Genomic DNA, 144179 nt, shown 5'->3' on the forward strand with positions numbered 1-144179 from the left:
CTAATGTTCGCAGACGATCTGCTGTTGTTTGCTGATGCTTCAACACACCAAATGGAGGCAATCAACAGAGTAATGAAAAATTTCTACAAAACTACTGGTTTGAAGATCAATTCGACAAAATCATCAATAGTTTTCTCTAAAAACACTCCAGCACAAATCAAGCAAAGCATCAAGGAAAAAATAGAATTCAAGGAGAATCAAGCTCTTGGAAGATACCTGGGAGCTATGATTAACAACAACAAGGTGGGAAAGAAAAATTACAAAGCAGTTCTAGAAAGGGTTCAAGGAAAGCTAAAAGGGTGGAAATCAAAATGCCTATCACTAGCGGGCAGAATAACATTGGGACAATCAGCAATAAGCCCAAGTGTTAATTTTGAAATGCAACATGAGAGAATACCAAGGAGTATTTGTAATGAAATAGAAAGAATACAGAGAGGCTTTATATGGAGAGATGAGGACCGGAGGAGAAAATGGCATGCTATCAACTGGAAAACTATGTGCACACCTAAACATGAGGGAGGATTGGGATTTAGGAAACTGAGTTTGATGAATGATGCTTTTTTAATGAAAATCATTTGGCAATTACAGGAGAACCCTAACTCGCTCTGGGAAAAAGTGCTAATCCAAAAATATTGCAATGGAGACAGCAACATAAACAATCCTACTGCTAAGAAAGTAGATTCAAACCTGTGGAAGGAAATTGTGAAAATTTGGCCAACATTTCAGAAGCACACAATGAAATTCGTTGGAGATAGGACAACAACTAGATTCTGGACTAAGAGATGGGTGAACAACGAGGGCTCCCTTCTTAACATAGCAACAATGAACATAACAAACATAGAGAGCACTGTCAGTGAATGGATAAATAGAGATGAAAATTGGAACAAAGATAGTTTAAAAAATTACCTCCCAGAGGAAACAACAATGAAGATTGTGGCGCTCCCCCCCCCCCCAAACAAGGAAAATGGCGCGGAAAGAATTCGATGGATGCACTCGGATGATGGGGATTTCTCTGTCGCCAGCACGTACAAAGCATTAGCAAATTGGACCAAACCCACAACCACAATCTGGAGTAAAATCTGGAAGTTGCAAGGACCGCAGAAAGCGAAGATCTTTATTTGGAAAGCAAAGCACAACCGAATACTCACCAATCACAAAAAGGTAAGGATGTTTGCAAGTAGAAGAGATTGTCAACTGTGTCAAAACCATCAAGAAGACCTTCTTCACGCTCTGAGAGACTGCCCCAAAGTCTCCAGTACTTGGGCGCAGCTCATTCGGCCAAGTGCATTTTCTTCCAAGCAAATAGAAAAGAATGGATGGATATGAACATACAACAACAATTAGGACATGACCAGAGTCAAAATTGGATGGATATATTCATTATAGCATGCTGGAAGATGTGAAATTGGAGAAATAAGGAAATTCATAAGCAAAATTATAATAGGCCACAAAATACTCAAGTTGAAGTGATGAAGAAAGTGGCGGAAGTCAAGGAAGCAATCTTATAAACCACCCAAATGCTTTGATTAAAGACATCAATCAATAGCTCAAGGAATCTTATAAACCACCCAAATGCTTTGATTAGGGACATCAGTAAGTGAAAAAAGAGGAATTGACAAATTAGTTTTGTGAATATTTATAGAGAAGGCAATAGATGTGCAGCTTGCCTAGTGAAATACCTCTCCTAGAGAGGTTCTTAGATTATTAGTAGAAGATGAACAAAAGACATCTCTGCCTCATTTAATTTCAGTGTAATTTTTTTTTTTTTGGGCTCTGCCCCGTCTTAATACCCAAAAAAAAAGTTTTCATAAATGAATGTCTCAGGTATTCTCATTCATTACTCAATTTTCACACCGACTGATAACAGAATTTCATAATTTTCATAACTAACCAAACTAAGCAAACATAGTTGATACTGTATTTAAAGTCAGGATTTTGGTTCTCAAGTCTAGTAACCATGGATTGAACATAATTTGCTCCGAGAATCAAGAACGCTGACGAATATAATTAGAATTTCCCTTAAAAGTACATAAGAGTATACTTAGAAAATCAACTTTTTCAGTCAACAAAATAATACAACTAACGCACGCACTTAGAAACTAAAGCACCCGTGTGGTTACCCGATTTCAAGATGGCAAACAAAACAACAATGACAGTTACACCATTTACAATACAGGAGGAATAATCACTTTTATTACCAAGCCTTCATTCCAAGTAAATATGCACTTGGAAATTTCGATATCTTTGATGGAGTTCATTAATTTGACAAGTTGCTGAATATCCGCTTCAAACTAGAACATGATGTACGGAATCTCGCGACACTTGTTGAGCTTATCTGTGGAGAACCATAAAGCACAATAAATAGCTTAAGAACACGAACAAGATCTGAAAAATGATAAATAATCAAACAGCATTCTATCATCGTACGAAAATTTAATTTGCTGAATAAGTTCACTCTCACCTTTTGACAAAAGCGAACATCAAGAGTCTCCAGCATATTGCATTTTGATATGGCAGCTTCAACAGCTTCCCCATCAATACTGCAAGACTAAAAACCGAAAAAAAAAGGGAGGGGGGGGGGTGTTATGATTTTCAATTTGAAAAAATGATTTTCAATTTGAATCGCAATATCTCATGACTATACACATTCATACATGGTGTGTTTTTTGTAGAATAAAAATAAAACCCAATCCAAAAATCTAAACATGTTCCAAATTATTCAAAGAAACTACTCAGCATGATGACACCAAAGAAGCATAACCACTCACAAACATAATGAATGCACAAACAGATTAAACATTGGCAGGTTAGAATGTTAGACGAATACCTGAAGAAATAGGCTGATCAATCTTGGACAATCTAGCCTTAGAATTTCCAACGAAGAACAGTTGCTGAACAGACAAGTTAGAATAATTATCACATTTGATACAATGAGGGTATAAACCAACAACATTCATTAGAGCCAACTATACCTTAAATTAAGAAAGCATAGGTTGAGACAAGTAATATTGACCTCCTTCAAATTCCTTGATAGCGAAAGGTTTAAGAATAATAGATTTAAACAATGTGCCCTTGATGGAATCTCAACCTTTATAATATTTGTACATCCCACACAGTTGAGGTTCTGAAGTAAGCAGGTGGATTCCTGACTTGACTCCAACACATTCTCATGGGAACTTACACCATATGGGATCTTCAGAGCAGGCGACACATCAACCTGCCCATGACTGCATCCCCACTTCAAATCATGCACATTCTCACAGCCATTCAGGCTCACACGCCTGAGATTTGTGCAGCAAACAAGAAGTTCATCTATGGCAGACTGACAGAGAGTTCCATGGGACAAGTCCAACTCCTGTAGTGCAGGTAAAGCACCTCCTTTGTAAAGAGGTTCCAGTGAAGTGTCGGAAAGAGATTTGCATGCTTGCAACTTTAGCACCTTTGCAAAACAGAAGAAAAGCAGTGCTGTCAGAATAGGTGACAATAATAATTTCATACAAGGTCAATATTATATAGAAAGACATGAGAGAATAAGAACAAACTGAAATTATTTATGATATGATACAAAACAATAACTATTAACACACCCCCCGCCCACCCAAAAAAAATCCTAGGGTAGACCATACCTCTAGTTGTGAACAAAACTCAAAAACAGGCTGCAAGTCCACCAAGAAAGTGTATGATAAGTCAAGAACCGTCAAATTTGGAAGTGAACACAGAGAATCAAGTCCCTTCGAACCAATCAATCGGCATGACATTAATATTAACGATTCAATTAACGGGCATGAGGCAGTGGTGGCAGATAAGCAATCATCTGTTAGTTCGCTGTAATTTAAAATCATAAATATCAGTGGGCAATGCATGCAACCAGGAAACCAAAAAGAAACAATACAAGATGCAACCTAACCTGCAAAAGGAAGCATCCAGAGAAGTTAAGAGCGGACAATTGATGAATACTTCCGACAGTACTCCACATCCTTTCAACTCGAGAGAAACCATAAATGGTGCTTCAATGCTGAGTATGTTCAGTTTCGGACATATTCCTAAATTAAGAGACAGGAGACCAACCTAAGATACAAATGAAGAAAAGAAAACACTTAGTCTCTAGCTACTCAAAATAAGATAAATACAATTCCACACCTTGGATATATCACATACACATAGGCCCAAGCCTTAACACAACAGCATCCCTACAAAAATGCCTTTCTTAATAGTATAAACATTTTTAAACAAAAGCAAACAGCAAATGTCACGACCAAAACAACTTCATATTGATAATGAGTTCACTTCAGACAAATGTTCAAATCAAAAGGTATAAACATAAGTATAATCACACACAAAACAGATCATGAAGCATGTTATAAGCCAATACCACTTACAGGACAGAATGATGCTCTTTCCAAATGATTACAACCATCCAAAATGCAAACAGAAAACGTCACAACCAAAACAACTTCATATTGATAATGAGTTCACTTCAGACAAATGTTCAAATCAAAAGGTATAAACGTAAGTATAATCACACTCAAAACAGATCATGAAGCATGTTATAAGCCAATACCACTTACAGGACAGAATGATGCTCTTTCCAAATGATTACAACCATCCAAAATGCAAACAGAAAACGTCACAACCAAAACAACTTCATATTGATAATGAGTTCACTTCAGACAAATGTTCAAATCAAAAAGGTATAAACATATGTATCATCACACGCAAAACAGATCATGAAGATTGTTATAAGCCAATACCACTTACAGGACAGAATGATGCTCTTTCCAAATGATTACAACCATCCAAAATGACTTTCTCAAGCTTTGGGCAAGATAACTCAAGATTAGTTATTGCTCGACAACCACCAAGGGAGAGACTGACCAGAGAGGTGCTGATAAATCGAATTGATGTCAAATTCTGAATTCATCAAAACATCAAAAGTTATAAAGTATAATAAATAGATTTCAAAAAAGATTACTCATAACCACAGGATAAAATATTAAAATAATCTGACAAACATGTATAACCCATGGCAACCTTAGTCCATAATCCATAATTCATACAAGTAGATCATGCATAAGCAAAGTGAAATCAGAAAATCACAAAGAATAGCTATTCCGAATTCAAATACCTCACAATTATCAAGAGTTAATAATTTCAACATTGGGCATCCTCCTCCATTACTGAAAACATCACATACAGAGTTTGTCAACGATTCGCACTCAGACAGATCTACTTCTTGCAAGGATTGGCATTGTAAAGCCAATGTGGTTAAGCTGTCCTGCTTTGGTATGGCTAATTTCTGCGATGCCAAAAAGTCCATTGTTTAGACTTCTATACTGTAAAGTATTGGAACAAAAAAATGACAGACATACTTGAAGTGAATTTGAAGTGATATTGATTTGGCGGAGTGCAGGGCAGTTGGACATCACCATAGAAGAAAGCATTATAGTCCTCAAGTCCAAATCAGCTAATCTGCCAAGGGAAAAAATGCTTAAAAGAATTCATAAAAGTAAAAGTAAATCCTCATTCATATAAAAGTATGAAAAGGAATCAACAAAGCAATGGATGAAAATAGATGAAAATGAATTTAATTTTCTTGGGAAGAAAAAAATGGGGAAGAAACATACTTGCGACAGTGTACCAATCTTATATTTCGCAAAAGTGGAAGATCTAAAGATACTGAAGTCAGTAGACTACAATTATCAAGCTCCAAAACCTGTGATAGCAGAGGTATAATTTACTCATAAATCTACACCTTGAATTCAGACATATCAGAAATATCAGTGTCCAGGTAAAATTACATACCTCCAACAAACTACTATGAGCTATTGCAGCCATTGAAGAGGAGGTGATGCCTTCACAACTGTGAAGCTTAAGAACTGTCAACATTGGAAGTCTAACAGACTTCAATGAGGAAAAATGTATGTCAAACAAGGGCGGATCAAGTTTATACCGCCAAACACGGCATCACAAAGAAAAGTAATTATATACTAAAACATACCTCAAGAGATACATTTGGGCAGTATGAGGCATCAAGGAAACTAAGGTTAGCACAAGAGAAGGATACTTCACGTAGTGTCTCATCACTAACACATGAGCAATTAGACACATCCAAAGAAACTAATTGGGGGCATGATGTTGCAGCTGAGCGAATTGCAGAATCAGGAAGTTTATGGCAAGAGCCTATGTCAAGTTCATGCAAAAGAGGGCAATTAAGCACAGCCTGTGCAACATTACTGCGTTTCAACGACATGGTTTCAAGCTGTGGACATCTGGAAAAGAACACAAGATAACATTTTAAATTTAAAGGTAAAGGGACAGCTAAATGCTAGTTAAGCATCAAAATATATGAACCTGACTGCTATACGCATCACACGGCATTTTGTTATTTGAAGATGGCACATCCTATAGTGAGTAATAGATATCTCCTGAATACCGCTGCCAAGTGTAGCATCATTGATGCTCAGTCTTTTCAACATAGAGCAATCTTCCAAGGCATGGAAGAAACCATCCGGTATATGTCCTTTTCCCAGTGTTAGAACCTCAAGATTCCTGAAGATGACAAAGATTCAGACGTGGTTGCAGATAACTTGAGTGACTACATTAATACTGCCGAAAAAACCTACCTCAGGGAAGAGATAGCCTTCATGACAAGCGAGGAAATTGTGGCACCGGATATGCTCACTGCTGTGGCTCTAGGATAACGCCTACACATGTCCTCAACTGTAAATACATAAAGCTTTTCAAATCAGCATAGGGAGACTATTACGAAAGCAGGATCACAGCAATGCAAGAGACACATAACATAATTTCCAATATCAACACAAATTATCATAAAAACAACAATTTTTATACAAGATATGCATTCAAGCTTACATTCTTCCAGAGAAATGTAACGATCTTTGAAGTTCAAAGTCCTCCAGAAATCTTCATGAGCACTAGCAGTTCTCCACTGCGTACAAACCCTGGCAGCTTTGCATAGATTGGGAGGATCCAAAAATGAGAAAACCTGCACTTAACGGGTAGGCATGAGTGGATAATTTTAAAACCATTAACATCTCAAATTGACTTAAAAATTGGGGGCATACCATATGCAATAAATCCTCAGTGAGATCCATTTTGACCCCTTGATCTTCTACTTTTGCTACGTCAGATTCATCACATTCACCTTCGCCCTCTACCTCACAGCTAGAATCAAATCCATCCTCCCCCACGTCACTACGCTTGGACCAAAACATTCCATCAGCAAGCCAATAAACAAAAATCATACAACTTGAGCTTATAATTTCCAACAATGTTAACTTTAAAAACAAAAAACAGAAATCTCACTTGAAATTATGGAGAAATTTGGCCCGCTTGCGGTGAGAGGAACCGGAGCTGCTGCTACCTTCTCCGGTGGGGCGCCGGCGAGCGTAGGGTACGGGTTTCACGGCATCATCACTCGACATGAGGCAGTGTTTCTTGGAATTGTCGTTTTGGGACAAAACGACTTCGCGGGTGATAGAGTGATGAGAACGATTAGGGCGACGAAAACTAGGAGTAGAGAGAGAGAGAGAGAGAGAGAAGTTATTTGAATGGATCTGAAGGGATATTGGGACGTAGCTGGGTACTTTGATTTTGGAGTTGGTTATAGTTATGGTTATGTTGTTGTGTGTCGCTTTTCTGCAGAAAGCGAGTGTGGAGATGCGCACGAGCAGACGACGGCGTTTTCGCCATTTTCTTGCATTCTTTTCGCCACGCTCGATATTTTTTTATTTTTTTAAATTTGTTATTATTATTTGTACTGCAGTATTTATGCATAGTGTTGTTGGGTGGTTCGGCGTGTAAGTGGTTGTTGTCTCTTTATCTGTCTACAAAAGTGCTCTCAACAGCAACCAAGTGGATCATGTCTTGTCCTTCTTCACACCACCATTTTTCCTTTTCTTTTTTTTTTTTTTCAATTTCAATCTTTTCTTTTCTGTTGAAATCTTTTCATTCAAATTTAAATAATAATAATAATAATAATAATAATAATAATAATATTTATGTGTAATTATTTTTATATAAAATTACTAAATTATTATCTAATAATTTTTAATTATTAATTTTACATAAAAATAATTTCATGCGAATTTTTAAATAATAATAATAATAATTCTAATAAAATGAAGATTTTAAGAGCTCTATAGTTTGGACAAATTTTTTGGTTGTGCTCCCAAAGATTGTTGTTGTTTCATTTTTTGCTCCTTTCCCTTTGAGCGCCGTTATCAATCTAAAGATAAAAATAAATTATTTTATGTTTTGTGTAAAAAGGTATGAATTTATTTACTTGAAACTTGGATCAATAGCCACAATCTCAGCAACACAATCTGGAAAGGTGGTTTTTAAGACACACTACGAAAGACTAGATACATCAAAGTGGGCTAAGGCATCCACTATTTGGGTACCTCATGAACCTTAAAACAATCAAATCTCAGATCTAACAAACAAATCTCTGGAATAAGATGTCTATTGTCTATTGTGTGACTAGAAAACAAACAAGAAAAAAGATTCACCCCATTATTTTAAGGAAATATCTTTGGTGGAAAAAAATAATTTAGTCTTTAAAGCACCATACAAAAAGATTTCTGATATATGATGTGAATTGTTTCGTTACATAAAATGTTAGTAATGTTAGATTTGACCTAATATTAAATGGAATAGTAAACAAAGCACTTGCATAGGTGAAATAACAGGTACAGTGTAGCAAAATACAAAATGTATTGTTTTAGCAGGAATGACTAGTTTGAATAACAGAAGTCTTGTAAAGTTAAATACCAACATAATCTACCTAATGCACGTTTAACTAATAACAAAAGGATAGGTGTTGGTGAGCTTGTAGCTTCCTAGCAGCATTAGATCTGAAAAATTGTGACCGGTTCAGCTAAGATGACCTCGAATGTAATACCCTTATTTTTAGAGCAATTGCAATGATTATTTTTTTAGAATTTCTATTATTGTGCATGTCAGGAAAAATGGGAATCAACCGTTGGAGTGAGATGAGAAGGAATTCCTTCACTTAGATCGAGAAAGGAGAATCCCTCTAAATGAAAACTCCTATTGCCCAATAATAACTTGTCATTTGCCAAGTTATTTAAAAAATAAATAATTATATAAAATTATAATTAATTAAATAATTATATTAAATAATTAAATAATAATTAATTAGATTAAATAATTAAATTTTTATTTAATTAATAATTTATATTAATGTCAATGAGTAATAGCTCAAATGGCATAGTCTCTCCATACTCAATTAAGAGGTTGCGGGTTCGAGTCTCCTATCTTTGGTAACAAAAAATAATAATTTATATTAATTATTTATATCATAATTAATATTAAATATTATTTATATTATTATATTAAATTATAATTAATTAAATTTACTTACATTAAAAAATAAATTTAATTTTTACACCTTACAAAATAATTTTTGGTTGGGTTGGTTATTTTTATTTTTAAAATTTAAAATGCTAACCACATTATTAAAATTAGCAGTTGTAAAACTAGCCGTTGCAAAATTAACCGTTGGAAACTAGCCGTTACTATATTACCGTTATTATTAATAAATTAATATTTTATTACTCTATATATACCAATTACATACACTTCTATTCACACACTTTCTTCTACTCTTCTTCATCTTCTTCCAAGTTTACGAAATCCAAGTTCTACTGATATTATTTTTTGTTCGAAAAAATGGATCCAAACCAACTCAACTCTTTTTTCAATTATTTACAAAATTTTTCTCAAACTCTAAATGCCCAACAATCTCAAACCTCAAACTCTCAAGTTCCAAATCAAAACTTCACACTACCAAATACATTTTAAAATCCAAATCCACAAAATCTTTCTAATTTCAATTTTCAAACTCCTTATAATAATCAATTTCCTATATTCCAACCACAAAATCAAAATTTACAAACACCACATTTTCCATTTTCATCCATATTTAATCCCTCTAACAAAAATATTAATCCAACATCTTTGCCATTTCCAACTCAATTCAATGCATCACGACATAACTTATCTAGTATTGGTGGCTCTTCTAACCCATCCTCTCAGACTCCGATAGAATCTAGTCCAAATTCGCAATATTCAGATTTTGTCAATCTTCGTGGATTAGATATTATCGACCTCAATGATGATGATATTGAATATTGGAGGCAAGATAGTATTCAGCATTGGCATTGGAAAGATGATGAGATGCTGATCGGTGCATGGTTAAATATTTCAACTGACCCTATAGTTGGTACCGATCAAAAGGAGAAAATATTTTAGAGTCGAGAATTCACAGCTACTGTGTAGAATTTTGCTCCGATATGACAAGGGGATAGTTGCATGTAAGAAATGATGGTATAAGATCAACAAGGCCGTTGCACAATTTGCTAGTTGCTACGATCAAGCTAGTCGAAACATAAGGAGTGATTCGAACGCTGATGATATAAAGGAGTTGGCGTGTAAACTTTATTCCACAAATTATGGTAAAAAATTTACTTTTGAGAGGCATTGGAACATGCTTCGTGTGGAGTAAAAATGGAGAAGCCAACTACCAACACAAAGTGGAGGCTCAAAGAGAACCAAAATTAGTGCAATTGGAGCATACTCATCCTCATCAAACCCAGATACACCGTTGGCAGACGAACCCGGTGTGGACTCTCCCGTTCGCCCAAAAGGATCAAAGAAGAGCAAGCGAAAAGATAAGGAAAAAGCACAAATGTCTGAAGATCTTAGCAAAAAAAATCATCGGTTGTTAAAAAACTATCTCTCATGGAATATATTAAGAATGTTAGAGAAAAGGAACTAATGGATAGGGAAAAAGAAAGAGAAGAAGAGAGGGCATTTAACGCTCTAACTTTTAGCACGTCATGACCGTACCAGAAGTGAGGAGTTACTAACCTGTTTTCTTTTATTATCTATTTAATATTGAGCCTTTACGTCAATATTGCGTTTCAGTTTTTAAGAAAATTTCAGAAAATTGATTCTAGTAATTAAAATCATGTAACAAAAGATCTTCAAATAATAATAATCACATAATTATTAATAATAATAGATGCTATACAATTAAATTTAATATAAAACTCAAATACAATACCTAACCCTCTGGATAAAATAAACACCCTGAAACAACAAGGGCGAGGGAACTCTATAAAAACAACAGGAATCACAAGTAAATCTACTAATCGTCTGCAACTTCTTACTGAATCTCCGAATTGAACCTATGTCACTGAAAGAGTGGAAGATTTTGGGGTGAGAACAAACCACACGTTCTCAGTAGGGAATGGAAATGCTGTAAAAGTAATAAATTTAATGCAAATAATTAACTTACTTAGTAAAACTATTTTGTTAAACCTTTGAAAATACTTTTATTTCTACTTTAGATAATTAATTACTTTTCTTTAAATTTCTAAACTCAAAACAGATTTTAACCACAAAATTAATCATACTAACCACCTCTCAGCTACATAATCATTTTTCAACCACAACACCTCACCTCAATACATCCGTGAACTAACAGTAAAAGTAAGGGATTCAAACCAACATACAAACAAGTCAAACAGCACAATCACAGAGAAGTAATACAAGCAAACACAACCAAATACAAATGTGCAAACAACATGACGCATGTCTATTCCTAATGCAGGCCATGAGCTCATGTGTCGGTTGCCTACCCGCTCCCGACATTACCCGAGCACAAGTCCCAGATATGGCTTTCCAGATGCATACAATGTGCTTATAAGTCGTACGGCTAGGCCGCATACAGTGTGACTCTCCAAGTCAATAAGCGTACATCTGGAAAACAGTTCTCAGTGTGTGGGCGTCCCCACTTTACATTTGGCACTAAGGCCCAAACAATATCACATCTGCTCTCCTGTGGCAGACAATCTCTTTAAGTTAATATATCCTTTAAATCCTTGTTCTCTACTCTCCTGTGACAGAGATTCCTTTTCTTGAAAAAAAAACGAGCTCAAAACAACACTTAAAACAAAATCTCTCCTTACAAAATTGAATTTAAAACATTATGTTTTTCTTAATAAATCGAGTTTAAAAATAGAATACACCTTTTCTCAACTAAATAAATCTCAAATAATTTAATTTTCTAAAACCAAATCTTTTAAAATAACTTTTTAAATAAAACCTCAGATTTTATAAAATTTCGGCAGCACTTCCCCTAAAACTCGGGCTTAGCCACCCTTTTCGGGTCCCAACTGAACCATTTTCAACCTCTTTTCAATCATTTCTAATAACTCAAATTCATTATTCATTCATTCCAAACAATCATAAATTATTTACAAATACTCACAAGACTTCCATGGCATTCATAGTTTAAAACAGTTAATTTCAAAATAAAATTCCCTACCTCGATTGTCGAACCCATAAACTAAATGCCTCAAAGAAATCATTTTCTCTCGACTCACACCCAGCGACAGTCGCAACCACAGCTTTATCCACTATCTCCGTATGAAATCAAAATACTCGAAGCTCCGGAGAAGCTTTCTGACCGAGCTGTCGAAGAAGAAAACGTCCGAAATCGTCTGTGCCTCCTAAAACTCCAGTTGGCCGAACTCAAGGGAAAGAGAAGCTACATCATCATCAGCTTCCACCGAACAAAAATAACGTCAACGTGTAGAGGAGGAAGATACGAACACTTTTACCGGATTAGATTCTTGACTGGAATCACGAATTACAAGAAATCGAGCTCGGAAGCTCAAAGAAGTTCACGGTTTCTCTCTTCTCTCTCTCGGTTTTTTCTTTTTTTTCTCTCCAAATGCATGTTCGGTGATGCATGAAGAACAAAACAAAGATATTAATGATGAGTGGTGATTTGTGGTGTTTAGGCATTATAGGTGTCAAAGTTAGAAAAATAAAAGAAACATGTATCATGATGATATAGGTATAAAAGAAACATTAGTAAGAATTATATATATGTACATAGTTAAGCGTGCAAGCCACGTTTTGGCTTTCTTTATCTTAATTCCCTTAAGGCTTCGGCCAAAGGGAAATAAATATATAAATATTATAAATAATAATAATAATAATAATAATAATAATAATAATAATAATAATAATTTTCCTTAAATAAAATAATAAATCACAAATAACTCATTATTTAATTTTCAAAAATTTGGGGTCTTACATCCTACCCCACTTATAAAAATTTTCGTCCTCGAAAATTGCTATAAAATAAAAGAAGTTCACATGGCATATAAGTACCAGGGTAAAAGTACGTTTATAAAGCTGAAGTTACAAGGCAAGATTGATACAAAAGATGACATCGTTCAAATGTGCGATGGTAAAACAAGGTGGCGAAAGATTATAAAACAGGCATGTGGCTAAAACGACACGCTTAACGTCTGCACATTGATCTCTTACTAACTCCAGAGTTTCAACTTCCTATACATCAACCTGACGTATATTCACCATTTCAAAATGTACTTTAACAAGTAGACTATTCGTGAATTTTCTTAACCTCATCAAACACTTCATAACCTAATATTGGTCACAAATATATCTTCCGCAAATTTCTCCACGGGACTCAGAACCCTAAAACGTCTTGTGACGTCGCACGCTTACAAGCTCTACCTTTCGTATTCACAAAACACATCATAAAGAGCTAACGCACCACTTGCTATGTATAACGGTCGCACGTGACATCAAAACAAATATTAAGTCACTAAAAAGATACAAGACCTTAGAGAAAGAACAAGCAACTTGGACAAGGTTCACAAAGATTTTAACGATTCACTTTGATGCATTAAACAAGTCCGAAAATTACGTCAAAGAATATAGGAGTCAAGAAGAAGAGTTTAAATAACACAAGGCAGATATCTAAGAAATTTAAGAGGACATATGTAATTAGGATAAATTGAGAAAGCGGAACAAGGTTGAAAAATAATTAGTTAAATTTTTAAGAAAGAAATCTCGAATAAGAAACTCTCGGCAAATCATGAAAGAATAAATTCGTAACCAAGTAGAATCAAGAAATTAACTCCTAACGTTCCCAAAACCCACGATTCACGTTACCTATTACTTCTATCTCGTCTATGATAATCCATTAGTATTTCCATATACATGAATCATTAGTATTAAGTTGGTCAGACCTAATACCATGAGAGATGCAACGGTCGACTAACAGCATTAGTCAATCATGCATTTCAAACTCAAACTCTTGTAAGTGAGACAAGTCCTACTGCATGACAGACACTTAGAGTATGCAGTAAAGCATAGTCAGTCCATTCCCAAGGCTCTAACAGGGACGAACTGCTCTGATACCATAATGTAACGCCCTAACTTTTAGCACGTCATGACCGTACCAGAAGTGAGGAGTTACTAACCTGTTTTCTTTTATTATCTATTTAATATTGAGCCTTTACGTCAATATTGCGTTTCAGTTTTTAAGAAAATTTCAGAAAATTGATTCTAGTAATTAAAGTCATGTAACAAAAGATCTTCAAATAATAATAATCACATAATTATTAATAATAATAGATGCTATACAATTAAATTTAATATAAAACTCAAATACAATACCTAACCCTCTGGATAAAATAAACACCCTGAAACAACAAGGGCGAGGGAACTCTATAAAAACAACAGGAATCACAAGTAAATCTACTAATCGTCTGCAACTTCTTACTGAATCTCCGAATTGAACCTATGTCACTGAAAGAGTGGAAGATTTTGGGGTGAGAACAAACCACACGTTCTCAGTAGGGAATGGAAATGCCGTAAAAGTAATAAATTTAATGCAAATAATTAACTTACTTAGTAAAACTATTTTGTTAAACCTTTGAAAATACTTTTATTTCTACTTTAGATAATTAATTACTTTTCTTTAAATTTCTAAACTCAAAACAGATTTTAACCACAAAATTAATCATACTAACCACCTCTCAGCTACATAATCATTTTTCAACCACAACACCTCACCTCAATACATCCGTGAACTAACAGTAAAAGTAAGGGATTCAAACCAACATACAAACAAGTCAAACAGCACAATCACAGAGAAGTAATACAAGCAAACACAACCAAATACAAATGTGCAAACAACATGACGCATGTCTATTCCTAATGCAGGCCATGAGCTCATGTGTCGGTTGCCTACCCGCTCCCGACATTACCCGAGCACAAGTCCCAGATATGGCTTTCCAGATGCATACAATGTGCTTATAAGTCGTACGGCTAGGCCGCATACAGTGTGACTCTCCAAGTCAATAAGCGTACATCTGGAAAACAGTTCTCAGTGTGTGGGCGTCCCCACTTTACATTTGGCACTAAGGCCCAAATAATATCACATCTGCTCTCCTGTGGAAGACAATCTCTTTAAGTTAATATATCCTTTAAATCCTTGTTCTCTACTCTCCTGTGGCAGAGATTCCTTTTCTTAAAAAAAAAGAGCTCAAAACAACACTTAAAACAAAATCTCTCCTTACAAAATTGGATTTAAAACATTATGCTTTTCTTAATAAATCGAGTTTAAAAATAGAATACACCTTTTCTCAACTAAATAAATCTCAAATAATTTAATTTTCTAAAACCAAATCTTTTAAAATAACTTTTTAAATAAAACCTCAGATTTTATAAAATTTCGGCAGCACTTTCCCTAAAACTCGGGCTTAGCCACCCTTTTCGGGTCCCAACTGAACCATTTTCAACCTCTTTTCAATCATTTCTAATAACTCAAATTCATCATTCAGTCACTCCAAACAATCATAAATTATTTATAAATACTCACTATACTTCCATGGCATTCATAGTTTAAAACAGTTAATTTCAAAATAAAATCTCCTACCTCAATTGTCGAACCCATAAACTAAACGCCTCAAAGAAATCCTTTTCTCTCGGCTCACACCCAGCAACAGTCGCAACCACAGCTTTATCCACTATCTCCGTACGAAATCAAAATACTCGAAGCTCCGGAGAAGCTTTCTGACCGAGCTGCCGAAGAAGAAAACGTCCGGAATCGTCTGTGCCTCCTAAAACTCCAGTTGGCCGAACTCAATGGAAAGGGAAGCTACGTCATCATCAGCTTCCACCGAACAAAAATAACGTCAATGTGTAGAGGAGGAAGATATGAACACTTTTACCGGATTAGATTTTTGACTGGAATCACGAATTACAAGAAATCGAGCTCGGAAGCTCAAAGAAGTTCACGGTTTCTCTCTTCTCTCTCTCGGTTCTTTCTTTTCTTTCTCTCCAAATGCATGTTCGGTGATGCATGAAGAACAAAACAAAGATATTAATGATGAGTGGTGATTTGTGGTGTTTAGGCATTATAGGTGTCAAAGTTAGAAAAATAAAAGAAACATGTGTCATGATGATATAGGTTTAAAAGAAACATTAGTAAGAATTATATATATGTACATAGTTAAGCATGCAAGCCACGTTTTGGCTTTCTTTATCTTAATTCCCTTAAGGCTTCGGCCAAAGGGAAATAAATATATAAATATTATAAATATATAATAATAATAATAATAATAATAATAATAATAATAATAATAATAATAATAATAATAATAATAATTTTCTTTAAATAAAATAATAAATCACAAATAATTCATTATTTAATTTTTAAAAATTTGGGGTCTTAGAGGGCACATAGAGCACAAATTATGGCAATGAAGGAGAAGGAGTTACAAATTCAAGTGGCAATGAAAGAACAAGAATTACAAACTCAAAGGTATATAAGTACTTTTTTCGTCCCCAACGTCTGGGATCGAAATCAAAATCGTCCCCAACCTTTTTTTCTTATTAAAATCATCCTTAACGTTACAAAACGTTATAAAATTGTTCTTTTTTACTTCAATTTTAGTTTTTTTACCAAATTACTCTTCATTATTAAAAAATTATAAAATAAAATAAATAAAAAAAAATAAAAAAAGAAGAAGAAAAGGGGGTGGGGACTGGGGAGAGAAAGAAAGGGGGGAGGCCGTGAGAAGAAGGGGGGAGGAGGGGGGAGAGAAGGGGGACCACCGCCCTGCCCTGCTGCTTTGCCATCCTGCCGCACCATACCGCACCGCCGCCCTGCCGTCCTGCCGCACAGCACCGCACCATCGCACGATCATCATCATCATCATCATCATCATCTTCTTCTTCTTCTTCTTCTTCTTCTTCTTCTTCTTCTCCATACCGCCGCACCACCGCACTGTCGCCCTGCCGCCCTGCCGTCCTGCCGCACCGCACCGCACCACCATACCACCACTTCTTCTTTTTTTTCTTCTTCTGTGACTGTGAACTGGATTTTTTGAGAAATTTCTGGATTTTTGGTGAAATTTGTTGTGAAACATTGTTGTTGCTAAAATTTGAATTTGGAATATTGTTGTTACTTAATTTGTTGATTATTGTTCAAAGTGCATGTTGCTTAAATTTTCTGTTGATGATGATGATGATGACCATGAAGAGAGCGGCATGAGGAAGGGGGTGGGGGTTACGGTGAGGGGGTGAGGGGGTGAGGAGGTGAGGGAGTGGGGTGAGGGGTGGGGGTTATGGTGAGGGGGCTTCATGGTGGTGGTGGTGGTGGTGGTGGTGTTGGTATTGATGGTGGTTGTGGTGGTATGTTGTTATTGCTGTTGTTTGGTGTTCTTGGTATTGGTGTTGGTTGGTGTTGGTGGTGGTGGTGGTGGTGGTGGTGTTGATGGTGGTTGTGGTGGTAATATTGGTGGCAGTGGAGGTGGTGGGGTGAGGAAGGTAAAGAGGAGAATGATGATGATGAGGGTATTTTGGTCCAAAAATTCGGGAAAGGATAATTTTAAAGCGTTTTTGAACGTTGAGAATGATTTTAATAAGAAAAAAAGGTCGGAGACGGTTTTGATTTCAACCCCAGACCTTGGGGACGAAAAAAGTACTTATCCCTTAAAGAAATGGAGATAAATGCAAAAGAAAGAGAAATGGAAAGGATGGCTAAGGAAAGGAAAAGGAAAATGGATATGCAAATACTTAATGCTAACACGTCTACAATGAGTGAAAAACGACGAGCTCTTCATAGGATTGCATGTGAGAAAATAATCGCGAAGTGGTTTACTTAATAGTTCCTTGTATTCGTAGAGTTACGTAGTATGTTCTTAGTTTTATTGTGTATTACTGGTATGTGATGTAGTCTGTTTTATTCATTTCTGATGTAACTTTTCAAATTAGTCAATATTATTGTGCCGTTATTATTCATGAAAGTGACCGTGAAGTAGCCGTTGCAAAACTATCCGTTAAGTAGCCGTTGTAAAACTAGCCGTTGAGAAGTAGATACTTGTTGCAGACACACTTATAAAATCAACTAGTAATGACTTTGCAAATCCATTTCAACTCTTGTTTCTCACCTCGAAAGAGTACTAAAAATTACATAGAGCAAAGATTATGACTAGAAATTTTGATGATATGTTTAATGAGGTTTTGTATGGCAAAAGAAGACGGCAAGATAACACACTCATAGATAATTGGATCGATGAGTGTTTATTCGAAGATTTAGAAGAAGAAGATATCGATAGAAGCTCTGTCCCAACTCCTCGTAGATGGATCAACAGAGATCGAGAAGCAGGACATGATCGCCTTTTCCAAGATTACTTTGCAGATGAACCGGTGTATAATGCTGACATTTTTCGACGGAGATTTCGAATGAGAAGACATGTGTTCCTTCGGATAGTAGATGCTCTCTCAAACGTCTATCCGTATTTCCAATAGAGGATTTATGCAACTGGAAGAAGAGGCTTGTCACCACTCCAAAAATGCACCGCTGCGATACGGATGTTAGCATATGGCGTAGCAGCTGATGTTGTTGATGATTATGTGCGCATAGGCGAGAGCACTACAATTGAATGCTTGGAAAATTTTGTTGAAGGTGTCACTTTGGTGTTCGAGGATGAATACTTGCAGAAACCAAATCCGAATGATGTACAAATGGCAGAGGGTCGTGGCTTTCCTGGCATGTTGGGTAGTATTGACTGCATGCATTAGCAATGGAAAAATTGTCCAAAGGCATAGAAAGGTATGTACATGAATGGTTATTGTGGGGTTTCAACCATAGTACTTGAGGTTATAGCATCTTCAGACCTTTGGATATGGCATGCATTCTTTAGAGTTTCTGGTTCAAATAACGATATCAATGTGTTGGATCGTTCTCCAGTGTTCGATGATATTCTAAATGACCGAGCTCCGGAGGTAAATTATACTATTAATGGTAATAATTATACTGTGGGATAATATTTATCAGATGATATTTATCCTGAATGGGCCACATTTGTCAAATCAATCTCAAAGCCACAAGGGGAGAAATGCAAGTTATTTGCACAATACCAAGAAGGGCAAAGAAAAGATGTGGAGCGAGCATTCGGAGTATTGCAAGCACGCTTTGCAATTATACATGGTCCAGCTCGCTTTTGGGAAAAGAAGAAGCTTGCCAACATAATGAGAGCTTGTATTATATTGCATAATATGATTGTTGAGGATGAAAGAGACACTTATGTAGGAAATTTTGCTCAATGCTTAGAGTATGATGATGTCGAAAATGGCTTATCACAACCTCAGCTGGGAGAGGAAGATTTTGCACCATACCATCAATTTCTCCAAAGAAATGCCTAACTTCGAAATAGACAGCAGCATAGACAATTGAAAGAGGACTTGATTGAACACATATGGCAATTTCATAATGCTTATCGTCAATTATAGAGCTTAATTATGTTTTTCTTTGTATTAAGTAATTTTACAAATTAGTGTAATCCCGAATCATATATTGTGTATTATTGTTATATATGAATTTATTTAATATTAATATCTTTTAATAGTAAATTATTTTTAAATTTATAAATTTAAATAATATTATTGAAAAATTAATTACATTAAGTATTTTAATTAATTAATTAAGTGGGACCACAACAGGGACTAAAGTTAGTTCCTCCTAATGGAGAAGAGAGAGATGCTTTGAGTTCCTATTTACTGTTTATGACGCAAAAACTGATGTGGAGTTACTTTTTATGATACGTGGGCCATAAATAGGGATTGGGATGAGTTCTCTACTGGAGATGGTCTTAGCACCTCATGATCGTACTAAAGGCTTAGGTGTTACTTACCTTTAACCCTTTTTATTTTATACTATATTATTTCATATTGAGCCTTCGCGAATACGAATCGGAATTTTAATCAAGAAAACGAAAAGTCTTTACTTTTAATCACTTAGGCAAAATGATACATATACCTACATAATCACCTAGTATTATATACAGACATATACCAAGATTTTTAAATACAAGTCCTATCCCTCTAAAAATCAAAAACAATAAATGGCGAGGGGAAAATCCAAGGCAAAACCAAATACATAAGATACGTATACATATGTACATAAAGCTCCGTAGTTCAGTCGCGGCTCCACACGAAGGATTTCCGGGCCTGTCACTGAAACAGAAGATCTGTAGGGGGTGAGAACATCGTCCTCGCATGTTCTCAGTAGGGATAGCGAATGCCGTAAAAATATATAGAATAATATATAAATAATTAACTCATAACCCAAAAACAGTTTTCTTTATTAAACCCTTGAAATCCTTCTTAAGTCTTACCTAAAATCGTGTAAAACTCTTTTTTTAAATCACATTACTTAAACAAAATCTCCATCACATTAACAATTCCTCATCTCTTAACAACATTCCTCAATTATCGCAATATCTAAATAAGCTAGCATCGCAAATAATATACCTAAATCCAATCTACAAACATCAGCTTCCACCACATTATTAAGTACACAGCACAAGTAAAATGTCCAATCAAACATACAAGCAAGTCACCAAGACAACAGCACAATCACAAATTAACAAGATAAACAACCACAATCAAATGCAAATACGCAAACAATATGATGCATGCCTTTCCTATGCAGGCCATGAGCTCACGCGTTGGTTGTCTACCCGCAACCCGACGTTAGTCGGAGCGAACCCCGAATATGGTTTCTTACCGTGTCAGTCAAGCACAATTATCATCATGGACGAACCCGTGTCAGTTAGGATATTTTGGCATCATGGTAGAAACGGGCTATCAGTTAGGCGAACATTCCTGCATTAGCAATCTTAGGCTATCAGTTAGGCGGGCACTTTCGCATTACCAACCGTAGGCTATCAGTCAGGTGGACAATTCCGCATTAGCAACCTTAGGCTATTAGTTAGGCGGGCACTTTCGCATTAGCACTTTGGCACAAGACCTATTTAACATACACTTTTCAAGTATCTATCTTATTCATTCTTTCTCATTCTTTTCCTCTTAAGTATCTATTTCCTTCATTAGTTCTCATTTCCTTTCTTTTTATTATGCCTCCACATCATCAATTACATACCCACACCTCTGCATCACCTACATTCTTAAACATACCTCCGCATCACTGCTTAATTACAATTTATACATACATCCGCATCACCAAATAATCAATTACACATCCGCATCACCACCTATTCACTTATCTATCATAACCTTAAATCGATTAGTTTCTAAATAACCAAACTTCGTAACGTTTAATAAAAATTCTTTTTCTTAATAAATCGAACTCAAATTATAACTTAAAACAAAAATATTTTTTCAATAGATTAAACTTAAAACATAGTAATTTTCTTGATAATTCAAAAATCAACTATTATGAACCCTAAATCCAGTTTTCTTTTAAATAATACTTTAAGCAAAGTTTCGGTGTTTTGCAAAAACTTCTGCAATATTTTCTCTAAAATTCAGGTTTTGCCACCCTTCAAGGGTCCCAACCTAACCACCTTTCAAACCCTTTTCAAAACATTCCCAAGTAACAAATGATTTTCAATAATCACACCGTTCAAAATATTAAATAAGTTTTCAATAATCAAATCATTTTCTTTAAAACTACGCTTCTTCTATTTCAATAAAATTCATCTCCCTTTCAATTTTTTTGCTATTAAAACCAAAGAAAAAAATTCGCACGTTCATTCAAACTTTACAAAACCTTCTGACCATGTTCTTTTCACATTCATCATTAACCAAAATCACTTTTTCGTTTGTTTTTACAAAAACTCAGACGGAACCTCCCCTTAAGACTCGACTTCACCACCCTTATGGGCTCCCTCACTTCCATAACTTCTCAACAGTTTACCAGCCTTCTATCAGCACTTTTCAAACATAAGATTCTCAATAAACGACATATGATTCCAATCCTTGTAAAATCATTTATAAACTCTCAAAATTACTACTTCTAATTAAGAAATCAATTTTCATTCACTCTTATAACCAAAAATTCAGTCACAAACACAGCCAATCATTTACAACCAAAAATCCAAACTCAATAATATTATAATTACTAACATATTTGTAATTATTTACTATACTTTTGGGCATCCTTAAATTGAAAACTGTTAATTTTAAAAATAAACCCTTACCTCCATGTGAAATCAAAATTAACAAAAGTTCTGGAAAAGCTTTCTGACCGAGCTGTTGAAGAGAAAAGCGTCGTGAAATTGTCTGTGCCTCCTAAAATTCCAATTGGCCGAACTCAAGGAGAAGAGGAACTACATCACCATGAGCTTCTACCGAACAAAAGTAACACCAGCGTATAAAGAAGAAAGATACGAATACTTTTATCGTATTAAATTTTTTATTGGAGTTATGGATCACAAGAAATCATAGCCAAAAAGTTGGAGGTTTTCACCGTTTCTCTCCCTCACTTGGTCACTTCTCTTTTCCTTATTTCCTTTCTTTTGATTCGATGACAAAGTAAGAAGGAAATAAAGCATAAGGTGATATTAATGATGATGATGATGGTGTTTAATGAAAACAAAGAACATGTGTCATGTTAGCATATATATATATATATATAAAAGCCACGTTTGGCTTTTTTTTATTTCCTTAATGGTTCCTGTAACTAATAATAATAATAAGAAGAATAATAATAATAATAATAAGGACAAATCATATAACTAAGCCAATGGGAGCAAAATATTACATAAATCAGTCAAACCAAAAGATAGTTCATCAATCAACCAAATCACATTTTTATGTAGTTCGAACTAGGTCAATTCGAACTAGAAATACATGTAATTCGAATCACCTTGATTCGAATTACACTTTTGCACGAAACCCCAAGTAGTTCAAATCTGGTTGATTCGAATTACTCACTTTTTGCCTCTAGCAGTAATTTGAATGGGGTTGATTCGAATTATACTAGATTCGGTTATAAAAGGAGTTCGAACCCACCTTATTCGAATCACTTTTCCATTCTCAAATCCCACCAGATCCCAGAGAAAGTGACCCAGATTCGCTCCGACAAAGGCTCGAGCAGGATACTAAGCCGATGGGAGACGATCCAGAAAGACTATATCGTTTGGATGGAGTTGCTCATATTGCTGGGGTCATCAACGACGAGGTTAGTAGTTAGAAAATTTTTTTCTGGTATATTTTAGTGGTTTTGGCTGTGGTTTATGTGAGTGGTTTTGCATGTGGTTTATGTGAGTGGTTTTGCATGTGGTTTATTTTAGTGATTTTGCTTTTGGTTTTGTTGGTAGTTTATGTTAGTGGTTTATGACTGCGGTATTGTTAGTGGTTTATTATAGTGGTTTTGTTTGCGGTTTTGTTTGCAGTTTTATTGGTGGTTTATGTTAGAGGTTTATGTTAGTGGTATTCGAAGTGGTTTTGTTAGTGGTTTTGCATGTGGTTTATGTTTAGGGTTTAGGGTTTGGTTTTTATTAATGATTTTGCATGTTGGTTATGTTAGTGATTTTGCATGTGGTTCATTTTAGTGGTTTTGTTTGTGGTTTACTTGGTGGTTTATGTTACTGGTTTTGATAGTGGTTTCGAAAGTGGTTTATGTTAGTGGTTTAGGCCTGTGGTTTTCGAAGTGGTTTATGCTAGTAGTTTTGCACGTGGTTTATGTTAGTGGTTTATGCATGCGGTTTTGCAAGTGGTTTATGCTAGTGGTTTTGCATGTGGTTTTTGTTAGTGGTTTATGTTAGTTTTTTCTGTTAGTGGTTTATGTTCGTGGTTTATATTGTTAGTGGTTTCTGTTAGTGGTTTTGTAAGTGGTTGTAATTGTGCGGTCCAATTTATGTGCAGCCCCAGTGATGCATCTCGAGTATTCGGCGGCAGCAGGGCATGCGACTCGACGAGAGGTACGTTCCGTACCTGCAGATGGCCGGATTATACCATCTTGCAAGGTTGAATGATAGATGGTTCAGATTGGATGAGCCTCTTATTAGTGCTTTCGTCGAGCGGTGGCGTCCGGAGACGCACACATTCCACATGTCATTCGGGGAGTACACGATCATACTACAGGACGTGGCGTACCAGCTGGGCTTGCCGGTCGACGGACGTTATGTCAGTGGTTGCTTGACGGATTTCCAGATATACATCCAGGGTGGCCGTCCAGCCTGGGTGTAGTTCTAGGAGTTGCTTGGTGTGTTACCTCCTGCGAACCAAATTCAGAAGTTCGCAGTGAACTGCAGCTGGTTCCAGGAGACTTTTGGAGAGTGCCCCGAGGGAGCTGACATGGAGACAGTAAGGCGCTATGCTCGTGCCTATATCATGATGCTGTTGGGCACTCAGTTGTTTGCCGACAAGTCCGACAAACGTATTCATATCAGATGGCTACCCTACGTGGCTAGGCTTGAGGAGATGGGTGCCTACAGCTGGGGGGTCGGCAGCACTAGCATGGTTGTACCGCTGCATGTGCCAAGTGGCCAACAGACATGTGGTGAAGTTAGCTGGCCCGTTACAGTTACTTCAGTCTTGGATCTTTTGCGGTTTCCTGGGTTTAGACCTACTGGTATGACACGTTCAGCTGGCCTTTGGCCTCGAGGTACTGTTGTAGGACTTTTCTATTCTGAGTTAAATTATTTAATTCCATGTCCGCTTATAATGTTATACCGTTTTGTCATACTTTTATTTTGTTATAACACTGATGTGAGTTGCAGGTGGTCAGATCACAATCCTTCCGGTAGCGAGAAGGGACCTCGAGTTCAGATGTGGAGGATGAGGATAGACCTCTTACAAGCCACGGATGTGAGTATACTAATCGCTTAATTTAACTTAATGAACCTTTCATAGTTCACATCACGATATGGACTAACATTGTTGATATATTTCTGCAGTTTATCTGGATGCCGTATAACTCTCCCGACGTCCTTCAAGTTGTGCATCCTGAGGTGTTGGAGCCTCGTCATATGGCGTTATGGCGGTGTGTGACGTTGTTGATTTATTTTGCTGCGATAGAGTGGCATCAGATTGACCGGGTGTTACTGCAGTTCGGCGGAGTACAGCCCTGTCCCCAGCCCGCCCTGAACATCGACTTCTTGATGTCGAAGGATGGGAGAGGCGGTGGTCGTTAGTTCTCGTACAGTTTGCAGTTCTGGCATCTTCATTGGGAGATCCGTGCGGATCACGTGCTCCGGTTTGATGTTGTCACAGACCCGGGTCCCTCACATGACTTCCTGGACTAGTGGCGTCAGCATGGAAAGAGGTTCTTGTCACCAGAGATGTACCTGGGGGATCCAAGAGCCCTGCCTATTCCTGTTGAGGTGACACAGAGGGGTGTCGGACGAGTTCCTGAGATGGACCGTGTGGACGACGTTCCGGATAAGCGGTGGGTTGAGCGGAGAGCTCGTGTCGGGACCCGACGGAGCCAGCGTGAGTGGAGTTGGCTGGACCAGGCTATGGAGGAGGGTGACGCGGGGGGTAGGGGTGGAGGTAGACGACGAGGGCATGGAGGCCGGCACAGAGAGCCTGCTGCAGTGGACGCTCACGGTGATCATGGTAACGATGACGACGATGGTGATCAGCGTGGGCCTGGTGGGAGACTCACTGTAGGTCATGCTGGTGTAAGGGGGTTTTGGTGCTCATCATGGAGGTTACGGTGGAGAGTGGTACGGTTCCGGTATGGGAGTTGGTTCGACCCATCGTGACGGTGGACTTGGATCAGGGTCGCTCGGCGATTACTTCGTTGGTGTCCCCACTGACGACCACACACTTCAGGAGAGTCAGCCATGGGTTAGTCCGGGGACGCTATTTTCAGACTTGCTGGCCAGTGATGGTCTCGATGCGGATTTTGGCGGGTCACACTTCCTAGATGAAATCAGTGCTATTATGCATGAGGATGATGCCGCACGTCGGCGGGGTCAGATGACGGGGACACAGGCACCATTAGATGTCGATCTGAACAAGCCTCCTACCGTGCCTGCTCCTGACTATTTTGCATTGGGTGGTATCCCTCCTTCCGCCTATACTGCTGGGTCACATTCAGTTGTCGGATTGTCTAGGGCACCCATCCGTGGAGAGTCAGCTCCTTCAGGGTCTTCCTCACGACCGTTGCCAGTCCAGCCTAGGCCACCTGCACAGGCAGACCCGGATGATGACATCGAGGACGAGGAGCCGCTCATCCGGAGAGGCAATAGGACACGGGTTCCCCGTCGTTACAACATTTAACATTCTTGTCCAATTCACGTTCCAGCACTTTTATTTTTGAATTCAAAGTCCTTTGATTTAATCGAAGGCATTTTATTGCTTTATTTAAATTCAATGCAAATTATTTCAAATTCAGTCAATTTATTTTCGAAGTCTTTATTTATATTTTCAGATTTTCTTAAATCTTGTCTAATTAAAGGGTCTTTAATGTACTTTTAGAAAACTGGTACTTGTAGAGAGGAGTAGGTTTTGCTCCCAAACCATTAGATATTGAACCACCATCAATTTGCTAAAAATCGACAAAACATAGGGTTTTCTCTATCAGGAAAAAAGAAAATTTGAAGGAACAAGAACAAAGCTGCAAAGAAAATTGTGTTATTAATTTTAAAAAGTACGATTATTTTTTTTGTGTTTAATAAATAAAAAAATTATGTATTGGTATTTTAAGGGTAATTTAGATTGATAAAATAAATGAAGTTTAAAATTATACAAATGTTCTAAATTTAAGGTTGTGAAAATTAAACTAATTAATGAATTGGTAGAGTGATTAGTTCAATAGTTTAATGGTCTAATCAGAATTCAGATAAAATTCAATCGGTTTAATTAAATATAAAATAAAATTATTAAAAATTTAATATATGTAACTATTGATCATTGTCTAGTTATTCCATTTTCAAAAATAAAATTTCTAATTAGCAACAATCACAAACACAAACTTACATAAATTAAATAAACCAACAACTAAGTATGGATTATTAAATATAGATTTACACCACATGCAGCATCAAAACACAAAAGCAACAATTGCATCTAGCATCAGGAGTTTAGAAGACAAACTCATAAGTCAAAATCCATACAATTAGAAATAAAATCAACAATCAATAAAATTAACAAGGTACCATCAACAATCAACAAAATTATTTCAAAAGAATTAACCAAGGTTGCAAAAATTGGACCGGTCAATAAACCGGTGAGGTCACTGGTTCAATAGTTTTTTAGTTCGATCGGGGTTCAATTGGTTTAATTAAATATTAAATAAAATTATTAAAAAACCTAAAAAAGTAAAAATAATTTTAAATATATAAATTCAATAACTTCTAACTTAATAAAATTTAAAATTTCACATAATAAATTATCCATAACTTAATATTAGAGGTTCACAAACAACTTCAGACATCAAAGTTTATAAAACAACTTCATATATCATTAAGGAAGAGAAATATAGTGATACTAAGAATTTGAAAAGTGCCACGTTCAACTCTTAAGTAGCAAGTTTAAAACCAGAACAATTTCTAGAAATTTGGGCAACAAGTAGCAGCAAAATATAAGCACATGAATCCAAAAATTGCAATTAACATAAGAAAAGCATGGATTGCATGTACAGAGGTAGCATCAAACTTAATTTCACAAGTACAATTCAGCAGGGCAGCAGGTAGAATCAGGTCACATGAAACAGAAACAGCACAACAATGATCACACCAACATCATTCAGCAAACAAGCAGTATTAAGCCATGTTGGATAATCAAGAACGGAGCAATTATCAGGCCTAGAATCCTCTAACCACAACCTAACTACCTAACAGCATATATATCTATCTATCCTAACAAACAGAATTAATCAGCAATCTAACTAAAATTAACAACAGAATTAATAAAAGAAAGTAAAGAAACAGAGCAGGAAGCAGGGATGAGGCAGGGGACCTGGAATATAGCAGAGACAGACTGGGAAATGGAAAGGGGAAGAAGAGCAGAAGTAGTGCCACCCAGAGTTGGTGGTGGCCGGCTGAGCTCACGGCGGCGCAGAGAGCGGTGCAAGCGGCGGCGCAGAGAGCGGTACGAGCGGCGGAACGATGCAGGGCAGAGAGATTCAGCTTCTCTTTGTGGCAGTGACAAGAGCTGAGGGGCAGGGGGCAGAAACGTTCGACGGGAAGAGGAGAGGCGAGAAGAGAAGAGGGAAAGTAAGAATGGTGGTCAGCTTGCTGGACGGTGGGTCGCCGGACGGAGAGCACGGAGAGAGAGGATCGGTGAGAGGCGGTGAGAAGAGGGAAGAAAATTAGGTAGAGAGGGAGGTGATTAATTTAGGGTTCAGCAGCTTCGTTTAGTTTAGCCTTTCTTTCTTTTTTTTTTAAAGAGACAAAACGACGCATTTTAGGGGTATTACTTTCAAACCAAAAACCCGCTAAAAAACCAGACGATTTTGTCGGTTCACCGATTAACCGCCGGTTCGACTGGTTTTTTCACCGATTTTTTGTCAAACGGTTTCTGGCCTTATCTAGATCGGCTAGGTGACCGGTTTTCAGTTATTCCAATTGAACCGGCCAGTCCGATTCGATTTTCAGAACCATAGAATTAACTCAAAATTAGAAGAACAGTGGACTTGAACAAAATCATCAAATAAAGGTGAGAGCAGGGTTGCTACCGTGAGTAAGCAACCGTCAGAGGATGAAGTTCAAAGCAAGATCCCTACTGTGAATAAGTGAGCAGTGGAACAGAAGTGACAGCTTGGAAAATTTTTAGTTTTAACTCTTATGCCACCTTAGAAGGCTATATTTTATAATAACTTTTTCAACATCAAAAGTTTCGATAATGATTCTTTATATGCTAACGAGTTAAATGATGATTTTTAAAAAAAATTTCAAAATCGTTTATTTTTTAAAAATTCATAAGTTTGTAAAAATGTAGATTTTCTGAAATTTAAAGTAAAACACAAAATTTGAATTTTTGTTCTTATTTGTTTTGATTTTTTAATATATGGGAGTATTTCCTATAAATTTAATAAAGTTAATTTTAGTAAAGTTAATTTTATAGAAAGGAAAAAATACAAAATAATAAAAGAAGAAAAATACTCATACGTAATAACCATCAAACTTTGATGGTGAAGAAAGAGGTCCTCATATTACGGGTGATTTACATGACAGAAGTTCGCTTATAAATTTAAAAATTTCTCATTTTATTTGCAATCAATTCATCCAACAAAAAAAATTGTAATCTCGTATATTCTTTGAGAGATTTTCTCTTATATGTAGAGATAGGTGTATTATCCTTTTATCAAGAGAGAGTATTATTATAATTTCCTTGCAATAGAGAGAAATTGTAATTCTCAAATAAATTTATTTTATACAAATTTTTTAATTTTCATCTATATATTTTGTTACTTTATTTGTCTAGTACCTAACAGTGGTATCAAAGTCAAAGGTTTCCGATCAATAATTTTTTTTCTTTTGCTGTGAGTTACCGTCTAAAAAAATAGCAGCAAAGTATGAGATTCTAAAATTTAGTAGGAGTAAATTTTTCTTATGGAAATTGAAAATAAAGACAATTTTGAGAAAAGACAATTGCGTGGCAGTAATTGAAAGTAGACTCATTGGGATTACAGATGAAAATAGAAAAAGATGGATGAAAAATGCCATTGCAAACTTAAACTCGACACTAGGTGATTCATTATTGTCAAGGATAGCAAAGAAAAAGGCAGCAAAAAAAATTTGGGATGTTCTCACCAAATTATATGAAATCAAGTCATTTTACAGCAAGATATTTTTAAAGAGAAGACTTTATACTTTTGAATAAGTGAATTAACATTGGCAACAGATCATATCAACAATCTAAATACGCTATTTTTTTCACTCTCATTGTTAGATTACAACATAACAGAAAACGAACGTGTAAAACTTCTACTTCAAAGTTTACCAGATTCATATGATCAACTCATTGTTAACTTAACCAATAATATTTTGACAGGCTATCTTTTCTTTGATGATATGGTTGTTGCAATTCTTGAAGAAGAATCTAGGAGCAAGAATAAGAAAGATAGATCAGAGAGTTCAAAGTAAGTAAAGGCGCTGTTGATGACGAAAGAGATCAATGAAGTGTGGTTTCAGTGAGAACCAAAATAGACCAAAGTCACAAGAAAAGAAGCAATTCAAATGCTATCATTATGGTAAGAGATGACACTTCAAAAAAGATTGTTGGAACAATAAAAGTATAGAAAAGGTTTCAGAAGAATCAAGTTCTCAAGGATGTGTTGCGAGTACCTCTGATGATGGAGAAATCTTGAATGGTGAAACAATTGGTTCTAAAGGCAGCAAACAACTTACTAATGTTTGGATTGTTAATTTAGGAGCAACCTGACACATGACTCCTCATCATGAATGCTTTTGTACATATGAACAAGTCGTCGAAGGATCTGTGTTCATGGGAAACGATCATGCCTTAGAAATTGTTGGAATAGATACTGTCAAAATAAAAATATTTGATGGTTCTATTCGTTCACTTCAAGGAATAAGACACGTGAAAGACTTAAAGAAGAATTTGTTGTCGATTGAACAATTGGATGAACTTGGTTGCAAGACCCATATTGAAGGTGGGATCTTGAAAATTGTTAAAGGTACTCTTGTGATAATATAAACAGAAAAAATTACAACAAATCTAGGCGTGCTTATGGGAGATACTTTGCAAGAGGTAGATGTATCAGTTGCTTCAGTAAGCTAAAAAGAAATTACAATAACATGGCATTGCAAACTAGGGCACATGTCAGAACGAGACTTGAAAATTCTTGTGGAACATAATCTCATTCCTGGGTTCAAATTGGTAAACTTGCCATTTTTTAAGCATTGCTTTACAAGCAAGCAACATAGATTGACATTTGATAGATCAACTGCTCGGAACAAGTACATATTGGAGTTGATTCATTCTGATGTATGAAAATTGTCGAAAATGTCTCTAGGAGGAACAAAATTAGTAAAGCTAATTTTTGAGAGTTTTTTTTTCTATATATAGAAAGAGGTATATTCTCCTTTTATCAAGAGAGAATTATTGTAATTTTTCTGTGATAAAGAGAAATTGTAATTCCCAAAAAAAGTTATTTTATACAAATTTTTAATTTTTCATCTATATATTTACTGCGTCATGTGTCTTCTACCTAATATTTTTTTATTAACATTTATATATATTTTAAAGTTAATAAAGAATAAATAATTTGTACAATGACTAAATCGAATTACTGTAGATAAGTAGTAAATAAAATCAAACTAATTTGATTTATATGTAAATAATGTATTTGATTTAATTTATACAAAAATATTTAAGACAAAACGTGTAATCATTATAAATTTAAGATATTTGTATAATTTATTTTATTTATTTTATCAACATAAATTATCCTATTTTTAGTTTTGAAAAATTAAAAGTAGTCTTACTTTTTAAAGTTGAAAATTGTAATATTAAATATATACATTGACCAAATATAATTTTTATAACCTGTGTTTATTAAAAATCGTTTTTACTTTAATAATCATGCTATGTATACTGAAATTATTAATTATCTGTATAAAAGATATATTGGGATACAAAATATATATTAAAAATAAATTAAATAAAATATATTTATATATAAATATATAATAATTAATTTAATAATTATTTTTAATATTTACTTAGCTACTTTTATAAAACCAAAACTATAGCTGATTGTATAATTTTTTAAATTATCTTTAAACATTTAATAAATTCAAAACTTTACAAAACCAAATATTCTTAATACTATCTTTTTATTTCAAATTAGCGTCTTTTTTATTTTATTTTATTTTAATTACAGATTAAGTATTATTTTTTAATTTTAATATTAATCAATTTTTATTATCTATTATATTTTTTAGTGTTAAAAAAGAAAAAATGAGATGAATAAAATTAAAGAATTAATAAAATATTTAAAATATTTTAATATGAAAGGGACGGAGTAATATCGTTGATTAATATATAAAAAATTTAACGAAAATATAGTGGAACAAAATGAAGTGTGGACAATTAAAAATGATGACAATTTAGACGCAATAAAACCACTCAAAATTAAGAGGTGTGATCGGAGGCTTCCTTGGAGGGAACATGTAGGCCCCATCAATACCGAAATGGGAAAAGCCTTGCGGTAGTTGCCACACAGTCAAAACATCGTCATTCCTTCACCCTCTCTGGCCTCTTCCATCAATCATGCACACACGCCACACTCTTGCACTTTTCAAATTTTGATTATAAAATACAATTTGTATTCTAAAAATAGCCGGTATGTACCATATTTTTTTATATTTTTATATATAATTTATATAAATTATTAATTTAATAATTAACTTTTATATGAATTTAATATACAGACTAAAGATTAACTTAATATAAATCTAAGTTTTATTTAAAAATTTATTATTGATTAATATATTATTATATTCATATTATTGTGTTTAAATTTATAATCATTTATATTTATTTTGTCAATAATGCTCTACATTCATATAAAAAATTTAACTAAGTCATTCAATCACTTTTTTTATTAACATGGTGCTCTGTTGCTAGGGTTTTCAAAAGTTTTGTTAGAGTCTGCAGAAAATCATTATTTTGCTAGTCAAAATCTCTAATGTTAACGATAATCACAATGGCAGCGCCTGCCGCCTCACATGAAACGGTTTAAGGAAAAATTGAATTCGAAGAGGAACAAATTATAGTTTTTGCAGATGAGGACATCAAAGAAGGATTAGATGCATGTACTAAAAGTTTGATCGGAAGATTACTGGCGGACAAATCATTCAATGCAGGAACATTAGAGGCTGCTCTAAACACAATATGGAGACAACTAGAAGGCTATCGCGATTTAGATCACGGAGGTAACAAATTTCAGTTTTTCTTCAATGATGAAATCGAATTGCTCAGGGTGGAGAAAGGGACTCCTTGGCTATTCAAGAACTATATTCTAAATCTGAAAAGCTAGGAGGAAGATTCATTGATTAATAATGCAGAATTCTCTCATGTCCCTATATGAATAAACTGTCGGGTTTACCGGAGTAATGTAAAACCAAAGCATTGAAAAAAAGGGTGAGAGAGACACTGAAAAAGGTGATGGATGCTGCTGTATTCTCTATAAAAGAAAAGGAGGAGAGGATTTTAAAATTTCAAATCCTCCTAGACATCACAAAACCATTGAAGAGGAAGCTGAGAATCTCGGGAAGCAACAATAAAATTATTGACCTGCAACTCAAGTACGAGAAGATTGGTAATTTTTGTTATTGTTGTGGGTGCATCGGGCATGAGATCAAGGCATGCTCAAAAAACCTTGCGAATATAGCACAAGGAGAAGAAGAAGAAGCGGAATGGGGAGCATGGCTAAGGGCAGACCAATTCAGTAGGCGAGTGGAGGATCAAAAAGAAAATACCAATCCAAACCAACCCAATGCTGTGCAGGGAGATAGAAATAAACAGAAAAAATCAACCTCGATTAACCTGATCAGAGAATTTGCAAGTCTCTCTGTTCAGGACCGAAGCTAACAGAATAAATAAGATGATCAAGAGGTGCAAAGTGGCCAAAAAATGTTAATAATGGAAGGGTATAAGGGGAAAGATAAAAAATGGGTGATGTAGGAGACAAGGACAGCAACATAGTGGCACACTCAATAGAGCCAACTCTACCCAAACCAGGTGACCGATGCTTCACCTTCAATGCAACAGGAGGTAATGGGGGGGGGAGGAGAAGAGAGTAGGAAATGAAACCTGAAGCAAATAGATAGGAAAAAACACAGTTTTCAAACTGTTGCAGGTATTAAGAGGAGACCTGGAGGATCAGGGGAGAGTATATGTGTTAAAAAATTTTGTCAGGAGGAAGGAGAAGAGCTGAATAAGGGAAAGGGTGCCACCCAAAAATTGGCACCCACGGAGGGATGAAAATGATGATGCGAAATTGTCAGAGTTTGGGGAAACCCCTGCCAGTTCACAACATCAAAAGGATATCTAGATCCCATTCCCCTGAGGTATTATTTCTTTATGATACAAAAAATAATACATTGATAGTGGAGAGAGTGCTACGGAGGGAAGGCTTCAAAATTTTTTTTACAGTTGATCCAATAGGGCTGTCTGGAGGATTAGTAGTGGCATGGAAGGATGAAGTGCGGGTTCACATCGTAGAACATGACCAGTTCTATGTCTATTTTTCTATAGAGGACCAACAAGCGGATTTAAAATGGAATATAATAGGAGTTCATTTGCTGACAAATGAGACAAGTAGAAGGGATCAATTTGCAAAACTACTGCAGATAATAGAAGGAGAAAGTGAAACACTGGCAAGAATAGGAGACTTTAATGCAATTAAAAATCAAGAGAAAAAGGAGGGAGGAAGACAAAAATCCAGCAATTCAATACAACAGTTTCGAAATTTCATCAATGAAGGAAGGCTAGTAGACATTGGTTATGAGGGAGATAAATACACTTGGAATAATTGTCAATTCGAAGAGAATCATATAAAGGAGAAATTAGACAAAGCTCTTGTTACAAATGAGTGGAGAAGTGAATTTCCAGTAACCACCCTTGCACACTTATCCAATTCGGGTTTGGACCATAAGGCCATCATTCTCAACACAGGTGGTGGAGAAAGGAGGGTAAAGAGGAGGTTAAGGTTTCAAGAAAGATGGTGTGAAAATAAAGAGGTGATTAGTTTAATTAAACAGGCATGGATAACAATATTCATGAGTCTCCAATGTTTAAGCTAGCTGGAAAGCTGAACTGTTGTAGACATTCAATTGTACAATGGCAGCAGCACTCAGAATCTAATTCAAAGAAGAAAATTCAGATTCTCAAGAATTGGATAGAATAAAAAATGCATAAAGGAGTTCAGGCAGATGGAAATGCTATCCGGATCTTAGAAACTGAACTAGAGGAGGCTTTGGAGAAAGAAGAACGATATTGGAGGGAGAAATCTAGGGTGTAATGGCTCAACTGGGGTGATAAAAATACAAAATTTTTTCATTCTAAGTTTCAAACGAGGAACCGAAAAAATAGAATTAAGGAGTTGGAGGACGAGGAAGGAAATATGGCAAAGGAACCGGCAGAAAATCGCAGAAGTTGCACAGAAATTCTTTGAAAACCTATTCACAACAAGCTGTCCTAGAGATCCGACTGTAAAATTGGATGGAATACGCCAAAAAATAAATGCAGCAACTAATAGAATGTTGTGTAGGCCAGTGACTAAAGAGGAAATTAAAGTAGCAGTCTTCTCCATCAATCCTTTTTCGGCTCCAAGAGATGATGGATTCACAGCAAAATTTTTTCAATTCTTTTAGAGTACAATCAAGGGAGATGTGACAGCGGCTGTTAGAAGCTTTTTCTACGGAGGTAAAATTTTGAAAGCTTTTAATCATACTTACATATGTCTCATACCTAAAGTGTCGGGCACTAATTCTATGAAACAAGTTAGACCGATTAGTCTTAGCTCTGTCTTCTATAAGATCATATCTAAAATTCTGGTTCACAGGCTTCAATCAGTTATGAATAGACTGATCAGTGACTCTCAAAGTGCTTTTATAAAGGGTAGGTTGATTAGTGACAATGTCCTAATTACACACGAACTCATGTATTTTCTCCAAAATAAAGGTATGGAGATTATGATTTGGTATTAAAGCTGGATATGAGCAAGGCTTATGATAGGATGGAATGGAGTTTTGTTTGGAAGGTGAAGAAGAAGCTAGGGTTTTGTGATCGATGGATGAAATGGAATGAGGAACTTGTGACGACGGTATCTTACTCTATTACTATGGATGGACAACCTCATGGTTATTTTAAACCATGTAGAGGAATACGACAAGGTGATCCCTTATCTCCCTACCTATTTTTGTTTTGCATAGAGGGACTCTCCTCTCTGCTCCACAGAGAAGAACAGAGGCTGGAAATAAACTCAGTCAGAGGTGTCCGATAATCAATTATCTTTTCTTTGTAGACGATTCAATCCTCTTTAGCAAAGCTTCAGAAGCAAAGTGCCAGAGATTACTACAGGTCTTGCAGAACTATGAAGAAATTAACAGCCAAAGGGTAAACTTGGACAAATTATCAGTCTTCTTTAGTAAGTACACACCAATTCTAGTCTGAGATCATTTGGCAGAAATTCTCCTTGTCCCTCATGTTGGCAATCAAAACAAATATTTGGGTTTACCGGCAGTGATTCAGAGATCAAAGAAAGCTACGTTTAACTACATTAAAGATAGGGTGTGTCAGAAGCTCAGCCACTAGAAGAGGGCCCTATTATCTTCTAGTGGACGGGAAGTGCTTATTAAAGCGGTGGCAATGGCGATATCGATATACACCCTAAGTTGTTTCAAGTTACCAGAAACAGTAATTGAAGAGATTCAGCGAGCCATACTTCAATTTTGGTGGGGGCAGAAAAGGTCAGAAAACAGGATGCAGTGGATCAGATGGAGGATTTCTTGCAGACTAAAAATGCAAAGGGGTCTCAACTTTAAAGATTTGAAGGCTTTTAACCTTGCCATACTCACAAAGCAAGGTTGGAAGTTAGTTTCCAGACCTAATTCTCTCATCAATAAAGTGTTTCAAAGCAAATATTACAGATATTCAAACTTCCTAAGAGCAGAGGTTGGACATAACCCATCATGGGATTGGAGGAGTATTATCGAGGGGAGAAAGGTGCTAAAAAAAGGCATACTATGTGAAGTAGGAAGGAGAATTAACATTAGAATCCGAGAAGACTCATGGGTGAAGGATTATGTTTCAATTACTCCTATTACTACCACTGCAATGACTGTTAATCTAGAATGGGTTTCACAATTACAGAATTCAAACAAAACATGGAATCAGAACTTAATTCAGACCAATTTCAATCTAGACATAGCTACAGCAATACTTAACACTCCAATTCATGAATCAGAGGATAGAGTTACCTGGATGATGGAAAAAGGGGGCGACTTCACTGTTGCTTCGGGATACAAAATAGCCTTTAATTTCTACCACCCACCAATTGAATACCTACCAGAATAATGCAAAAGAAAATAATTATGGAGGAGCGTATGGAAAATTAATTGTCAACTGAAAATAAAGAATTTACTTTGGAAACTGATGCATGGAGGACTCCCTGTGAAAGCAAGATTGAATGCCCGAATACAATCCATCGAATGTAATACCCGGTCTAACTGAAATTAATTAAATAATAAGTTAAATAGGAGCGAATACGGTTGGAAGATTTGGCAATTGGAATTTGATGATTTAAATATAATATTTGGATTCAGTGAATTTTTCTGAGTCGGAAGACATAGTTTTCTGCGTAAAAGCGCGTAGTGAAATTTTGACCGGCAGTACCGGCTGAGACCTGTCTGGTACTGCAGTTGAGAAAATTGATTATGAGTAAGTAGGATTAAGAAATGAGGAATTATAATTAGGGGAGGTAGAAATATTTGAAGTGCGATTTAGAGCGCTAATCTTAAAGGTTTTGGTCCAAAAATTGGGCCAACGGACAAAAATAAGTGAACCGGGCCTAAGTGGGCCCAAGACCCAACATATATAAACATTAGTTATGAGCATTTCAGCTCATTTTGCCCTAAAGAAGGGGTGTTGGGCGCTGAAATTGGGAAGAGAGAAGAGAAGAGAGAAAACTTAACTCTCTTTGATCTTCAAACCACCATAACTTGAGCTACGGAGCTCCGATTGACGAGCCGTTTGCGGCCACGCATCGCTCTTCTCATCCTCTACAATTATATTTAAGTTTGGTGGTGAGTATTCTATTCATCTCTGCCCAATTTTCGAAATTTTCCACTGTTACACGTTTTTGGGTAGTTAGTGTTGAAATCTTGTGATTTTGGGTGTTTAGGGATACTCCAACATGGATTCTAAGTAGGTTCTATCCCTACTTCATATGGGCTGAGGTAAGAAGTGCTCAAACCCTTGTAATTTGTCATTTTTATGAGCCCTAAGTTGATGTATGTATGTGATATTGGTTATGTTAGTGTATTTGGTGATGTTGGTGCACAATTGGGAGATTGGTATTGCTTGAGGAGCTTTGGTAAGGCTTGGAGCTAAGGTTGGTGAAGAATTCCAAAGAAGAGGCTCAATTGGTTTGGCTACAAGAGGTACGGTTTAAGTTTCATTTAAGTACCATGTGTTGTGATGAGAATTCCTAGGCTAGATGCCCCTAGGATTAAGTTTGGATTATGTAAATGGTTGGTGCTAATATGCATAGTTGATATGTAACGTGAATTAATGATTGGGTTGAGAATTGTGTGACCTTGTATGCTTGGTATATTGAGAATTTGATGTACTGGGTAATGAGTATTGATTTTGTGGTTTATGCATTTAAATTGTGAAAATTAGGCCGGAGGCCGTGAATTTTGGGCCGGAGGCCGGAAAGAGGTAAGAAAGGTAAGTCGATGTGTGCATTGTATGATGGCACAAGTGATTGGATGAATTTCAGATAATGAATATATGAATGATTAGGTTGGTTATTGAATAATAAGGTTTGAGAAGTTGAAGTGTGGAATTTGGTAATTTTGGGTGAATTTATGTAGATGAGGTATGTTTGGTTCGGTTGAGCTTGTAAACACTCGCCTGGGTAGTAGCCGCAGTAGTGGTTATTCCACTGGCTCTGGGTTGAGCGGGTAGTAGTAAGGGGGTTGTAGCTCAAACCTACTTGCTCCGTAATGGGTGTTTCTGTCCAATGGTTAGCTACCAGGACATGTCGGGTTGGCTATATAACCGACAGATGATATCATCAGCTATAGGGCAGACATTCATCATTTGCATATGTTTGAATTGTTTGGGTTTGCCATTTGTTTTGGATTTCTACATCATATATGCCATGTTACCTGACTATATGCTACTTGTTCTACTTGTACCATATTTGTGTATTACTTGCCTGTATTGCTTGTGTTTGTACAACTGAGAGGCCCCTCATGCTGGTGTCGGTGGGTGTGAGGGCTGTTCTTGATGGGATGAATTGATGATGCGATTGCATGATGATGATGATTATTGAATGAGATAACTGGAGCTTCCTGGGTAGACGCAGTGATGTGGTTTCACTAGCTCCAGGCGAGTGTATGATGTATTGATATAGAATTGCTGAGGCAGAACAACTGGTGATGGTTTTGCTTATAATTCTGAGTCTGATTCGTGGAAGAGTCAGCGAGTTGGGAATCATGTGAAACATGAATTGAATTTAGCACTCCCTTATGACAGTTGCCTATTCATGGATTAGCGAGAACCTAGGATGAATAATTGGTGAAGAAGTTTAGGATGCTTAGTGAGTTTTTATTGCAGTACATTGAATTTATTTGGCACTTTTACCGTACTGGGAACCCATGGGCCCGGGGTTCTCATTCCGTATATATCTCTTGTTTTTCAGATACAGGTCCAGGTGCTCAGAAGTGAGCTGTGGTTCGTCTGAGAGACGGTGAAGATATTTATTTTCTCTACTTTGTGTTTTTCTTAGAATCTCTCCACCTTTGTTTTGAAAAGATTATATTATATATTGAACTCTTTTGGAACTTGCCTATAGAGGCTCTTATGTTTCCTTTGGGAGAGATTAGGATATACTGTTGTCATCTACTTTCATACTGTACCCTAGCCGGCCTAAACTTCGCGGGTCACGACTAGTGGCTATTTACTTATGCTATAAATATCTATCTGTTATCTATCTCTTAATCTCCTTTATGCCTTGTCCATATATCGCGTTCGGCTTAGCAGTTTAACTTTTCGTTGTTGAAACGTGAGTGATACGTTTTCGCGATTTTATTTCTACTCTTTTCAGGCTTCTCGATTAATACTCCTTTCGAAAATTACCTATATTTATATATTAAAAATCCACCTAAGAGTCGTACCACCGTAATATCATTGACTTATGACTCGAGCATAAGTATTTGAATATTAGGGTGTTACATCGAACCCTAGTGCCCAAAATGCAATCAAATACAAGAGACTGTTTTCCATTGTTTCTAGGAGTTCCCAGATGGGACTGAAGCTTGGAGATGCTCAAATTTGCCATGGCCAATTTAAGCTCGAGAACCATGGGAGTAGTGGATTCAGTTAGATAAAGAATTGAGATTGGGAGAAAATCCGAATGATAAAAGAGCAGAAGAAGCAAACCTCATATGGCAAATATGGCTAGCAAGGAACAAATGGGTATTCGAAGGTAGAAACACCCCTTCCACAATTATGGTAGAAATGGCATGGAGAAGTGTGCGAGAGAGAAGAGACCCCTGAGTTGTTACTTTGCCTTTCTATTTCCTTATGTTAAATCATTTTATTAAAGGTGGAACTTCCTATCATCATTTTACATTACTTGCCTGTAGTCCAAATTGGACCAATTTTCAGTAATGAAATCACATAACTTTGACAAAAAAAAAGCACTTTTTTATTAACGCGCCTCCCCTTTCCCCCAAGTTACGTGAAATACACGCACGCCCCCTCTCCTTCCTATCAACGTAGCAGATTTACGTAAACCTCTTCTTCAACGTAAACATTCTTTTTCTTCTTCCCTTCTTCAACGTTAACGATTTACATTGTAATTTTCGGATCTGCAATCTCTGCTGCTCGTCGTTCTTCTTCTTTTTTCTTCTTTTCTGCTCGTTGTTCTTCTCTGCTGCTTGTCCTTCTTCTTCTTATTCTTCTTCGTTTTCTTCTTCGATTTTGTGGATTTATCTTCTTCATTTTCAGATTTCAATATTCTATCAAAACAATGAATGATTCAACTTCAAATCAGTTGAATGAGAGCGTGTTAGATTATTCTTCTGAAACGAATCAAGCAGACGAGGTTTGGATTATTTTTTGAATCGAATTGAATTGAATTGAATGTACACATGTGTTCTGAATTGAATTGATAATCTCTAAATTGTAGACACAGGTGTTTTGAATTTGATTTTATATAATGGATAATGTTCCGTTCATTTAGTACTATACAGTTGATTCACCTTAATAATGTGTTCGGTTCATTATGCAGAAGGCTGTTTTAAATTTGATTTTATATAATGGATAATGTTTCGTTCATTTAGTACTATACAGTTGATTCACCTTAATAACATGTTCGGTTCATTATGCAGAAAACTGTTTTGAATTTGATTTTATATAATGAATGATGTTCCGTTCATTTAGTACATACAGTTGTTTCGCCTTAATAACGTGTTCGGTTCATTATGCATACCAGATGTGTTGTGGATGAATAATTTGTCCCAAAAGTTGGGATGACTTTCAAGACACTAGAAAAAGCTGAAAATTTCTACAAAAATTATTCCAAACTTGCTGGTTTTTCTACCAAAATAAGGAACACGACTCGGAAGGGAGACAAGATTAAGAATCAACTAATTGTATGCAGCAGAGACGGGAGGTGGAAATCCAAGATATCTCCAACTCTGAATCGTCACTTTTTTGTGTTAGTCTTTATTAAATAGTCACTTTTTTGTGTTTGATATTAGCTTTCTGAAAATCTTTATTAAATAGTCACTTTTTTGTTTATTGAATAGTCAATTTATTTTGTTATGTCAAAGAGTTCAGGTGTTTCTGAAAACTGAATACTGATAGCAATATTTTTTTTTTAAATTTAGCTCTTTGCTATGTTGATATATGAACTTTTTCGGTTCATTCAGTGTATTAATTTCGATTCATTTATTTTTTTGGAGCTCTTAATGTTTGATAAATACCCTGATTCTATTCACGGTGAACCTAGAAACAAAATAGCAACCAGACAGTTCAACAGATATATACATTAACACGTGTCAGATAGATGTCAAATCTAAAATGTATCCAATAGATATAATAATTCAGCAAAGTGTCAATTTTTCATAGTTCAGAAAAAAAAGTTTAAAATAAATATTAAATAAATAATGTTTTAAATCAACTAAGTATTTTTTTAGCGTCATATTTAGAATTTGATAAGTTTGATCCATTTGATTGAAGTATTATAATATATGCCATAATTTTATTATTGGTCAAATTTGTTTTTTTCTTTTTGAATAAAAAATAGTTGAATTGAAAATTACTAAACCAATTGAACTAACTGGTTTTTTAAAAATAGAATAGTTAATGAAAAATATCCTTAATCAATACTAATTCTTTTTATTGTTAAAAAACTAATTTAGTTTATGCACTGTAAATTCAATCATTTTAAGTTCAACACAAAAGCAAATTTGATTCAATATAAACCATTACAATATTTTTTATCCACCTTATAAGTTAAGAGTTATTAAAGAAAATAAAATATATGTTATTTTGAGGTAATATTTAAAACTAAGGTGAATTTGATTTTAAATGTGAAGTTTAGATTTCTCTGGATAAAAGTTTCAATTTGTTTGCAGGTACGGTAGGTTATCTCACGTTCTTGTTTAAAAGGCAATAAAAAATATTTATAAAGAATTCTGATGTTTAAATTAATAAAAATTTAAAGTAAATTTAAATAAATTGAGATTGAGAAATATTTAAATTTGATGAAGTATTTATAGAGATAAATAATGATTTAATCATCATTTTTGAATCTCTTTATTTATAATAGTAGACAGTTTTTATTTAATATTTGAGAAATTATCCTAAGTTAAAGTAATTCCTGAACTGTAAATAATATTTGAAATAGTGTATAGCAAAATTTTACTTACCATGCAATAAGTTGGGTTGGGCACAAATTATGACTTCCATGCTCCGAATAGATTGAATAGGTTGATCCGTATGACTTCCTGAACCAGCCTTGTTAGATCTGATGGACTTTTATGGAGTTTTTATAAAACTGAATGTGCTTTTTTATTTGGACCATAACTTTATTTTTGGCTCACGTGGTATAAATATATGTTGAGCTATTTTCAATGTTACATCAAGGGCCATTGCTTATTCATCTTATATTCGCAAATTTTCCTTTTATCATATTCATGACACATCGAGTACCACATATATCTGATTGATGCGTTTTGGAAGTTTCATAAATAACGCTTGCTTTAATTTATTCCAGTTATTATAACAAGGGCTAACCACTTGTTCACATAGTACAAGCCAAGGCATTAATTCTCTTCTTATGAACATGTATTCATACCACCTTTTAAATATAGTTATCAGAATCAAACTGTTAATGAACCAAATTAAACTACTGATTCACTAATTTATTAATTTAATCGATAAATTATTGATTGAATCAAGAAAATTAGTTTTATATAAATAAAAAATATAAAATAATAAAATATTTAAAATTAAAATTTAAAAGATATACATTTAATTATTTATTAATATTTTAAAAATAATTAAATTTTAAATTTTAAAAATAACTAGTATAAAAATAAATATAAAATTAATAAGTACTATTACAATAATATCTTAATTTGATACAATAAAAATAACAATTCATGAATTATATTAAATTGTATCTAATTTTTTCTCATAACAAATAATTTTTATTTTTTTATATTAAATTGATTATTATTTTTTATTTTAAAAATTTATTAATTAATTTGTATCTATTATATTATATTATTCATGTGTAAATAATCATGTAATTTATTTTATCTAAATTTGTTAGTCCAATTGAAATTAATAAAAGAAAATTATTGTTTGTAGTCTCTAAAAAATAAAAAAGGGCCCAATTCGATAAAAAAAAATCAGCAATATCCGTTGCCCAATTATGACAAAAAAAATAGGACCCAATTTGATCATAACTGCTTGGCATGTAACATAATTAAAATAAAACATATATTAGACTGAAAACCCTTGTAACCCAGTAGCTATAGGGATGTGGTTTTTGAAACTTTGCAAAATTAGCGCGTTAACTGGATTTTGACTGGTTCATTACGATTTTGACCGATTTTTATTTTTAAACGGTCAGAATATCAAATTGGACTGAATTAAAATTTAATTTACTAATTTTTTTGTTGAATTAACCAGTTCGATCCGATCCGTTCTTATAACTATGCTTTCAAGCCAAAGCTTGCTCTAGGATTTCGAACTAAGCTCAAAGAAAAGAAAGTGGAATATCCCTTCTATGAAGATATGAAACATGTGCTAAGCTAGGAAAAGCTACTAGAGGCGAAATGTTTGGTGATCAAAGAAAATCAGTTAAAAATAGTCATAACTTACCTTATTTAGTATTTATTAATTGTTGCGATAATTAATTAATGCTAAATAAAACAAGTTCTGGCCGTTTTATTTGTCTACCTAGCATTACCCTTTTTTTTTTAAATATTAGACAAAGTTTGATGTAATGTTTTAGTATTAGAAGCTAGGGTAATTTACAAAATATTTTTAAGTTTGTAATTTAAAAATATAACCTTAGTTTGTCAAAATTGTATAACTAGAAGTCTATAATAAACTCATAATTATATCAACTATAGTCTCCATTTATTGATTATACATCCTAAAATTAAATTGAAAGATGAACTTAAGAATAATTGTAATTATACTATGAATATCCAAAGGCAAGAATAATTAAAAGAGAAATTCTAGATTACCAACACATTTTATTTGAATTAAGGCTAATTTTTTATTTTTTTTTTCTTTTCGTTACCCTAAAAATGTTAGCCATCTAGCAAAACCCTAATTAAAACAGCGAAAATTTAAATACAATTAAAAATTATTAAATGATATAACAAATTTTTTAATATCATCTTCAATTTGACATGAGTATTCATTCATCTTAAAAGAATGAACAAAGATTAAAAATCAAACTAGAGTGAATTTGACATGTCATGCTACAATGATTTTTAATCGACTTGAATGAGTTGTTTGAAGATTTCAGTGTAAGCGTTGAAAACAAACCGATCTTTGGCTACAATTCTATGCAATTAATTGTACTTGCAAAAATACCTCAAAGCTATGGTGATTTTCAGTATAATTGTCCAATCGTAATATTTTTTCTGCTAATTTTATTGGTTTTGTTAAACTCAATCGTCACATGTCCCTTCAAAATGTACTCTATGTCCCTGAGTTTAGAGTTAATTTACGCTCATTGTCAGCTTTTCTTTCCAATTTTGCACCCACTTAATAATTGGTTGTAATTACTTCACTATTCATAACACCAGACATTCAAAGGGATTAGGAAGGGTAACTTGAGTGACTATACATCCTAAAAGCTAAAACCCCAATCGATTCCTCACTGCATGGTTTCACAAAATTCTCTCGTTCCTTCTTAATTTAATGTACATATCAACATTGATCAAACCTCAAAAAATTTGTGTAACTCATGGTTATGACACACTTGTTTAGGTCATGCATCTCCTATAGTTTTACATATAGTTATCAGAATCGGACCGGACTAACAGGTTCGACCGAAAAATAGGTGAACCGATAGCCTGATCGGTTCGGTTAGTTAATTAGACCGAATAAGCATTCGAATCGGTCAATAATGATGGTTAAATCCGTTAAAAACCAACCGATTTACACCTCATGTAGCACTAGACCCGCCGCGGGTCCATGGTGTACCCGCGGGCCGCTGAACCATTGTAGAAGCTTCCTCAACTATTCCTATTCCCCAAAAATGTTAAACGTGGGGTTCGAACTGGGAAACGCGTGAATACAAAGCCTTCCCCTAACCACTATGACAGACTTGTTTCTTACTCGTATATGCGACAAAAAATTATATATATAACAAAACATGAATGATTTTTTTATTTTTTTATCCTTTTAAGCATAGAACCAGACAAGTAACAACACATACTATATAAATATATTGATATTGATTGTGTTATTTTTTATTTTTTCTTGTTCACTTAAATTAAAAAATATTTTGTACTAATGACTAATTTATTATTTTTTTTACAGTATAAATTATATCTAAAAATTGATATTTAAATATTTTGACCGGATCAACTGGATAAATCAGTGATTTACCGGTTGAACCAGTAATCTAGTGACCCAGTCATATAACCGGGTCCATTACCGGTTCAGTTCTAATACTATGGTTTTACCGCATCTGGATAACATTTTCCACTTACCAAATAGATATGATTACCACACCGGTAAAGTTTGTCATCTTGCAAAATCAAGAACTTACCTTTTGAATCACACAATAACATATCCCTAAATGCATTTGACTTTATTTATTGTGATATTTGGGGACCGTACCATGTCTCAACTTATAATAAAAAAAATATTTTTTTCTTAATTATTGTGAATGATGCTACTCGTTTCTGCTAGATTTATGTTATCTAACAAGTCTAAGGCCACAACTTGTTTGAAAGCTTTTTTGCATTGATTGACACTCAATTTAGCACAAAGATCAAATGCATCAGGTCTGACAATGGTAAAGAACTTTTTTTCACTGAATTCTTGCAACAAAGAGGAGTTTTGCACCAATTTTTCTGCCCTTATTGCCTCTAATAGAATGTAGTGGTCAAACGCAAGCATCAACACCTTCTCAATGTGGCCAAATCCTTACTCTTCCGATCTAAGGTGCCCATCTCTTTTTGGAGAGAATGCATTTACCATTGCAGTTTTTCTCATTAATAGAACACCAAGCAAATTGCTACATTTCATGTGTCAATTCGAATTGCTTTTTGGCAAGCCAGTCAATTATCCGAACCTGAGGAATTTTGGGGGCTTGGCATATGCAACACCCCATCCCAACTCTAGAACCAAGTTTTTCCCAAGAGCAGTGGGGTATTCAATTGGCTTCAAAGATTACAAACTCTACAACCTTCGTACCAAATAATTTTTCATCTATAGATATCAACAATGCATTTTTCAATGGTGACTTAGATGAAGAAGTTTACATGGAGTTATCCTTGGGACACCTCCAAAGAAAGCAAGGGCTAGTGTGCAAATTAACAAGATCATTGTATGGACTGCGACAAGCCTCAAGACAATGGTTCACTAAGTTTTGCAACACCCTCACTAATCACGATTTCAAACAATCTAAATAAGACTATTCTCTCTTTGCATTTGGTGAAGGCGACTCCACCACGTTTCTCATAGTCTACATGGATGACATCATTATTGCTTTTCCGAAGCAAGAAATGGTGGAAGATGTAAAATAGTAGTTACAATCTATCTGCAAGCTTAAAATCATCGATTACCTTAAATTTTTTCTTGGATTAGAGCTGGCTAGATCTGAGAATGACATTTCTTTGACTTAGAGAAAGTATACACTTTCATTATTGGAAAAAACAGGTTTCTTGGGATGTAAGCCCGCCAACACACCTATGGATGCTAACCTAAAGCTTAGAGTCGCTGAGGGTGACCCGTATCTGATGCCTTGAGCTATCGAAGGCTAATTGGATGGCTCATGTATCTTACAATATCTAGACTTGACATCACATTTACTGTGGTGAGCTAGCATAATATATATCTGACCCTCGTATGCCTCATTTATATGCTGAACATAAAATTTTACATTACTTGAAGGCAGCACCAGGGAGGGACTTCTCTTCTCAGCCAAATCGAAGTTTAATATCTCCATGTACACTGATGCAGATTAGATAGTTGCTTGGACACGAAAAGATTCACTATAGGCTATTGCACATTCTTGAAAGACTCTCTAATCTCGTGGAAAAGCAAGAAATAAGATTTGGTTTCCCGGAGTCCCATGGAAGCTAAATTCAGGGCATTGGCTAATGCTGCATGCAAAGTCATGTTAATAATAAAACTTCTAAAATTTAAGTACATTGATATGAGTTCGACCATGATTTTTTGTGACAATATCTCTGCAATTCATATGGCATCCAATCCAACCTTACATAAGCAATCCAAATACATTAAAATAGATTGTCATTTTATTCGAGAGAAAGTTGCAGCCGAAATTATCAAGCTGGTCCATGTTTCTAGTAAGCACTAGCTTGTAGATTTTTTTACCAAAGCTCTCCTCGCTTCACAACTCCAGTTTCTCTTGGCCACGTTAGGAACTTACAATATGTATGCTTGAACTTGAAGGAGATATCAAATATAACTTGTATTTGTAACAGATAAGATAATAGTATAAGTTAACAAGTTAGTTAATCATATCACTATATCAGATATATTAATTAGCTCATTTTGTATATAAAAATTCACTTGTGTAACTTTGTAACTGAGACACATAGTTAGTATTTAATATAAATTTATTCATTTTCTTACTGTTCAACAATTCTTTCTTACTTCTTGCATTCTATAATTATTATTTTTAGGAAAAGTATAGGTAACCAACAACATTTTTAAACAATGTGTGAATAATGTGAATTAATAGGGTTAAAAAAGTAAATTAATTTTAAATTTAATTAGTAGCATTAAATTAAGGTGTAGTGTATTTTTATTTAATTAATGGTTATTCATATTGTTCAAAATGATCATTATTTACCTATCACTCTCCTTATTTTTATACTTATATTGGGCACAATCTCTAAATTTTAAAAACAACCCACAAAAATAATTGTATTTATTACTCAAATTGAAATAATTAATACAAATTTGGTTGACACCTCCTATCACATCCCAAAAACCAAAATCAAGCAAAACAATTAACCTAACATATTTTTACACGTTAATTATTATTTTTATATAAAAATATGTTTATATGATATGAGTAGCCCCTTTTATGAATGAACAAGTAGCATCATATGACCCGTTTACCGAAGGACGTATATGTGAAACTTTTGCATGAGACTAAATTTGAGCAAACGTGATTGGGTGGTGTATGTGCCACTTCTTAAAAATGAAAAAGCCTTCGATAGAAAGTATACACTTAGTAAAATTGAGAATATGTTATTAAATTGAGGATATGTTATTAAATTGAGAATATGTTATTATTATGGTGTTTGCTACGGTACGATGATAAATTTATACGTACCGATATAATAAAAATAAGGACAAATAACAAAATACCATGTGGATTATATTATCTACATCAACATTTATTTTTTAAAAAAAAATATATATTATATTAATATTTTTACTAAAATATCCTTATAATTTAGCAAAAATAAAAAATATTTTTTTATTTAATTTTACAAAAAGACCCAAATACCCTTTTTTTTTATGTTAGAACAAAATTTATCTCCTAAAATTAATCAAATCTTAAAATTGAGCTAATTTATATTTATAAATTTTAAACAATTTAAAAAATAAAACAACATCTGCTATCAATTTCGTGGATACTATTCCATAAACCATAATTTCTACACATCTGAAAAACAAAAATTCAAAAGAACTGTTCTTCATCTTGCCTGGGTTTTCTTACATCTTTCTCAAAGAACGTCTCTCTCTCTCTCTCAATTCGCATACTGAAACTCTCTCTTCTCTCTCACACTAGCCCACTACAGTCTCTCTCAGTCTCACTCGAGCCTCATCTCAATCACACTCGCCGGCGTCTCCATGTGTCGCGGCCTTCCCTGGGCTCCTCGTTGCTGGCGATAGGAGCAACTCGTCGGATCGTCGTCGCTCGTCGTCTTCTGGTTTCGGACCTCGCCGTCGCCGTGGACCGTAGTCCGTTGGTGAGTCCCTGCATCGTCGCTTTCCCTATTCTGTCTTTTCCAGATTTCCCTTCTCCTTGTATTTTGAGATGATGTTGAATTGCTAATCAATTAAATTACTTTGTTTCTGATCTAAATATTGCTGTAAATCATGAATGATGTAGGATTTTCTGAATTTGGTGCTAATAACATGAGCTAACTTTTGGGTTGATGAAAATCATCACTGAGTTAAATTTGGAGCTAAATTTTTTGTTGATGAAAATTATCAATGAGTTGAATTTGTTGCTTTAATAATAAATTTGATTCTTAGTATTGATTGATTTGTTCTTACATAGGCAGTATTGGTCAAGCTCCAAATTTGTCTGGGGAAGATATAGATGCTGACTTTGAGATCACTCCTTGGACTAGATTTACTTATTTGGTTATGTTTTGCTGTATGTTTCTGTTCTGTTTTATCTTTTCATGTGCTATTGTGCATGCATTAGTTAATCTTTTTGCTGACTAGTATTCTGAGATTAGCTTTTAACAAATTAAGGTAGATAGCGCTAATGAGACCTTATTTAAATGAGTGCTCTTAGAATACTTGTTGGTAAAATCATTGTAATAATTCTCTTAAAATCATTTTATAATAATTGATTCAAAGAAGTTGTGCCAACTTGATCTTGAAGAAATCCTCTGTGGTGAAGATACAAGGACGACTTTGATGATTAAAAGCATTCCTAACAAGTGAGAACAATTAAAGAAGCTTCCTATCCTAGTCAAGTTTTTGCTGTTTTAATAATTTGATACAAATAGTTATTAACAATTGCTCATTGTGGTTGCTTTAAGGTACGCATCAAAGATGCTTTTTGCTGCAATTGATGAGAATCACCATGGCACTTATGACTTAATGTACTTGCCAATTGATTTTAAGTTATATGAATCCAAATTTTTCTTTTTTTAACCAAAGATGATGGAGTCTTTTGGTCAGGTTGGCTGATTGTCTGTTTCTTCTTGCAGAACAAATGTAATGTGGGATATGCCTTCATCAATATGGTGTCTCCTTCACACATGATTCCATTCTATGAGGTTTAAAATCTATGCCATGGCCTTCTATTTGTCTGTTAAATACTTAACTTTTGTATGCATTGTTTGTGATGCAAGGATTTGTAAATGTGACATGCATTGTGCACACATTGATCCTGATCTTGTACATACATCTTGCAAACTTGATTTTGAAAAGTCCATAAGACTTTAGAACTAGATATGGTTAATTTATAAATTGATCAATTATTTCTTTTTTCTTATCTTTCCAAGGGCTTTTCTGAGTGTTTCTCTCTTACCATCCAGGAGAATTTTCTATCCAGCAATTTGAATGTATTGGTCAACCAGATGGGTCTTACTCAGGTGATTTGTTGGAGAGCCCAAAAGGCGATTGGGACGAGAAACTAGAAAAAGATTAACCATTTGATAGCTATTTATATGTTCCTAGCCACAAAGTTTGGGACTGCTAACAACTGCATAGGGCAATATTAAGGTGTACAAAGCTAATTGATTTAAGAGAACAACAAAATTGGTGTACAAAAGTGAAGAAGCAGCTCAGTTATCTGCTGCTGGGGACTCCAAATTCGTCAATATTTCATAACAATCATCAATGGAGGAAGCGACAAGGAACAACTAGTTGAATGTGGAGAAAACAGTTTGTTGTGAATGTATATATGCGAACCAGTTTCTTTGACTTGTTCTTATGATAGATCAGCCATCTAGAATATTGTTACTGGATACACTCATGTTGGAACATCCTTGAAGTACTCCTTATTTTTCTCTGGAATTTATCCTTAGTCTATCAATATTCTTTGTCCTGCTTTATAATTTATATCATGCATGAATTTTACTATTTTAATTTAATGGTGATTGAATTTTTATTTTTCAATTTATATTTTAATTTATTTTAGAAAAATTTAATCCAAAAATGTAAATTACAAAATTAAATTAAAAAAAAGAGTTATAAACAAAAGCATTCAAAGTAAATTAATGGTGATTGATAAGTATGTCTTTTATTATTGTTTTCCATAAATATATATTACTACCTCTGCATTTGCTCTTTGAATTTGTTTCACTGCTATTTTGTGATTTTTGTTTTTGTGTAATAGAAGCACTGAGAGTTAGTTCTGCGGTAATAAAAACCTATAAACTAATTGAAATCACTTAGCACAAATGAATGAACCTTCATAAAAATAACTAAAAAGTAAATGTGAATAAATTAAGACCTCAACTTGAGATCCCATGTAGATAAAAAAAACTAATTAGCCTATAGAGCTTTTGTACTCTTTTGAAAAACATACAAAGTTAAAGCTATGTGTGCCATGTGCACACCAAGAAGTCGGTAAGTTACTACATAATCTTTTTTCTCCTATTGTTGAAAAATTGCATGTGAGCCAACAATTATTCCCAAATATAAATAAGTCAAACTCACAGCCATCAAACTTTTGAGATTAATATTTTACGTGTCGTGTATTATATGCAGATAGCATATTAAAACAAATATATGATAGATTATGCTGGAATTATATCCCATAATTATCTACATTACTTTAATGGTACAATTAACTCGAGCCATCTGTTATGCGCCTTCTGACTATAGGTTGATGTAAATCCAGGAGTTTTTTGTAGTGCCTGAGAATGGTGGTCTTGTCATTCAGTGACACAAAAGTAAGACTTTCATTCATTAACAGGCATAAAATTTTTAATAGAGAAACACAATTCAGGAAGCATTTTTGTAGGGGAAAAAAAGACTTGTATAAGAGAAATTCACACTTCTAATGAAAACTTCACAAACTTAGCTCGACCTAGATATAAAAGAAATTCTGACATCGTCCAACTCTGCAACCAAAATAGATCATATGCGCTTGGAAAATTTCAATGATTTTTTATATATGTGCAATGACACAATTTTATTAATTTGTTTGTTATAGTCTTTAGTCTCATTGACCACAACAGAAATAGAAGGCCATCTGCATGTCCACACACATAGGATCTCAAGCAATAACGTCAAAAAATATTCAAAATCAGTCTCCAAAAATTACTACAGCTGTAAATATGATCCAAAAGCAATAACATGAAATTAGTGATCCAGGTAAATATTAGAATCATCGATCAACAAAGGGCTTATTCAAATCAACTACAAAGTTCTGTGTCATCATCTTGGTATTGAACATGGACCAAGGATTTGGGTTGAAATTCAGACGAGGGTTGAAATTTGGGGGGATTTGGTTTTGAAACTAAGAGAAACTAGAAATTTGGGGGGATTTGGTTTTGAAACTAAGAGAAACTAAGGCACTTCGGAAAAAAAATTAAGAAAAACACAGAGAATTGAAAAAGAGAGTGAAAGCAGACTTTCTCTTCTTCCTCCAAACCTCAAACCTTCTTCTTTCCACCAGTGGTGCGCCTCTTGTGCAAAGAATTCCTAAAAATACCTGAAACACAACAAACAAACGCATTAGATACGGTATTACAATTGGATTCTGTGAAAGCATCAGAAAATTTGGCAGGTGCCGTGGAGGCTCCACTGGGAAAGGGCTTCTTCTTCTTCTTCCTCTTTCCCAAAAGATACTTCGTTTCTTCTTCAAGATCAAGTTGGTACAACTTCTTTGATTCAATTATTATAAAATGAACAATTTTAAGAGAATTATTACAATAATTTTACTGGCAAGTATTCTAAGAGCACTCAATTAAATAAGGGCTCATTAGCGCTATCTACCTTAATTTGTTAAAAGCTAATCTTAGAATACTAGTCAGCAAAAAGATTAACTAATGCATGCACAATTGCACATGAAAAGATAAAACAGAATAGAAACATACAACAAAACATAACCGAACAAGTAAATCTAGTCCATGGAGTGATCTCAAAGTCAATATCTATATCTTTCCCAGACAAATTTGGAGTTTGACCAATACTGCCTATGTAAGAATCAAATCAATCAATACTAAGAATCAAATTTATTATTAAAGTAACAAATTCAACTCATTGATAATTTTCATTAACAAAAAATTTAGCCCCAAATTTAACTCAGTGATGATTTTCATCAACCCAAAAGTTAGCTCATGTTATTAGCACCAAATTCAGAAAATCCTACATCATTCATGATTTGCAGCAACATTTAGATCAGAAACAAAGTAAATTAATTGATTAGCAATTCAACATCATCTCAAAATACAAGGAGAAGGAAAATCTGGAAAAGACAGAATATGGGAAGCGACGATGCAGGGACTCACCAACGGACTACGGTCCACGGCGACGGCGAGGTCCGAAACCAGAAGACGACGAGCGACGACGATCCGACGAGTTGCTCCTATCGCCAGCAACGAGGATCCCAGGGAAGGCCGCGACACATGGAGACGCCGGCGAGTGTGACTGAGATGAGGCTCGAGTGAGACTGAGAGAGACTGTAGTGGGCTAGTGTGAGAGAGAAGAGAGAGTTTCAGTATGCGAATTGAGAGAGAGAGAGAGAGAGACGTTCTTTGAGAAAGATATAAGAAAACCCATGCAAGATGAAGAACAGTTCTTTTGAATTTTTGTTTTTCAGATGTGTAGAAATTATGGTTTATGGAATAGTATCCACGAAATTGATAGCAGATGTTGTTTTATTTTTTAAATTGTTTAAAATTTATAAATATAAATTAGCTCAATTTTAAGATTTGATTAATTTTAGGAGATAAATTTTGTTCTAACATAAAAAAGGGGTATTTGAGTCGTTTTGTAAAATTAAATAAAAAAACATTTTTTATTTTTTCTAAATTATAAGGATATTTTAGTAAAAATATGGATATGATATATATTTTTTTAAAAAAAAATAAATGCTGATGTAGATAATATAATTCACATGGCGTTTTGTTATTTGTCCTTATTTTTATTGTATCGGTACGTATAAATTTATCATCGTACCGTAGCAAACACCTATTATTATTATTATTATTTTTGAGAAAGTATACACTTTTATTAAATTTTGACTAGTATGTAATTAGTAAAAAAAAAAAAGTAAGTAATTTTACATTATTAGATGAAATCTCACACCATTAAAAATATTATTAATAACTATTTAATGACTATAAATTACAAAAATTACTAGTCCTAGCACTCCTCATTAAAAAAATCGTCATCTATTTATTATGGCATCCTAAAGCTACATTAGATGGTCCTCTTGCAAGTATTTATTTGCACAACTTTTTCTGCATTAGCGAGAGTATGTAAATGGTAATTAAAAAGATTATATATAGAGCAGGGAAGAAAAAGAAGTTATACAAAAGAAAGTATAAGAAATCATACAATCAAAGAGGGTATCTACTTTACTTCTTTAATTTCTTTCCATTAACTTTTAACAATGCAATCACATAATTATTTCATCATTCGTGTTCGAATATTAGTTCTTCGATTTTGAAAAGGATAATGTTAGATAGACAAAAAAACAGCCAAAATTTGTCTTATTTAACATTAATTAATTGTCGCAACAATTAATGAATGTTAAATAAATTAAGTTATGGCTGTTTTTGGCAGATTTTCTTTGGTTACCAAATATTTCTGTAAATTATAATTTGATGGAGCATGGTGTTTGGAGAAAGGCACTACTTAAACTGAAACATCAACGCCAGTTAAGAGTGTCTCAAATAAGACACATATATATGGTAGTGGGTGGTCCAAATTTGAAGATGAGTATATATAGCATGTAACTTCTGAAGGATTGAATTCCAAATACACAAAGTGAAAATGACTGCCTTGACAACGCATTATTATAGCGGCACCAGTTTTCTTGATAGGATGAAAATGACGCCAACAAATTAATCTGATGAAATATTTACGTGTCACCCACATTGCATCAATCATCAACGTTGTGTGTTTGGCAAACGCGTTACAAGAGAAAAAGCACGTTTAGCCTTTTTAAAAACTTTAATTTTTAGTTTGGCAAATTTTTGATTCATGAACGCATAAGTGATTTTGCTTTCACAACCACGTTTACAAGAAGCTATAATTCTAAACTTCTGCGTTTTACCAACGGATTTTTAGCCATCAATATTTCATCTTTATTTATTTTTTACCAACTTTATCTTTTATGCATGTTATTATATTATTTATGGAAATCTTATTATTTTTGTTTACATGAACTTTTTTTTTTATTATTTATTATTTTTATTATTTTTTTATAATATGATTTATTGATTTTATTAGGTAAAATAAATTAAACAAAAAATTAATTATAAATAATAATAATAATAATAATAATAATAATAATAATAATAATAATAATAATAATAATAAATTATAGCATATTAAAAAAGAGTACTAAAGATACTAAAAATATACTATATAAAAAATATCATAAAAATTTTTTTGATTTATTTCAATTACTACCAAAATAAATATTTAATTTTTTTTATTATTCTAAGTACTCTCTAAAATTTATATTTTGTTAGTTTTAATTAAAAATATATTTTGTCAATTTTTATATATTATTTTTAGTTTAGTGTATAAATATTAATTTTATTATAGAATTAATTAATAAGATCTATGCAATTATCTAAATTAAAATGATAAGATAATATACAAAAATTATTTAAGTTGGTATCTATTTTAGTAATTTTTTATCTAAAAGTAATTTTGAATAGTATAATCCAAACAACATTTATTTTATTATAACTCATTTTAATGCAAAAATTGCTAAACATAAATCACTTTAATACAAACTTATTTTTCATTAAAATCAAGTTTATAAAATTAATTTTATTCAAACTCTCGTTTATAAACTGTAGTTGAAACACACACATAGTACATTGAACTACTACTGCTGTATATATGATTTTGGTCATAGTAGATAACACATAAATCTGACCATCAAATCATTAATAGACTGCGTCAAAAAGAAAAGAAAAAGTTAACAAAATTTCCGACCTAGAAAATGTATGGATGCATCATTATATAATTTTTTATTTTTTGGATCGGTAAGGCCTAGGGGGCATTGCAAATTTGCAATTGACAGGGACATCAAAACAAAAGCAAGGATAAGGGTAAGAAATAGTAGTGATAAGAAGAAGAAGAAAATATTATTATTATTATTATTATTATTATTATTATTATTATTATTGTGTGAGAGAATAAGGTTGAGGGACTCTGGAGAAAATTTTCTGTCCAGGAGCAAGGATAGCCATGGGATCAAAAGCGGTCTTTCTTTCAACGAATCGGGACCATTGATGATTACCAAAGTGGTTGATCCAATCTTGTCGTGAGTGGTAGTGAGGGAAGTATAGCTTGAAATCAAAGGCTTTGGCTAAGCAAAGCTGAAGAATCTGACGGTTCTGTTCCACCAAGAGTTGAGGCGATGGTCCCTTTGGTGGTGCTGGACTAAACCTCAGCAATGCTACTATGTAGAATATGTCACTCTCTGGCACCACCACCGATTGTCTACTATCCCACCTGATCATCATAAAAAATTAATCGCTAATTAATAATTAACCATGTCACTAATTAACATCTATATGGGTCAAAATTGAATGCGCGTGACTGTATGCAAGTAGCACACCCTGGCTGGCTGGCTGGCATGCAGAAACATTGGGCACGAGGTGGGTGGGGACCTTTGTTGTTATAATAAGAACGAAATTGAATTCCAATGCAAGACCCAGCATATTGCTCAGGAATTAAATCTTTTTTCTACGGCCCACATACATTATACAAACAAAACAAAAACAAATGTCCCTTAGCTTTTACCACTTGAGAATATATGACCAAATTAAAACACCTTATTATTAAAAAGAATAAAACATCTTATTATTATACATTGAAAATAAATTAAATTACATATATATTTATAAATAAATATATTAATAATTAATTTTAATATATAAATAATATTTTTATATTATTATTATGTTTAACTCACTCAAACAGCCTCATGTATTTGACCCACGCTCTAAATTTTAACTACCATAATGTGATTTATTAATATTTATGATTTGGTATAATTGTATTCATGTAAAATTATTAATTAAAATAATTAAATAATTTAATATATTTAATTAAATTATTATTTAATAATTTTTTAATTTTAATTTCACATAAAAATAATTATACAAGTGAACCAGTCCACACCATATATTCATAAAGTTCTTTATTACGAGTTTAAACATATATGTATATACTTACTTGTTTCTCAAGAGAGGGTAAACTAAGATGGGGCCATTGACACCGTCCTTGAGGATCTTCTTGAACACCTCGCTATCGAACTCGGCGATATTGGACTTTGAAACGAACAGGTTCAGCCAAGGGTGTGGCGCATCCCAAACGCCGTTGATTTTCGCATGCTCCTCGTCACGCTTTACACGTAGCAAGAACTCCGTGTATCCCATGTCCACCTGGAACTTGAGACCCTTGATGAATCGTAGCCGTCCAAGCAATCCATCAACAACCTATATGATAATAGGAGGGCATTTACGCCATCACACACACGGTTCATGGCTTCATGCTTTACAGATTCCAGAAAATGATGGCGTTTTGGCCATTTCTGGCAACTGTGGGGACCGTAACGTCAGCGAGATCTCAATGATCAGCACCGAAATTACCACAGTGCCATCACGATAAGTGCAAAGTACAGTCCCGTTTGGGTCATTTTTGCTAAGGCATGGGCCTTTTTATTTCACGAAAGCGTCAGAAAATCCAACGGAAGATACATCATTACTGTATTGTCAGTTCTCAGCACCCATTTCAAATGGAGACACAAAATTCTCAAATAATTTCTTATTATTACACTAGACTAGATAGCATTTCTTAACAATTTTTGTATTTTATAGAATAGGCACACATGACACGGTGGGCTATATGTGCGCCATTAAGTTTGGACGAGAATAATAATAAGCCGTCCTCCATTCATCACTCTAGTAGTTCCAACTCTACTATATCCGTCGTATATTCACCTGTTTTACCGGGGACCCACCCGTCTACGGTTAAGAGTTTTAATTAAGAGGGACCCAGTTAGCAACCACCGAGGTCAAACAGAGTCATGATTGGCCCCTTAGGATCCACACCTTAGACTTACTAGGGAGTATAGAATATAATGGGAGTAAGGTTAGATACATACATACCGCATCAACACGGGAAGGGTGGTCTGAGTGACGATAGTGAAGAGCGAGCTCCAAGCAATAGAGAACAGGACCGGCAGAGGGAGGAATATGAATGGGGTCGAACACTTGTTGAGGGTCCAATGGCAAAGTGGGCCACCCGTTGGAGGGGTCGTCACTGTTCACAAAAACGAACCCTTCCACGTAGTCAAAACACGATTCACCTTCTTCTCTTCTCACCAGCCACTCTGCATCGCTACTGAACTCCTCAAATTCGCTGTAAACTACCCTTATCCATCTCACCTAACAAAACAAAACAAAACATAATCACCTTCTATCTACGTGTCGCACGCTCATGCATCCCACCACCGAAAATTCGGGAGCTAATTAAAAATGTCAATAAATAAACACAAAAAAAATATACAATATTATTCACATACCGTATGTGGAGCTTCCTGAAGTACAATCCTGGCCCTAGTTATGATACCGAACTGACCTAGACCCCCAAGAACTGCAAAGAAAAGCTCTGGACTTTGCGTTTTTGAGCATACTATGGTTTCTCCTTTCCCCGTAACCACCTCCAATTCCGTTACGTTAGAAGTCTGCGGGCCGTAACGGAACGCTTGGCCGCTCACGCCTGCATATGACAGCGTTCCGCCAACCGTTAAGCTGAGGTAATCCGTCCAGGAGCGCGGGGCCAAACCGAACTCCGAAACGCAGCGTTTCAGGACGTCTTCCCATAATGCCCCTCCCGAAACGTCGACGTATGGTGCGCCGTTAATCCTCACGAGCTGGACAAGTTCGTCCATGGAGCGCATGTCGAGGACGAGACCATGCTCCGCCATGGCCTGACCGTTGATGGAGTGGCCGTTCCCTCGTGCCGCCACCGTCAGAGTCGGAGACCTTGCTGCCGCTCTCACCACCCGAGCAACGTCGTCTGCGGTGTAGGGCCTTACGAGTGCCAAAGGCTTCACGAATTTCAAGCCGCCGAAGTCCTTGCTTGCTATTCCCAAGTCGTCGGTGGTGATGGCTTGAACGCCAAGCGTTTTGGAGAGGCTGGAAACGACGTCGTCGTCGGGCTTCGGTTCGGCGTCATTTCCCGGCAGGAAGTGCTCCGCGCAAGCTATCATGTTGAGTTAGTTGTATGTGTGTTACCGGTTGCTCCGGTGACCGGTGAAGGAATGGTTCTTGCCCTTTGAAATTGAAGGCTTTGCTTGTATGTGTTGTTTTGTGTGCTGAGAGAGGTTTGGCCTTAAATAGTGACTTCCTTTGGATTCATTTGGAATTTTCTTTCTTGAAGGATAAAAGCTAAAGAATAATGCTGCAAACCGCTACTACTCTTTTTTTACACCAACACTACAGTGGAGCATCTAATAAATCACAACAGTTTATAGGTTAAAATTCTTACTAGTCAAAACTTCTAAATTTTTATTTTAATAAATATATAAAAATAAATTAAAAATTTAATTTTATATTTTCAAAAAAATTAAAAATATTTACTTTAATATAATGATAAATTTATGCATATTAAGAATACAGACAAATAAAAATAAGATACGTAGATTATATTATTCATATAAATATTTAGTTTTTTTATTTATTATATCATTGTATTTATTAAAATATCTTTATAATTTATTAAAAAAACAAAAATATTTTTTATTTAATTTTATAAAAAAATATTTTTAGTTTTTAATAAATTATAAAATAGTTTAATAAATACAATAATATGATATATATTTTTTTAAAAAGAATTAAATACTTACGCAAATAATATAATCCACATATTATATTTTAATTTATAATTTAGCTAATATGTATTTTAAGAGCATATGATAAATTTATAATTAATAAAAATTTTTAAATATTTTTTTATTTAACAAATATAAAATAAAGGGCAATTCACATAAATAAATTGTTTTACTTTTAAAATTACGTAAATGCATTATTTTTAAAACGAAGACGTAAATGCATTGTTTCACATATCTATGGAAACCGCTACTAACAGTAGCGATTTACACAAACACAGAATCTGCTACTGTCAACCGCGGATTAGGTTGAGTTGTGGCAGCATGGAAACCGCTGTTGTCAGCCGCAGTTTTTGCATGATTATAGTTGGTCATAAACCGCTACTACCAATAGCGGTTTATGTGCATTGGGACACGTGTGTAAACTGCTAGAGGCAACAACAATTTACGTTGAGTATAAAAACAAATAGTAAAACTAATCTTTATCTAAAAAAAATTACAAAACAAATAATTAATGGTATATACTATTTAAATAATATCATAAATAAAAAAAATTAATTTATCATTTCACAATATAATTTAAAAAATATAAATATGTATGTAATCAATTTTTTATTTGTATTTATTATTAAAAGTGAGACCAAATTACAAATAAAAAAATACAATACTCAAAGTATTAAATTATATAAATCAAGACTAATTTTTTTTATTCTCATCTCTTTTAAAATTTATAAATAATAAAATAATTAATTTTTAGTCAAAAGTTCACTAAATCATATATTTTTCTCTTTAAAAATCACTTCATTTTTTTTATTTATATCAACCATACAAAGGAGATTCGGAGAGTTTGGAACATGCGTTGTGTTCTTTGCTGCTGATTTTACATTTGAGGTTCTAGCTAAATGAATTTCTTTTTTATTTGTGCAACTTTGTTGTCTTATGCCAAAAAATAAAACTATTTGTATTTTATAGTTGATTGATTGGATAAATAATAGTGATAGCATCATAATTTTGATGAATAAAATAAAAAATATAAATATGCATGTAATAATTTTTTATTTGTATTTATTATTAAAATGAGACTAAATAGCAAATCAAAGAGTGAGTATTCAAAGAGTATTAAAATATATAAACTAAAACTAATTTTTTTTTATTTTCATCCCTTCTAAAATTCATGAATGATAAAATAATTTATTTTTAGTAAAAAATTCACTAAAAATAACAAATCAAATAAAAGAATTCACTATTTTTTACTAAAAATAAATTATTTTATCATTAATGAGTTTTAGAAGGGATGAAGATAAAAAAAATTATTCTTAGTTTATATATTTTAGTATTCTGTCTTACTCTTTTTTTTTTTGGTGACTTCTGTCTTACTCTTTGATTTGCTATTTAGTCTCATTTTAATAATAAATACAAATGAAAAATTATTACATGCATATTTATATTTTTTTATTTTATTCATCAAAATTATGATGCTATCACTATTATTTATCAAATCAATCAACTATAAAATACAAATAGTTTTTATTTTTTGGCATAAGACAATAAAGTTGCACAAATGAAAAAAGATTCATTTAGCTAAAACCTCAAATGCAAATCAGCAACAAAAAACACAACCCATGTTTCAAACTCTCCGAATCTCCTTTGTATGGTTGATATAAATAAAAGAGAATGAAATGATTTTTAAAGAGAAAAATATATGATTTAGTGAACTTTTGGCTAAAAATAAATTCTTTTATTATTTATAAATTTTAAAAGAGATGAGAATAAAAAAAATTAATCTTGATTTATATAATTTAATACTTTGAGTATTGTATTTTTTTATTTGTAATTTGGTCTCACTTTTAATAATAAATACAAATAAAAAATTTATTACATGCATATTTATAGTTTTTAAATTATATTGTGAAATGATAAATTAATTTTTTTTATTTATGATATTATTTAAATAGTATATACCATTAATTATTTGTTTTGTAATTATTTTTTTAAATAAAAATTAGTTTTACTATTTGTTTTCATACTCAACGTAAACCGCTGCTGCCTCTAGCGGTTTACACACGTGTTCCAATGCATATAAACTGCTACTGGTAGTAGCGATTTATGACCAACCATAATTATGCAGAAACCGCGAGGCAAAGCGGTTTTCATGTTGTCACAACTCAACGTAATCCGCAGTTGGCAGCAGTGGATTCTGTGTTTGTGTAAACCGCTACTGCTAGTAGCGGTTTCTATAGATATGTAAAACAATGCATTTGCTCTTCGTTTTGGAAACAATGCATTTGCATAATTTTAAATGTGAAACAATTTATTTAGGTGAATTGCCCTAAAATAAATACTGTCAGAATATATTAAGATTAATTAGTATTCATTAGAATTATTTAGTATATTTAAATATTTATTATAAAATATTACGTTTTTATTATTACGCTTTTTTTAGCATCTATAAATATTTTTTTATATCGTATCATTTCAGATAATTTAAATACATTTAATAATACACAAATTTTTTCTCCAGTTTAGTCTCTTATTTCTAACAAATACATTAAAATTTAAAATTTTAATAATGTTTTAATTTATAAAATTAACATGCACTCTTATATATGATACAAGATAAATAAATCTTTTTTTTTACGCAACCTCTTAATTGAGTATCGGGAGACTATGCCATTTGAGCTATTACTCATTGGCAATGAGTAATAGCTCAAATACTCAATTAAGAGGTTGCGGATTTTTTTGTCAATGAGTAATAGCTCAAATGGCATAGTCTCCTCATACTCAATTAAGAGGTTGCGGATTCGAGTCTCCTAACTTTTAGTAAAAAAATAAATAAATCTTATTTTTATTTGTTTATATTTATGTGGTACAAATACTTATAAATATATTCCACGAGTCTTCACCTATGAAGGCAAGTAGCTAGTGTGCAACTAATTAACGATGAAGAGGATAATCAGCCCACAGTTTGATATATATGGAAATTAATGGATTATACTATAGTAAAAAATAAATGCAGCACACATTAGTCATTACACCTATTTTTGAAAATTTCTCCACCATGAATTGAAATATTATGATTTATGACGTAATGATTCCGTTCAATATCCTGTTGACGCTATGATCCTTTTCCACATCAACTGTCTGCCACTTATGTAATTTTCTTGAACTGCAATATTATTATATTCTTCGCAGGAGTGTATGTAGTGTTAAGTTGAACGTATCCTCATCGTCTTTCCCCACCCGTGAGCTTTTATATCGCTGAAAGTAGTAAGATATCATCATACCAATCAATTTCTTTTATGAACTTCTCAATCAATTCTAATTTCGAGTTTTTAAACGCATCAACCTGATTTTTTTTTTCTTTAATAGATTTAGTCTTGATGTGATTAACAAATCATTTTAGGATATGTGATATTGCATGCTAGTGTTAGCTAGGTCTCATTCGGTAAAGTGACTAGTCTTCCTCGGAGAAGTACTCACTTCATTTCGTATTGATATGTTTTTAGTTTTGAAAAGTAAAATTAAAATTAGTTTATTTTTTATTCTATATATGTTTTTAATATTGATAAATAAATATTTTTTTATTATATTTATGTTTATTAAATATATTTTAGATATTAAAAATAATTTTACAAACTATAATTCTTAAATAACTTCTTTTTTAAATTACTAAATAGTAAATATAACTATTATAACTTTTAAAAATTAAGTTTAATAAATTATTTTAAAATACCAAAGTTTGATCAAAACAAACCATAGTATACCATTTATAATTAATGCCAGCATCCCACTAATCAGTTACCCAATCAATTATTGATTTCCTAGTGCCATGTTGTAATCAATTACCAATCAAAGCCATGTTAATTATTTGGCTGGATGCCTAATTTTTTTTCCAAAAAGGTTGTTTGTTTTTTTTTTTTTTTTTTTATCATATTTTATAATTTGACAAATTAAAGATTAATATGTTGTGGCTCGAAACTTCATTTAAAAATTTAGTATTGACTAATAAATTATTGTATATATACAAAACAAAATTTAATTTTCAATCACTTACTTAAGTAGACGAGTAAGTTAACACTCGACCTATCCATGTTGTTATTCAAAAAGTTTGTTTTGGTTTGATAATTTGTTATAATTGTGCTTCATTAACTTGATTATTTCATTAATCAATTTGGCATAAGAATCTTCGTTCCTTTAATTCAATATAATATATCACATGATGAAATCATTTTAGTTAAGTGCGACGACTGTGCGGGAACAGATCAGGTTGTGGTTGTCCACGGAGGACTTAGGAGTGTTCATGGATTGAATTCGATCTGCATATTCGTAGTGTTTGTCTAAATTCGATCCGAAAATTATGGATATAGATCCGATTCGCAAGGTTTTCGAATTGGATCGAATTGGATCCGCACACTAGTCGGATCGGATTGCGGATTTTGTGTTGGTATCCACATATCTGCGTATCCGCAAAAATAAAGAAATAAATAAATAAATATTCTTTTTATGTTTTATTTCAATTAATAATTATCATATATGTTGTATTATTTTAATTTATTATTCAAGAAAAGTATGTTTAATATTATTTTAAGAGTAAATATATTTAAAAGAATAAAAAAATGAATTTTATTGATATTTTTTAATAAAAATAAATTTTTAAAAATATTTTTGTGTTTTGCGGATATATCTGATATCCGATCCGCAAATGTGCGGATCGGATCAAACCTTAAAAATTGTGGATATTGGATCCGATAATTTTAGTGTGGATCGGATCGAAATTTTGGTCATATCTGACCCGATCCGATCTGCGTTTACCCTAGGAGGACCTATATTTATATTTATGATTCATGATTATTTTTATGTAACTATTATGTTAAAGAAGTTATGTTTAAACTTTTTTGGAGTCCACATATACAAATGAAATTTGAAGTGGTGTTGCCTATGAAATCGGAGATATTATTAGTGTTAGTGTTTTATTTTTTAATGAATATCAATTAGTGAATAGCGGGATGACAAGTTACAAAAAGAGACGTCATGGCACAAAAAATTGCAAAGGAAGGCATGCGCATCGTGGGATGAGATGTTGTATGAAGTGGCACGGCATTGTGGCAACCAGGGTTGGAGGAGGAGGGGCGCGACGCCATGGAGAGAAGAGTTGAGGGGAGGACGTGATGTTGCACAAGGGGCCGGGCAATGGACCTTGAGGGCAATTGAGAGGAATTACAGATGGAGGACGCGACATCACGGGAAAGAGAAATTAGAGGGAAAGGTCGTGTTAGAAGTTGAGGTTGGATGATGCGTGTTTTTAAATCTAATCTTAATTTTTGAAAATTTTAAAATAAAATTTTTTAAAAAGTTATTCAAGTTGGTTGCCCATAAAGTTGGTTACTTATATTTTTTTTCATTGCAAAATAGCTTTTAATTTATTAATAGAGCATTTGTAGCAAAAATTACCATAATAAATAAATTGGCATCAAATATTATCAGATTACACAAAATGCAAAACGGATACCAAAATACATTTTTATCATAATCTATGTAAACCGCGACAGGGGTCCCGCAGTTTACGAATACACATAATCCGCTACAGGGGTGTCGCGGTTTATGTGTGAATGACGAGTGTGCATAAACCGCGACAGAGGTCTAGCGATTTATGCGTTAATGAGCAGTTTGCATAAACATAAAATAAAGTAAGTGTATGGTAAACAAAAACATACATAACACACACATAAGTCCATGGAAATAAACTAAGTACCATCATATAATACAAAAGTACACGACAAATCTGACATACATAGGTATCATCAATGAAAACATGAAATAAACAGCTACGACTCCTGCCTGTCCTCATCCTCCTCGTGAGAGTCATGTCCAATTGCGCCTAGGAGATGTGACCATATACCACATCGAGCGGTCCGTCTCATTTTGGCTGGCCTCTGGCGCTGCTGTGCTGGAGGATCGACGGACATGTCCACGCCATATGCAGATGGAGGCGTCCTTCCCATGCCCAACCAACTGTCATACGGGCTGCTAGCAGGCTCATTCAGGTCTACATGAAACTGGGGCTGGTACCCCTAAGGGTCAGACATCTGCGACTGGTATCGCTGCATGTCCTCCGTAGCATCATTCGGCAGCACCCTGAACCTCTCATAAAATCAGGTGAAGTGGACTGTATACTGCTTTACCTTATTCTGTGGTGGAAGCTCGCCAAACAGTTCCTGAAACCACTCCCACGTCAATTTGCCTTCTTTCATAAGCTTTTCAAAATCTGTAAGGCACCCGGATACAGGTAAACCATCCACGGGCAGCCCCAGTTGGTATGCTACATCCTGCAGCGTGATGGTACACTCTCCAAAAGGCATATGAAAGGTATGCGTCTCAAGACGCCACCTCTCAATGAAAGCACTGACTAAGGGCTCGTCCAACCAGAACCACCTAGCGTTGAGCCTCGCCAGGTGGTACAAACCAGCCCTCTCCAGATAGGGTACGATCCTGTCATGCAAAGGCATGTTTTGCTGCCTCCGAACACTATAAATACACCTAGTCGGCTGGAGCATGTGACAAAAAAAACCAAAAATATATAAAAAATCCAACACTAATTTAAAGTAATCTAACACAAAAAATACAATATTAAAATTTAAACAGGTAACATACAGTTCCTATTTTCTTATCACAAAATTCAATGAAAGGCATAAACGATTAAGACCTTAATCTAAATTAATTAAATACTAAATTTTATGATTTTAATATAATAATTTAAATCTAAACTTAAATACATAAATCACGATCATTGGAAAAATATTATACGAAATATATTAACTAAAAATAACCAAACTAACCTCTTTGTTTATGTTGCCAGCAACGTGCACAACGCCGTTGAGCCTGTAAAGACTGCGTGCCTCCGCCATAGTCCTGACCCGATCTCAACTCAACCAACCCACACTTTTCTCTCTTTTTCTCTCTCTAGAAAACCTCTCCTTCTCTCTCTAAAAAACCTTACAACCACCACAAATGTAATCCGCGAGACTCCTAAAACATAATTATACTAATGCATAAACCGCTAGACCCCTGTCACGGATTATACTTATTTTCCCTAGAACGTAATCCGCGACACCCCTGTAGCAGATTACGTGTATTCGTAAACCGTGGGATCCCTGTCGCGGTTTACATAGATTATGAAAAAAATGCATTTTGGTATCCGTTTTGCATTTTGTGTAATCTGGTAATATTGGATGCCAGTTTATTTATTATGGTAAATTGTCCAAAAATTAACTATTGTTACAAAATAAGGATTTTTGTAACAACAAGACAATTAGTTATAGAAGTTTTTTATTTTTTGTAACAAAAATTATTTTTTATTATAAAATATATTATTTTTTGTAAAAGAAAAAGTCTTTTTGTTGTAAAAGTTTAAAATGTTTTGTAAGAAAAAGTCGTTTTATTGCAAAAGTTTAAAATATTTTTGTAACAAAAAGGTGTTTTTGTTGCAAATGCTTAAATATTTTATAACAGAAAATTGTTTTGTCACAAAAGTTCAATATGTTTTATAACGAAAAGTTTTGTCGCAAAAGTTCAATATGTTTTATAATGAAAATGTGTCTTGTTGCAAAAGTTTAACATGTTTTACATTGGTAAGAGTTCATGAGTAATTCTCCTAATAATAAAGTATTGTGCATAATTTGAAATTTAAAAATTAAGTGATTGAAAAATAAGATGAAACTGAAATTTGAATTTCTTATTTTTTGTTAAATTTTTTAAACTATCCCCTTCTTCTAAAACTTAATCTTAATCTCCTAGTTTCACTAACACACACGAAATAAAGAGAACGAAGACAAATAAACAAGAGAAAAAAGGCAAGGACTGAAGAAGAGAATAAGAGAAAAAAAAGAGTAGTTTAAGGAGAGAAAGAGAAAAATATTCATAAAGAGAGTCATCTAAGTTATTCAAGATTTATTTTATTTATTCATCATTTTATTTTTTATAAATTATTATAGGTAATTAAATTAATTTTTTATAATTTGAATTTAAATCAATTAGAACTCTTATATAATTTTTATAATTAGACATTTTACATATGTAAAATTTTAATTTGAAAAATAATAAAAATTAAATATTTTAATTTGAATAATTAAAAATTTGTAGTTAATTTTATAAACTAAAAACATATTATTAAATTATTTTTTATTTTAAATTAAAATAATTAATTAATACTAATTTATAAATTAATAAATAAATATTTTATATATTCTTAAAATAATTTTATTATAACTCATTTAATTTTAAATTACTACTTTACTCTATGATTTTATTAAAATCTTTTATGCTATACTTTTTATTTTTCTTTTTTAATCCTAATCCTAATTTTCAAATTAAATATATATACCTTATCCTCACTTACTTACCCACTCATGCACAAAGAGAAAGAAAAGAAAGAACATAGTAGAAGAGAGATCGGAGAGGGATCAAGGAGAAGAAGAAAGGAAGGAGGAGAGAACGACGTCGGACAAGGAAGGAACCGCCGCCACACCTCTCTCTCTCTCTCTCTCTCTCTCTCTCTCTCTCTCTCTCTCTCTCTCTCTCTCTCCCCCCGACACACACTCACTTCCTCTCCTCACTATGCAACGGATGAAGCTTCCTCCCTCTTCTCGTCGATGCTTCTCGCCTCAACGCGCCGTCGTGACTCTACTCCTCGCATTGCCATTGCTGACAGTTTATTAGCATGGCAACAACTTCTCCGCTCCGTCCCTACTCTCTGTGCTAGCTTCAAACTAAAACCCTAAGTCTTCTAACTCATCTCACTCTCAAACTCTCAGAGAATGTCTCTCCCTAAATTTGGCCCTTGTTCGTTGTTCTTTTGCCTCTGTTTTGCTGTGCTTCCACTGCCGTTTCGTCGTGCTTCCACTACCGTTTTATTGTGCTCAGCCTCTATTCTATCACATGTTTGAGCCTCTGTTCAGTCTATGTTTTGCCGATGTTCAACCGCACTTCAACTGTTGTTCAGCCATCTCCATTGCTTTTTGAAGTTCCACCTTCTCTCTCTTTTATTGAATTTTAGAACATATGAAAGTCTCTGGTTATTTTAAGTTTTCTAAATTTTTGGTGTTTTTGGTTGTTACTTCTTTAGAATTTTCTTTTTGAATTTGTTTTTGGTTATGATTTTGGTTCTAAGTATTTGGTTTCAATTTTTTGGGTATATTTTTGTAGTTTGGTAAGTGGGATTTTTTTTAATTTTTTTGTTCAGATGTTGTATTTTTTTATTTAATTATTCAATGTCGTGTTTAATGTTTTTGCTAATTGTTGTTGTTTGTTCTTGATGATTCTAATTGTTGATGTTTGTTCAATGCTATTTTTGTTATTGTTCTTGATTGTCGTTATTCTTTTATAGTGTTGTTTGTTTGCTGTATTGCTATTTTTCATGCTGTTTTTGCATTCTTATGCTTTGTGCAGCTTAATTTTTTGTATTCTCTATGCTGTGTTTTAATTATTTAATTAAAAAACTGCTCCTAACAAAGTTGAAAGAGATGTTTGAGAGTAATAAATGAATCACCATTTGAGAGTATGTGATTCAACAAAAGAGTTCAAGGTTCTTGAATATTGCTCTTTTCTTTTGAATTTGATGATTAATAACAAATTTTAATATTTGTCTTTGATATTTGGATATTTGATTTTGTGTTAGAAGTTGTGAAATTTTAATAGTTGTCTTTGATATTTCGATATTTGGATATTTCAAACACCATACTGTGAGTGTTGTCATTGGTGCCGATTGGAGGAGCTACTGCTGCTGATGCCATCATCCTTGATTGGGCAATCTTTTTTTCACCTTCAAGTATAGTGTTTGAAATGTTGTTATAGTAGGAAACTAGAGATTATTTGTGGTTAAATTAGATTATAAAAATGTTGTTGATTTATACTTGACTATAATTAGTTATTGGTATTATATATTTATGATGACTATTGATATTGGATAGTATTGAAAGTTGAGAATAATTCTTAAATATATTTGATAAACAAAGTACTTAATTAAATTAAGTTCTAATAGAAATTAAACTAACTTATCTACATATTTTTAACCTTGAATAAGGTCTAGTGTATATATATATATATATATATATATATATATATTGTTTTGCATGAAAAACTCAGTATGAGGAAGAAGTTGGCTAGATTTGGCATTATTTTGGAAGAGTTTTCAAATTGTGTTTTGTGTGGAGAGGTTACAAAATGGTCCACCGTCTTTTTGTTTTAGGGAAAAACTACTAAAAGTATCCATGAAATTTACGAATACTGACAAAAGTACCCATAAACAAAGAAAATTAACGATGTACCCATGAAAGATAGGTTAAGTACGACAAAAGTATCCAAACCCTAATTTTTTGTTGATTTTTAATAAAATTTCTAAACTACCTCACCTTAACCCCATTCTACTGTCACTCCTTCTCTTCTCACTTCTTCCTCTTTCTTCACTTATCCTTCTCTCAAAAACCCTCACGGAGTCATAGAACTCTCCTCCTACCTCCTTATTGTCGTCCGCCACCCACCTACCCCGTCACCGCCAATCTCCTCCCCTCTTATTGTTTCCCCTCTCACTTTTAAGATGACTACAACACCTTCGTTGTGCGCCTGTGACCCAACCTGAGGAGAACATCTCCATGGTACGCCTGTCTCAACCAAGGAGAATATCGTCGTGGCGGCCTGACCCAGTCGAGGAGAATGCTATTGTCGCGCGCCTAAAAAGAGAGAAGGGTCGTGGTGCTGTTGCATGCAGAAAGAGGTGGTGGAGAAGAAAGGGAGGCGGCAATGCTGATGGAGGTTCTGCCTTCGATGATGTTACAGCCGGTGAAAAAAAAGTATTTCTTTTTTTAAAACATTTTTTATTTTATTTTATTTTTCTTCTTTTCCAAAATTGATTTAGTTACTACTAGAAAGATACTTTTTCTGATTTTTTTTATATCTGCTTCTATTTTTTACGAAGGCTGAGATTAATTTATAGAAGATCCGGTTGATGGCTACTTCTACTTCTAATTTTTGCTAAAGTAAATTTCAAATTGGATGAATGAATTTGTTGGTTTTTTATGGTTGATGGTTGTTTCTGCTTCTAGTTTTTCTAAAGTGAATTGAAATTGGATGAATGGATTTGAAAATTTTTATGTTTTGGGTATATTTTAGTGTTTGATTGATTTAGTTTGGGTATGAGTTGTAAACTTATGACTGAACTGGTTGAGGTCCGATCCTCCACCATTACCACCACTACCACAACTATTGATTTCAACCTGGTCTGTTATAGGAGTAGTTTCAAACTCCATGACAATGATTTTAAAGGTGCAGGTTGGGTTATGGAAGGTTGAAAAAGTGAGTTGAGTTTGAAGGTGGGGTAGTTTGGGAATTTTATTAAAAAATTAACAAAAAATTAGGGTTTTGATACTTTTGTCTTACGGAACCCATCTTTCATGGGTACATCGTTAATTTCCTTAGTTTATGGGTATTTTTGTTAGCATTTGTAAACTTCATGGGTACTTTTGGTAGTTTTCCTTTCTTTAGATGCAAAATATCATGGGAGAGAAATTTGGTGTGGATATAGTTAGGAAATGCTTTGTCATGTTTTGAAATATGGCTAGAACTAAAAATGCCAAACAAAGTAAAAGAGGTATGGTGCTTTGTCTTTATGCTATAATTTGGTGTTGTAGAATGCTAAAAATAGAGTTATATTTAAAAGAAGTAGATTAAATTTGGATAAGATGCAAGGAGAAATAATGAGTATAAAATTTGGTTTCTTTTGGTTATTTTGCTGGTTCTTGTTCTTGTGTGTTTTGACATGAACCTCACTTTCTTTGTATGGAACTTTGTGAGTGTAAAAGCATAAAAAATAGGTTAAGTATATTTGTGATTGAATGATAATTAATTAGCCCGAATTTATATATTGAATTATCAATTCTTAATAATTTACATCCTTGATTGGTTGGTTTTAAACTTTGAGAATAAATTCTCACAGAAATAGTTACTTTTAATTTATAGGGTTCTATCTTAATTTTTCGGATTAAGTACGATTTTGGTTCTTAAGGTATAGGCCAAAAATTTCTTTCGTCTCCAACATTTTTTTGGATACAAAATCATCCCTAAGGTTCAACGTAGTCTTGAAATCGTCCTTTACTCTCTAAGGCTGCCCAAAACCAACTTTAGCCACACATCAAACCTTCAATTATGCTTTCTTTGAGTTTTTCACGATGAGGAGAAATTACATGACCACTTGTACTAAAAGCATATTCAAAAGCAACAGTGAATACCGGAATGACATATATATCCTTGGATATTTTTGCAAGAACTTTAAATTTCATTTGGTTGTTCTTCCACCATTTCAAAACATTAAAGTTAGGATTATTTGGAGGATGAATTTTTCCCTCAAGATAATGATCAAACTCAACATTCACACATGAATCCTTTGTCATTTTTCTTCTTTTAAGATACACCATATAATCATCATCCCTAAATAGGCTTATATTTCCACTCTCATCAACTTCTTTTGTACCAACATATGACACATCAGAACTCATTTTTTGATTGTATTCATTAACCAACTCATTACACAATTGATGAATTCTGTCAACTTGCTTGGAATATTTTGTTGGATCTGGATATATTTTTTCAAATTAAAACTCAAACCCAACCATCTTGTACCTAGGATCTAAAACAGCAGCAACACCCATATTGCCATGAATCTCATCCCAATACTTCTCAAATTTCTTCTTTATGCTAGATGCCATATTAGCAATTAAAGAATTACTAGAAAATTGCCATTCATCCAATGAGATTTCTATTTTACAAACCAGATTAAAGTAAGATTGGCAGTCAAAAATTTAGAACCAGAAAACAGTTGAGTAACATCATAAAACAACTTCAATCCATCACATATTTCCTTGAATGCTAAAAAATTAACAATTTAAAAATTTTAAATTATCAAAAATATGTGCAAAACCTCTTGATACGTCTATATAATAGTTATTTTTGAACAAGCGAGCTCAACACAGTAGAGTGGAGTGACAGTAGAACAAAGTCACAAAAACCAACACCCAATGTAAAATATATTAATAGCTATCCCCAATGTTATCTCCAGCATTACCATCAACAACAGAAGGGAACCATACTACTCCACACTCTATAATTGGTCAATGATATGTGAAAAACTTCTTCAACACATGCTTCCTTGTTATGAAAGATCCGCCCGTTCCTTTCTAGTCAGACATTCCAAATAACTACAAAGAAACATATAAGCCACTTGTTACACTCCTCTTTTCTATTAACGATACCTGTCCAACTCTCAAAATGTTCTTTCAGCGATCCCAAAATAGACTACAACCTCCCAAAATCAGAGAGCCATGCACACCACACCTGTCAAGTAAACCCACAGTCAAGAAACAAGTGGTGAATATGTTCGACATCTTTTTTACACAATGCACATATGTTATCACCCTGAGTAATGATTCTCAACCTATACATTCGTTCTTTAGTATTCACTCTTCCTATCAAAGTAAACCAAATAAATAACTCCACTCGTGGTAGAACCAAATCTTTCCATATGGTTCTAGTGAAGCTATAGTTGGTAACATCCTCTAGAAGTGTTTCTGACTATACCACCTGCACAGAAGAGTTAGTAGAAAAAATACCTTCTTTGTCAAACTTCTACACAAGTCTATCTTGCCTTTCATTAGCTAACTTTACAAGCCTTAAAGTCTCATATAACTGGTCCACTAATTCCAACTTCCATTGGTATAAATGTTGCCACCACTGAAAGTTCTAAATCCACTCTAACCCAACCCAAAACTCACAATACCCTGTGACCGATCCTCTTTGGTTTGAAACAGATAAGAGCCTTGAAAAACGTTTTTTAATAACCCACTTTGTAACCACACATCTTCCTAGAAGTGAGTTCTTCTTCTATCATCCACCTCCATAGACAACCTAGCAATTATCTTGTTTCTCACATTATGATCCTTGAACTGCAGCAGACAAATATCCTTCCATGGACCCTCTCTATTAGGCAATGTCTGATTTGATAACATCACATTGGGGTTCAAACTATAATATATAAGAGCATACAACATTTTTTTATAATGGACACTCCTCTTTTGAAAAATGCCACCTCCACTTGAATATGAGTGTTGTTTTCCTAACTACGGCATCACCCACCCCCAACCCACCCAAATTTTTTGGAGCCTGAATCACATCCCACTTAACTAGTGCCATACCATTCCTACCTTCCTCTTTATGAACTTTTTTTGCAACAAAATCAACTTTTCTGCCACTGTCTTCGACATCTTATATAGGCTCAAATAGTACACCGGCAAACTATTTAACATAGATTTAATAAAGACCAACTTACTAGCTTTATTGAGCACTTTTGCTTTCTACAAGCTAACCTTCTCCTCCAATTTATCAATTATTGGCTTTCAAGTCCTGACCAACCTTGGGTTCGTTCCTAGGGATATACCAAGATATTTCACTGGAAGGTTAGCCTCCTTACATCCCAATAATTTACATATGTTAAAAATCCACTGTTGTTCACAATTGGTTGGGATCAAACTAGATTTATCGAAGTTGATACTTAACCTCGACATCATCTCAAAACACCTTAGCAACCTTGCATAATTTCTGATGGTCTCCTCCTCCGTAGGCAAAACAATATAGTGTCGTCTACAAATTAGAGATGTAACAACTCTATATTATCCTTGCTAATCAACAAAGGCGAAATACATCTGTTTTTGACTGCCTCACCCACCATCCTATGTAGAATATCAACAACAAAGACAAACAAAAATGGAGACAGTGAATCACCTTGTCTCAACTCCTTTTCCATCTTAAAAGGTTTTGATGGTGAGTTATTTATCAGAATCGACATAGAAGTTATACCAACACACTCCTTCACCCACTCCCTCCACCTCCAATCAAAGCCCATCTTCTATAACACAATATCCACACAACTTTACTTTATTCTATCAAAAGCCTTCTGAAAGTAATTTAATGATCGGTGCTTTCTTCTTTATCAGCTTAAGCCATTGCACTATTTCACACGCAATAAGAGCTCCATCATGTATTTTCTGACCTTTCACAAATGCGCTCTGAGTCTCTCCTACTAGACCTGGCATCACTTATCTCATCCTTCTGACCATCACTTTATAGATTACTTTGTAGACGCAACCTACCATGCTAATCGGCCAAAAGTCCTTAATCTCCTTGGCTCCAACGAACTTAGGTGCTAGGGCCACCCACATAATATTTGAATCAGAAGGTAACCTTAATGACCGAAAGAAATCCAGCACAACTACCGTGAACTCTGCACCAATCTCATCCCAACACTTTTTAATAAAATTCATGTTATACCCATCACTACATGGAGCCTTAGATGATTCACAATCCAAAAACGCCTCTCTAACCTCCTCCATCATGGACATTCTCTCCAATGCTGCAGACTCTTCTTCATCTATTTGATTTACCAACCCATCCCTAAATCCCACAACCAGCAATCTCTCCTGATGATACAAATCCTTATAAAACTCTCTGATAGCAATCTTGATCCGAGCTTGATTTCTTATCAACCTTCTATTAATTACCAACATATCAATTCTATTGTTTCTCCTTCTTGCCAAGTTATGAAAATACCTAGTATTTTTATCCATTTCCTTTGCATGCCTGGATCGCAACATTTGTTTCCAGTGCATTTCTTTTCTCATATACCATTTCTCACACAAAATTACTAGCACCTTTCTTCTATCCTCCATTGTACTATCATGAACCTCAATGCTAGCCATATAATCTATCTTTTTAATCTCATCTTCAAAGCACTGAATCTTCTTGTCTAAGTCACCAAAATTATCCTTATGCCATCTCCCCAAAGAAACTGTTAAACCCTTCAACTTATCTATGAACTACACCTGAATAAGATTTTTCCATTCCTCCCTGACCTTTCTTAGAAAACCCTCATGTGTAAATCAAGAATCTAAGCTCCGAAAAGGTAGGGGTCCACCTCTCAACTTAGAGTCCTAAATTCTTACTGGGTAATGATTTGACAAACTTCTCGAACGACCTTTTAGTCGAATTGCCGGGAACTCCCCAATACTTTCCACACTCAACAGAACTCTATTAATACGACTAGAAGACCGTGAACCATGTAAATTTTCGATCATTCAACGGCAAGTCTATTAACCGCATATCTTGGATCCAAGTCTTAAAATCTTCTGCCGACACTGTTATCCTGTCTGTCCTTTCCTCTCTTCTACCTGTGTCACCTCATTAAAGCCACCCATGTAACATATCAGAACCTGACATAAGCCAGTTATATAGCTCAATTTCTCCTATACAACAAGTTTCTCTACTCTAATATGAGCACCATATACCAGACAAAAAGTACAATTGAACTCATTTTTTAATAGAACTCCTTCAACATATAACCATCTTTTCCCTTTATAACAATTATTCATTCTAAACAGCATATCATCCTACATTAACAATAGACCCTCGGATGTACCTTCCAAACCTACATACTCCTACCTTACAGCATCACTCCCCTAAATACGTACTACATCAAAGTTAGTCACAACTTGCATCTTAGATTCAATCAATCCTAACATTCAATTTTTGCTTCTTTTTTAGGTCCTTCACCATACTCAATTTTCTAATACCGTGTAATCCCCTAACATTCCAAGAACTAAAAATTATTTTAAAATTTTACTACACACCTTTTTATGGTTTTTGGGTCTGCATCTTCATGCTTTTTCTTTCTGCTTTGCTAGCCTCTTTTTTTTTTAGCCAATTCTTCATTCTGTGCTTAGAGAATTGCCATGATATCATCCTTTTCGTTGTACTGCACCGCTCCTAACTCAACAGCCAATTCCCATGTCCTTTTGTTTTGAAGCATCTTCTCCTCTCGTTCCAATGTCTTATCATCTTTGATTTCCTGTTTTCCAACCCCAATATCCACGCCAACTCCAGTTTTAACATTACCATCATTAAGCCCCTCATCATCCGAGTTCATATGGTCTTCAACAAGAACTTCTTCTCCATCTTCAACGGACCCAAACCGATAGGTCGCTTTCCCTTTCCCGGCCATTGAACAGCTCACCTCCTCATCCCATCGGACCCACCGTTCTTGGAAGAACGGAACCCCTCCGTCGCCAGCGAAACTAAGTAACCAAGCGTGGTCTCACTCTCCATAGGAAAGCGCATCATCAACCGTTGCTCACGCTTAACGTCCACGACAACAGACCCGACGATGCCGTCGCCACCATACTCTCGTTGTTGATCGCTAGAAAGTCGGTCTTCTTTGCTGCGCAAAATTGGCGTGCCGGCACTTCCACCATTCTCCCCTTTGTTCTCGCCATGGAAAGCAACGCAGGAACCATGTGTTGGAGTGGATCTAACCCGACCCGGAAGGTCCAACTCAAGGCCGCAGCCTCTATCTGTAACACCCTAACTATCAAAATGTCACGCTTCCAGCTGCGCCACTCTGATAGCTTGGGTATTACGACGACTCTTATAATATTTAATACTACAATATGAGCCTGTTTAAAACTTAAACTAAATCTTTCAAAAACATACGTTCATACTTACAATATAAATTACAATACTCACAGGAATCTCATATATATGTAATATATATATATATATATAAACTTGCAAAGCTGAAGGCGAGGAAAACATAAATACTAAAACAATACAGAAATATCGTCTAACAGAAAAGAATTAAGCTCTTCCGAACTTCATCGTTCGTAACCTGAAAAGAAAAGTCCTGTAGGAGAGTGAAAACATCATCCTCGAAAGGGTCCTCACTATAGGATTGCAGAATTACTATAATAGGATACGCGAGATAAAGTCGTTACAGTGATTAATAACTGCCTTATGCATCTTTTCAAAAGCAAAGGCTTACTATACAAAATATTTGAAATCTTTTCTAAAAGAGGAAACTGTTCATTTCTTAAAAATTCAAAAGCCATTCAAAAGGTTTATCCATGCTGAACCAAATTAGTTTTTCATACTTTTCTAAACCAGAAACATCAACCAGACATGGCCTTCGGCCCACCTCATGATCAACCACGGCCCAAGACCAAAACAACCCAAACAACAATCAATCACCACAGTCCAACAGAGTCTCAGTCGCAAACACAAATAGGAAAGTTCAAGCACAAACAAATAGTTACTGCAAGTAGAACAATTAGCAGTTAATCACAAGTAATCACAAAGGCAAACCAAGTACATTATGCACATCCAAACAATGTCACATAGATGCATATGATGAATGCCTGTCCTAGCGGATGATGATATCATTTGTCGGTTATAAAGCCAACCCGACAAGTCCTGGTAGCTAACCATTAGACTGTCTCTCTATCGTGCATCCCCAACTCGAGTTATTCACAATTATAATTATAATTCACATCCAACACCCTCACTGGTGTATATTCACGGGGCCGAGCTCATCTGGAACTTTCACAGTGTCCAGCCACACTTACGACATAGGGTCAGCAGAGTATCGAGTCTCAACCTGGAGCACGTGGTGGCTAGCCACTGCTTCTACCCAGGAAAACTCGTATCTCAGATAATTGGAAGTGCAACAATAACTTTATCAATTCAATAACCATTCATATTCATACTCAGCCATCCGGCTCATAACATATTCCACAACCAGCCATGATTCATTATCATATACAGCCATTCCGGCTCATAACATATTCCACAAACAGTCATAATTCATTATCATATACAGCCATTCTGGCTCATAGCATAACAACACTTCCACCATCCAACATCATCAAACATACAATAATCATTTTAGCCACAAATCACTTTTCTCAAAGAACTTTTAATTTCTTTGAAAATCAATTTCAATTCATCCCAGTCTTAACTTAAAAAATCCGCATTCCCAAATCACTTCTAGCTTATAAGCCATCTTTCTCAAAAGAAATTTCTTCTTTCAAAACAATCCACATTTCTACAACACCCTTCTAAAACTTCCAAACAATTCAGCAACTAGGCCAAATTAAAAATCTCTTTTGAAAGATCCAAAAATCAGTCATCCCAAAACGAAATTTGGTAATAGAAATTTCTCAGCAGAGTCTCAAGACTTTAGAGAAGGACAACCTATCTCAATTTCTTAAAAATTCATTGAAATTCTTAAAATCATAGATCCTTGGTTTAAGCAAATAAAAAAAGAGTTGATTATAAAACCAGATCATATATAGTCACAAGTCCCAACCCAATCCAAAGTCAATTCAATTGAAATGGAACCGATTCATTTAAATTAAAATCACTTTCAGGTTCCTCCTTAAAACCAATTCTCTAACTTCTTCCAAAATGTCACAAACGCAATTATTCAGTCAAAGTCCAATTTCCTTTAAAATCACTAAAGGCTCCTCTGAACGAAATCTTTAAATCTAACCAAAAGCAAAAGTCCTTTTTATATTAAAATCAATATTAGAACATAATACTTTCCTTCAGTGATTCAAATGGTAAAATAATTCATTTCTAAATAAATCGAACTCAAGACATAATGTTTACTTAAATAAATTAAGCACGAAAACATAAATATTATTTTAATAAATCAAATAATATAATTTCTCAAATCCAAACCTTTCTAAATAACTTTTCAAACAAAGTCTAGGATTTTTATAGAAATTTCGGCAGCACCTCACTTAAAACTTGGACTTTGTCACCCGGTTCGGGTCCCAACTAAACCATTCCATAATCATTTTCAACGGTCCAAAATCCAAAATCAGTTCAAAAGCAAGCTAAATCCAACAGTCACCTCATTTTCATATCTCAAGGAAATCGTTTCAAGATCAAATTATTATCAACCGATTAAACTCATTTCTAAAACTTTAAAGAAACAGTTAAGCAACAATTCATTTATCAAAACCAAACAAGAATCTAATCAAAACATATAATCATATTCAACCAAAGTCGCCAAACAATACATAAGACTGGTACAATCACTAAAAGCATATAATTCTCACACCAGTATCCATTTATAACAATTCCAGATATAAAATAGCTTTTTAGAAAAGCCCTTACCTCAAAGTCGACCCGTTTAAAGTTAACGCGTCAAGAATCCTCTTTCTATTCCTAACCCGCGGCAGCAACCTCAGTGATTCTAGGCAATATCAATAACGACAATCAAGGTTCAGCAACGACGACTTATTTGACGCAAATTGGAATTAACGCAAAATGGATATTAAACAAAATTACAACATAATTGTCAATAAAGTACTGCGATAAAAAGAAATGGAACCGAATAGTCTCACCGCGAGAAACGAAGCAAGATGACACCGCATTGACTCTTATTTTAATCATACAATTTTCGAAACTCACCCTGAGATATTAACATCGCAAAATTCTCAATAATTTAAAATAGAATACCAACACCGAGAATTCAAAATAAAATACACTTACGATAACAGCAGAACGGACGAGCTGCAATCCCAAACTGACCCGGTAGTAGCTCTAGTAGCGGCCAGAAGCTCCGGTGGATCAACTATAATAACCACGCAACATCAAAAGCTTCTCGAAATCTAAAAGGACAGAAACCACAATTCAAACCCTTACCGGCAGAGCGTTCTCCGGCGGTAGAGGCAGCATTCTCCACTCTCATCCATAATCAACCATGATGGAGATGGAAGCTGGCAGTGACAGCAGTGGTTCCGACGGAGGCGACGCCGGCGACGCGAACAATGGCTGGGCGTGGTGGTTGGACCCTAGCAGTCACAAATCTGTTCCCAGTGGCCAGAGGTGCGGCAGCCATGGCATCAACGGCAGCGGGACTCTAATGATGGCAGAAACAACCCTCCTCCTCCTTACCCGTTCCGGTCTCCCTCTCTCCAGCGGCAACAAAGGCAATGGCAGATCCTTCACAGCGGCGGCGGCAAGCTCGCAACAACAGTGCCCCTGGCGGTCAGCTCTCTAGTGCGACTTCTCTCCTCTCGGACGCGTCACAGCGGCGACAACCGGCGTGGACACGGTGGCGACGAAGGCGCGGTGGCTCCAAGCCCGTGACCACCCTCACTCGCGAGCCAACCCCCATCTCGGTTCTGCTCTCCTTGGCGACGGCGCAAACGGCGCGGTGGTGGCGGCGAACTGGAGCGCGATTGGCGGCGAGCTGGACGTGGTGGCAGAGCACGGCTGGTCGGCGAGCTGCTCCCTCCCCGGTGCTCTTCCTCCCTCGGATCTCACGGATCTCCTATCTCCTTGTCTCTCTCCCCCTTTCAGCTTCTTTTTCTTTCTTACATTCGAAGGGGAAATTGTGTGTGTTTGCTGCACAGCAAAGACAGTGAAGAGGGGGGTTTGAGGCTGCGCAGCGTGAAGGGAGAATGGAGGGGAAGGGTATGACAAAATTAGGGTTAGGGGCAATTTAATAATTTTAATAAAATTAGGGTAATAGGGTAATTGAAACTAATTTTAATTCAACAAAGTTATCTATCAAGGAGGATATTATTAAATTATAGATTTATAAATTAATTTCAAGTAAAATACTCTAATTAAAAATATAGGATAATATAATTTTTTTTATTTCTAAAACTTAAAGTAATGAATTATAAAAATATCAATGATTTAAATTAAGTCATATAAAATTTTTATTATTTCATAAATACTAACTTTATAATTCAAATATAGAAAATAACTCAATAATTATAAAAGTAAGTAAAATTTTTATTTTAATTATCAAAACTTGATTTAATTATTCTTAATGAAATAATTTCTGAAAAGTAAAATATCTAATAATAAATAAATTTAAAATTAGCTCATAATAATATTCTTTAAAAATTCTAGATCTTACACCATCCACATGATATGGACTTCTGATTAGTGAGACAAGGCCAAAACTATTACCCTTCACAAAATTAGCATATATTATGTTATTAGGCCATAAAAGGATATATTTTTTTATTTGTATTTTTTGGCCTAGTGAACCCTTTATTCAGCCTATTATTCACATAATTCCAGATAATTGTTTTCTCAAATTCCCCATCATTAATCATATCATTATTTTTCATAAAATCTACACTCCCCTCCCAATCAGTATAAAACGTTACCTTTTGAGTTTGATTTTGAATTAAATTGTAATTACTCTATTCATTTAAAATAAACTCTGAAATTATCAATCTATCCTTACCCATTTCTTCCTTTTTTGATACCGTCATCACTAATTCTACCGCCAAATTTCTGTTAGCCACCGGTGCTATGGAGCTTGTATCGCTGGCAACCCACCTTCTCACATACTCTTGTAAGATACAATTTACCTACTTCTTCAAGCTTGCAATTTAATCCATAACTCTTATGGCCAATTTTTTTTATTAGAATATCGAATTTATTAGTATCTATTGTGATGTGGTTAAAAAATATATATTAATGGTTAAAAAAATATTGATATTAAAAAAATATATATTATAAAAAAAATTGTGAGCACAACCTATTGGCTTTTTGTCCCTACATAGATAAAGGCAAAGAACTGTGGGTCATTAACTTTTAAGAAACTGAAGCTTTGTTAGATGGTAGCTACTCATTCCATTTCATCAAATCCAATGGCAGCACCGAAAAGTTATTGATTAAGGAAGCCAAAAGTTGATAGTACTTTAATTAATAAGGATCAATAATTCACTTAGACACTACTATAATAAGCTGCAACTACTACCAAGTTAATTCAATTAAGTTAGTTGAAACATTTGTTACTATTTTTGAGTTTTGATATGTTTCTAAAATAAGAGACGCAAAACGAGTGTTGGTTTCGGCGGCTTTGCGGGTGGCTCCACGAACGAATTAATCTTTAACCCGTTGGTTGGGGAATATGTTTGAGTAAACTATATATATATATATATATATATATAGGTGTCCGCGGATCGGATCGAATCGGATATGGCAAAAAATTTGATCCGATCCGCACAATTTTCATCGGATCGGATCGGATATGATATTCACACTTTTTAGTGTCGGATCCGATCCGCACAATTGCGGATCGGATCGGATATCGGATATCGAATATATCCGCATAATTAAACATTCTTTTTTTAATCATATTTTTATGTAAAAAAATTCGATATAGATATTTTTTCAATACTTTTAAATTATTTATTCCTAAAATATTTTTAATCAAACTCTCTCTAAATAACAAAAATAAAATAATACAATATATGAATAATAATTACTAAATAAAACATACAAACAAGTAAATATAATACCAAACATATATATATTATTTATTTTTTAATTATTATAGTGCAGATCTATGGATCCGCGGATCGGATACGCGGATGTAGAGTAGATATCCGTGATCCGATCCGCAAAGGGTGCGGATCGGATCCGATCCGATCAATTTGCGGATCGGATCGTATCCGCAATTTTCGGATCGGATGCAGATATTTACCGCGGATCTGCGGATATGATCCGATCCATGAACACCCCTATATATATATATATATATATATATATATATATATATATATATATATATATATATATATATATAAGTGAATCTAAAATTTAAAAGATTGTACAAAATTTATGAAATATATAGATTTATCAATTTCAGTGATTTGCTTTTTTTTTTTAAGTAAATAATTTCAGCAATTATAATATATATATATATATATATATATATATATATATATATATATATAACATGTTTAAAAGCATCTCCAATATTTAATATTAATTTTATTTTATTTTTGATTTCATAAAATACTATATAAATATTTATAAGATCATATATCATAAAATTTAATTTAAAATTTAATATAAAATTTGTTACTCCAATACTTAATCTCATTTTAATTTAAATTTTAAATTATTTTTAATTATTTTAAATATTTTTAATTAAATTATAAAATTTAACTAAAATAAAAATATAGAATTATAAAATTAATAATTATATACTATATTTAAAAGATATTATATACTAATAAAAATATATTTTAAACTATTACCTAATTAAGCATAACAACATTACAAAGAAACACATCACATATTAAAAAAATATTACACATGTAAAACATTACATAAATAAAATAATAATTTTAGAATTTTATAAATAATTTAAAAAAGAACTTATATTAAATTGATTTGAATCTATTTTTTTATTAATAAATTGATAAGAAGATAATAAAAAATAGAATAATAAAATATAGGAATACAACTGCGTACATCAAATTTATTTGAATAAATTTTGATTGAGTTTTTGTTACAACGTTACAATAAAATAACGTTACAATAATAATAGTAATAATATTCATTTAATGAGTTTAAACAAGTAGTAATATTTTATTCTTTTGTCTTTAAAATGATACGATATCTCCTTATTGATACCAATATTATTTCAAAAATAATATCTAAGGCAAAGTTTTAATTTTAAATCAATTTATTTATTGTACAGATAAAAAATATACCCAAAATGGATCCTATTAAAATTGCTTTGAGACACATTTATCAAATCTTTGATTTATTTTTTCAAAAAAATGTTGAAAATATATACAAACAAAATACATAAAAAAACTAATAAATAATTTATAACATAATTAAAATACTGTTAGAAGGTTAATTTTTTTTAGTCAACATCAACTAATTTTTTAAATTATTATATTTATCTTAAATTTTAAATTATTAATTATTAATTTAAATTCTCTTAAAAATAAAAGTTTTTAAATTAAAAAAAATAATAATGACTAAGTAAAAATCAATTTTTTTATCATTAACTATAAAAAATTAATTTTTAAATTCTTAATATTTTTACAAACACATAATTTTTTTTATATAAGTTCTCTTATTCTATTCTTTATGATATTTTATTTTTGTTTTGTAAGTTTTTTTATTTTGTATTTGGTTCTTTTAAAATTCATAAGTATAATTCTTATATATTATCTTTATTATTATAATTTTGTTACAATATGAATTATTGATTTACTAAAAAAATAAAATAAATAAAAAATTAATTATAACTAATAATAAAATCATAAATAATGAAAATTTATAATCCAAAAGAATATTAAATAAAAGAGTACTAACAGTACTAAAAAATTTATGAATAATATAATTTAATAAAGTATATTTTGATATTATTCATATATTATTTTTATTTTTGATATAAAATATATTTTTTCAATTTTATATATTATTTTTAATTTAATAAATAAATATTAATTTTTATTATAAAATTAATTAATAAATTTATTTAAATATCTAAAATAAATTATTATTTAAATTCATGTTTTTTAGTATTTTTATTTAAAAATTATTTTGAGCAATATAATTCAAATAATATTTATTTTTATTATAATTAATTTTAATATAAAAATTGTTAAACGTAAATTATATCAACACTAACTTACTTCTAATTAAAATTAATTTTATAAAATTAATTTTATGCAAATTTTCTTTTAAATTAATTGAAACATTTGATACTTTTGAGTTTTAATATGTTTTTAAAGTAAAAGACGACAACTGAGCATTGACTTAGGCAGTTGTGTAGTAATTTCACAGAAAAATAGTCTTCGTCAAAACGGGTTAAACATGTATGTATAATGAATTCTCTAAAATTATAAAAAAAGTATAAAATTTATAAAATATGTAAATTTAATGATTTATTAACTTCAATTCGATTCACGTAATCACAATCCAACACAATTACAAAGATTTACTTTTTGTTAGTAAAGAATTTCATGCAATTATAGTAGGTAGTACTACTAGTATATATATATATATAACATGTTTGAGGCACAATTATTAAATCCTTGATTTATGTTTTCAGTAAAATCTTAAATATATACAAAAATACACATAAAAAAATCTAGCACATAATTAAAATACTGTTAGCAGGTTAATTTTTTTAATTCAACATCAACTAATTTTTTAAATTATTATATTTATTTTAAATTTTAAATAATTAATTATTAATTTTAATTTTTTAAAAAAATAAAAACTTTTAAGTTAAAAAAATAATGATGAATAAGTAAAAATCAATTTTCTTTACAATTAACTATAAAAAATTAATTTTTAAGTTCTTAATGTTTTTACAAATTTATAATTTTTATTTTTTTATATAAGTTTTCTTCTTCTATTCTTTATGATATTTTATTTTTGTTTTGTAAATTTTTTTATTTTATATTTGATTCTGTAAAAATTTATAAGTATACCTTTTGTATTTTATGTTTATTATTATAATTTTGTTATAATATGTATTATTGATTCACTAAAAAATAAAATAAATAAAAACTAATTATAATTAATAATAAAGTCATAAGTAATGAAAATTTATAGTCTAAAATAATATTAAGTAAAAGAGTACTAAGAATAGTAAAAATTTTATGAGTAATATAATTTAATAAAGTATATTTTGATATATTATTTATATATTATTTCTATTTTTGATATAAAATATATTTTGTTAATTTTTATATATTATTTTTAATTTAATAATTAAATATTAATTTTTGTTATAAAATTAATTAATAAAATTTATTTATATATTTAAAATAAAATAATTATTTAAATTCATATTTTTTAGTATTTTTCATTCAAAAGTTATTTTGAACAATATAATCCAAACAATATTTATTTTATTATAATCTATTTTAATATAAAAATGATCAAACAAAAATTATATTAACACTAACTTACTTCTAATTAAAATTAATTTTACAAAATTAATAATTTTATGCAAATTTTTTTCTAAATGAGTTGAAATATTTGTGGATACTTTTGAGTTTTGATATATTTTTAAAGTAAGAGACGACAAATTGAGTATTGGTTTAGGCGACTTTGCAATAACTCCACGGCACAATAATATTTGGCAAAATTGGTTGAACATACATAATCGATTCTCTGAAATTTAAAAAAAATATACAAAATTTATGAAATATATAAATTTAATAATTTATCAACTTCAATTCGATTATATATATATATATATATATATATATATATATATAACGTGTTTGAGACACCTTTATCAAATCCTTGATTTATTTTTTCAACAAAATCTTGAAAATATATACGAAAATACACATAGAAAATAATAGCACATAATTTATAACATAATTAAAATACTGCTAGAAGCTTAACTTTAAATACTGCTAGAAAGTTAACTTTTTTTAGTCAACATCAACTAATTTTTTAAATTATTATATTTATCTTAAAATTTAAATTATTAATTATTTTTTTTTAAATTTTCCAAAAATAATAAAAATTTTTAAATTAAAAAATAATGATGACTAAGTAAAAATTAATTTTTTTATAATTAACTATAAAAAATTTAAATTCTTAATGTTTTTACAAATTCATAATTTTTATTTTTTTTATATAAGTTCTCTTCTTCTATTCTTTATGATATTTTATTTTTATTTTGTAAGTTTTTTTATTTTGTATTTGGCTTTGTTAAAATTTATAAGTATAATTCTTGTATTTTATGTTTATTATTATAATATTGTTATAATATGAATTATTGATTTACTAAAAAAATAAAAAAATTAATTATAACTAATAATAAATCATAAGTAATGAAATTTATAATCCAAAATAATATTAAATAAAAAACACTAAAAGTATTATAAAATTTATGAGTAATATAATTTAATAAAGTATATTCTGATATATTATTCATATATTATTTCTATTTTTGTATAAAATATATTTTGTCAAATTTTATATATTATTTTTAATTTAATAAATAAATATTAATTTTATTATAAAATTAATTAATAAAATTTATTTAACTATTTAAAATAAAATAATTATTTAAATTCATATTTTTTTAGTATTTTTTATTTAAAAGTTATTTTGAACAATATAATTCAAATAATATTTACTTTATTATAAATAAAAAAATTGTCAAACATAAATTATATTAACACTTACTTGCTTCTAATTAAAATCAATTTTACAGAATTAATTTTATACAAATTTTTGTTTAAATTAGTTGAAACATTTATCGAGTTTTGATATATTTTTAAAGTAAAAGACGACAAACTGAATATTGGTTTAGGCGGCTCTCCAATAACTCCATGGAAGAATAATCTACAATAAAATGAGTTAAACATACATAATAAATTCTCTGAAATTAAAAAAAGATGCACACAATTTATAAAATATGTAGATTTAATGATTTAAAAAACTTCGGATCGATTCAGATCCAACACAATATAAAGATTTGCTTTTTGTACCTAAACAATTTGATGCAATTATATATATATATATATATATATATATATATATATATATATAGAGAAAAATATAGCAAATAATTTATAACATAATTAAAATACTGCTAAGAGGTTAACTTTTTTTAGTCAACATTAACTAATTTTTTAAATTATTAAAGGAGGTTAACTTTTTTTAGTCAACATTAACTAATTTTTTAAATTATTAAATTATTAACTATTAATTTTAAATTCTCTAAAAAAATAAAATTTTTTAAATTAAAAAAGTAATGATGACTAGGTAAAATTCAAATTTTTTATAATTAATTATAAAAATTAATTTTTAAATTCTTAATGGTTTTACAGATTCATCATTTTTATTTTTTTTATATAAGTTCTCTTCTTCTATTATTTATGATATTTTATTTTTGTTTTGTATGTTTTTTTATTTTGTATTTGGCTCTGTTAAAATTTATAAGTATAATTTTTGTATTTTATGTTTATTATTAGGGGTGTGCATGGGCCGGGTAAAACTGGGTTTGATGTGACCCAGATCCGGCCCGAAATATATACCGGGCCTATTTGTTAGACCCAAACCCGACCCTAGACCCGATGAAACCTATACACTTTCGGGCCACGATTATACCGGATAAAAACCGGGTGAAAACCGGGCCGTTAACATTATATTACCTTGATACCTTCTTGTAAGTTAGCATGTAAAAATATCCAAATTTTCAATACTCCAACCATTATTTGACATGGTAAAATTTACTTAGAAAAATATAATAAGAAGTAACTCTTCTCTAAAATTAAAGTATAACCATAATCAATACTAATATTGCCTAATAACACTAAATATTTAAATCAATACAAATAACATAAAATTATGCATTAGTCTAAAGTCTTATGCATTTTAAACATAAAATATTAACTTATAATCTTATATATAACGACTAATAACACAAAATATTAAAATTTACAATACTTAAATTTCACATAATAATAGCCATCATCCATCACTAATAACACAAAATATTAATTGTGTATGATGACCGGGCCACCGGGCCGATTTTGGGTGACCCGAGCTATGGCCCGGACCCGACCCGAAATAATGACCGAGTCTACTTTTGAGACCCATACCCGGCCCTAGACCCGATGAAATCACATCAAATTAGCCCCTAAAGTATTCGGGACCGGGCCGGGTCTTCGAGCCGGACCGGGCCATGTACACCCCTATTTATTATTATAATTTTGTTATAATATGAATTATTGATCTACTAAAAAAAAGTAAATAAAAAATTAATTATAACTAATAATAAATTCATAAATAATAAAAATTTATAGTACAAAATAATATTAAATAAAAGAATACTAAGAGTATTAAAAAAATTATGAGTAATATAATTTAATAAAGTATATTTTGATATATTATTCGTATAATATTTCTATTTTTGATATAAAATATATTTTGCCAAGTTTTATATATTATTTTTAATTTAATAAGTAAATATTAATTTTTATTATAAAATTAATTAATAAAATTTATTTAAATTCATATTTTTTTAGTATTTTTTATTTAAAAGTTATTTTAAACAATATAATCCAAACAATATTTATGATATTACAATCTATTTTAATATAAAAATGATCAAACATAAATTATATTAATACTAATTTACTTCTAATTAAAATCAATTTTAAAAATTAATTTTATGCAAATTTTCGTTTAAAATAGTCGAAATATTTGTGGATACGTTTGAGTTTTAATATGTTTTAAAGTAAGAGACTAAAAATTTGTAATACTAGGTAGACAAAAAAAAAAAAAAACAGCCAGAACTTGCCTTATTTAGCATTAATTAATTATCGCAACAATTAATGAATGCTAAATAAGACAAGTTATAGCTGTTTTTGGCTGATTTTCTTTGGTTACCAAACATTTTCGAAATTGAATATTGGTTTTTTGGTGACTCTACGGTAACTCCACGTAATTTTCGACAAGATAGCTTAAACATACCTAATAGATTCTCTTAAATTAAAAAAAGATGCACAAAATCTATAAAATATATAAATTTAACGGGCCTGCTACACATATAAGTAAAAAAGCCCTACAAGCGTTACAAGTTGTCCAGCCCAAACTACTATCCACGTGCATCCACTCCCTTTGAATGGAGCGTCATTTACACGCGCACCACTCAACGGTTGCACTTCGCAAAAAGTGCTCATTATGGCGTACTCTTCCACTTCTCCTTCTTCGAAGAAAACACAAACCGTCCATTTTCGAGCAACATTCGAAACTGAAGAGATAGAACTCGTCGCGAAAATTAGCAGAAACCATCAATACAAGATAGAACTCTCCATCAACAATCTCCAGAAAAAACGAAGATATATTACTCAAGGTACGTTACTATTTTACTCATCTTGTAGATTTTTCACATATCGAAAATCGAAGAACTAGGTTTTACTGTTCTTCTACATTTTTCTACATTTTATTGTTCTTCTTGTTCTAGTACTCATTTTACTGTTTTTAATGTTCTTCTTGTTCTAGGTTTTACTGTTCTTCTTGTTTCTAGGTTTTACTATTCTTCTTAGTTGTTCTAGGTTTTACTGTTCTTCTTGTTCTAGTTCTTCTCGTAACTGATTTTTGGGAGTATATTGCTTAATTTGGTAGGTGTATATGGAGTAATTTGTTGGGTGTATATGGCATAATTTGTTGGATGTATAATTCTGAACTGATATAATGTAATATAATCAACTGTTGCGAGTGTTCTAAATATTGCTTGTCCTTAGGTGTATATTGCTTGACCTTGTATATTTATGTATGTTTGAGTGAATTGAAACATCATTTTGAACTGATCTAATTAAATACTTATGAGAAACCGTATAACTGTATGTAGCTGATCTATGGGTGTATTTGACTGATATCTACGTGTGTATTTTTTATTTCAGAAAAAATGGCAGGCAGAAACCAAGCTGGAAAAAATGTAAGAACAAATATATGTCTTAGATCAAATCAGTTTTTGAAAATAGAAATATATCTAACTCTAATTTTGCTTTGTTTATAGCAAACCAAAGACTTTAAGTGTTCAACCCATTTGTTAAGTGACAAATTCAGAAATATGAGCGAGGAGAAGAAAGTAATTGTTAGGGATTTGGGATTTGGTGGCCTGATGCACATCCCGCCGCTAAGGGTGCATCACCAAATATTAAAGGAGTTGGCTAACTCCTTTAAATTAGGGGAAAACAGACTCAAAATCGGTTACGGTTCTTTTAAAGTAAGACCAAAAATAATAGGGACTGCGCTTGACATCAACGCGTCAGGTAACTCACTACAAACATAGGTGCATATGAGCCATATTCAGGTGTATTTCAAGTGATGCTTGAGTGTATTTCAAGTGATTTTCATACTGTGTTGTTTTCCTTTTTGTAGGAGATCTATTTCCTCAGAAAGTCAATTATAAGGATCTTTCTGAAGACGACAAACAAATTTTTAGAAGATTCCAGGGGAAGACCCTAAAAAATCTAACAGATGAGATGATGGCGATTGGTATTGATAATGAACAGGATCACCTCATGTTCAAGAGGATTTTCATCCTCTATATACAGATGGCGTTCCTATTACCAACAACAATAAACAAAATCTCCCCTGTGCACCTGGCACCAATTTTCAAGATGGACACAATAACAGAGCAGAACTAGGGAGCACATGTTTTGAATTTTAACAACAAGGGTGATAAACTACTATTTCATGGTTTATCTTGTGCTCAATTGAGTGGTTTTTATCTACTCTTTACCCACTTATTCATACTATTTGCATGGTTTTACATTTGCCTTCCTAATTATGTGCTTTGATTGAAAACATGTTTCTTTGGACTTATATTTGCTTATTATTAATCCTCTCTTATTACCATTAGATGCTTTGATATGTGTGTTAAGTGATTTCAGAGATTATAGGGCAGGAATGGCTCAGAGGATGGAAAGGAAGCATGCAAAAATGGAAGGAATACAAGAAGTTGGAGAAATTGCTAAGCTGTCCAGCCTGACCTCTTCGCACTCAAACGGCTATAACTTTAGCTACAGAGGTCCAAACAACAGGGTTTCAGTTGCGTTGGAAAGCTAACGTCTGGGGCTTCGATTTGATATATAATATGCTATAGTTCCCCTGACGCTAGGTAACGCGACCGTGTGATCCATGCGGCCGCATCGCAGTGACGGAAATCAGCGTGTTTGAATTCTTCTCCAGCGATTTCCGGGCTGTTTTTGACCCAGTTTGCGGCCCAGAAAACACAGATTAGAGGCTATAAAGTGAGAGAATATATCTATTCATGGGAAGCTTTCATAATTCACAATTTTAGGAGTAGATGTAGTTTTTAGAGAGAGAGAGGTTCTCTCCTCTCTCTTAGGATTAGGATTTAGGATTTCTCTTAGTTTTAGGAGCGACTCTCAATCCCAGGTTCTTTATTTTTATTTATTTTCTCAATTTAATTTATGAACATCTATGCCAGATTTAATTTCTTTTGTTAATGCAATTTGAGGTATTTTCAGATTTAAGATTGCTCTGCTTATATTGATGCTTTTAATTTAATTTAGATATTTTCTTCCTTTTGGCTTTGGTTAGGTAATTGGTAACACTTGAGTTGTCAAACTCAGAAGTGGTTGAAATTGGCAGATTTTGCTTTAGCTAGGATTGCTCTAATACTAGTCTCTCCACAGGAGTTGACTAGGACTTGAGAATCAAGCTAATTAGTCCACTTGACTTAACTAAGTGGGATTAAAATCCAATTCTCATCACATCTGATAAGGATAACAAGGACAGGATTTCTGGTTCTCATACCTTGCCAAGAGTTTATTTTACAGTTATTTATTTATTTTTATTGCTCAAAAATATACCTGTGCGCATTGCCCAAACTTCCAAAACCCCCAATTTACAATCTTCATAACCAATAATAAGAACATACTTCCCTGCAATTCCTTGAGAAGACGACCCGAGGTTTGAATACTCGGTTATCAATTTCAAAGGGGTTTGTTACTTGTGACAACCAAAACGTTTGTATGAAAGGACTTTTGAAGGTTTAGAAACTATACTTGCAACGAGGATTTATCCGCAAATTTCTAGACCACGTAAAAGTTCTCTCATCAAAATGGCGCCGTTACCGGGGAATTGCAAACGTGTGCCTTATTATTGGTTATTGTAAATATTTGCTTTTTGTTTGTTTATTTTTGTTTTTATTTTTACTTTTTCATAAATTAAGAGGTTATTGGATTTTATTTTAAAAATTTTTATCTTATCTTATTTCAAAAAATCAAATTTCAAAATTCAAATTTAAAAATTTTTCAAAATTCAAATTTCAAAAATTTAAAAATTCAAATTTTAAAATTTAATTTTCAAATTTAAAATTTAAATAACCTTTTAATTTAAATTTATTTTTATTTTTGTTTTTAATTTTTTATTTGCTACTATGAACTCTCACCCCTTTGGCTATGAGTCTGGTTATAATTATGTTGCAGGAAGAAGAAATTACAATAAGAACAGGCATCAAGGTTGGAACAATCAAAGATGGGAGGAGCCACAAGGACTTGATTAATCCTCATGGCAACAACCACCTCCAATGGACTATCAACAACCACCACCATATGCCTATGAACCCTTTCCTCAACATAACTTTGGACCACCAAACTCACAAGCCCTTTTCTGCCATTCACCTCCATATGACCCCAACCCTCAACCACCATACCAACCACCTTATGAGCCATATGAACCATATATAGAACCACCCCAATTCCAATCCAATTACTCCCAACCACCACCACTTTCTTTTGTATCATGTCTAAGTCCGGCAACCCGAGAAGCAGAGGTTCGCCTAAGGGAAACAGTAAATAAATTTCAAATAACCATTCGACAACTGGAGCAAGTATTAATTCAATGGGCTTCTAGATGCTCAAATACACAAGGATCAGCCACAGCCCCATGTGAACAGTCTAACGAAGAGCGTAGCATGAAGGAGATACTAGAGGCTCCAGTGGACAAGACAGAGCATGAATTCATACTAGAACAAGTAGAAGAAGCTGTCATCGTTCAAGAAGAAGAGTTGGTTGAAGACTTAGGAGATGCAGAACCTCCATGGGAAAGTCCAGTCATAGAACCCCCTTCCAAGACGTTTGAAATTGATGCTGAGGAGGGTGTACAACCTCCAAAGTATATCATAGTTGAAGACTTGGAAGAGGTTGATCAAGAGATGGAGATTCAAGAAGAAGAAGCACAACCTCCCACGCCCTTGGAAAGCAATGAAGAGAAGATTGAATTGGAAGAAAGCTACTAAGAGGAAGAGGTTGAAATTGAAGAAGCTTGCAAAGAGGTGGTAATTATCAGAAAAGAGCACAAGGGAGTGGAGCTTGCAATTTCATTAAAAATGCCTCTCCCTAAGTTGCCATCATCCTTCACAACATTCAGGTGGGTAAATTTCATATCCCTTAGTTTTCTAATTCCACTTGAATATGGGCTACTGGAGACGGATGGTCAACTTAGAGCTCTTTGTAATATTAAGAGTAAGAGGAAGATGGTCAGTGGTAAGAATTATCCTGCAAGGTTCATTATGGTTGGAAGCTTTAAGTTTAAACACAAAGGTTGGTGTAGAGCTCAATTGAATGGGTCTAGGAAGCTGTTTGGTAGCTGCAGTGAGAATTCAAATTACTTATCACTCGGCTGGAAAAATACAGATCCCGACAAAAATGGGTGTAAAAGCAAGGTTTGGGATCTTGGAATCTGTTCTGACATCCAACACCCCGGGAGCCTAAGAAACTTTTTGAAGCTGCTCAAGGGTTTTACATGCCTAGTTTGGGACCCCGGAGGTTACTGGAGATACAAACATTGGTGGAGATTCCTGGATGAATACAAGAATAAGCCACCATAATAGGAAGCTCATCAAATGTCCAACTTAAGGACTCTAACTAAAAGTGCTAGATGGGAGACAACCCACCATGGTATGATCGTTCATTTTTCATTTTTATTTAGTTTTATTTGTTTTCAAGTTTTATTTTATTTTATTGAACCTGGAGTTTTGCATCACATTCATATTAACACTGCATTCTGCATCTTTTCAGATTAAAAAAAAAAAGGCGAGCACGCGACGCAACCACATCAGCGACGCGTCCGCGTCGCAAGGAGATGGGAGATAATATTAATATGAACAGAGAGTTTCGCAGAGGCGTGCCAATGGCACAAATCACCCCACGCGACCGCGTCACTGACGCGACTGCGTCATATGGGAATAATGGCCTCCCACGCGACCGCGTCACCCACGCGGCTGCGTGACCTGAAATCGGCGTAAAAAGGGTGTATGGCAGAAAGTTGAGCTGGAGTTGGGATGGACCCGTGCTAGTAGCACAAGCCCTGCCACGTGAACGCGTCACCCACGCGTCCGCGTCATATTGGAAATAAGGCCACCCACGCGATCGCGTCGACCACGCGACCGCGTCACCCTGAATTTTGGCAATACCAAGTTTCGAACAGAGAGTTGTGCGACCGCGAGGCTGCACTCGCGCCACTAGCACAAAATCAAGTCATGCGATCGCGTTCCCCACGCGTCCGCGTCGCCTGACCTTATTGCGCATCACACGACCGCGTCACCCACGCGACCGCGTCGCCAGCGTCGCACAACCTATCCAGATTAGTGCCAATTTTCTTATCTTTTCTTTTCTAATCCTAATTTCTTCCTTCTCTCTCCTTTCTCACTTTCTTTTTCTACTTCTCATTCTTTTTCACTTTCATTTTATTTTATTTAATTTATTTGCATACTTTAATTCATTGCATATTTTTATTTTTCTAAATTTATTATTGGTGTTCAAATGTTCTTATTCAACTGTTACATCTTTTCTGGTATTTTCTTGGTGCTTAATGACTTGTTTAATTCTGATTGAGTAATATTATTCAAATCAATGCCAATCTTTTATATCTGTATTACTTTTGCATTGACATGAATTTATATTATCTCTCATTCCCCACTCTCTTTCCCATTGTTGTACATTTTGTACCACTGGCATGCCATGACTTCTATTGTTTTCTCACTTGCATGTTGTAGCTACCATGTAATTGAGACCCTTATCATTTGGCATTAACCCAACCATACTTCATTTATTTTCTTATCTCTATTATTGGGTTACCTTTCTTCCCTTTTTCTTTCAGGATGGCCACCAGGAAGAGAACCGGAAGACGCTTAAAAGGGGAGACAAACAAGTCCATCTGCACAATCCTTGAAGAAAAGCATAAGTTGGAACAGCCTGTCCACTTGTACATCTTAGCATGCATCGAGGACGATGCAACCTTTAAGTGTGGGGAGGTCGATACCGATCTCTGTGGGTTAGTACTTTCTTTTCAACACCAATAATCTTATTTTCTTTATTTGTTCATTGTTGCATCTGCATATTTGATTGCATATTTATTTGATTTTGTGCATTTAGTTACTACTTGGTTAAAATAATAAATCCCTTTTTAAGATCCTATTTTTGAAAAAAAATTTCACTAATTTAAATAAAAATTTTTAAAAAATTTTTATGTGTTAAATTTGTTTGAAGTTATATTTGGAACATGATTTTTGAGTCAAAGAACACACAACCTGTGAGACTTTGAGCTTATTTACATGGTTACATTATTTAACCATAAATATTTTATTCCTGTGTGTTCCCTTCTCTATGATTGTAATCTATATTTTGTTCCAACCTATATGTCCATTATTTAGTGTATTTACATGTTTGCATATGATTGAGGCCATTATTTGATTTTAGCTCACTTATCCCAAATAAGCCTACCTTTAAATCACCCTTGTCAGCCACTTTGAGCCTTTTAACCCCCTCTTGTTCTGTATTTTACCACATCACTAGCCTTAAAGTAGAAAAATAATTAAATATCCCAATTGAATCTTTGGTTAGCTTAAGATAGTGTGTTAGTTAAGTATGGGAAAACTGTGGGAACATGGGTTAATAAAGGAAAAGTATAATGTTTCTAATTTATTTGAATATCAGGAATTTGGGAAACTACTCATGAAAAACCAAAATAGAAAAATAATAGAAAATCCATGTGCATTGATAAGTTATGTTTGTTTCTCTACAAAAAAAAAAAAAAAAGAAAAGAAAAAAAAGAGAAAAAAGAGAAAAATTCAAAAATACTCAATAAATAAGTAAATAAGGGGACAAAATTACCCCAATATTAAGTTTAATAAAAGATCAATGCACATGTGATAAAAATTAAAGAAAAATTTGGTACATGAGTATGGAAATTATACAAAAGTGAGAATTATGGGTAGCTAGACATGAATTTAAAAGTATATAGAGTATATGTATATTAGGTGAGAGCTTAGGTTAATTGAAGATTCATATTATAGCTCACTTGGCCATACATATGTCCTTACCTTTACCTCAGCCCCATTACAACCTTGAAAAGACCTCATGATGTTTGCATTGGTACATTAAATATTTGTTGATTGGTTAGATGAAGAACAAGGTTTAGAAAGCATGACTAGAGAAGAGTAGAGTGAATAACCCTATACACTTGAGAGATTAGAGTGATATACACTACCAGTGAGGGTTCAATGCTTGATTCTATGTTCCCTGCTTTCATGAGCTGTCTTCTTACAAGTTTACTTGCTTTTTATTGTACGATTTGAATTAGTGAAAATTGGTTTGTATTTGTCTTGGAGAACTTGTTTACTTTTAAACCAAGTAGGTAGAAACATTTTGCATGTAGTTGCATTCATATAGATAGGATTGCATTTCATACATCCTACCATTCCTCTTCATTCTTTATAGTTTCTCTTGAGCTTAGTATGAGGACATGCTTTTGTTTAAGTGTGGGGAGGTTGATAAACCACTATTTCATGGTTTATCTTGTGCTCAATTGAGTGGTTTTTATCTACTCTTTACCCACTTATTCATACTATTTGCATGGTTTTATATTTGCCTTCCTAATTATGTGCTTTGATTGAAAACATGTTTCTTTGGACTTATATTTGCTTATTATTAATCCTCTCTTATTACCATTAGATGCCTTGATATGTGTGTTAGGTGATTTCAGAGATTACAGGGCAGGAATGGCTCAGAGGATGGAAAGGAAGCATGCAAAAGTGGAAGGAATATAAGAAGTTGGAGAAATTGCTAAGCTGTCCAGCCTGACCTCTTCGCACTCAAACGGCTATAACTTTAGCTACAGAGGTCCAAACAACAGGGTTTCAGTTGCGTTGGAAAGCTAACGTCCGGGGCTTCGATTTGATATATAATATGCTATAGTTCCCCTGATGCTAGGTAACGCGACCGTGTGATCCATGCGGCCGCATCGCAGTGACGGAAATCAGCGTGTTTGAATTCTTCTCCAGCGATTTCCGGGCTGTTTTTGACCCAGTTTGCGGCCCAGAAAACACAGATTAGAGGCTATAAAGTGGGAGAATATATCTATTCATGGGAAGCTCTCATAATTCACAATTTTAGGAGTAGATGTAGTTTTTAGAGAGAGAGAGGTTCTCTCCTCTCTCTTAGGATTAGGATTTAGGATTTCTCTTAGTTTTAGGAGCGACTCTCAATCCCAGGTTCTTTATTTTTATTTATTTTCTCAATTTAATTTATGAACAACTATGCCAGATTTAATTTCTTTTGTTAATGCAATTCGAGGTATTTTCAGATTTAAGATTGCTCTGCTTATATTGATGCTTTTAATTTAATTTAGATATTTTCTTCCTTTTGGCTTTGGTTAGGTAATTGGTAATACTTGAGTTGTCAAACTCAAGAGTGATTGAAATTGGCAGATTTTGCTTTAGCTAGGATTGCTCTAATACTAGTCTCTCCACAGGAGTTGACTAGGACTTGAGAATCAAGCTAATTAGTCCACTTGACTTAACTAAGTGGGATTAAAATCCAATTCTCATCACATCTGATAAGGATAACAAGGACATGATTTCTGGTTCTCATACCTTGCCAAGAGTTTATTTTACAGTTATTTATTTATTTTTATTGCTCGAAATTATACCTGTGCGCATTGCCCAAACTTCCAAAACCCCCAATTTACAATCTTCATAACCAATAATAAGAACATACTTCCCTGCAATTTCTTGAGAAGACGACCTGAGGTTTGAATACTCGGTTATCAATTTCAAAGGGGTTTGTTACTTGTGACAACCAAAACGTTTGTATGAAAGGACTTTTGAAGGTTTAGAAACTATACTTGCAACGAGGATTTATCCGCAAATTTCTAGACCACGCAAAAGTTCTCTCATCAAAGGGCATAACAGATTACAATCTGAAAAAGAAAAAGACAATTGATGGTTGCCTGTTTGCCCTGATGATAGTTTACTTTCATCTATCAAAAAATAAAGACAAGAAGAGGGCAGAAATACCTCTAGAACCCTGGATTGCCAACTAAACAAGAGAGCAGTTGGTTGAAAGAATGAGGGCAGAAATAGAGGAACATATGGTAAGTGAACAAAATATCTTGGGTGTATTTTATTTACCTGAATGCTGCTAACTAAAATTTCTAATGTTTCAAGAAATTGTAAAGATGGCTGAAACAAAAGAAAAAATGAAAGAAATAAAGAAAAAAGAAAAAAGAAAAAAAAAAGAAACCAAAAAAACCAAAGAAAGGAAGGCAAGTTCATCATCATCATCTGAGACTGTAACAACTGAAAGTGAGGTCCATTCTACCTCTGAGTCTGAGATTGAAGAAGACTCAGAGGATTCAACAAGGAAACAACCCACCCGAAAAGCCAAAAAGTAAGTAATATACTTGGATGTATTTTGTTTATCCAGTTGGGTGTATTTTGTTTATCCAGTTGGGTGTATTTTTTGCATTCATTTGGGTGTATCTTATGAATTCATTTGGGTGTATTTGGTGCATTTATTTGGGTGTATTTTGTCCCTTTTAGTATGTTTTTAAATAATGATTGTTTGCCTTCCAGAATGGAGTCCAAAAAAAGAAAGAAGATTAAGGAGGATTCTGATTCAGAATCTGAATCAAGTGATGAGTAATGTTATGAAATTATTACTCCTTTCCTTTGGGTTTATTATCAAGATTTCATGTATTAACAGAGCGTCTCTTATTAACTTTTAGAAGTGAAGAATCATCACCAGTAGAGAAGCAAAAAACAAAGAAAAAGACTCAGAGAACACCAAAAAGTAAGCACTTCTTTGGATAATATTTTGTGATCAAATTAATTTTGTATTTCTGATTCATACTTGTTTTTTTCCCCCAGGACACAATCCAAAAAGAAAAAGGTCATTGTTGAGGATTCATCTCCTGAGCAAGCTCAATCCTATCATGGGTACAGTACTTTGTAAGCTATATTATCGTCTATCATCAAAATTATATTTGTTAACATGTTCTTTTATGCATGTACTGTCAGATCTGAAATTGGAACTGAAGAATTAGATGAATTCTTAAGGAAAAACAATGAAAAATCCGCTGCACAGGGGTATGTCTTGTTGGGGTGTATATTTTAGATTTTAAGGTGTTTTCTTTGCTAATAAGTGTTTCTTGTTTGGCAGGGAGAAGAAAGCTGACCTGCGATCGACGGAAGGTCACTATGTCTCATCTGAAACGTAAGAAGCTTTATTTGATAAAATCTTGTTATCCTGATTTAATAGTATGATATTTTTTGTGAATAACATGTACTCTATTATGTTTAGAATACCGGACGTAAACTTGGAAAGTGATGATCCTTCCTCTCAAGGACACACAGACCAAAGTAGCGTAAACAAACCGGCAGAGAGCATGTAATTTCTCTTTCAAATAACCGTTGCTTTTATTCTTTTATTACCTTCTACTTCTAATTCTGTATATATATTTTTTTAGAAAAAAGCCCTTTATTGTTTTATTCGAGAAAAAAAAGACAGGAAAAAAAAGTAAAAACTGCAAGTATGTAAGTTCTCAAAAAACAAAGCCTGGCTTTCTTTTGAATGCTTCGGGTGTATTTTTGACTTTCTTAGGGTGTATTTTAGGTTGAGTCTAGTTGAAGAGTTAGCCAGTGAGCCGGCTGAAGAGAATATGATGGTAGTGAGGGAAGAGACACAGTCTGAAGCGCTTGCATTGTGAGTTTTTCAAGAAAATTTCAACCTTATAACCTTTTTATTTTTGGAGGCTTTGTTAACTTTTATTTTTTTTCTTGTTTAGAGTTCCGATTCAAGTTTGTCTATCACTGTCCCAAACAACCACTGTGCCGAAAATTGAACAAACACTTGTGACTGAAAATGAACCAACCCCAGTGCTACAAATTGAAGGAACTACAAAAAGGTAAGAAATAGTCTTGGGTGTGTATTTGGTTACAGTTTAGGTGTATATTACCCTTGTTGGGGTGTATATTTTTACGATTGATCCCTGACTAGTTTTTTTATAACATGATTAATTTTATGTAACCCTGCAGCACTCCTGAACCACCCCAAAAACCTGAAGAAAGCACATCCACGCTTCCCCCAACTCTATCTAAAATGTAAGTTCATCAGAGTAAAATCAATGTTTGGTTATCATTCGTATATTCTTATTCTTATAATATGTTATACATGATCACGCAGTAATCCAGCCCCAGAAGACGTTGCTGCGTTGATGATGATGGCACGGACAGCATCGTATGTTTCTAAAACAGATCCGATGCCATCATTCAGCCTTGGCTTGACTGATTCAAGCCAAGAAGAAGCAGCAACGCAGGAGGGAGCGTCAACGCAAGATGGAGAGAGGGCAAAAACTCCTGAAACCCCAAAACTACTATTTGGTACAAAAAATTGCAAGTGGTGGGGTGACAACAAAAGAAAAAGTACACAGATTCGAAAGGAGAGTGGCGGAGAGAGTTTCGAGAAGTTTGAAACTCCTGCGAGGACAAATGAAGATACTTCTGACATGAAAGAGAAATGCTACCTCTGGGCCATACGAGTGAAGACATACGCAGATGGACTAACTAATGAGTTTGACAAGGTCTGCACACTTCAAGCCCAAGATAGATACATTTTGTCAAAACTCCACCTTGCATCACTCGCAGCTGAAACACATATAGAAGCTGAGGTAATATTACAATAACATTAATATTTTTATCATCAAAATTAACTGCAATGCTGATTGATGTAAAATTGATTTCGGCATCTTTTTCTAGATTGTCTCTGCCATGTGCTTCATCCTAAACCAGCAAAAGATTAAAAGGTTTCAAGAAGAAGTATACTGTCTCCCCCTGATATTGTGGTAAGGGTTGCTTTACGAATTTTGGGTGTATTTTCTGTATTCCTTCGAGTGTATTTTCTGTCTTAAATTGGGTGTATTTTATGTGTTCATTTGGGTGTATTTTTTGTGTTCAATTGGGTGTAAGTTGTGTATTCATTTGGGTGTATTTTCTGGATTCGTTTGGGTGTATTTTCTGTATTCATTTGGCGGTTCACAATTTTTGCAGAACATGGCCATTGCAAATCATCCACAAGGGGTATTCTTACGGCCTAAAACCAATAAGCCGTTCAGGGTGGAAGATTACCCAATGTTTATACCCTTCTTGGACCTTAAAAAATTAGCATCGCATCGTTATGTAAGTTTTCATTTCTAGAACTTCTTATTACTATTTTTTACTTATGTGCCAAATAAACTAAAACAGTGTTCAATCTGAACATATTTCAGATATTTGCACCTGTTTGCCATTCACAACATTGGTGGTTATGTTTGGTTGATACAAGAAAGCGAAAATTTTATATAGTCGACCCATATCACACGAAATCTCCGTCCGATGAGAGAACTGCCCTGAATACATTCATTATAAGTTGGATCTGTGTTCTGTATTTTAATAGTTGGGTGTATTTCTGTTCAATATAAGGTGTAACTTTGTGCTCCTTTGGGTGTATCCCTTTATTGAATTTATTCATGTATTACTGATTTGTTTTGTGTTTAAAGGGATATGTAATTTCACGAATTAAAGTATATGCTGGGGGGCACCTCTGAAGACAAGGGACAAGGACAAGGAAATTATACCACCATACCTTCACATCTCAGGCCAAAAGACAAGGTATAAATCTTTTACTCTGAAAATGAAACTTTTCTATATGTAATTTGTAATTTATTTTCTTGGTTTTCAGCTATGACTGTGCTATCTACGTAATGAAGTGGCATGAGATATTTCAGCCCGCAAACATTAAAAGGCTGAAGTATGAGTGAGACAATTAGACCCAAGTAAATGTGTTTAAAACTAAATAACTCTGTATTACATTACTCAATGAACATGGTTGATTAAACAGAATATTCTTTTTAACTGTAGGACGAGGTGGACCACTTTAGAGTAGAATATGCTTCCCGAATTCTATTCCATGAAATGAATCAAGACAAAGTTGAAGCCATTAGGGGAAGTAATGCAATAAGACTGTCCAAGCCATCCTCATGTCATTGTTATTGAGACCATATTGTCAGATAGATTCTAAGGATATTGACACTGATTAATGTAACACTTATATAGTCTTGTAACAAATTGAACAAATGCTGTAAAAATTTGCCAATTATGAGTAAAAGTCTGTCTGCTGTATTCAAAATGTCTGAATTACAGGTACTATAATATGAAAAAAAACATCAAACCAAATATACACCCATAACCTGATATTTTTTACACCCAAAGAAAGTTGTATATGCACCCGAACATCTATCCCCCTGATGCTTTATCCCTAAAACCCTAATCCTAAACCCTAAATCCTAAACCCTAAACACTAAAACCTAAAACCTAAAGACTAAAACCTAAATCGTAAACCTTTAAACGCTAAACCCTAAACCCTAAACTCTAAAACCTAAAACCGTAAACCCTAAAATCCTAAACCCTAAAACCCTAAACCATAAACCCTAAAACCCTTAAACCGTAGTAAAAAAAACAAACAAACAATATTTTATAACATAAACAGCAGATTGTGAAATATATATATGTATTTATATGTAAAATGTGAAACACAAAAAAATTCACAAATACACCTAAAACAACAGTACTTTTACACCCATATTATGTAACTATACACCCAAAGAGTTATCCGCTGCTGCTGGTACCCTGAACTGATAATTCATAACACGTCCTTGATATTGGCTGAAATTTGAATACACCACTGATGCAGCATCAAAGAGGTTTAACTGAATATAACAAACTCACATATTAGCTAAACTATTAACGAGAAAATTAAACTCAATCACCACATATTTAAAGAACATCACTTTTACCTCGTTTAAAGCTTTCGTTTTCTTCTTCTTTGAGGCATTTGCAATCTGTTTGTCCAACTTTGAACCTAGCCTATTTTTTGGACGTCCTCTTGTTCGAATCCTTGGAGGGCTTTGAAGCTCCTTAACGGATTTCAAGTTGGCATTTTCGTGAGATAAAGAAGATGTCCCCTTCCTTTTGGCTTTCAATGATTCCATCTCAACCATGACGTTATTGTATACACGGTGCAGAATTGCAGTCAGCTCCTCTGATTCTGATGCAAATTTGCAAATATTTTGCGAACGAAAAACCAATTCGTCAAACCTCTTGCTTCTTGGCTCCAACAGTGGCTCGTCGTGGCTGCTCTTGATGTGTGTATGTCACCTCTTTACCTTGCTCCATCGTTCCAGTATATACCTAGGTGACACTTGGCTTACTCGTTCAAAGCTTAACACGCTTAGTGCGTGATGGCACAATATGCCTCTTGACTCGAATAATAAGCATTGACATTTTACCTCGGCTGCTACTGAGTCGTAAGTAACCACAAACTTGTTGAATATTGAGCTGGAAACTTGTTCTCCAACTTCGTATACTGAATAGCCTAGAGCAGAATTCGTTAATCTAGTGATGCAATTCGCCTTTCCTCTGAATTGTGCACTGACTTCCCTAAACTTTTGATGAGTGTACACATCTTGAAACTGAGCTTCAATGGAGGATTTGGTTGCACACGGTATGATCGTATGAAAATCTGTAGCATCTGATTCTCTCTCTGCTTGCTCCCTGCTTCCGAGGCAATTATCGTATTGTTTGACAAATTGAATAAGCGAGCTGTTCCGGGTAATAAACTTGTTAAAAAATAAATGCATACTCTCACTCCTTTGTGTGCTTCTCATCCCTGCCCAGAAGTGGTGATCCAGATAGATTGGAACCCATATATGACGGTCTTCATAGAGATCTGCAGAATACACCCAAAAACAGACTATAAATACACCCGAAAAAATTCAATTTACACCTCTGCTGCAGATTTTAAACAAACATTACCTGAAAGCCACTTGTTGTCCACAAGACCAAAATTCAGCAGAAAATCATTCCAATTCCTATCAAATGAGTCTATACTAATTGAGTTCCAAACAACTTGGTTCATTTCTTGTTCAATTTCTGCATGTCCCTTGTACCCATTTAATTTGCTTGGAATCTTCTTCATGATGTGCCAAATACACCAACGGTGAATTGTTGTTGGCATACAAGCCTCTAAAGCCCTTTTTATTGATGCACATTGATCGGTGAGAAACCCTTTCGGAGCATTTCCTCCCATGCAACGAAGCCAACATTGAAATAACCATTTGAATGATTCAATTTCTTCGTTTTTCATCCAAGCGCATCCAATAAGTGTTGAATGACCGTGGTGATTCACCCCGACAAAAGAACCACAAACCAAATTATACCTGAAATAAATTACCATAGTGCAGAATGAAAAATCATTACGTACACCCAAAAAATGCTTTGTATACACCCAAAAACACCCAATATACACCTCTGCAGCAGGTTCATAAAACAACATTAATTTAGCATCATAAACATGGACAGTTTATTACCTGTTTGTATTGTAGGTGGTGTCAAATGAAATAACATCTCCGAAATACTCAAAATCAGCTCTGCTTCTTGCATCGGCCCAAAAAGCCAGCTTAATCGATTGATCATCCTTGAGTTCAAGCTCAAAAAAGAAATTCTGATTCTTCTCTTTCATTCTTAACAAATATTTTCCTAATTCCTTTGCATCTTCTTGTTCAGAAACATTCCGCACTTCTCTCGTAATGTAATTCCTCACATCCTTTTCAATAAAATTTTACTCGCAGTGACCCCCGGCTGCCGCAACAAATGATTGGTAAGTTTTGCTTGGTCTAATACCAGCCTCCTCGTTATTCTCTATTGTACGACGAATGGACATGCTTAGTTCCTTGTGCTGTTTGAGCATCTCTGCTTTACTTGGACAGCAAGGGTGTGAATGATGCAGCACAACCTTTGAAATGATCCAAGCACCAACATCCTTCAATGTGTGTATATAAATTCTTGCTGGACAGTTTAAACCGGCTGTGGGATTTGTCTTCTCGGTCGAAGATATTTTAGATTTTCATTTTCCCTCTCTGCTACATGTAATCAACTGATTCTTAATCTCGTTTCCCTTCCTATTTGTGCTCCGAACTCTTGTAGAAAAACTGTAGCCTTGGCATAGTCCCTGTAAAATTTTTTAGCATCTTTAAGGGTGGTAAAGGTCATTCTAACCTTGGGAACAAACTGGTCATCAACAACACAGAGAGGCTACAGAATATACCATGTCAAAAACTAAAAATACACCCAATAATTTCTGATCTAATACACCCGAACGACAACAACTCAACTAAAATAACAAAAAAGCCATAAACTGTAAATACACACACACTTCCCCCTAAAATACACCCAAAAAAGTCTGATCTACACCTGAGCGTCTGCTATAAATTGCAGATAATTAATCAAAACTAATACATTAGATTCAATTCACAGATTTATGTTCACGCATTAATTTCACAGTCAATGTTCACGAATTATTCAGCTAGACAATGATAGACGAATAACTGCATTAAAATTCAGAGTAATCGTAATTAGCTGAATGTAAATCAAACCTCAGGAACTTCATTAGATTCAAATTCAAAATCCACTTCACCCTGATTCAGCTGACAATCTGAGGTTGAATCATCCATTATCTTTAAAACGAGTTCAAACTTTGATTTCAGAAACCAGAAAATCGAAAAAAATGAAGCTAGAGTTACAGAGAGAGGAACTCACGTCAATGACGAAGAACAAAATAGTGATAAATGAGGGGAAAAGAACGATCGAAAAGGCAGGAAAAGGCGCGCGAAAAGGAAAACGAAGAAATTTGACAAGGAGAACGAAGAAGAAAACAAAATCTTTTAAAATTAGAAGTTATATTCACGCAATCTGTTATATAGCGCGTAAAAGTTACGTAACACTAGGAGCGCGTTTTGGAGGTAAATGGTTATTTGGATTTGTAAGGCTTACAAGCGTTAATCGCTTGTATGCGAAGAATTTCTGTAAATTTAATGGTTTCGATTCACACGATTACAAATCCAATACAATTACGAAGATTTTCTTTTTGTAAGTAAAGAATTTCATACAATTATAGTAGGTATTATATATATATATATATATATCACGTGTTTGAGACACATTTATTAAATCCTTGATTTGTTTTTCCAACAAAATCTTGAAAATATATACAAAAACACACTTAGAAAAATCTAGCACATAATTTATAACATAATTAAAATACTGTTAGAACTTAGAAGGTTAACTTTTTTTTATTCAACATCAATTGATTTTTTAAATTATTATATTATTTATCTTAAATTTTAAATTATTAATTAATTTTTTTTAGTCAACATCAACAAACTAAAAATCAGTTTTTTTTTTTTATATTTTTTATAATTAGCTATAAAAATTATTTTTAGAAGCTAAGACTATTGCTTTCTAGAAAGTTTAATTTTATTTTCATCACAAATAGCTTTAACCTGAATCTAAAGGTGAATTGTTCACAATATATAATATTTCGATAATATCCAAAAGTAGTTAAGAAGTATATATTCACACAAAAAATTTAAAGAAGATAAAGAAATAGTTTGGTGTTTACTTTTTTTTTTCCCCACGCTTGACATAACAGTTAGGTGCTGCATTACTACTTGATGGACCAATATTTTTCGTGTAATTGACTTCTGATGAGATATTTTGATTAGGGTGGCTTAGATCTTAGTCATATCAGGTTCCATTTATTATTCATTGATGAGTACTACTACTATTACCGCAGCTTCGATTGAATCCCACCTATATTTTGCTTCATATCTATGAAAGTGTGATTTTTGTTTTTGCACTTCATTTGTCATACTCTATTATCATGCGAGAAGAATCAATATATGCACCCCACCTATTACTTCAAGCTATAATTGGTTTATCTTTATAGAATCATAGGCAGCACTTTTTTATATTCCCCACTTAGCTCTCTCTTTTCTAATTTTTCTTCCTTCCTTCCTTCGTTCTTTTTCTTTGCTTAGTTTCTTTCTTCGTCAATGACTTAGCTGTATCAGACTAACGAAAGAGACATTCTTGACATGAACAAGTATTAGTAATTTGTAAAGTCATCCATCATTTAAGCTACTTGGCACACTAAAAGTTTAGATGACTGCAAAATATTATATTTAATTTTTTCCATTTTAATTACGGTACTATAATTGATTTATCTTTTACTATATTTGAGATACATATATTACAAATACACAAGAAGTTAGTGGTATAACTATATGACCAAAAATATTATAATTCTTAATGTTTTCACAAACCTTTCAATTGCGTGCCCAAAAGGTCAATTTTCTCTCCACCCCATCCTACCATATTGTGGGGATGATTCTGTTCGGTAGTTCACTGGGATGAGATGTCGGTCGGCTGGCTAGTTATGAACAATAGGGGGATATGAAGTATCTGGACCTGGGTATGAGTTTTGCGAGGGAAAGTGCAATCACGATCGTCGGTGGGTCGGTAGGTGGGGCTACTTATAAGGACACTCCGATGCTAAAGTAAGTGTTCGTACGATGAAACGGCTAATTAGGTAAAAGATGACTTACCTGAGAGTGGGTAGATCCCTCTCCCTTTATTTGTAGTCGTCGGGTGAGCCCTTTCGCTTGGGCCCCTGGATCTAGAAGCATCCTCCACCTGTCCAAACTGCTAGCTGTCTAGTCGGGGATCCGCCGAATTTGTGAGTAGGTCGGGTGGACTTCCATCTGTTATCGAGTTGGGCTAGAATAGTGTCCTTAATGCATCAAGTCGTGAGAATCGCGGTTGGCGCATTAACCCTGGCCCGTTGTCTTCTTACGCACTTGCTCCCCTTTGATTGCTAGTTCGGCTATTCGAAAAATGCTTCTAGTATCTTCCTCGTGCACGTGAGTTGCTCTTTGCCGTTGCTTGGAGGGGTTGCTTTGGTTTATGTGTCGAGAGCATTAAATCCTCTTTATGAATGATTTGAAAGTAGAGAAAAAGATCTATTTTACCCTTGACCCTTCCCGCTCCTCCCTTGAAGGTTACCATTCCCTCAATCACATTTCCCTTTCATTTTTCACTTACCTTATAACTGTTACTCCCTACTATTGCCATTTTTTCTTCTTTTTCTTCTTCCTCCGTGATTTTCTGCTTCTATCCCTGGGTCAGTCATGGGTCTTTACACTGTTGCAATCTTTCATTTCTCCTTTTCCTGCTTCACATACTAGTAAGTGAGTCTTTTTGTGTTTATTTTTGCTCATTTTGATGCTTCTTTCGTTGCTATTGCTGTATTTTATCACTGTTTGCTTGGACTTGAACTAATTCCTATTAGTTAGCTCACAGGGGGCGCCATAGGGGTTTCTTTCCTGGATCTAGGCCTGGAAATGATGTGGTATAATGTAGGATAGTGATAACGTAGAACTTAGTTTAGTTTTGGCTTTCACCAAGCTTTCGACTTCCCGTTTTGACTTAAGTGGTGCCCCACTGTAGGTATGGCACAGTAACATCCCGTAAATTGTTACGTCTAGGTTACTTCTGACGTCACGAGCACATCCTCCAGGGTGACCCAAGAGGAATTACAACAGTTTCGAAATTCGGGAGCATTGTGTGGGGGTGGTTCCAAGGAAGCCAACTACGATGTCTTCGTGTCAAGTGCCCGGGAGCATATTTGCCAACTTAACCTATCATCTCCCCGGGTTCCCGATTAGTTGTGGGTTTACAAGCCCATATTTACCTCACTGGGCGTTCGACTTTCATTCTCCCCTTCAAAGTATGGCCAGCTCGAGGTCCCCTTTTGGCTTACTCTCGAAGGGGAGAGGCACGTACAACTTACTGGAGCTTTGGCACCGGCTCCAATTACTTAATTAAGATGACTTACGCTGGGTTAGGTCGGCAAAATCAACAAATTGCTGACATCTTGTTAGCAAGTTTTGGTTTTAAGAACCTCAATCCTCATCTTTTAATGGGAGACTGGGCTACCAACCATGATTGTGTGGGTAAGATCTCATCTGTTACTATTGCTTTTCCGTTTTCCTAGTCTATACCTTGCTGTACCAGCCCCGATTTCATAACTTACTTTTTCTACATCCATAATTTGCTTTCCCTTAACTTCCTTTTCCTTGTTCTATTTCAGTTGTGATGGCTGCTGAGCACACTTCTCTGTCTTGTTTTAAGACTCACCTTTTCCCGAGGAATGGTAGTGACGATGACAGTTCTCCCGAGGTTCCTCAAACCAGCGAGGGCGAAGCTCAATCGCAGCCTCTGACACAAACACCTCCCAAGAACCTGGCCGCTGGCGAGGTGATCATCATCCCCAACCCCAAGAAGAGGAAGACTGACTCCACCCTGGGACAAGTTCTACAGTGATGGAGAAAAATTTCGACGCGGAATTTTTCATTGACTCCTAACTCTTGTCGAGCATATAGGAATTCTTTTGAGACGAGGATCTGGCGACTCAGGCGAGGTGGACGTACTGGAGCCTCCTTCGGGCTGCCGCCATCGCCCAAAAGGTGGAGCTAGTCTTGGCTCAATGCCGAGTCTTGGATGGAAAACACAGAGCTACACAGAGAGACATTGCGAACATGAAGCCCAAGGGGGAGTCCCTGAAAACCTGGCTTGCTGAGAAGGAGAAGAAGATGAAAGAGGCGAGGAAGGAGATTAATCGCCTTGTGGATCGGGACCTCCTTTTCTCCAAGAAACTTAATGAAGCTCAAGGCCGGGCCACCAGAACGAAGAATAAAGTGAAAGAGCTGGAAAAAAAGTTGTCGGGGGCCGTGAAGTCGGCTGACTCCACTCTCCAAGAGGCTGTGAGCATGAAGAAGAAGAACAAAGAGATCCTTAAAGACACCCGGGAGGCTATTGCGGCTACCGAGGAGGCAATCAAGGCTCAGGTCTCTCTTCTTTCTCCTGACTTCGACATTTCCACTGTTGGTACCTTTAGAATGATTCAAGATGGCAAGATTGTCGATATCCCAAGGAAGTGATGTGTTTTGGGACAATATTTTTTGAACTCTTTTTGTTATTGGGCCGATGTGATGCCCCTTGTATGTAATTCCAAGCTCATTATTTTGTTATTGTTAGGCCGATGTGATTCCCTTTTGGGCTACTGTTTTAATGATTTTGAATCTTATGATGAGGATGTTATATTGGCCATTTTACCGATATATCGCTTTTTATTTGACCATTAGGCTGTAACTAGATGGATATCCGTAATATGGGGTGCACATGGCCTGGCCCGACTCAAAGATCCGGTCCGGTCCCGGACATTTTAGGGACTAATTTGGTGTAATTTCATCAGGTCTAGAGTCTGAATTCTGTATATCATTGCATGAAGGGTTCTTGGGGTGATCAGTCCCTAGAAGCCGACTTTGCGACTTGGTAATAAATTCGAACGTAAATAAATCTCAAACACAATGCATAATCATTTTTAAATAATGGGTCTCATTAAAACTGCGTGTTGTCGTTCCGTCCTGACGGTAAAGAGAAAGAGTACCCCTTCTTTAACAATTTATAATTATACAAGTAAATTGGTAAAACAATGCAAATGAAAGTAGAGACATTAAATTAGTTTGTGAGAAAGGAAAGATAACGTGTTGAACGGGAGATCGCCAAGACTTTAGTAGGAAAATCTCCTAAGGTTTGTTGCATTCCAAGTTCTCGGGATCTCTTTCCCGTCTAACCGCTCCAACTTATAGGCGCGCTTCCTGTGCACTTCTTTTATCTTGAAAGGGCCTTCCCAATTAGGGGAGAGCTTTCCTTATCCAGGGGCTGGCAGACTGATATCGTTGTGTCGTAGTACCAGGTCCCTAGTGCGCGGAATTACACTTCGCACAACTGAACCAGCAAGTGCACTGAGTCGTCCAAGTAATACCTGAGTGAGTCAGGATTGATCCCACGAGGATTGTTGGCTTAAATCAAGCTGTGGTTATCTTGTAGATCTTAGTTAGGTAGATAGAAAAATTGTTTGTTTGTTTAAAGTGCATAAAAGTAAAATAAAGATAATGTTACTCAATTGAAGGTGAATGCAATGATAAGAAAATGGTTAAGGCTTCAGAGATGCTTTGTTCTTCTGGATTAATTCGGTCTCACTGTCTATGCCAACTATGAATGATTTATTCTATGGCAGGCTGTATGTGATCAACGTTTTTCTTGAGAGGTCGCCGATCTTCCTCCAGGATGAACACCAGGGTTAGTGCGCATCCAGTCTAATTGAGGCTGAAGCTCTTGCAGTCCATTCCCCTTGATGATCCTACTAAAAATGCCACAGACAAGGTCGAATCTTCCAGATTAGAGAATGTTGCGGCTTTGGTTCTAGCCTTTACCACAAAGACCCTAATATCCCTATACCTCGGTTGAACTGGTGTCTCGAGAAGTCCCCAATGAAGTCGTGGATTAGCCGTCTAAGAGATGTATAATCAAGCTAGTGGTTCATTGATATCCGATGAAAGACGCTCGCTGAACCCATGTAGAATAGAGATAACCTTGTGCCAGTTCAACTCATTCATAAGGTTAAAGAATGAAGATACATCTTAGAATAGAGAATCAAACACGAATTGAGATAGAACGGTAATACTTTTATTAATCCATAAAACTCAACAGAGCTCCTCCCCTTAACCTAGGAGGTTTAAAGACTCATACTGATAAAAAATACAATGAAAGGTAAAAGTGGGCAAAGATTGGTCGAAGATCCTCAAACAAGGGTGATCTTCTCCTTTAAATTCTATCTAATAACTAGGGATTACAGAAATAAGATAGGCTTAGGCTTATAGTGCGAAAATCTACTTTCGGGGCCCACTTGGTGAGTGTTTGGGCTGAGCTTGAGTGGTCTCCACGTGCTAGTAGGGTTCTGGGGCATTGAACACTGGCTAGGGGCACGTTTTTGGCCGTTGGACGCTGGTCACTCCTTTGTGGGCGCTGGACGCCAAAATAGGGTAGATGGCTGACGTTAAACGCCAGTTTTGGACCTTCAATTCTGAAGCAAAGTATGGACTATTATACATTGCTGGAAATCCCTGGATGTTAGCGTTCCATAGATGTTAAGAACACTCCATTTGGACTTCTGTAACTTAAGAAAAACGCTTTCAAGTGCAAGGATGTCAGATCCTGACAGCATCTGCAGTGCTTTCTCTGCATCTGAATCAGACTTTTGCTCCAACTCCTCAATTTCAACCAGAAAATACCTGAAATCGCATAAAAACACACAAACTCATAGTAAAATCTAAAAATGTTAATTTTGTACTAAAACCTATGAAAATATAATAAAACTCAAATAAAACATGCTAAAAACTATATGAAAATGATGCTAAAAAGCGTATAAAATATCCGCTCATCACAACACCAAACTTAAACTGTTGCTTGTTCCCAAGAAACTAAAAACAAAGTAGGATAAAATGAAGAGTAAGATATAATAAATCTCAGAATTTTCAATGAAGCTCAGTTTCAATTAGATGAGCGGGACTTAGTAGCTTTTTGCTTCTGAATAGTTTTGGCATCTCATTATCCATTGAAACTCAGAAGTGTTGGCCTCTTTAGGAACTTAGAATCCAGATGACATTATTGACTCTCCTAGTTTTGTTCTTTTTTATTCTTGAACACAGCTTTTTAGAGTCTTGGCCGTGGCCCTAATCACTTTGTTTTCCAGTATTACCACCGGATACATAAATGCCACAGATACTTAACTGGGTGAACCCTTTTGGCTTGTAATTCAGCTTTGCTAGAATCCCCAGATAGAGGTGTCCATAGTTCTTAAGCACACTCTTTTTGCTTTGGATCACGGCTTTAACTGCTCAGTCTCAAGCTTTTTACTTGACACCTTCACACCACAAGCATATAGTTCGGGGCACTTTTCATTTGAAGTGCTTAGGCCAAGATTTTGTTTCTTTTAGGCCCTCCTAACCATTGATGCTTAAAGTCTTGGATCCTTTTACCCTTGCTTTTTGGTTTAAAGGGTTATTGGCTTTTTTCTCTTGCCTTTTGGTTTAAGAGCTATTGGCTTTTTCTACTTTTTATTTCTTCTCTTTTGTTTTTCGAATAAGCATATATATATATTCTTTTATTGCTTTTCTGCTGCTTTTTCTTGCTTCAAGAATCAATTTTAAAATTTTTCAGATTATCAATAATATTTCACTTTTATCCTCATGCTTTCAAGAGCCAACATTCTTAATTCCAATTTCAACTATGCACTATTCATTCATACATTCAAAAAACAAAAGCAATGCCACCACATCAAGATAATTGAACTATTCTTAAGATAAACTTAAAATTCATGCATTTACTTTTCTTTTTCAAATAAAATTTTCTTTTAAGTAAGGTGAGAGATATATGAAACATTTTATAACTTTAAGACATAGATAGAAATTATCATGCAATAAGAATACGAGAACAGATAACAAAACATAATGGAAAACAAAAAAAATGACATAAAAGCAAGGGGTGATGGAACAAGACCACCTTAATGACGGCGACTACCACTTCCTCTAGAGAATCCAATTAAGCGCTTGATGTCTTCAATGTCACACCCTTGTCTCTATTGTTCTTCCCTCATAGGTCTTTGATCTTCTCTAATTTCATTGAGGATGGTGGAATGCTCTTGATGCTGCATCCTCAATTGATTCATGTTGGAGCTTAATTCTCCCACAGAAGTATGTCATTGATCCCAATAGCTTTGAGGAGGATAATACATCCCTTAAGGCATCTCAGGAATCTCATATTGAGGCGGCTCCACATGCTCATGTTGTGGTTCATGTGCCGGCTCTCTAGTATGCTCCATCCTTCTTTTACTGATGGGCTTATCCTCCTCAATGAAGATATCTCCTTCTATGACAATTCCAGCTGAATTGCATAGGTGACAAATAAGATGAGGAAAAGCTAACCTTGCTTGGGTGGAGGGCTTGTCCGCCACTTTATACAACTCTTGAGGTATCACCTCATGTACTTCCACCTCCTCTCCGAGCATGATGCAATGGATCATGATGGCTCGGTCTATGGTCACTTCAGACCGGTTGCTAGTAGGGATGACAGAGCATTGGATGAATTCCAACCATCCTTTAGCTATGGGTTTGATGTCAGGCATTCTTAGTTGGACAGGCTTGCCTTGGGAATCCTTTTTCCACTGTGCTTCTTCTCCTTCGGACCATGGTGCTCCAATTTTTAGGATGAGGGTTCACACTAATGTCATGGCTTTTCGTGACCCATGCATTAGCATAGAACTCTTGCACCATTGAGATCCCAACCTCTTGGATGGGATTGGTTAGGACTTCCCAACCGCTTCTCCGGATTTCATGTCATATCTCCGGATACTCATTCTTCTTAAGCTTAAAAGGGACCTCAGGGACTACCTTCTTCTTTGCCACTACTTCATAGAAGTGGTCTTGGTGGGCTTTGGTGATGAATCTCTCCATCTCTCAAGATTCAGAGGTGGCGGATACAACCTTTTCTTTCCTCTTTCTAGAGGGTTCTCCGATCTTGGGTGCCATAAGTGGGAATGAGAAGCAAAAAACAAGGCTTTTCCAACACCAAACTTAAAAATTTGCTCGTCCTTGAGCAAAAATAAACAAAAGAGAAGAATGGAGTAGAAGAAGAAGAAAATAGATGGAGATGAAGGAAGAAGAAGGGCTCAGCCAAGGGGTTTTGAGAGTGTATGAAGTGTGTGTATGAAGGGTTAGTAAGAGAGGGTATTTATAGGGTTGGGGTAGGGTAGGTTTTGGTCATGGAAGGGTTAAATGGGAGGGAAATTTGATTTTGTAGTGGGTGGGGGTAAGTGGGAGTTATGATGGTTTTGGAAAATGAAATGGATGTGATTGGGCTAGAGTTTATAGGAAAGAGTGTGTGGGGAAGTGTGAAAAGAAGAGAGAAGAAGGTGGATTAGGTGAAGATGCTGTAGGACCCACTGGTCCTGAGAGGCTAGGAAATTCAGATTCCCTACTCTCCTTATGGGCGTTGAACGCCCAGCTCATGCTCCAAGGCTGTCAGTCAATGCCAGCTTACTACTCCATTTAGAACGTTGAACACCCAGTCTTTGCTTCATGGCTAGTGTTCAATGCCAGCAGGGACACCCTGTGTGGCGTTCAACACCAGGTTGGCTGCTCTTGGTGGGAGTTGCACGCCCACTCTGCCTTCCTTGTCTGGCATTTTATGCCAGCAAGACACTCCATCCAGAGTGTTCTGTTTTCATCTCTGAACCTTTCTGTCTCTGCTCTGACTACTGTACATGATCATGAACCTAAGGAAATAACTAAAGAAAAACAAACTTACGGAATTAAAAGAAATAGAAATAACTAAATAGTGTTGAGCTACCTCCCAACAAGCACTTTTTTTAATATCACTAGCTTGACGATTAGCTCCTTACGGAGATTGATATGGGCTCAAAATTTTGCCCATTACAGTGAACTTTCTTCTTATCTTCTTATGGATGAGCTCCACATGTTCTAGAGATAGGATACGACTTATTGTATGTGGTATGACTGGCTTCTTGGTGAAGACAACCCTCATGTCAGGTGAGAGGCCTTTAGTGGGGACTTTCTTGTCCCTCCAACCTTTAGGTAATTTCTTCTTAGTACCTTTGTTCTTAGTGCTTGTTGATGGCCACCCAACACCAAACTTAGAATTTGTGTCTGGGGGCTTAGTAAAGCTCTGCACTGAAAGAGATGGTTGGAACACTAAGTGTTGCACAATTATCTCTCTTTTCTTAGAGAGAGAGTTGGGATGAGGCATCTTGAACAAGATGTGATCCTCCCCTAGTTGTAAAATTAGTTCTCCCTTAGCTACATCAATGATAGCATTGGCAGTGACTAGAAAAGGTCTTCCAAAGATGATGGATTCATCCTCATCTTTCCCAGTATCTAAGATTATGAAATTTGTAGGGATGTAAATGTCTTCAACCTTAACCAAGACATCCTCTACTAAGCCATATGCTTTTTTCATTGACTTGTCTGCCATCTCTAGTGAGATGTTTGTAGTTTTTACCTCAAAGATTCCCAACTTCTCCATCACAGAGAGTGGCATGAGGTTTATACTTGACCCTAAGTCACATAGAGCCTTCTCAAAGGTTATGGTGCTTATGGTGCTTATGGTGCAAGGAATTAGGAAGAGTCCGGGATCCGAAAGCTTTTGAGGTGGCTTCTGCTGAACCAAAGTATTGAGTTCTTTAGTAAGCACTGGAGGTTCTTTCTCCAATGTCTTTACTCCAAATAATTTGGCATTTAGCTTCATGAGAGCTCCTAGGTACCGAACAACTTGCTCTTCCCTAGTTTTCTCATCTTCATCAGAGGATGAGTATTCATCATAACTCATTAACTGCATTAGTGCTTGCAAGGGAACCTCTATGGTCTCTACATGAGCCTTGACTTCCTTTAATTCTTGGATATGGACTTCCTTGGTGGGCGTTGAACACTCAGTAGGAACATCCTTAATGGCGTTCAACTCCACCTCTTGTAGCTTTTTGGGCGTTGAACGCCCAGTGGGGACATCTTCACTGGCATTTAATGCCAGCTTCTCTTCTAGTTTGGGCATTGAAGGCCCAGTGAGGTCTGCCTCACTGGCGTTCAATGCCAGCTTTGATGCCATTGTGGGCGTTGAACGCCCAGTAAGGTATTTCTTACTGGCATTCAACGCCATCTCAGTCTCTCCAGATTTGGCCTCCTCAGCCTCTGTGGTGATGGCATTGCACTCATCTCTTGGGTTCACTTTAGTGTTACTAGGAAGAGTGTCAGGAGGAGTCGCAGGGATTCTCTTGCTTAGTTGACCAACTTGTACCTCCAGATTTCTGATGGAGGACCTTGGTTCAGTTATGAAACTATGAGTGGTCTTAGAGAGGTTGGAGACTATAGTGACTAAGTTAGAAAGGTTCTACCTAGGAGTCTCCATATGTTCCTGTGAAGATGGGAATGATGGCCTGTTGTTGAACCTATTCTGGGTTCTTCCACCTTTATTATTATTGAAGCCTTGCTGGGGCTTCTGTTGATCCTTCTATGAAAGGTTAGGATGATTCCTCCATGAAAGATTGTAGGTGTTTCCATAGGGTTATCCCATGTAATTAACCTTTTCCATCATGGGTTGTTCAGGATCATAAGCTTCTCCTTTAGAGGAAGCTTCTTGAGTGCTGCCAGTTGCAGCTTGCATTCCAGTCAAATACTGAGAGATCATATTGACCTGTTGGGTCAAGATCTTGTTCTGAGCCAATATGGCATTCAGAGTGTCTACTTCAAAACTCCTTTCTTTTGAGCTACCCCATTATTCACAGGATTTCTCTCAGAAGTGTACATGAATTGGTTGTTTGCAACCATCTCAATGAGTTCTCTTGCTTCTACAGGCATTTTCTTCAAGTGGAGTGATCCACCTACAGAGCTGTCCAATGATATTTTAAACATCTCAGAAAGACCATCATAGAAGATGCCTAGGATAGACCATTCAGAGAGCATGTCAGAAGGACATCTCCTAATCAGTTGTATGTATCTTTCCCAAGCTTCATAGAGGGATTCACCTTTTTTTTGTCTGAAGGTTTGAACTTCCACTCTGATTTTGCTCATCTTCTGAGGAGGAAAGAACTTGGCCAAGAAAGTATTGACCAATTTTTCCCAAAAGTCTAGGCTTTCTTTAGGTTGAGAGTCCAACCATATCCTAGCTCTGTCTCCAACTGCAAAGGGAAAGAGCATAAGTCTGTAGACTTCATATCCACTCCATTAGTCTTAATAGTGTCACAGATTTGTAAGAATTCAGACAGGAATTGATGTGGATCTTCCAGTGGAATAGAATTTGTAATTCTGTTTTAGAAGAGAGACTAACTGAGGCTTAAGCTCAAAGTAGTTTGCTCTAATGGCAGGTATGGAGATACTTCTTCCATAGAAATCAGGGGTTGGTATGGTGTAGTCACCAAGAACCTTTCTTGCATCTCCTCCATTATTATCATTGTCTGCCATGTCTTCAGCTTCTTGTTCGAAATTCTCTGAGAGGTTTCTTCCGGAGTATTGTGCTTTAACTTGTTGTAAACGCCTCCTTAGAGTCCTCTCAAATTCAGGGTCAGGATTTAAAGAGAAGTTCTTTATCTCTGTTCCTACTCATAAACAAGAAAAGAAAGTAGAAAAGAAGAAGAATGGGAGCTCTATGTTCAAGAACAGAGGACTCCCTGTGAGATGTGAAGAAGAAAGAAGAATGAAGATAGAGAAAAGAGAGAATGAATTCGGCTATGAAGAGTAGAAGAATTTGAAAATTAGAAGTAAAAAGAGAAAATATTTTTATTTTTATTTTATTTATTAATTAAATTCAAAAATTAAAGTTAATTAACTAAAAATATTTGAAAATTAAATAATAAATTTTCGAAAAAGAAGAGAGAGAAATAGAGAAGATATTTTCGAAAATTAGAAGAGAGAAGAATTAGTTAGGAAGTTTTAAAAAAGAAGAGAGAGAAAACAAGTAACTAATTAAGAAAGATTTGAAAACAAGATAAGATAGAATTTGAAAAGATTTGATTTTAAAATTTGAAAATTAAGAAAGATAAGATAAGAAATTAAAAATATTTGAAAAAGATTTAAAAGAGATAAGATTTGAAATTTGATTTTTGAAAAATATTTGTTTTTGAAATTTGAAATTTGAAATTTTAAACTTTGAAATTGAAATTTAAAATTTGAATTTGAGATAAGATAAGACTTTTGAATTTTAAAGAAAGATAAAAAGATAAGATAGTGATTTGAAAAAGATATGATTTTTGAAAATATTTGATTTTGAAAAGATTTGAATTTGAAATTTAAAACTAAGATAAGATAAGATAATGATTTTAAAATTAAAATTTGAAAAATTTGTTGCAATTTTCGAAAATTAAAGTAAAAAGATAGAAAAGATATTTTTTTTATTTTTTGAATTAATAAAGAAAGAGAAAAACAACTAAATGACACCAAACTTAAAATTTTTAGATCTAAAGACACAAGATTTCAAAAATTTCAAAGTCAAACACCTAAAGACACCAAACTTAAAATTTCTAAAGATCAAAACAAAAAGAAAAACAAGAAGAATTTGAAGATCAAGAAGAACACCAAGAAGAAGTTTTCAAAAATTTAAAAAAATAAAGAACACACAAGACGCCAAACTTAAGATTTGACACAAGACTCAAACAAAAGACACTATTTTTGAAAATTTTTTGAAAAAGAAAGCAAGAAATTCGAACTCTAACAAGAACAAGAACAAAAGAATTAAACCAAAGATCAAGATTAATAAAGAAAAGAAAAAGTTTTTGAAAAATTTTTGATTTTTTTGAAAAAAGAAAATAAAAGACTCAAACAGAATTAAAGACAATACCTAATCTAAGCAATAAAATAATCCGTTAGTTTGTTCAAACTCGAACAATCCCCAGCAACGGCGCCAAAAACTTGGTGCGCAGAATTACACTTCGCACAACTGAACCAGCAATTGCACTGGGTCGTCCAAGTAATACCTGAGTGAGTCAGGATCGATCCCACGAGGATTGTTGGCTTGAATCAAGCTATGGATGTAGATCTTAGTCAGGCGGATAGAAAAGTTGTTTGTTTGTTCAAAGCGCATAAAAGTAAAATAAAGATAACGTTACTTAATTGAAGATGAATGCAATGATAAGAGGATGGTTAAGGCTTCAGAGATGCTTTGTTCTTTTGGATTAATTCGGTGTCACTGTCTATGCCAACTGTGAATGATTTCTTCTATGGCAGGCTGTATGTGATCAACGCGTTTCTTGAGAGGTCGCCGATCTTCCTCCAGGCTGAACACCAGGGTTAGTGCGCATCCAGTCTAATTGAGGGTGAAGCTCTTGCAGTCTGTTCCCCTTGATGATCCTACTCAAAACGCCACAGACAAGGTCAAATCTTTCGGATCAGAGAATGCTGCACCTTTGGTTCTAGCCTTTACCACAAAGGCCCTAATCTCCCCATACCTCGGCTGAACTGGTGTCTTGAGAAGTCCCCAACGAAGTCGTGGATTAGCCCTCTAAGAGATGTATAATCAAGCTAGTGGTTCATTGATATCCGATGAAAGACGCTCGCTAAATCCATGTAGAATAGAGATAACCTTGTGCCGGTTCAAATCATTCATAAGGTTGAAAAACAAAGATAAATCTTAGAATAGAGAATCAAACACGAATTGAGATAGAACAGTAATACTTTTATTAATCCATAAAAATCAGCAGAGCTCCTCCCCTTAACCTAGGAGTTTTAGAGACTCATACTGATAGAAAATACAATGAAAGGTAAAAGTGGGCAAAGTTTTGTCGAAGATCCTCAAACAAGGGTGTTATCCTCCTTTAAATACTAATCTAATAACTAGGGATTACAAAAATAAGATAGGCTTAGGCTTGTAGTGCAAAAATCCACTTCCAAGGCCCACTTGGTGAGTGTTTGGGCTGAGCTTGAGTGGTCTCCACATGTCAATAGGGCTCTAGGGCATTGAACGCTGGCTAGGGGCACCTTTTTGGGCGTTGAACACTGGTCACTTCTTTGTGGGCGTTGGACGCCAGAATTGGGTAGATGGCTGGCGTTGAACACCAGTTTTGGGCCTTTAATTCTGAAGCAAAATATGGACTATTATATATTGCTGGAAAGCCCTGGATGTTAGCTTTCCATAGCCATTAAGAAAGCTCCATTTGGACTTCTTTAGCTCTAGAAAAGCTCTTTTGAGTTCAAGGAGGTCAGATCTTGACAGCATCTGCAGTGCTTTCTCTGCATCCGAATCAGACTTTTGCTCTAGCTCCTCAATTTCAGCCAGAAAATATTTGAAATTGTATAAAAACACACAAACTCATAGTTGAATTCAAAAATGTAAATTTTGCACTAAAACCTATGAAAATATAATAAAACTCAAATAAAACATGCTAAAAACTATATGAAAATGATGCCAAAAAGCGTATAAAATATCCACTCATCAGTCGCCTTTTTTAAACCTCCTGTTTTGGACCCTACGGTTGTACCGTAATGCTAACCTTTGCTTCAGCGCCACTTCCAATAAGTGGGCCATCTCCCTAGTCTCATCTATCAGGTCCTTCTCAGTCGCTTCATCGCTTCCTCCGAGGAGTAGTCTTGGTCTCGGTTCCCCAACTTTCACGGGAATCACCGGATCCACACCATAAGTAAGCCAGAAAGGCGTCTCCCAGGTAAAAGATTGTGGTGTGGTTCTATAGGACCGCAGTACTGATGCTAACTCATCTGCCCAGGAGCCCTTCCTCTTATCTAGGTGCTTCTTCAGCCCGCTTAGGATGACCTTGTTCGCTGCCCCAGCTTGTTTGTTGCTTTGGGGGTACTCAACAGAGGAGAACTTTTGTTTGATTTCAAGGCCTGACAAGAATTTTCCAAATTTCTTGTTGAAAAACTGTGTATCGTTATCCGACACCATGACCACCGGGATTTCAAACCTCACGATCACCTGTCTCCAAAGGAACCTTCGACAGTTCACAGATGATATGCTTGCCCAAGTTTCAGCTTCCACCCACTTGGTGTAAAAATCTATGGCTACAAGTAGATATTTGAGCTGTCCTGGGGCCACTGGGAAGGGAGCCAATAGGTCGACTCCCCATTGAGAGAAGGGTCATAGGGCTATAACGGAGCTTATCTCTTTTGTCGGTGAGTTATGGAAGTTCGCATTTTGTTGGCATTTCTTAACAAACTTGCAAGCATCAACCATCATAGATGGCCAATAGTAACCGGCTCTAATGAGCTTTCGAGCTAAGTATTTCTCCCCAATGTGGTGTCCGTAGCATCCCTCATGTACTTCTCTCAGGACATACTCCGTCTAATTGAGACGCAAGCACTTTAGCAAGGGTTGGTTGAGCCCTATCTTGTATAGCTACCCCTATACCACTGCGTACTTGGCAGCCTCTTTTTTTTACAGGGTTTGCTTCTTTCTCATTTTCTGATAACTCTCCTTACTCGAAAAAATGTTGGATCGGGCTGGTCCATGACGGAGGTTCCTCTTGACCCTAGGCCAAGCAAAGGGTCATCGATGGATCCTTTACCAGGCCCTGGACGAGAGACCAATTTCCTATTCCGGGCTTGGTGCTCGCCAATTTTAACAAAAGGTCTACTCTATTATTTATTTCTCTGGGTACATGTTAGACCACTACCCCCTCAAAATCCTTGCATAACTGTTTGATTCTTTCCAAATATTTTTGCAATAACGGGTCCCGAGCTTGGTATGTCCCGTTTACTTGGGCTGTCATGACTTGAGAGTCGCTATTAACTTCAAGCTATGCCACCCCAACCTCCTTGCCTAGAATCAAGCCGCCAATAATAGTTTTTGTATTTGGCTTGGTTGTTCGAGACCAGGAACTCAAATTTTATAGACTTCTCGTAAGTTATTCCTTTCGATCTTTCTAAAATGATCCTGGCTCTTCTGAATGCTTGGTTGGAAGCTCCATCTACGTGGAGCTTCCACCGTGTTCTCGAGACCTCAGGAGCATCTCCAGTCACTTCAACCAAGAAATCAACTCCCTAAAGCACCTTCTTGAGAAATATATGTGCTGTTGTTGCTTGTTCTCTTCTTGGACCAAGGTGGCCGCCATGGCCTACTCTGTGACTGTCAGGTACATGTACAAAGTCTCCCTTTCTTTTGGTTTACCGAGAACTGGTGGCTCTGATAAGATTTTTTTGAAGTGGTTGAAAGCTTCTTCGCAGGCCAGGTTCCACTTCAAAGTCCATCCCCTTCTTCATCAAGTTGAAGAAAGGTAGCTGCCGAGGCACCGAGAAAGTGAGATAGGGTTGTGAATCTCCCCACTAGCCTTTGTATGTCTTTCACGCATCCAGGGCTTGTCATGCGAAAAATGACTTCATACTTATCCGAGTTGGCTTCTACTCCTATTTGTGTTATTATGAATCCAAGGAATTTCCCTACTTCCATGGCAAGTGCGCACTTCAGAGGTTCAACCTCATGTTGTGATTTTGGAGTGAATCAATGATGACCCTCAGGTCAGTTACCAGGCTACTCGGTTTGGCAGTCTTCAACAACATGTCATCTACGTAGGCCTATACCAACTTGCCAATATGGTCCCTGAAGACCTTGTTCATCAATCTTTGGTATGTCGCCCCCGTGTTTTTCAGCCCGAACGGCATGACCTTGTAATAGTAAGTCCCTCCTGGCATTATAAACGTCGTTTTTTCTCGTCAGGCTGATGCATTGGGATCTGGTTGTATCCCGAATATGCATCCATGAAGCTTAAAAATCGATAGCCCACTGCCGAGTCCACCAAGGCATTAATGTTGGGAAGGGAAAATGAGTCCTTGGGACACACCTTGTTGAGATTTGAGTAATCAACATACATCCTCCACTTCCCATTAGTTTTTTTCACAAGCACCACATTTGAGAGCCATGTGGAGTAGTCGAGTTCCCTGATGAAGCCGGCTTCGAATAAACTAGCCATCTACCTGGCTACCTCGTCAGCTCTTTCTGATGACATCTTTCTTCTTCTCTTTGTGGCTGGCTGGGCCTTCGGTTTCATGGCTAGGTGATGTGACATGAAGTCGAGATCTCTTACTGACATGCCGACTGAAGTCCAGGCATAAAGGTCTCCATTCACGCTAATAACATCAATCAAAGGTTCCTTTAATTCATGGGGGAGGTTACGATTCACAAACGTGAATTTATCCTCCATGTCCCCTACCCGAAACTTCTCCAGGTCGCTGATGTGAGCAAAATCATCGGTTAGGAATTTCTTCTCGGTTAGAGAAAAATAACTTTGTTGCAAGTATAGTTCTAAACCGACAAGTAATGCTCAATCAGATTTTAATTTTGGTTGTCACAAGTCCAACCCAATAAAAATAACCGAGAGTATTAGTCTCAGGTCATCTTCTCAAAGGAATTGCTATGAGGTATGCATATTATTGGTTATGGTATTCAAGGGATGGGTTGGTAAAAGTGCAAGAAATTAAATGACAAAAAAATAGAACAAACAACTAAAGAAAGCAATTACTAAAGAGAGGCATTCATGGCAAGGATTGAGAATATAGGCTTTCTATCCTAGTCATCAATCATCATACAATAATTAACAAGAGCTAATCCTATTTAGTCATCTCCAACATAGGAAGAAGGTATAATGTTATCTTCACTTGAGAGAAAGTCAAATAAGACTAGTTAATCTCAATCCAAAAGTCCTAATCAACTCACTAATTGAATTAGCAAGAGATTAGAGTCAATGGAAACAATATTAACTAACAACTCTAGATCACCAAGCTAAATTGGATATTGATCACTCAAGATTGCCCAATTCCTCTTTTCAAGCCAAAAATGCTAAAAAAAACTACTCTAAATCTAAGCCAAGCATTTTGTCAAACACTTGGTAGGCATAAAAGAAAAGCATGATAAATTGTAAGAATTAATAAAATCTACTACTACCCAATACAAAAAATTAACAATAGCAACTCAAATAAGCAAGAAAGAAACATAAAAAATAAAATTGCATTAAAGGAAAGGAAAATTAACAAGAGTTCATCAACACAAAAATGACATAAAAGGAAAAATTAACAAGAAGAACTAAGAGAGCAAAGATGTAATAACAAGAAATTGAAAGGAAAATAAGATGAAAACAAGAATTAAACCTAAATCTAAAGGAAATCTAACCTAATTCTACCCTAATTCTAGAGAGAAGAGGGAGTTTCTCTCTCTAGAAAACTACCTATAACATGATGCTAACCTAATCTAATTGCTCCTCTCTTGTCCAATCTTCAATTCTGCATGAAATAGCCTTAGAAATGAGTTGGATTTGGGCCTGAGAAGCTCAAAAATCGCCCCAATGAAATCACTTTAATGAGGTCACGTGATCAGCATCACGCGTGCACGTCGCTGGCAAATTTCTTCCTCACGTGTACGTGTGGGCGACGCGTGGCATGGCTTGAAAGTCCTTTACACGCGTACGCGTGGGTGACGCATGCGCGTGGCCTGCAATTTTCCAAATGCTCATCTATTCATGAATTCTCCACTTTGCATGCTTTTCTCTTCACCTCTTCCATCCAATACTTGCCATATGAATCTAAAATCACTCAACAAACATCTCAAGGCATCGAATGGAATTAAAGAGAATTAAAACTAGCAAATTTAAGGCCTAAAAAGTATGTTTTCACTCTTGAGCACAAATTTAAGGAGAATTACAAAAGCATGCTTTTCATTGAATAAATATGAGTTAAGTTGATAAAATCCCCTAAATTAAGCACAAGATAAACCACAAAATTGGGGTTTATCAGTCGCCTTGTAGTTCAGGCCTCAGGCGCTCATCAACCCTGGTGTCAAGATCTGCCAAAAATACCCCAGCAGCCTCATTTGATTTCTTCTTCAATGTTAAGCTCGCGTTGTCACAAGCACCGCCGTTTCCAAGTCTCCCCGGATCAATCCCACCGATCTGTCATCCGCCACGAACTTAATCGCAAGGAGCTTTGTGCAAATATTGGCCGATAGTTCATTGATGATCCTCCTCCCAAGGATGACGATATATGCCGAAGAATCCCTCAGGAACACAAACTCAGCCATTACAATCTTCCTGCTCAACCCAGAACCTAGGCAGATCGGCAGACTGACAGAGCCATTAGGCTTGATGTAATTATTGTAACACCCTCACTATTAGAATGTCACGCTTCCAGTTGCGCCACTCTGATAGCAAGAGGTATTACGACGACTTCATGTACTTAATAATAAAATATGAGCCTTTGAATCGAAACCGTGTCGCTATTTTATTTGAAAAACTGGAAAAATACTTTTACAATAAAATAAACAAGCATATACATAAACAAGAGTTCTTACTCAAGTGACTTATACATATTAGATACATACAAATCATACAACTCCTATCCCTCTGACAAAAATTATAATATTAATGGCGAGGGAAAAATAATAATAACTAAACTAATACATGCATATCGCATAAGTTAAACTTAAAAAACTCTTCAAAAGCGTCTTTGTCTGAACGGGCGGAAAATTGCCAATTAAGAATTTATAATAAGAACAGCGTTATAAGTTCAGTTCTTAACAAACGAAAATTCCGCTTATCAATTTAAAAGGGTTGTCATAATTTTAGAGTAAAAATACTGGGAGTAGAGATCCCAGGTCGTCTCCCAACGAGTTGACAAAAGAGTGCTATTTTATTAGTCAGGGAATTTTTGAGAAGTTTTAAGAGTTGGAGAACGGAAAAATAAATGGTTGTAAGTTAAAGCAATGAAAATTAACAAGAGAATTTATATAACCAAAATAAAAGCCTTGATCGGAGAAAGATTAATTGGAAGTTCTATCCTTGTTGAATTTTCCCAAGCGTAATAGCAAGAGGTTGTTGTTTTCACTTAGTTAACCCTTACCAAATAAAGAAAAGTCAAGCGATTGAGCTAACTCTTACTCACAAGTCCTAATCCTCTCCTATGAAAGGATTAGCGTTAGTCAATAGAGAGTTAGCCAACAACTTCTAATTAAAATTGACACTTGAGTATTCCAACTCAAGGGTCTCCTTTTAATCAACCCCCAAGTCAAGTTGGGAGTCTACTCCATTAACATGGATACTACTTTCACAGATATATAAAGGGAATAAGAGGAAGACATGATAAATTAAATAGAATAATAACTGAAAAGTAATTAAAGGTAAAAGTAGTTCTTTACATTAATAAATCTCAAAATCATAAACATCCTTATCTGAACAGGGTTAATAGGTAATCAAAAGTGTAAAGGAATAAGAAAACAAACTAGAATAATGGCAACTTCAACGGAGGTAGTGACTCTTCTCAATATCCAAATCAAAAGCATCAAAAAGCATAAAAACTAGAAATCTATGAATGTGAAGAACCCTAGAGAAAGTAGTGATTTCTCTCTAAGATTCAAAGCTAAAAACTAAAAACTATGCGAATGAGAATGTGTGTTGAGTCTCTGCTTGTCCCCGGCTCTAGTCTGTGTTTTTGGGCCGAAAACTGGATCCAAACTCAGCCTAAAATTGCTCCCAGCATTTTCTGTGATTTTTGCAGGTTGCGCACGTCACGCGTACGCGTCAGTCATGCATGCGCGTCGCTGGTCATCTTCGTGTGTCACGCGTACGCGTCAGGTACGCGCACGCGTCGCTGTGCAAACTCTAATTCACACGAACGCGTGAGCCATGCGTGCGCGTCGCTTCTCGCTGGTTATCTCCTTTATTTCTTGTGCTCCTTCCATTTTTGCATGTTTCCTTTCCATTCTCTAAGCCATTCCTGCCCTATAAAGCCTAAAAAAACTTAACGCACAGATCACATCATCGAATGGTAATAGTAATAAAGGATAATAAAATTTGACAGCTTAAAGGCCCAGGAAACATGTTTTCAACTATATCACATAATTAGGAAGGATTAGTAAAACCATGCAAATTATATGAATAAGTGAACAGAGAGTTGATAAAAATCACTCAAATTAGCACAAGATAAACTATAAAATAGTGGTTTATCAATCTCCCCACACTTAAACATTAGCATGTCCTCATGCTAAGTTCAAGGAGAAAAAAGGAATGAATGGAGAAAAGTAAGACTCATGAGATGCAACCTATGTATACAACTATATGCTAAGATGTTTCTGTCTACTTGGTCAAAAGTAAATAAGTTCTTCAAGACAAACATAAATCAGATTCCACTAATTCAAATCACACAATAAAAGGCAAGTAAACTTGTGAGAAGACAGCTCATGAAAGCAGGGAACATGAAATCAAGTATTGAACCCTCACTGGTAATGTATATGCACTCTAGTCGCTCAGGTGTCTAGGGTTAATTCACTCTACTCTTCTCTAGTCATGCTTTCTAAAACTTTGTTCTTCATCTAACCAATCAACAAATATTTAGTATATCAATGCAAACATCATGAGGTATTTTCAAGGTTGTAATGGGGCTAAGGTAAGGTGAGGATATATGTATGGCCAAGTGAGTTATAATATGAATCTTTGACTAACCTAAGCTCTCATCTAACACACACACACACTCTATGTAATTCTAAGATCATGCCTAGCTACCCATAATTCCCACTTTTGTATATTTCACATACTCATATACCAAATTTTTCTTAATTTCACCACATATGCATTGATCTTTTATTAAACTTAGCATTGGGGTAATTTTGTCCCCTTATTTATCTATTCACTTATATTGTAATTTATTATTTTTATTTTTATTATATATATATATATATATTTTTTTTTATGAGAGCAAACATAACATATCAATGCACATGGGTTTTTAATTTTTTTCTAGTCTAACATGAGTAGGTAACCAAATTTCCAATATTCAGATAAAGTAGAAACATAACACATTCCCATTAACCTAGGTTCCCACAATTCCCCGTACTTAATTGATACACAATCTCTATCTTAAGCTAACCAAAGATTCAAATCAGGTAATTAATTATTTTTCCGCTTAAGGCTAGTGATGTGGTAAGATATAGAACAAATGGGGATTAAAAATCTCAAAGTGGCTAACAAAGGTAGATGGAATGGTAGGCTATTTGGGATAAGTGAGCTAATAACAATTGATGGCCTCAATCATATGTATGCATGTAAATACACTAAACAATGGACATATAGAGTGGAACAAACTATAGATTACAATTATAGAGAAGGGAACACACAAGAATAAAATATTATGGTTAAATAGTGTAACCATGTAATTAAGCTCAAATCTCACAGGTTGTGTGTTCTTAGCTATAATTCATGTTCCAAATTACAATCCTCAAACAAGTTTAACACTAAAGTTTTTTTAATTTAAATTAGTAAAATATTAAAAAAGGGTCTTGAAAAGAAACTTAGTACTTTAACCAAGCAAAACATACATGAAAATAATTATTATCATGCAATCTATCCTATCCAACAAAAGAAAAAGTCAAATATTGGTGTTAAAAGAGAGAAACTACCTCCGGAAGTCAAGGACTGACCTCCCTACACTTAAGGCTTGGCACGGTCCTCCGTGCCATTAGTAAGGAGCAAGGTAGGGCTGGAAGCATCGCCCTCGCTGTCTGGTTCGCCATGGCTCCCTGTGGTACTGGATGAAGGGGAGTTCGGAGTGTCCTACTCTTCTGGAGGTGGGTGTATACCAACTATGAGTTCCTTCAGATAGTTGTATTGGCGCTTGTTACCGCGCTCCATTTGCTCCATCCGCCGGTCCTGCCGGTCGAACCTCTCAAGGATCTGAAGGAACATCTGATGGATGGATAGTGCTTGTTGTGTGGATGATGGTGGAGTGGAAGACGGAGGAGTATCCAAGGATGGGCCGGCAGGCCGGCTCGCAGGGGGAACTGGTGGCCTAATGTACTTTCCATTTGGGACATACTGGTCGGCCCTGGAGATCATGACCTTCGTGTTTCCTGCCGGATAGGACACTCTTGTTGCAAAGACTAAATCTGAAACCAAGGCGGAGAAAGGTAGGTTACTCGCAATCTGTACGTGTCCCATGGCTTGCCAGATATGTTGGGGCAGGTTGAGGGGTTGCTCTGTCAGGATGCAGCAGATGAGAACAGCCATGTCTGTTGTGAAGGTCAACTCGTGAGTGTTTGGAAAGATATAGTGGGACATAATCTGTGCCCACACGCGAGCCTCCAGGGTGAGTGACTGGGCTGAGATGCTCTTGGGTTTTGAACGATGATGCCTGTAGATCCAGGTGCTGCCTGGTTAGGCTATAACTCCAAGGACGCTATCCCAATCGAACTGATACATCTGGCGCTTACGAGATACTTCTTGTTATGCATCCCATCCCTCTGGTCTAGTGAAAGATCTACTGCTCTCTGTATGGCGCTTTCGGAGACAGGGACTTGCTGCTAACGAACATAGACAGTCTGCAGAGTAGGCGAGTAAAAGTTAGAGTAGAATTCAACTACCCATGATAAGTTGGCCTCTCGCGGCTGCCTCCTCAAAAATCCCCACTGTCTCCTCTCTATGCGGGGCTCCACAAAATCAAAAAAGTGTGTTGGAACAATGAGTAGATGCTCATTGTTGTAGTTCCTCTTGGCTAGGATGGGAAACATCTGTTCGCAATAATGGTTAGTGAACCGTGTGGAGTCTCGTGCGGGAAATGATTTTTCTGCTTCATCAACCTTAATGATCCTCTTTACCCGCTTTGTTGGTGGCTTGACACTGCTAGATGGTAGTGCTTTAGCCGGTGTTTGCTTGGTTCCTCTCCTTGCTGGTGTCTTGTCAGTGGCCTTCTCTTTTCCTTTCTTGGTACCCATGCCTAAGGAAGAAAGAAAGAGGAAGAATGTGAAATATAGATAACTAAAATTGGAAGGGAGAAAATTCCAAGTGATAATGAATGCCAAAGAGAAGATAATAGCTTAAATACGTGGTAGCTACAATATATAGGTAAGACATCAATTAAGAGCAAATAGGCAATTCATACTAATCAGATGCAAGAGAGTAAAAGCATGCAAGTAATAGGCATGAGAAGCATAACTCAAGCAGCAATAATTAAACGTACCAAATAAAAGAGCACTTAGATGATGACAATTATGAATGATAATCCCAAGACATGTGGAGTACAAGTGTTGTGAAAAAGGGGCATTAAAGTATAAAAGTAAAACAAAATAGAATTCAAAATACCATAATAGCCTTTTCACAAACACTCGGTGTGCAAGTCAAAATAGGAATGAAAATAATATAATCCAAATGTATATGAGAGCCAAAATTAAATGTCAATTGTCAAATCACTCCTCATAATATTTACAAGCTCAAGAATAATAAGGTAATACCCAAATAAAACTCCAATACCAACATAAGAATGCATGAAAAAGAAAGAAAAAGAAACCATGGATAATTAAGCTAAAAGAAAAATTGAGAAGAAAGAAAAATAATTAAATGCAATAATGAAAGAGTAGATGGGAGGAAGAAAAGAGACCTGATGGGGAAGATGAAGAAGGGAAAAAGAAAGGAGTGGATAATAAGAAAGAATAAGGAAGAAAGGAGGAAGAAGAGAGAAGAAATAAGTAGGATTGGAAAAGAATTAGAATTGGGGGAGGGGATAATTGAAATCAGGCGGGGAATGGGTTTAATTGGGCATCACATGTGACGCGTACGCGTACAGCACGCGTACGGGTGGTTCGCGCTAATTCCAAGCGACGCATAAGCGTCAGGGACGCGTACGCGTGATATGGGTTGTGTGAATGGCGCGAAGGCATCAATGCACACGTTATATGCTGAAGAATCCCTCAGGACCATGAACTCAGCCATTACAGTCTTCCTGCTCAACCCAGAACCTAGGCAGATCAGCAGACTGACAGAGCCATCAGGCTTGATGTAATTATTGTAACACCCTCACTATCAGAATGTCACGCTTCCAGTTGCGCCACTCTGATAGCAAGATGTATTACGACGACTTCATGTACTTAATAATAAAATATGAACCTTTGACTCAAAACTGTGTTGCTATTTTATTTGAAAAACCGGAAAAATACTTTTACAATAAAATAAACAAGCATATACATAAACAAAAGTTCTTACTCAAGTGACTTATACATATTAGATACATACAAATCATACAACTCCTATCCCTCTTACAAAAATTATAATATTAATGGCGAGGGAAAGATAATAATAACTAAACTAATACATGCATATTGCATAAGTTAAACTAAAAAAAAACTCTTCAAAAGCGTCTTCGTCTGAACGGGCGGAAAATTGCCAATTAAGAATTTATAATAAGAACAGCATTGTAAGTACAGTTCTTAACTGACGAAAATTCCGCTTATCAATTTAAAAGGGTTGTCACAATATTAGAGTAAAAATACTAGGAGTAGAGATCCCATGTCGTCTCCAACGAGTTGACAAAAGAGTGCTATTTTATTAGTCAGGGAATTTCCGAGAAGTTTTAAGAGTTGGAGAACGGAAAAATAAATGATTGTAAGTTAAATCAATGAAAATTAACAAGAGAATTTATATAACCAAAATAAAAGCCTTAACCGGGGGAAGATTAATTGGAAGTTCAATCCTTGTTGAATCTTCCCAAGCGTAATAGCAAGAGGTTGTTGTTTTCACTTAGTTAACCCTTACCGAATAAAAGAAGTCAAGCGATTGAGCTAACTCTTACTCACAAGTCCTAATCCTCCCCTATGGAAGGATTAGCGTTAGTCAATAGAGAGTTAGTGGTACACGAATTGTGAATCACACTTTTCACAACTCGTACCACTAACCAGCAAGTACACTGGGTCGTCCAAGTAATACCTTACGTGAGTAAGGGTCGATCCCACGGAGATTGTTGGTTTGAAGAAAGCTATGGTTATCTTGCAACTTTTAGTCAGGATATTAATTTGTGGTTATCAGTTGACTTGCAAATGAACAAGAGAGCATGAATTAAAGGTTACTTGTTATGCAGTAATGGAGAATATGTTGGAGTTTTGGAGATGCTTTGTCTTCTGAATCTCTGCTTTCCTCTGCCTTCTTGTTCACACACGCACGTTCCTCCTATGGCAAGCTTTGTGTTGGTGGATCACCGTTGTCAATGGCTACCATCCGTCCTCTCAGTGAAAATGGTCCAGGTGCGCTGTCACCGCACGGCTAATCATCTGTAGGTTCTCGATCATACCAGAATAAGATTTACTATCCTTTTGCGTCTGTCACTACGCCCAGCACTCGCGAGTTTGAAGCTCGTCACAGTCATCCAATCCCTGAATCCTACTCAGAATACCACAGACAAGGTTTAGACTTTCCGGATTCTCAAGGATGCTGCCAATGAATTCTAGCTTATACCACGAAGATTCTGATTTAGGAATCTAAGAGATACTCATTCAATCTAATGTAGAACGGAGGTGGTTGTCAGGCACACGTTCATGGGTTGAGAATGGTGATGAGTGTCACGGATCATCACCTTCGTCATAATGAAGCGCGAACATCTTAGATAGGAACAAGCGTATTTGAATAGAAAACAGAAATACTTGCATTAATTCATCGAGACACAGCAGAGCTCCTCATCCCCAACAATGGAGTTTAGAGACTCATGCCGTCTAAGAGTACAAAGTTCAGATCTAAAAATGTCATGAGGTACAAAATAAATCTCTAAAAGTTGTTTAAATACTAAACTAGTAACTTAGGTTTATAGAAAATGAGTAAACTATGATAGATAGTGCAGAAATCCACTTCTGGGGCCCACTTGGTGTGTGCTGGGGCTGAGACTTAAGCTTCTCACGTGCCTGGGCTGTTTTGGGCATTCAACGCCAGGTTGTAACCTGTTTCTGGCATTGAACTCCAACTTGTAACCTGTTTCTGGCGCTGGACGCCAGACTGCAACATGAAACTAGCGTTGAACGCTAGTTTACGTCGTCTATCCTTGAGCAAAGTATGGACTATTATATATATTGATGGAAAGCCCTGGATGTCTACTTTCCAACGCAATTGGAAGCGCGCCAATTGGACTTCTGTAGCTCCAGAAAATCCATTCCGAGTGCAGAGAGGTCAGAATCCAACAGCATCAGCGGTCTTTTTTCAGCCCGAATCAGATTTTTGCTCAGCTCCCTCAATTTCAGCCAGAAAATACCTGAAATTACAGAAAAATACATAAACTCATAGTAAAGTCCAGAAATATGAATTTTTCCTAGAAACTAATGAAAATATACTAAAAACTAACCAAATTATACCAAAAACTATATGAAATTAACCCCAAAAAGCGTATAAAATATCCGCTCATCACAACACCAAACTTAAACTGTTGCTTGTCCCCAAGCAAATAGACAAATAAAATAGAATGCAAGTAATTCACGAAGCAATAATATCTCAGAGTTCTTGAGTGAAGCTCATATTCTAATTAGATGAGCGGGACTAGTAGCTTTTTGCTTCCGAACAGTTTTGGCATCTCACTTTATCCATTGAAGCTCAGAATGATTGGCATCTATAGGAATTTAGAATTCAGATAATGTTATTGATTCTCCTAGTTCAGTATGTTGATTCTTGAACACAGCTACTTTATGAGTCTTGGCCGTGGCCCTAAGCACTTTGTTTTCCAGTATTACCACCGGATACATAAATGCCACAGACACATAATTGGGTGAACCTTTTCGGATTGTAACTTAGCTTTGCTAAAGTCCCCAATTAGAGGTGTCCAGGGTTCTTAAGCACACTCTTCTTTTTGCTTTGGACCTTGACTTTAACCGCTCAGTCTCAAGTTTTCACTTGACACCTTCACGCCACAAGCACATGGTTAGGGACAGCTTGGTTTATCCGCTTAGACCAGGATTTGATTCCCTTAGGCCCTCTTATCCACTGATGCTCAAAACCTTGGATCCCTTTTTTACTACCGTTGCTTTTTGGTTTTAAGGGCTATTGGCTTTTTCTGCTTGCTTTTTCTCTTCTCTTTTTTTTTTTGCAAGCTTTTGTATTCACTGCTTTTTCTTGCTTCAAGAATCATTTTTATGATTTTTCAGATTATCAATAACATGTCTCATGTTCATCATTCTTTCAAGAGCCAACATGTTTAACATTCAAGAACATCAAATTCCAAAGACCTATGCACTGTTCAAGCATTCATTCAGAAGGCAGAAAGCATTGCCACCACATGTAAATAATTAGAATTTTTCTTATTAAAAACTCGAAAACTATTGCCTCCTTATTCTAAAGAAAATCTGCTATTTTATTCATGTTTAATGATGATGAAAAAAATAAATTATAGCTTAATTGGAGGTAAAATCATAATATAGATACTAATTACTACTGCTTATATTTAACTTCTAAGGTAAAACTTAAATAAGAACAATTATCACAGAGTTAAGGCTAAGATTGGAACTCAACAACCTTGAAGTTGGGAAGTGGATGCCTCTTTAGTCTGTGGAGTGCTTGGCCCTTCAAGAGATAACTTCTGACGCTTCAGTTCCTTTAAGTCACGTCCTTGCTCTTCTTGTTCCCTGAGCAGTTTGCAGAGCATGCTGTTTTGATTTTGCTGTTCTTCTTTTATTTGGTCCATAGTTTCTTGCAACTTAGTAACATATGCTTCAAGCTGTTCCCAATATTCAAATTGAGGGATTTCCGGTAGAAATTCTTGTGCCCTCCTCTTGATGGGGTCATCCTGCACTTGTTGTTTTTCTATTGTGATTTTAGTGATTGGTTGCTCCACTGAGATATACTCTGTTATTCCCATCCTTACTCCAGCATCTTTGCAGAGCATAGAGATTAAGCTTGGATAAGCCAACCTGGCATCTTTGGAGTTTTTGTTTGCAAGTATGTAAAATTCAGATGGAATCAGTTGATGAACTTCCACTTCTTTTCCCAACATAATGCAATGGATCATCACTGCTCTTTTAACGGTGACTTCAGAACGGTTGCTAGTGGGCAATATAGAACGCCCAATGAAGTCCAGCCATCCTCTGGCGACTGGTTTGAGATCTTCTCTCTTGAGTTGATTTGGGACACCCTTGCTGCTGGTGGTCCACCTGGCTCCAGGGATGCATATATCCTCTAGAATCTTATTCAGGCCATTGTTTGTTCTCATTATTCTCCTATTGAAGGAGTCTGGGTCATCTTTCAGCTGAGGTAGCTTAAAGATCTCCCTGATTTTGTCAGGGTGGATGTGAACAATCTTTCTTCTGACCATAGTCCGATAGTCATAGAGGGCAGTTCCAGATATTCTCCGCCTGTCTGTTTGCCACAGATTAGCGTAGAACTCTTGAACCATATTCCTTCCCACTTTTGTTTCAGGATTAGCTAGGACTTCCCAGTTCCTGTTTCGAATCTGCTCTTGGATCTCTGGATATTCATCTTCTTTCAGATCAAACTTGACTTCCGGGATCATTGATCTTAGACCCATTATTTTGTAGTAATGGTCTGAATGTTCTTTGATTAAGAACTTCCCTTGATTCCAAAGTGGTTTTGGAATACTCTCTTTCTTGCCTCTTGGAGTGGGTTGTTTTCCTTTAGGAGCCATGATCTTATTGGGTATAATTTAGTGATCACGGATAAACACACCAAACTTAGAGGTTTGCTTGTCCTCAAGCAAAAGAAAAGAAAGGAGAGGGAGAAGGAGAGCTAGTGTCGAATGGTGGATGAGAGGAGGGAAGCCGAATGTGGATTTAAAAGGGAGGTGGGGTGGGTTTTCGAAAATTTTAAAAAGATAAGATAGAAGATATGATTTATAAAAAATAAGTATGATATGAAAAGATGTGATTTAAAATTGAAAAGATATGAAAGATATTCTAAGATATTTGAAAAAGATAAATTTGGATTTTGAGATAGATAATGTGGAGATTTGAAAAAGATATTGATGAGTTGAAAAGATTTTAGAAGGAAAAGAGGTAGATTTGTTTTGGAAAATTTGAAAAAGAGTTGGATTGGATTGAAAAAGAATTTGTGTTTATGGATTAAGATACATTTGATATTTTTAAAGTAGGATTTTTAGAAATTAGGGTTTTTAGAAATTAGGGTTTGTAACATGTTTATGCAAGAAATCATGAATGGAAACATGAAAATTAAAATTAAAATAAAAAATGTGAAATAAAAATGAATTTACCTCCTCCCCACCATCCGGGCGTTAAACGCCCAAATGCTGCATGGTTTGGGCGTTTAACGCCCAAATGCTGCTTCTCCTGGGCGTTCAACGCCCAGCTGTTGCTTCTTTCTGGCGTTGAACGCCAGGAACTCCTTTGTCACTGGGTGTTTTTCTGAACGCCCAGGATGCTGTAAATCTGGCGTTAAATGCCCAGAAGGTGCTTCTTTCTGGCGTTCAACGCCCAGAAGATGCTTCTTTCTGGAGTTTAATGCCCAGATGGCTATCCTTACTGGTGTTCAACGCCCAGTGGATGCTTCTTTTGGGCGTTGAACGCCCAAAACAGCCTTTTACTGGCGTTTTCTTGCCAGTGAGCTCTTTTTTCTCTGTTTTGTGTGCTGAATCCTTCTGTAACCCTGTGAACCTATGCAATTGACTCTTTACCTTATTAATAGTGAACTTTATATAAACAAATAAAATCAAGAATAGGACAAAATAATAGAAAAAGTTTTCCCAATGGCTAGGTTGCCTCCCAGCAAGCGCTTCTTTATTGTCTTTAGCTGGACCTTGCTGAGCTTTTAATCTAGCCTCAGCCTTGAGAACTCTTGCTCAATATTGCCTTCAAGATAGTGTTTGATTCTCTGTCCATTAACAATGGACTTCTTATCAGAATCAATGTCTTGAAGCTCCACATAACCATATGGTGATACACTTGTAACGACATATGGTCCCCTCCACCGGGATTTCAGTTTCCCAGGGAATAGCCTGAGCCTAGAGTTAAACAGCAAAACCTTTTGTCCTGGTTCAAAGACTCTTGATGATAGCTTTCTATCATGCCATCTTTTTTATTTCTCCTTATAAAGCTTGGCGTTTTCGAAAGCAGTGAGTCTAAATTCCTCTAGCTCATTTAGCTGGAGTAATCTTTTTTCTCCGGCTAATTTGGCATCAAAGTTCAGGAATCTGGTTGCCCAGTAGGCCTTATGTTCCAGTTCCACGGGCAGATGACAGGCCTTACCATACACAAGCTGGTATGGAGAGGTTCCTATAGGAGTCTTGAATGCTGTTCTGTAAGCCCACAGAGCATCATCCAACCCTCTTGCCCAATCCTTTCTATGGGTACTGACAGTCCGTTCCAGGATTCTTTTTAGTTCTCTATTAGAGACTTCAGCTTGCCCATTTGTCTGTGGATGATATGGAGTGGCCACCTTGTGGCTAATCCCATACCGGACCATGGCAGAGTAAAGCTGTTTGTTGCAAAAGTGAGTGCCCCCATCACTGATTAGTACTCTAGGGACACCAAACCTGCTGAAGATATATTTCTGGAGGAACTTCAGCACTGTCTTAGTATCATTAGTGGGTGTGGCAATGGCCTCTACCCATTTTGATACATAATCGACTGCCACCAGAATATAAGTGTTTGAGTATGATGGTGGGAAAAGCCCCATGAAGTCAATTCCCCATACATCAAACAACTCAATCTCCAAGATCCCTTGTTGAGGCATGGCGTAACCATGAGGCAGATTACCAGCTCTCTGGCAACTGTCACAGTTACGTACAAACTCTCAGGAATCTCTATAGAGGGTAGGCCAGTAGAAGCCACATTGGAGGACCTTGGTGGCTGTTCGCTCACCTCCGAAATAGCCTCCATATTGTGATCCATGGCAATGCCATAAGATCCTCTGTGCTTCTTCTCTAGGCACACACCTACGGATTATTCCGTCTGCACATCTCTTAAAGAGATAGGGTTCATCCCACAAGTAGTACTTTGCATCAGTAATTAATTTTTTCTTTTGTTGCCTGCTGTACTCCTTGGGTATGAACCTTGCAGCTTTATAATTTGCAATGTCTGCAAACCATAGTGTTTCCTGAATGGCAAACAAATGCTCATCCGGAAAGGTTTCAGAGATCTCAATAGAAGGAAAGGACGCCCCTTCTACTGGCTCTATCCGGGACAGATGGTCGGCCACTTGGTTTTCTGTCCCTTTTCTGTCTCTTATTTCTATATCATATTCCTGCAGAAGCAACACCCATCTTATGAGCCTGGGTTTTGAATCCTGCTTTGTGATTAGATATTTAAGAGCAGCATAGTCAGTGTACACAATCATTTTTAATCGTACTAAGTATGATCTAAACTTGTCAATGGCATAGACCACTGCAAGTAATTCCTTTTCTGTGGTTGTGTAATTTTTCTGGGCATCATTGAAAACACGGCTAGCATAATAAATGACATGCAGAAGCTTGTCATGCCTCTGTCCCAGTACTGCACCAATGGCGTGATCACTGGCATCACACATTAATTCGAATGGTAATGTCCAGTCTGGTGCAGAGATAACTGGTGCTGTGACCAGCTTAGCTTTCAGAGTTTCAAACGCTTGCAGGCACTCTGTGTCAAACACAAATGGCGTGTCAGCAGCTAGCAGGTTGCTTAGAGGTTTTGCAATTTTTGAAAAATCTTTTATAAACCTCCTATAGAATCCTGCATGCCCCAGAAAGCTTCTGATTGCCTTAACATTGGCAGGTGGTGGTAATTTTTCAATTACTTCTATTTTAGCTTGATCCACCTCTATTCCCTTGTTTGAAATTTTATGTCCAAGGACAATCCCTTCAGTCACCATAAAGTGACATTTTTCCCAGTTTAAAACCAGGTTGATCTCTTGGCATCTTTTCAAAACCAGTGTCAGGTGATCAAGACAGGAGCTGAATGAGTCTCCATATATTGAGAAGTCATCCATGAAGACTTCCAGAAATTTTTCCACCATATCAGAGAAAATAGAGAGCATGCATCTCTGAAAGGTTACAGGCGCATTACACAGCCCAAATGGCATCCTTCTATAAGCAAACACTCCAGATGGACATGTGAATGCTGTTTTCTCTTGATCCTGGGGATCTACTGCAATTTGGTTGTAGCCTGAATAGCCATCCAAAAAATAGTAATAATCATGACCTGCTAGTCTTTCTAGCATCTGGTCTATGAATGGTAAAGGAAAATGATCCTTTTTGGTGGCTGTATTGAGCCTTCTGTAGTCAATACACATGCGCCACCCTGTAACTGTTCTTGTAGGAACCAGTTCATTTTTTTCATTATGAACCACTGTCATGCCTCCCTTTTTGGGGACAACTTGGACAGGGCTCACCCAGGGGCTATCAGAAATAGGATAAATAATCCCAGCCTCCAGTAATTTGGTGACCTCTTTCTGCACCACTTCCTTCATGGCTGGATTTAGCCGCCTCTGTGGTTGAACCACTGGCTTAGCATTGTCCTCCAATAAGATCTTGTGCATGCATCTAGCTGGACTTTTGCCCTTAAGGTCACCTATAGACCACCCAAGAGTTGTCTTGTGTGTCCTTAGCACTTGAATTAGTGCTTCCTCTTCCTGTGGATTTAAAGCAGAGCTTATGATCACTGGAAAAGTGTCACCTTCTCCCAAAAATGCATATTTCAGGGATGGTGGTAATGGTTTGAGCTCGGGTTTAGGAGGTTTTTCCTCTTCCTGAGGAAATTTCAGAGGCTCTTTCAATTCCTCTGAATCCTCAAGATCAGGCTGAACATCTTTAAAGATATCTTCCAACTCTGATTCGAGACTCTCAACCATGTTGATCTCCTCTACCAAAGAGTCAATAAGATCAACTTTCATGCAGTCTTTTGGTGTGTCTGGATGCTGCATGGCATTGACAGTATTCAACTTAAACTCATATCCTCATTGACTCTCAGGGTGACTTCCCCCTTTTGGACATCAATGAGAGTTCATCCAGTTGCTAGGAAAGGTCTTCCTAGAATGAGAGTAGCACTCTTGTGCTCCTCCATTTCCAACACTACAAAGTCAGTGGGAAAGGCGAATGGCCGAACCCTGACAATCATGTCCTCAATCACGCCTGATGGGTATTTAATGGAGCCATTAGCAGGTTGGAGACATATCCGGGTTGGTTTAACTTCTTCAGTTAAACCAAGCTTTCTGATAGTGGATGCAGGTATTAGGTTGATGCTTGCCCCAAGATCACATAAGCTTGTCTTAGTGCAATTACCCTCTAATATGCATGGTATCAGAAAGCTTCCGGGATCTTTAAACTTTTCTGGAAAGCTTTTCAGAATGACTGCACTGCATTCTTCAGTGAGGAGAACTCTTTCAGTTTCTCTCCAATCCTTCTTATGACTCAAGATCTCTTTCATGAACTTGGCATAAGAAGGTATTTGCTCAAGTGCCTCTGCAAACGGAATCTTTATTTCAAGAGTCCTGAGATAATCTGCAAAGCGAGCAAATTGCTTATCCTGCTCCTCTTGGCGGAGTTTTTGAGGATACGGTATTTTGGCTTTATATTCTTCAACCTTAGTTGCTGCAGGTTTATTTCCTACAGAGGTGGTTGGAGAAGCCTTTTTAGAGGGGTTGTTATCAACACTTGTGTATGTTTGATCCCTCACTGGTATTTGAATGCCAGGGTTAGAAGCTGGAGTGACGTTGGATGCCAACTCCTCACCTGTTCCTGGCGTCTGAACGCCAGAACTGTGCTTCTTTTGGGCGTTCAACGCCAATTCCTTGCTTATTTCTGGCGTTTGATTGCCAGAATTATTCCTCTCCGGGCTCTTACTGTCCTCAGATGGATTTTGGGTAGTTTGTTCATTTCTTAGCTTCCTTCTACCTTGAGGTAGGGCATCTAATATTTTCCCACTTCTCAATTGAACTGCTTGGCACTCTTCTGTTATTTGTTTTGACACCTGCTGCTTTGTTTGCTTTAATTGTACTTCCATATTTATATTAGCCATTCTTGTCTCTTGTAGTCTCTCCTTGAATTCGGCTAACTATTTTGTTAGAAAATCCAATTGCTGATTGAATTCAGTAGCTTGTTCTGCTGGACTGAGTTCAGCAGTCACTGTTCTAGCCTCTTCTTTCATGGAAGGTTCACTGCTTAGGTACAGATGCTGATTTCTGGCAACTGTATCAATGAGCTCTTGAGCTTCTTCAATTGTCTTTCTCATGTGGATAGATCCACCAGCTGAGTAATCTAGAGAAATCTGAGCCCTTTTTGTAAGCCCATAATAGAAGATGTCTAACTGAACCCACTCTGAAAACATTTCAGAGGGGCACTTTCTTTACATCTCTTTGTATCTCTCCCATGCATCATAAAGAGATTCATTATCTCCTTGTTTAAAGCCTTGGATGTCCAGCCTTAGCTGTGTCATCCGTTTTGGAGGAAAGTATTGATTCAGGAATTTTTCTGTCAGCTGTTCCCATGTCTTTATGCTAGCCTTAGGTTGGTTATTTAACCACCTCTTGGCTTGGTCTTTTACAGCAAATGGGAATAGTAATAATCTGTAGACATCTTGATCTACTTCCTTATCATGTACTGTGTCAGCAATTTGTAAAAACTGTGCCAGAAACTCTATAGGTTCTTCTTGTGAAAGACTGGAATACTGGAAACTTTGCTGCACCATGATAATGAGCTGAGGATTCAACTCAAAGCTACTAACTCCAATGGAGGGTATACAGATACTTCTCCCATATGAAATAGTAGTGGGGTTAGCATATGACCCCAGAGTCCTTCTGGACTGTTCATTTCCACCTAGATCCTTGATGGAGAAAGGGAGATGATGTGGCTTTATTTTATTTATTTTATTATATTAAAAAAATTTCGAAATAATAAAATAAAATAAAATAAAAACTAAAAAAATTGAAAATATTTTATGAGGATTTTCGAAAAAATGAAGAGAGAGAATAAGTGGTTAGGAGGTTTTGAAAAAGATATGATTTTCAAAAACTTGACAACTAAGATATGATAAGATAAAATTTTTGAAATTGAAATCTGAAATTTTTTTTATGAAGAATTTCGAAATATTAGCTTAAAAATAGTTAAAAAAGATATTTTTTGAATTTAATAAGGAAAGAGAAAAACAATAAAATAGCACAAGATTTAAAATTTTTTAGATCTAATGCTCCTTGTTTTCGAAAATTTTGGAGGGAAAACACCAAGGAACACCAAACTTAAAAATTTTAAGATCAAGACACAAGGAAAACTCAAGAACACTTTGAAGAATCGCAAG

At 35.0% G+C, this 144179-nt stretch overlaps 6 protein-coding genes and 1 long non-coding RNA gene across 12 annotated transcripts in view; 2 read left to right on the forward strand and 5 right to left on the reverse strand.

Moving 5' to 3' along the window:
• Positions 1-7810, reverse strand: part of LOC112782943 (F-box/LRR-repeat protein 15) — an 8741-nt gene extending 931 nt beyond the window's left edge. Inside the window, exons 1-21 of one of the 6 annotated variants that reach the window (XR_011878385.1) lie at positions 7327-7810; positions 7086-7215; positions 6874-7006; positions 6624-6720; positions 6352-6549; positions 5999-6269; positions 5803-5901; positions 5625-5713; positions 5370-5469; positions 5126-5296; positions 4759-4911; positions 3908-4068; positions 3627-3825; positions 2973-3439; positions 2828-2891; positions 2462-2548; positions 2199-2335; positions 1149-1291; positions 907-1012; positions 688-807; positions 1-31 (exon numbers count right to left, since the gene is read on the reverse strand). The exon at positions 1-31 is cut by the window's left edge and continues 931 nt beyond it. Coding sequence is in view for 2 of the 6 variants with exons in the window: in XM_025825625.3 (XP_025681410.1) it covers positions 2258-2335; positions 2462-2548; positions 2828-2891; positions 2973-3439; positions 3627-3825; positions 3908-4068; positions 4759-4911; positions 5126-5296; positions 5370-5469; positions 5625-5713; positions 5803-5901; positions 5999-6269; positions 6352-6549; positions 6624-6720; positions 6874-7006; positions 7086-7215; positions 7327-7445 (2616 nt within the window). In the remaining 4 variants the exon portion in view is untranslated. Of the gene's footprint in view, positions 808-906; positions 1013-1148; positions 1292-1972; positions 2336-2461; positions 2549-2827; positions 2892-2972; positions 3440-3626; positions 3826-3907; positions 4069-4758; positions 4912-5125; positions 5297-5369; positions 5470-5624; positions 5714-5802; positions 5902-5998; positions 6270-6351; positions 6550-6623; positions 6721-6873; positions 7007-7085; positions 7216-7326 lie in introns of those variants that run through there. The other 5 variants (XR_011878386.1, XR_011878387.1, XR_003193232.3 and 2 more) reach the window with 5 other exon arrangements.
• Positions 7811-11029: 3219 nt separating this feature from the next.
• LOC140182648 (uncharacterized) lies at positions 11030-12809 on the reverse strand. The gene is made up of 2 exons (XR_011878625.1): positions 12377-12809; positions 11030-11242 (listed from the first exon to the last, which is right to left on the reverse strand). It is a non-coding gene; the product is annotated as an uncharacterized lncRNA (long non-coding RNA).
• An 11320-nt stretch (positions 12810-24129) lies between these two features.
• Positions 24130-25325, forward strand: LOC112786240 (protein MAIN-LIKE 2-like). Its single transcript, XM_025829641.1, has 4 exons — positions 24130-24372; positions 24454-24740; positions 24912-24999; positions 25089-25325. Exons 1-4 carry the CDS (start codon positions 24130-24132, stop codon positions 25323-25325), a joined length of 855 nt encoding a protein of 284 aa, XP_025685426.1.
• Positions 25326-36483: 11158 nt separating this feature from the next.
• LOC140183188 (uncharacterized mitochondrial protein AtMg00310-like) lies at positions 36484-37191 on the forward strand. The gene has a single exon (XM_072231209.1). The coding sequence runs from the start codon at positions 36484-36486 to the stop codon at positions 37189-37191; it is 708 nt and encodes a 235-aa protein (XP_072087310.1).
• Positions 37192-56458: 19267 nt separating this feature from the next.
• LOC112784141 (cytokinin dehydrogenase 7) lies at positions 56459-59988 on the reverse strand. Its single transcript, XM_025827257.3, has 4 exons — positions 59066-59988; positions 58650-58928; positions 57715-57977; positions 56459-56988 (listed from the first exon to the last, which is right to left on the reverse strand). Exons 1-4 carry the CDS (start codon positions 59753-59755, stop codon positions 56655-56657), a joined length of 1566 nt encoding a protein of 521 aa, XP_025683042.1. The 5' UTR covers positions 59756-59988; the 3' UTR covers positions 56459-56654.
• Positions 59989-73014: 13026 nt separating this feature from the next.
• On the reverse strand, positions 73015-76170 carry LOC140183189 (uncharacterized). The gene is made up of 4 exons (XM_072231210.1): positions 75565-76170; positions 75197-75320; positions 73192-73288; positions 73015-73117 (listed from the first exon to the last, which is right to left on the reverse strand). The coding sequence occupies exons 1-4, from the start codon at positions 76168-76170 to the stop codon at positions 73015-73017; spliced, it is 930 nt and encodes a 309-aa protein (XP_072087311.1).
• Positions 76171-122651: 46481 nt separating this feature from the next.
• On the reverse strand, positions 122652-125139 carry LOC140183190 (uncharacterized). Its single transcript, XM_072231211.1, has 2 exons — positions 125011-125139; positions 122652-123149 (listed from the first exon to the last, which is right to left on the reverse strand). The coding sequence occupies exons 1-2, from the start codon at positions 125137-125139 to the stop codon at positions 122652-122654; spliced, it is 627 nt and encodes a 208-aa protein (XP_072087312.1).
• Positions 125140-144179: the final 19040 nt, after the last annotated feature.

The sequence above is a fragment of the Arachis hypogaea genome, chromosome 20, assembly GCF_003086295.3.
Source record: "Arachis hypogaea cultivar Tifrunner chromosome 20, arahy.Tifrunner.gnm2.J5K5, whole genome shotgun sequence".
NCBI classification, from domain to species: Eukaryota; Viridiplantae; Streptophyta; class Magnoliopsida; order Fabales; family Fabaceae; genus Arachis; species Arachis hypogaea.

Excerpts from the sequence above, each read along its gene's own strand:
- LOC112786240 (XM_025829641.1), top strand. The coding sequence starts at position 24,130 with ATGGCCGGATTATACCATCTTGCAAGGTTGAATGATAGATGGTTCAGA. Across the intron at positions 24,373-24,453 it reads AGGGTGGCCGTCCAGCCTGG|GAGACTTTTGGAGAGTGCCC; the intron begins GTGTAGTTCTAG and ends AGCTGGTTCCAG. Across the intron at positions 25,000-25,088 it reads ACCTCTTACAAGCCACGGAT|TTTATCTGGATGCCGTATAA; the intron begins GTGAGTATACTA and ends ATATTTCTGCAG.
- LOC140183188 (XM_072231209.1), top strand. The coding sequence starts at position 36,484 with ATGGCGATATCGATATACACCCTAAGTTGTTTCAAGTTACCAGAAACA.
- LOC112784141 (XM_025827257.3), bottom strand. The coding sequence starts at position 59,755 with ATGATAGCTTGCGCGGAGCACTTCCTGCCGGGAAATGACGCCGAACCG. Across the intron at positions 57,978-58,649 it reads ACCCTTCCCGTGTTGATGCG|GTTGTTGATGGATTGCTTGG; the intron begins GTATGTATGTAT and ends ATTATCATATAG. Across the intron at positions 56,989-57,714 it reads TACCCTCTCTTGAGAAACAA|GTGGGATAGTAGACAATCGG; the intron begins GTAAGTATATAC and ends TATGATGATCAG.
- LOC140183189 (XM_072231210.1), bottom strand. The coding sequence starts at position 76,170 with ATGGCTAGCATTGAGGTTCATGATAGTACAATGGAGGATAGAAGAAAG. Across the intron at positions 75,321-75,564 it reads ACTTTTGGCCGATTAGCATG|AAGATGGGCTTTGATTGGAG; the intron begins GTAGGTTGCGTC and ends ATTGTGTTATAG. Across the intron at positions 73,118-73,191 it reads GCCAATCTTACTTTAATCTG|CATAAAGAAGAAATTTGAGA; the intron begins GTTTGTAAAATA and ends TATGGCATCTAG.
- LOC140183190 (XM_072231211.1), bottom strand. The coding sequence starts at position 125,139 with ATGGCTAGTTTATTCGAAGCCGGCTTCATCAGGGAACTCGACTACTCC. Across the intron at positions 123,150-125,010 it reads ATTACTCAAATCTCAACAAG|GTGATCGTGAGGTTTGAAAT; the intron begins GTGTGTCCCAAG and ends CTTTGGAGACAG.